This window comes from Manis pentadactyla, chromosome 1 (assembly GCF_030020395.1).
Source record: "Manis pentadactyla isolate mManPen7 chromosome 1, mManPen7.hap1, whole genome shotgun sequence".
NCBI classification, from domain to species: Eukaryota; Metazoa; Chordata; class Mammalia; order Pholidota; family Manidae; genus Manis; species Manis pentadactyla.
Genome location: NC_080019.1, coordinates 5,487,192 through 5,610,930, shown reverse-complemented (window position 1 = coordinate 5,610,930; position 123,739 = coordinate 5,487,192). Strand labels below are relative to the sequence as shown.

General features: G+C 51.0%; 1 protein-coding gene across 4 annotated transcripts; it reads left to right on the top strand.

The window, feature by feature from the left end:
* The first annotated feature begins 11,027 nt into the window (after positions 1–11,027).
* On the top strand, positions 11,028–72,782 carry BLK (BLK proto-oncogene, Src family tyrosine kinase). 4 transcript variants are annotated; one of them, XM_036889106.2, is made up of 13 exons: positions 11,028–11,372; positions 54,088–54,196; positions 56,376–56,427; positions 57,623–57,716; positions 59,840–59,938; positions 61,049–61,152; positions 63,858–64,004; positions 64,477–64,629; positions 65,860–65,934; positions 67,181–67,257; positions 69,926–70,076; positions 71,230–71,361; positions 72,039–72,782. In XM_036889106.2, exons 2-13 carry the CDS (start codon positions 54,089–54,091, stop codon positions 72,242–72,244), a joined length of 1,398 nt encoding a protein of 465 aa, XP_036745001.2. In that variant the 5' UTR covers positions 11,028–11,372; position 54,088; the 3' UTR covers positions 72,245–72,782. The 4 variants fall into 4 exon arrangements, with proteins under 4 accessions (XP_036745001.2, XP_036744999.2, XP_057360424.1 ...); XM_036889104.2 differs by having other exon boundaries at positions 65,860–66,039; XM_057504441.1 differs by lacking the exon at positions 11,028–11,372 and adding an exon at positions 33,670–33,787 and having other exon boundaries at positions 65,860–66,039.
* The last annotated feature ends 50,957 nt before the right edge of the window (positions 72,783–123,739 follow it).

The window sequence follows — 123,739 nt, the reverse complement described above, 5'->3', positions numbered from 1 at the left end:
TTCTATGTTTCCTACAATGAACAGTTTTTGTAACTGGCAACATCAAGAAACACTACTACAAAGAAAAGATGGCTCTGTGTTTGGGTACCTGATGTTCCCTGTTTTGTATAGAGCTGCCTTTTATGTGCAGTGCTGTGAGGCCAGGCTGGAGCCCGGTGCCAGGTGGGGGGGTCCCACCTAAGGGCTCTTCCCCTCCAGCTGGCCTTTTGGACCAGGGAATGTTGGGCTGAGCCTGGTGACAGTGCACTGATTCTAGAGTCACCTTTCGGACCAGTCCTCTCGATTCAGTGTGACTTTCAAGAGGCAAGCGAAATGATGTGTGAGCTGGCTGGCCCGGGTATCCGGACCGCCTCAGTGACCTTACATGTCACACAGTTGTGTCCTTTCCAGCGGTCCCAAGATGAGTGAGACGTCATCTCTTCCGATCCTACAGAGATGCTGTGCAATGAGAAATTCAGGGAATAGTCTCCCTATCTTTCCTACGAGGACACCAACTTGGAGAGCTTAGGGGACTCACCAAAGTCACACAGTGGCTAGTGGTGGGTCCCGGGCCTGACTCTAAGTCCAGGGCACTTCCCCCGCTACCACTGACCCTGCAGTTCCTCCAGGCGGTGGGCAAAGCCGTGACCACGGGTGCCTGATGCATGCACGGTGGGCCACGATGACCTTATCAATAAGGTGACTTTCAAGAGAAGATTTGAAGGAGATGAAGGAGTTGGTCTTGAGCTCTCAGAGGGCAGGGAATTTCCAGGTGGAGGGAACAGCTAGTGCAAAGGCGCCTTGTGAGCAAACGTGCCGGCACAGTCGAGGAAGAGGAGGAGCCCTCACACTGGAGTGCTTGGGAAGGGATCTGGGGGAAGCCAGCCTGGGAATCTTCCTACTCAGCCCCTTGCCAGGGATTCTAGCCCAGGATGGAACTCCCTAATGGGATGGAATCTCCCTCATACTTAGCTGTTCTGCCAGAGTCAACTCAAACAGACGGCTGCTGTATGTGTTACAGCAGATGGGACACACGCTCTCTCTCCCACCCCATCCTGACCAGCGAGGTGGAGAGGAAGTCGATTGTCATGCACACATGGGGCTTCAGGGACCTTGGGTCTAGGCCTGGCTCTATCACTTACTATTGGGCTGCTTCGGTCAAATATCTAATTCTTTTGTGCCTCAGTTTCCTTATCTACATATTGCGGGTACTAATATCTACCACCATGCGTTGTCGTGAGGATTAGAATTAATGCCTATAAATGTCTGACATGAAGTTTGGTGCAGAGGAGGCACCCAGTAAGTGATGTCTCTTACCATGCCTGTGCCCGGGGAGCTTACTTTTCACCTGCATTGCCTGAAAAAGGTCTGCCTGTCACTCACTGCAGTCCAGCACCCAGCACGAGCAGATGCTGAACAATGGAGCCAGCAGGACTCTGGAATATCCCAGCTGCCTGGTTTGTCTTCTTTGAACACAAGGTAGCTCGGACTGGAATCTGACACCCAGAAAACAGGATGGCACATGGAGCAGACAGACATGCCCATGGTCGGGCACAGGCTCAGAGCACTTTCCGGCAGGCAAAGCAGCAAGCCACCTCGGCAAGGTTCTCTGCCATCTACTGAATGACATCTTGGGATCAGGACTCTTTCTGGTTCCTGGAGAGCTGGTGTGGACAGGGAGAGGGCACACAGAGATGGGCTTCCTTACTGCACTCCAGGATGAGAGAACTGAGCTACAGATGACAGACTGATGAACAGCCAGGGCCATCACGTCTGCACAATCCCCAGACGAATCAGGTTCATGTTATGTTTCACGATCTAATCAAAATGTTTAGCAAACAGAACCAAACCTCCTTGAATCATGGTTGTTTGTGATGATGCCATAGGCTTATGAAGAGGAAAGAGAGAGACAGAGAGAGGGGAGGAGGAGCAGGAAGGGACGAGGGGAAGTGGGAAAGGCAGCAGAGCGAGCGAAGGGAAATGCTCAGAATGGCGCTGTGGTCTAGATGTGTCTTGCCTCCCAATTTCACATGGTGAAGTCCTAACCCCCAGTGTGCTGAGATTTGGAGGTGGAGCCACTGGGAGGTGATTAGGTGAAGAGGGTGGAGTCCTCATGAACAGGATTAGTGCCCTTAACAAGGCCCCAGAGAGCTCCCTTGCCCCTCCTGCCACGTGAGGGCACAGCAAGAAGGTGCCCGCTGTGCCCCAGGAGGCAGGGCCTCGCCACATACTGAGCCTGTACCTGGATCTTGGACTTTGAGCCTCCAGAACGGTGAGAAGCACATTTCTATTGTTTATAAGTGTCCCAGTCTGTGTTATTTGTCAGAGCAGCCTGGTTGGACCGAAAGGGACATGTTCTTCCTCGGCGACCTTCCAGGAGTCAGAGCCCATGTAGGTGACCAAGACCGCCACCGTGAACTAACAGCCTAACTGTCCCCCTGCCCCCACACCCCCTGATGAAGGCCCTGGACCCCCAAGAGGGCCAGGCGGCGGGGGCGCTAAGAGCTCTGCGGCGAGGCCTACCCCTGCACACCCCTCTCAGGACAGCTGCTGAGGCCTTCTCTTCACAGGACCCGCTCTGTTCTCCCAGGACATGACCTCACTTTCTGAGCCAGTTTCCCCTGTGGGCATTTCTTCATCCTTGCAAGACAGAGCCCATGGCACTGACGGGTTTGGATTCTTTTTGAAGTTTCCCAAGGGGATGATCATGTATTGGCAGCTGGGAGAGAGCAGCCCCTTAGAGTGACTGTAAAACCCTGTCAGACCCCAGCCCATCCAAGGGGCTCTTTGTACTCTGAGGTCCCATCATGCCAACGACTCAGGCCTATGGGATTGCAGGGTCTAAAAGAAATCAGCTAGAGCCGAAAAGAAATCAGGCAGAAGTCAAGTTTAAGATCCAAACCTTTAAATACCATAATTCTTCTAACTATGCCTTTACAAGACTTCCTGCCATCAGAAGAACCATTAGATTTTTAAGAGAAACTCACAAACATGCTCACACAAATATATCCAACCACTCAAAAATACCAGGTTCTGGGCTGATAATCATGCTTGTGAGACCTGACTTAAGGGTTACAAGTGAGTAATGTTTATAAATCTGGTCAGATGTACCTATTTAGGTCCTAGAATAAGTAGATTCTCTTGTCTTTCCTTCAAGAATGAGTTCTGTTTCCCTCCTCCCCACAGTACGCACACCTCTAACTCAAATTGATACCCCTCATCTGAATGAGCCGGGGCAAACCAGACCACCCAGGGCAAAATGCTGTTCTGATGCTCCACCCTGAGGTCACCAGCCTCTTGTCTGTCTCTCTTAATAGATTCCAAGCCCCAAGAGGTGAAGGACGGTGTCTTCCTTGGAAAGATTCCGAGGGCCCAGCACAGGGCTGGAACCTGGTGGTACCTGATCGGGGATGCTTGTCTAAATGAACAGACGAACAAATGCTCACACATTCTTATAAACCCTTGTGCTAGTTTCTTCTGCTTGAGAAGGAATGGGAAGGATTCAGGCTAAGCCAGGCAGGCCAGGAATGTTCTGGATGGGCAGCTGGTGATGGGGTGGGCAAGTTGAGAGCTGGGCCTCTGTCCTCTCCCATCCCAGGAAAGAGCTTGATGGAGCTCCCTCCATTCATCTTACCTGTTGTCTGCCCACCGCTGGCCTCCTGCACAGACCACATGGACGGCAAGGGGTCTCTGCCTGCCATCGGGGGGCCTGGGTGACCAGGCTCACTTCTAAGGAGCTGAAAGGGACCTACTGCATCTCCGTTTTCAGGAAATCACAAGGGCAAACTTTCCTGTGTCCTGTCTACAGATGGGGAGGCTGACACCAGAGAGGCCACTTCCCAAAGGGCCCCCGCATCTCTCACGGGAAGCTGGCCACTAGCCTGGGGCTTGTCATTCCTCCAGCCCTGAGCTCAGGAACAGAGCGCACGGCGTTTTCCACTCGGTAGTCACCACTTGGGAAAATTCCATGACTCGGCCCACCTTCTCCCAAGGCTTCAGCAAGGGTGTGGGAATTCAGCCCCCCTGGCTCTGGGCTCCTGTAGGCTGGAAACCCTCCGAGGGTCCTGCCTGGGAGGCTGTTTGGGGTTGGTGCGTGGGGCCCAGGGCTGAGGCAAGACCTAAGGAGAAGGGAGCTGTGCGGGCGAAGCGGCGGTGACCCGTCTCCTGGGAGGCCCCGGGGACTGAGGCGCAGAAGGCCGGGGCGACCTGGGTCTTGTCTTGGCTGCCTCGGTGCCTGAGCCTGCTGGACCCCGGGCTGTCTGCCACAGAGCCCCACTCCAGGGTGGTCCAGGGGCAAAGGTTTGGGGGCCTTTGGCTTTAGTTTTGGCTCCATTTCTTTGCAGATGCGAGGAATTTGAAAAATAAGAAAGAAACAAAAAGTTTATAAACAGAAGAGAAAATAACGATCATTCATATTCCCATCACCCCAAATGAACTCTAATTTGCTTGTATATTTTTCCATCCTATATATTGTCTTAAAAAGGATACTGGTTGCAAGTAAATTAATTCTTCTCCTTCAAAAATTAGAACACTATGGATAAGGCTGAGTCCCTCCTGACCAGCCAGCTCCTGTCATGTGCCCCTCAAACACCACCTCCATCCAGCCCCTCGCCCCCGGAGATAATCTCTGCTCTGTGTCTGGGGTGCATTTCCCTTATTCATGGTCTACTTTTACACACTTGAGTGCACAAAGCACACACAGGTCATTTTGTTGGTTTGTATTTTCTCATAATGGTGCAATCCTGTATGGCTTGCTCTGCGCTCTGTGGTTTTTCCCCTTGATAGGTGTTTGATGTTGGTACACGGGGATCCGACCCACTTCAGGGACCCCTCCTCCCTGATGGGCAGGTCCGTTGTTTCTGGTCACAGATCACCAGGGTCATCCTCAGCAACCTGTGCTTCTCTAGGTCCCTGGAGGCGACACTGTGGGCGATGGCCCTTTCCTTAGCTGGATACTGAGCGATTCCCTTCCACATAGCAAGGTAGCCATTTACATCCCAACCAGTAGGACCCGTTTCCCCATTAACCAGGCCAGTGCCTGACACTGTCTGACCTTTTCTGTATGTGATGGGGAGAATGGTATCTCACCACCACTGCATTTCTCTGGTGACCACTGAGGTTGAGCATATCATTTACTTATTTTTTCTATATGGATGTCTGAATACACAGCATCATTTATGTAATCATTTCTCCTTTCTCCACTGGTTTAAAATGCCAACATTTCATGCCCTTCACATCCATATAGGCACAGATCGTTCTATTCAATTCTATTGATCTAGTTGTCTACTCCCAAATCAATCAATAACACACTGTTTTGATTATCATAACTTTGTAATAAATATGCTGGTACCTGTCTTAGACATTTCTGGCTACTATAACAGAGTACTATAGACTGGGTGGTTTGAATAACACATACTTATTTCCCACAGGTCTAGAGGTTGGGAAGTTCAGGATCAAAGTGCTGTACGTCTAATGTTTGGTGAGGGTGCGCTTCCTGACCTGCAAACCTATTGTGTCCTCACATGGCAGAGAGGGAAATAATCTGTCTTGTGTTTCTTGTTGTGAGGGCACTTTCAGATTCATGAGGCCCCGCCCTCAAGGCGCATCTCCTCCCCAAGACCGCATTCCCTTACACCATCCCCTGGGGGTTAGGGTTTCAACATATGGACTTGGGGGGAATGCAAATATTTAGTCCCTGGCAGTGCCGGAATAAGTCTGCTAATCCCTAGGGCAATTCTATGAGAGTATTGTTTTCTTTATAGAGATGAGGAAATTGGAGCCCAGAGAGTTAAAATGATTTGTGCTTGGCCTGTCTCACCTGGTGCCCAAGACCAAAAGGGGCTCCGACAGGGCTCTGCTGATGCTGACATTTCCCCAGGCTTGAATTTCCCCAGGCCTCGCCACCCTTGGGAATGGCCACGACTGTGGTTCGTGATGGCAATAGCCGGGGAGCCCCGTCCCTGAGCTCCTGGGGTGCACCAAGGAGGCTGCGTCCTACAGCACACAGCACCCCCCCTAACAGGACTAACTGAACAACCCCGGAGCATTGGAGGGACAGTTTTGTGACCTCGGGGAACTGGGCTTCTTTGAGCAGCGGGTCTGTTTCTCTCTTTCCGGGCACTGTGACCCTTGGACTGTGACTCTCTGCTCTTCACTCTGCTTCTGGGACACTGAGCCAAGCATGTGGCCCTCCTCTGCAAGCGGAGGGGACATCAAGGCAGGCCTTTGCTTTTGGCCCACCGTCCTGTCTCCTGGCTTCACCTCACTGCTCTACTCTTATTCTCCCCTTTGACTCACTTTCCCCCATCTGCTTCACAACTGTTTTACTTTGGTGCATGGTAGATGCGTGTCTTTCCAGACGGCAGTCCTTTTTGGAACACGGCAGGAAGCGTTTTATAAATGAAAAGCCCAAGTGCAGCCTTTCAGGGTTGGTGGGAGCTATCTGGGGCCTGCGCCCCTGGACTAGGAGGTCCCAGGCCTTCCAAAGGCTTCCTCCGCTCTCGGGGGAGAATTCTCCAGAACCCAGTCCTGGACGCTGCTGTGCCTGTGCAGCCCCAGCATGCTTCTCCGTCCCGGTGGGGTTTGGTCTGCATTCGCTGAGTGACCGGCTTGGTCTCAGCTTTTACTGCCTCCCTGTGCAAGTCTGGGACCCCGCCGGCCACCCAGCCCTGAAGGAGCATCGCCCGACTCAGCCATGACACACAGGTGGGCCCCCGCAGGCCCTGGCGGCCCTCGGCATCCAGGAGGGCCAGGGTTGCCAAGCTGCAGACACTGCTGATCTTGCTTCAAACTACTGAGAAAGTCTGATTTGTGGCAGCTCGTGCTCAGAGTTTCAGGCCCCCGGAACATCTGCTCTCAACTCCCACCCGTGATTAGTGGGCCTGTGGAATGCGAGTCTGAGAAGAGCTTGAAGAGTGGAGAGAAAAAAGGACAGTGCCTGGTCCCGGGGGGCAGCAGTGGGGTGGGGCCCAGGGGCAGGTTCTACACCAGGCTCGAGTGGGCAGTCGTAGAGCCTGTAGGACCTGCTGATCCGGGGAGAGGGACGGAGAGGGGGATGACTAGGTGCTTTGAGTGGAGCACCGTTGTCGGTGACAGCTTCGGGCACTTGAGAACCCTCTGAGGCTTTAGGTCTGTGTGAGGAGTTTTCTGGGGTGGAGGACGCCCCTTGTCCTGAAGGAGCTTTGATGAATGATAGGGGTCCCTAAGGGGCACCTGCTCCTCGCCCCGTATGAGATCCTTTCCCTTTCCAGCTCACCGGTAAGGCCCACAGCCCCTCTGTCCAGCAGATAACGTGTCTCCACCTGCAGCGGGGGGCAGGATGGCCGATCTGGGCGGGGCCTGGTTGGGCTCCTTCCCTCAGCGCCAGGCCTTGGCCTGGGATCCTGGCCGTGGGGCAGTGAGCCCTGGCCTGCCCAAGGGTCCAGCAGGAAGCAGCCATGCTCAAGGACCCAGAGTCCAGTGCTGTCTCAGTGCCACCAAACCAAGGAGGCCAGTGGCCAGTAAAGGACGCCAGTGTCATCCCACGGAGGGCAGTGTTCCAGTGTGGTGCGTCTGCTGCCTCATGCTTGGGGCACCATCACCCTGAACGACTCAGCCTCTGCTTCCGGCGACAGGCAGACATCCTCCGCGTGCTGGGAAGACATCCGCCAGCGGCTCCAACTTAGTGGGCTCAGTTGGGAGCGCGGGTGCTGGAGCCGGACTGTCCGGCTACCTGTCCCTGCTCAGCCTCCCACTGACCTTGTGACACCAGGCATCGTCATACCTCCTAGGGAATAGTAAAAGGAACCATCTCATGGTGTTTGAGACCGAAGGGAGATAATACCCAAAAGGACTTAAAACAGGAAGTGGCCATAGTACGTCACATTCTGGGGTGCTGGACATTAGGGCTTCAGCATATCAATTCTGGGGGAGTAGCAATCCAGCTGAAAACTAACCTATCCACAGAATTCTGAGATGCAGAATGCACAGGCTTTAGGAGGGTTTTGGAAATCACCGAGTCCGTTCCCTGCATTTCGTGGAGCCCTGGAGCCACGCGTCTGGGGTCACAGAGTAAGCTGGTGCAGAGCAGGTCCCGGAGTGCTAGGGCTGCCCTGCTCGGCTGTGCGGCCAGAGGGGGCGGGGGGCACTTGGCTTTCCCTGTTTGCTGCATCTCGCTCGGGTCTCCCCAACACATGCATATCTTAGTGGTCAGTTGGTAATGTATGGACGCTTATTACCTCAGCCCTCTCATAACTGACTCTCTTACTGCCAGGAATTCTCCATTACATTTCCGGGTGATCTTCTGCCCACTCTGAACAGAGGTTGTAACTCCAAGTCAGTAAAGCTGTAGTTTTTCACTTCTTGTCTAGAACCGATTCCATGATGTTTAACCCATAAAACTGCAGGTTTTCATCACCCCATCCCAGACCAAATCTGCCACCGCTATCTAACAGCCATCAAACCATTTGTTCCCACTAGAAAAGCTGTGGTTCTCATCATCCAAGCTAAGGGATACGGGTGGGGGCAGGATTCCCAAGCAAGGAGCCCACAGACTCATGGTCATTCTTACACAGCAGCGGTTTTTCAAGATTAAACATTTTCAACTTGTTGTTTGCCTTTTATCACTTTTCAGTGCCCTAAAATGGTTGTTTTTGACAACTGAGTCTACTTTTATATTTGTTTTGTCCAGACTGAGATGGTCCATCTTCTTATACCACCATCCTGAAGTGCGTCTTGGACTGGATTACTTTAATCTTTCTTCTGCTCAAATACTCAGTTGCCCACAGCTTTTGATTTTGATCAGAAGTGAACTGATGTCAGGAGGATAGTGTAGACACACAGAGGGAGAGCTCCAAATTTTGCATAAGTCACCTCAAATGTGCAAAAGTAAGTGGGGGAGCCAGTGAGGCTGAACACTGAACTGGGGGTTTCAGAATCCAGTCTCAGTGCAGCCCTGAAAGCTATCTCTGAGGTTCTTTAACACAAGTGTCTAAAAAGAACATCCCTAGCCTCCCCTCACACATCTCACTGCTTCTCACCTGCTCCCCTGGGTCCTTCTCCCACCTCCCCTCTGCCTTTCTCATGGATTCTATGACTCTGTGAGGGTGAAAATGGCTGAAATTAACTTTCACTTCTGCTCAGACATCTGAAACCTAACAGCAAGGTCATTTCCTTGTTCTTTTCTGAGTGGCTGCTGGAATACTTGTTGTTTTTGTCTCCTGACCCCTGTTTGTTGGAGGTGGACAGAAATGTAAAGGTTTTTTTTCCAGACACACAAAGGCCGGCTTATCCGGCATCTCCACTCCCTGTAAACTCACAGTCCCTCTCACTCCAACCTTGAAAAGATGAATCAGAGTCAGAGGAAAATGGATTTTCTCCTTAGGAAGGCAGATTTCCTGCTTCCCATTGTATTCTGTATATCCTCAGGTCCAAGCATACAGACACTGTCCAGAGGTCACTTATTTAGTCCCCACTGATAAAGACGTAAGATGTATTTCAGGCAGTCTCACTAGATCCTTGCCCAGTAAATGGCTTGACCGAGGTATCTGCTTCTGAGGGTTTGCAGGCTGCTTAGTTGCAAATCATGTTCAAAGCCATCTCCTTGGTAGCTTCCACCAATAATCCCTGATGGAGTTATTTCTCCTGCCTCTGTTCTAATACTGTGCCTTGTTGAGGCTTCTATGTTGCACATACCACACCCCATTATAGTCACCTGCTTACCAGACCCTCTTCCCAGACTCCTTAGGCTGAATCCCTCAGAGGAGAGTTATACCTGTTTATACCTTTACCCGCAGCCTCTAGCATGTGCTTACCACACAGCAGACATCCACAGAGGGTTTTTGTGTTAACTGAATTAATAAAACAAGACTGAAAAATCTCATCGCAAATCAGTAACTTTTTAAATCATAAGTTTAAAGAGTTTGGGATGCTTTCAATTTGTGTTTAATGTGCACGTCCAACTCTTAGGTGTCAGGAAGTGAATATAATAATAAATTAATAATAGCTATTATTCACTGAGCATGGCCGGTTCTGGAACTTTGGCTTTGACAAAGCAGTTTTAAAAATCAGATTTGGGACTTAGATTAGGCACACTCAAGTCAGCTACCAGTTAGATGGAGATAGCTTTTAGACATCAATCCATTTTTTTCTCCCAAACACCCTCTGGAGAAATGAAACAGTTGTTTTCAAGGAGACTACGAACCAAAACCTCTGTGGCGGCTGCTGTCGCTGGGAACTTCTGCCGGACAGCTCTCCCCTACCAGAACCTCACAGAAAATCATTGTCTTAGTCCCAAAATTTGAGGAAAGAAACTTGATGTGGAAACTGAGATGCTGAAACTGTGGTCCCAGGCCAGAAGCAGGAGCAGGCCTGCCTGAAATGCACAGGTTCCCAGACTAAAGGCAGGAGAGGAGCCTGGGATCTGTCCGTTGGATCCCTTTGGTCCCTGGATCAGGAAGCAGTTGGCAGCGGCTCACGGAGTCTGGCTGGACCAGCAAGCCTCCTGAGGCTACCTCAGCAACCGTCTGGGTCCCGTTTGTCCTTGGGCTGGTGGGACAGGAAAGCACCTCGCCACTCTAGATGTTAGGGTCCTTTCCCCAATGCCTCCATCACTGTCTGCTCCCCTGAGATTTCATAGCCAAGCAAAATAGCACAATTGATGAGGCTCTGAGCTCAGGATCAATGGCTGGCTAGAGGGTTACAAAAACAAGTCCGTCAGGAATTATCATTTATTGAGAGCCAATTCTGTGCCTGTCACTCACATCCAATCATCTGAGCTCAAAGTGTCTATGGGCTAGATATTATTAGCGCTATTTGGGAGCTAAAACAAAAGCCACAAGGCTGAGAGAATGGCCGGCCTGGCCACACAGGTAGCACCAGGCTGCAGAGCCCAGCCCTTTCTTGTCCTGCAGATGAACGCTGCATGGCTGAGAAAAATACCTTACAGAGTTAGCTTGGAGGGTGACTAACTGACAGGCTCCCTGCAAGAAAAACACCACCTGTGTTGTTAAACCAAAACCCCATGAGAAAACTTTCTGGTGGCAGAGGGTCATTGTGAACTTGGCCAGAGAAAAAGCAGCTGCCGCGGTCCTTCTTCACAGGCTGTCCTGGGGCCACGCGGCCCTGCAGAGCCGGGGAGCCCAGGCCAGCCTTCGCGGCGCTCGGTGGGAGGGGCGGCCTCCTTGGGGGCGGCTGGCGAAGCTCTGACCACAGACCGTGGAGCCTGCCACCTCCGCCTCGTGCTAGCCGCCACCGGCAGGAAGCCACGAGCTGCATGAGCTGACGGGGCCGACCGGGATGGGCTTTTTCTGTAGGACCGTGTCAGGCGTTGCTGGTTCTATCTAGAAGGCCGCTGCCTCACGAGGGCCCTGGGATTCGAAGAGCGATGATGAAAAGCCGCTGAGCACTGTGCCAAGGTAAGGCCGAGTCTTCCGCCCTCTTCACCGTCTCATTTCCTTAAACTGTGCAAACAGTGCTTGGAGGCCTGTAGTTGGAAAGTGGGCAGGAACATCACTATGCACAGCATAGACATAATGGGACGTGAACCACAGCTGTGAATAGATTGCCGTTATCATTTGTTCATTTCTGTTGTTGAGAGTTTTTTTTGTACAGGAAAGTTTTGATTTATGTATCCACCAGGGTAGGTCAGCTTCTGCTTCTTGGGCTTCCTAAGGCTGTGAACGTGCCAGAGAGGAAAGAAGAGAGGAGGCTGTGGGGTGGGGATGCGGTGGGCACACATATGCCAGGGGCCCTGGACGGGTTCCTCAGCCTCTGTAAACGAGGGTGTGGCATCCTCGGGGCATGGGGGACGGAGGCCAGCAGCGGCGCCTGGGAGAGTGCACCTCAAGGTAAACGACTGGTCGGCACTTTTGTTTTATTTTGATTTTGAATAAGGTTTTCCATTTTTCAGACATTTAGTGGGGGGTTGGGGGGCAGGTGATGGATTAGGCTTAATGATGACCTTTTTGGCTAAGAGATCTGTCTGGCCAACTGTGAAAAGGAAAGAACTGTTGATAACATGTTTTCAGTGGATTTTTAAAATGCTAGGGTGACAACTTTTCCAGTCATGTGCTAATTGGCCCCTGCCTTTAGCCTCAACCATCCACATTACCAAGGACTTAAAGAACTGTTGGTGTGGTGCGTCTGTGGCCATAGAGAGGAATTCCTCCTGGCTAGGCAGGTACTCCTCCCTCCTGCAGGGAAGCTTGGTTCCCCTCACCCCGAGCAGGGCCTGGACTTGGAACAGAGCATGGAAAGGGACAAAGAGTAACTCTATGGTGGGGACCCCCAGCACACACCACCCTGAGCAGGGGAGCAGGGTTAACACGCCAGGGGAATAAGTCATGTCGTATTTTGTACGTTCTGCTCAGGTGCAAGGAGAAAGGAATTTTACCTCTCTGCTATTCTCCCGAAACCCAAATCCCAGTCTAGTCATGAAAAATCACCATGGGACAGGCCATACCATATTTGACCTTCAAATTTGTCAAGGTCATGACAATAAAGAGGAAAGATGGGGAAACTGTCACACATGGGAGGAGAGCAAGCAGACGTGACAGACAACTGTATCCACAGCCACACCCTGGGTTGGACTGGATCCTGGAACCAAAGCATAAAAGTCACTAGTGAAAAATAGCTGAACTGTAAATGAAGTCTGGAGTTTAATTGAAGTCAGTGTGCCGCCGTGAAATTCTCACTTCTGTCAAGGGCTTGCTGGGGAGGTGCGACGTGAACACCCGGGGTAGCCGAGGGAAAGGTGTACGGAAAGTCTCAATACTGTCTTTGTGGTTTTTCTGTAAACCTAAATTTATTCCAAAATAAAAAGCTGAAACAATTTATACTCATCCTGCCTTGGAGCAAAAGTGGTCAAAATCTGAGCAAGCTTGGGAAAACTGGTATACATGCTGTGTGGTCCCCACCCCCTTTTCGAACATTCTGGACACAGCAGGTCTTCGCACTTTTTACCCTTCTCGCTCCCAGCCCCACCTTATTCCTGGAAAGCTCCATCTTTCTCTCTTCTTGTTGTATTTCTCAACCCTGTGTCAGGGGTTTAGAGCCAAGGAGCCCACCCGTGTCCACCCAGCAGAACTAACTGAGCTGGTTCGGGCTCTCGGGCCTCCACCCAGCACCCAACCTGACCACCCGGCAGTAAGGAAGCAGAAGGCCGAGGATGGAGGCGAGGGAGGGCGCGGAGCCCGCACGGAGTATCTGAGCTGAATCCGCAGTCCTCTGCGCGCAGCCATCCCCACAGAGCCTGTGGCCAGCCGAGCAGCTCCGAGCCATGCTGGGCGACACCGCCCTGCCGGCAAAGCTGTGGCCTCAGGGATGTCAGGTGGGACTAGGGAAGCCAGCTCCCGCTTGAGGGACAACCTGGCCTCGGGAGCCCACCGGGCTGCCCTAGCACAGGCAGAGCAGCCAGACGAGGCCACCGGGGGCCAGCACCCTGCTCAGAAGGGCCAGGTGTATGGAGGGTAACATGAGAGGCAGAGAAGCTTGACAGCCCCCCCAACCCCACACTCCCTGCAGGCCAGCAGAGCAGGTGTGCCCCGGGTTGAAGTGATGTCTCTGCCAGATTAGAGAAACGCTTCGGAAGCAGGTGAGAAAGAAGGAAGAATTATAAAGCTGTAGGAAGACAGCGCTTAGATGAAAATCACAACAGGGGAGATCAAAACTACAGAGCTGTGATAACCCCGGGCCTGGAGCCCCTTTCCTGCCACGTCTCCTGCTCCCCCACTGCCAGCCCCCCTGCTTTGACCACACCGGCCACGCACTGCTTCCAGAACGCACGGTGCTCTGGCTAGCCCCTCTGCCGGGATCCTCTCCCACTTTCTCTTCTAGGCACATCCCATGGGTTCTAGTCCTTAGGACCAGTGCCAATATCTTCTCTTTGTCACCAGCATCCCCCTGAACCTCCAACACATGCCTAGAGCCATTTGTTTGCAGGCCTCCAGGCCCTTGGACCTCCTCCAGGACAGGGGCCAGGCCCTCCCTCCACACCCCTCTGTATCCAGCATTCAGAGCACTGCCTGACATAGGGTAGGTGTCCTGTGAAATGCTCTTGTGTTAGAGAAACAAAGACAGATTCCGGAGGGCAAGTGAAGCTTAAGACATGAAGAAGAAAGCTTGGAGGAGGGAAAGCACGGAACATTTAATCATCGCCTTCGGCCACAACGAGCTCCAGTGCCGTTGCCATGCAGGGGTCTTAATGCAGACCCTTGCAGAAGCAGATGGGGTGTCACTAGGCTTCTGCTCCCTGCAAGGTGGTGTGGGCCACAGGCAGGTGCCTGGCCCTGGGGCCACCAGTTCTTCAGTGGGACCCGGCTCTGCCTCTTGACCCTTGGGTGGGTGTGAGCAAACGGTCTAGCCCTCTGTAAAGTGAGAACAGTTGACCAGCTCCAAGCACGTATGTGAGAACTCAGTTGAACAAGATGATCAGAGCGTGGCGGCGGAGGCACAGGGGAGGCCCTGCCATGGTTCCAGCTGTTGTTGCCTGAGCTCCCACCCCATGGGCCTCTGTGTGGCTCACGAGGGCTCCTGCACCAAGGGGCCGATGCTTCCAAAGCCGCGTAAGAGAAGGAGGTTCTCCTGGGGGCCTTGTCGCTGCCACTCTCGGCTGGCCTCCTTCACACCTTGATACCTGGGCCTCCACCAGGGTGAGGCAATTGAGGCAACTGGTGTGCAAAATTTAAAGAGGCCTTCAGGGTCACTCAAAGCAGAGAATGCTCGTGTACATTCATGCAGTGTCTATAAGGGATGAGATGATCTGTGTTTGTAAGGGAATGAGATGATCTGCACTTGATGGATTAAGTCAGGAGCTCTGATCTCCAAGACCCCTGGTGAGTTTCACAGGCCCAGGAGCTGCTTGAACTTGTATGCCAGCGTTTGTGGGCACACGCTTCTTTTGCAAAGAGTGTGTATGGCTTTCATCAGATTCCTACAAGGGTCTGCCACCCAAAATATGTGGACTTGCCAGGTGCAATATTTAGTAAGGATAATTTAATTTTATTTCTGTGTGTTACGGGTACGAGGAAGTGGAAAGAACTTGTGTGTAGGAGGAAGACAAAGCAGCTATGGCTGAGAGGGCCCATAGCAGAGAGGTTGGGGGCTGGCTTTGGGGCCAGAGGGCCTGAGTTCAAGGACTAGCCCTGGCTGTGTGACCTTGGACAAGTCTCCAGATGTCTTTGTGTGACATAATAGTTTGACCTCACTCTGTACTGGCTGCCCTTACCTAACTTACTTTGCCCTGGAGTGTTACTTCTTTATTTGTTGATAATAGCATGTCCCAGGGTTATAAGAATTAAACTCCAAAGCCTTATTTCGTAGATGAGTTGAAACTGAGTACTACACAACAGTTCCCTCTAGATTCTGTTCCATTCTCCAGGTCAGAGTGAGGAAAGGCACACTTCACATTGTAACTTCTTTGATTTATTTTTATGCACAGTGTTTGTTTTGAAATCCGAGAAGGGAGAGCATGGTTTTGTGATGTTTCTCAGAGGAGGAAATGAGCTTAATAGGATTAAGGAACAGGAATGGATATTTCGGGTGTTCTTCCTGTTTGGCACCATTCCGTCTTAGAGCCGCATGTGTCACGGTCGCAGCTGGGGTGCCCACGGACTTGCCCGCCTGAACCAGGCTTGGGCATCCTTTCTTGGTGAGGCTGCCTTCCTAGGCTTGTGCTAAAGGTGCTGTTAGGCACAAGATAGGAACTCAGGGTGGCATGATTGCTGCCATGTGGCTCAGACCACCCTGAGAGGAGCCGAGGGTGAGTTACCTGGGAAACCCGCACTTCCTGGGAGCAATGACCCGCTTACGGACCCTTGCTCTTCTATCCCCTAGCTTCCCACTGTCTGCTTTGGGCTCCGGGACATGTAGAGCCCAATTTGCATCTAACCATTAGCGTTTGGGTAGCCCCATCTCACAGTGTGCATTCTTATGTACCCGCTTTACCCGCAAATTTGCTTTTCTGCCCTAACTTGCCCTTTGATCTAATTTCTTCATCTATCTTTCTCTCCTATCATTTCATATTTATTTCTATAAGTCACCTCAAATTTTTTTGGAAACATATGGAAGTGAATAAATAAATAAACCAAACAAGAAGCCACTTTTGAAAAGGCACTTGATGCATGCATGGTATGGGTGCTTGGTAAGAATTAGTCCCCATTCCATGTACAGAACATAGAACAATTCCATATTCTTTTTTACCAAGGGGGCCAGACTATGGTGACATATTCAGCTGTGAGTCCATTGTAGTTACACAGACAGCCTGTTTGAACTGCTTAGTCTTACAGACATTCCACCTTATATTGTTACAAGGATTATCTATGATAATATCATGTTAAGATTCCTTTTTATTCCCTGACATTTCTATAATCAAATTTTTAAATAAAATAAATTTTTTAAGCACTGCATTTGAAGATAGAATCAAAAGTAATAATCCATTTCATGATTTTATTTTCACAGTTTTATGGGAAAGGGGGAAGGCTCTTCCTCTCCTGTACCTTCATGTGGAAAAGAAATCATTCCCATTCTGTGGTGTCTGTCTCTGTGTCTGATGGATACCTGGGCACCTGTTGCTGCAACGGGGGATGTGCTCAGTTAAGGCGCATGCCTTCTGGATTGAAAGCAATAAAATGCCAATAAACATTTAACAAATGTCCAGGAAACAAATGTCCACATATGTTTATTATATATGTTTATTATAAATGCCACTGGCACGAAGGATGTGTAATAATTTACAAATAGTAATACAATATACAATATCCTTTATTATAAATACCATTTAGCTAGTTGATTCTCCAAAGAAAGCTTTTGTTGACTTTCGCCAGACTTCCCTACCTACAGTCTGACTGTGGTTGTAACTGATGCACACGAGTCACTAGGGCATGAACGCTCGTTGATGTTTTCATTTTCTTAAGACGTGAGACCAAAGTGAAACAATATAGGCCTGTCGGAACTCCCTCATTTCTCAGTGATGTGGCCAACTTCTTTGCTAAATTGGATAATAGTTTTTAATTACTCTAAAATATTTCCTCAGTTTTGGGGGTTGCTATTCACAGCTACAAGCAGGACACATTTTTAAGTTACACTTACATTATTAACATTTTTTGCATCACTGTATTAAGTCTGAAGAATCAACACCCGATTTGTAGCACTTGCCTATTTCTACTATGTGCACACTTGCCCCATAGCCAGCTTCAAGCAGCCCACAGGACCTGGCTGAACATGAACTTGGGAAGAGACACACAGTAGGACTCTTTATATGGTATTTCTACCCTACAGAGATGAATGGCTGATAACCTCAAGAGCAGGGATGATAGTAAAATGTAGTCAAATAACTAAGAAATGATGAAGTTTGAGTATTTCTTACCTTTGTTTTGAATATAATTCTGTTGATTATATTGTATAGAATTTAATCTTATAGCTTTATTTCTGAATAACGATGTGCTTGACAAATGGCTCACAGAATTCCCCCACATTTAACAACTGGCTCTCACAAACCATCACAAGCTGGCCGCAGCTCACAGTTGACTAAGAGGCAGAACATCTCAGTCCCGACCTGCAGGTCAGCATCTGTCTGCATCGGGTTTTGCTCAGCAGGGACAAGCGGGGAGTAACCTGAGAACAGCCTGTCTCCTGGGCTTCCTGAGTCCAGATACTGGCAGAGAAGCCCAGGGACCCAAGCGGCCCTGCTGCGTGCCTGGGGAGAGAGGGGTGCACGTCCCTGGACGGAGACCCCCGCCCTGCAGCTGCCGCGTCCCTGTGCCATTGCCGTAGTTGGCCACCTGTCTCTTGGCGAACCTGGGCCCCGCTGAGTCTCAGGAGGCCTATGAACTCCCTGAACCTGTACGCTAGCCTTTGTGGGCGGTACAAACCTTCTGCAAAGGTTTATAGTTTCATCAGGTTTTATCAAGTCAGGAAGGCTTGGGGCTGCTGGCACCGGGAAGGCTGGCTCCTGCCTGACCCCCGCGGGAGAGGGTAGCCCCTCTGTGAGCTCCCGAGTCCATGCGGGACCCTCCTCCTGCTCCAAGAACCACTGCAGGGAGGCCTTTGCCGCATGTCAGCCGAGGTACCGGGCAGAGGTCCTGCCTGGAGTGGACCCGGGCTCGGGGAAGTGCGGGGCGAGTGTTAGGGAGAGGCTGAGGCTGGCGGGGAGATGCCCAGCAGCGATGGGGGGTGTCTCTGCGCCCCTAGTCCTGCCAGGGCCCGCCCTAGACTGAAGCTGCTGGTCCCCAGGGCTGTTGGCGGAAGGGGCTGGCTGCCAGCCTCCCCTCCTGCGCAGGTGACCCTTCCCAGCTCGTCCTCTCCGCCTTGTCACCAGGACAAGTGCCCTCTGCCGACGAGCAGAGGGGAAGCGGAGCCAGCAGCCGCAGAGAGGCTGGTGCTCAGAGACGTGAGGCAGGCCTGAGGCTGGCACCCCCTCGGAAGGGCCCTGGCCTCCGCAAGCCCTCGTTTGCTGGCATGGCAGGTCCCTCACAGAAAGCGCACACTCCTTTGTGGCCTAAGAAACAGGGTTTCAAGCCCTTCTCCATGAGGCCCCTGAGGAGGGTGGGCGTGCCCTGCAGTGGGCGCCACCAGCACTCACCGCCTCCTTGCAAGGGCTCTGCACTGGCTCTCGGCGGCGGCACCCTGCTTCCTGCTTCGCAGTCAGGTTCCCCTAATAGCTGCTGCTGGGAAAACCCCTCTTCTGTGGTGCTGTACCCCTCCCGTCCCCACTCCCTCCTCCCTCCCCACCTCCCACTCGCCCTCCCTCTCCCCCTTCCCTACCCAACTCCCCAGCCCCCTCCTCTGCTGTCCCCCCTTTACTCCTCTGTCCCCCCCACGCCCCACTCCCACCTTCCCTCCCCACCCCACTGCTGCTCCTCCCCCTCAGTTCCTATTTATTGGTGAGCCAGCCCAGCTGCCGTGGAGAGGCTGCTCCTCTGTGGGAAAACTCACACTTCCCTGTCTGGTCTCTCTTTTCCTGTTGATTGAAAGACTTGTTGACATTTGAGCGAAGAAAAAGGCATAAAACAGAACGGAGGAGAAACAGAGGCCCTGAGGACCTGGGTTTGTCCGCATGCAAAGGCTGTCATCCATCTGATATTTAAGGTCTTTAATGAACCTTCATGGCTAAATACTCGTAGTTCATTGCATGTAGGAGTGCCTGCCAGCCAGTCTCCACCAGCTTGGGCTCAAAACATGCTTCCAATGTGGGGCTTTGCTGTGGAGGTCAGCCTGGGTGGCTGGGAAGGGCGCCCCGTCTCCGGACTCCTGAGGTTCAGCCTGAGAAGGAGCCCTTGCAGGTTTAACCTGGGCTGTCCTGGAGCTCTCTGGTGTAGGGTGTTTGAGGGAAGGTCCATTTGGGGCCCTGCTTTAAGGATTTTATAACTTGAAAGACAAAATAGAGAAAATCTTTGCAGGTAAGTGGGCACTGATGTAGGACATGTTCATACACACGGACAGACACAAACACACAAGCGCACACACACACACTCATCTGTGAAAAACAAAACCAAACCACCTACCACAGCAAATGCTATTGCAACATAACAGAAGGAATAAATTCCTCCATAGACAGATTCCCAGCCTCATCCACGTTGTGGAGACCTAGTCGCCGGAGCACCATCCTTCCTAAAGTTCTCATTTTTCATTCTGTTCCATACAAAGCTTTCTGTCCTCAAATGGCAGGAAAGCTCTGTCTTCTGAGCCTGAGCAGGACCCAGAAGGCAGCCAGCAGCCCCTGCTGCTCCCCTCAGGGCCGGCTGGCTGATGATCTGGGCCTCAGCTCCACGGGTGGGGCGGGGGGTGCGGAGGGAGAGCGCCCAGAGCAGGGGGCAGGGGAGTGGGGGAGGGTATTGCCCAGGGTTGGGGAGGTGGAGGCTGAGGAGGGGGGGCCCTAACGGGAGGTGAAGCAACAGGCACCAGGCCTGCCTCTCCCAGGGTGGACGTTCCTTTGCCTGCCTCCCCAGGGAAGAGACCGGGTCTGAAGTCCTCAGGACCCCTGCCCGACTTCCCCAGGGCACCTCCGGGAGGAGGCTCGGCTCCCTGCCGAAGAAACCTGCAGCATGGGGTGGCGGGAATCCTGGCAGAGGCCGGGGCCGACTGGAGCACCCCCTGGTCTCCCTGCACGTAGGCCCGTCCCTTCTTGGCTCCTTCTGGCCCCAGGCCCCCAGCGCTTCAGCTCAGGTGCCCCTATCTCCACACTAGACTGTCACACCCTCCACTCTCATCTCCCTGCCATCCTGCACACCTATCTGTCCTCCAAGTGGCTGGCAAGGTCTTTGCAAAGTTCAAGTGCGGCCCCATCACCCTCAGGGTACAGGCTCTGCTGAGCCCGCTGTCTGGTCTCCTTCCCAGCCTGTATCCGTATCCCTCTCCAGCCCACGGGGTGGCGGCCCTGCTTCGAAGAGCTCCTGCTGCCCCTCACATAACAGGCTTTTGCCCAACCTTCCTCTCTGCCCGAGACGCCCATCTCCCAGAGGAGAGCTCCTGTCCCTCCCGCCCTATAGTTCCCACCTCCGTAGCCTTCTTCAGGCCATTGGTCCCCGCCTGGGCGAGGCACCAGCATGCATGGCTCATGGCTTCTTCCACTGGGGTCAGCAGGGAGCTGGAGGAGCAGGGGCTTTGGGCTCCCCACCGGCGGACACAGCTCTCCATCCTGGTTCCCATTTCCACAGTCCTCTTACATCCCGGTTCCCGGTCCCATACCCTGTGAGCCCAGTGCCCTCCCTGAGGTTACACAGATTATCTGAGACCAGCCTGACCCCTGGGCTGGACCACCTCACCCCTAACTTCTGGCTGTCTGGCCACACCCTGGGGCATCTCCTCAGCCAACTGGAAACTCCCTTGAAACTCTGCCAGTCCGCTTTGCAAACCTAAGCAGAGGACAGCACAGTGCTGAATTGTCTCCTGGCTTTCTTTTCTTTCACCTTCCCAAGGCCACACAGCCTGAGGACACCAGGAATATGTACTTGGTTCATTTATTATCCCTCCACGCCCCCCCCGCCCCAAAAAACGTGCTATTTGCAAAAACAATGATGCAGTGACACTAAGGGGAATCTTTGAAATAGTTGAGATACCAGCTTCAGCAAAGGTCGAAGAGGGAGTGGAGCAAGTCTATTAGGAAGGGTCTAGCCTCTGAGAGAACAGGTGGTGGGCTCCGGGAAGTCATGGCAGAGCAGAGCCGTGTGGGGCGAGTGTGAATCTCAGCCACACCCAGTGTGCAAAAGCAGAACACCTTGTCTGAACACCTGCATTTCTGCTGCATGGTGGAAAATAACCGCAGTGATCTCAGAGCTTTCTCTAAGGCTGGGCCCAAGCTCTGGGGAGTCAAGGGACCCAGGACTTCGGGAGTGGCCCAGCTGACCACCTCTGGGATGTCTGGGAACAGCCTGTGACCCAGGGCAGGCCTCCTCTCAGGACCCTGCCACATCATGGCGTGCAGAAATCATCACGCCTCCCCCAGGCCCCCTGGACCAAGGGACCCTCGGTGAGACCGCCTGGGCTCTGTCTGCACAGACAGACTCACAGCATTTCTCTCAGATGGTCCATGTCGTCTGGTCTAAGCCAAGAAAGCTCTTGTTCCTGCTTTCTGCTTCCCTGTGGCAATGGCTTGAATGTGGATGAGGATCAACAAAATGAATGGATGGGAGAAAGCACGTCAGTTAGTATCTGAAATTGCCCAAAGAAGTGGATAAGCCGCTGGGTGTGCTGCTTTGAGAACCAATGTGAACTTTCTTTACAAACTGTGCCTGCGAAGTCGGGGAGCTGTGTGAGCCCCTGGGGAACAAGGAGGGTGTGGAGGCCGAACTAGGGGGAGGACAGCTTGCCAGTTAGTTCCACGGGAAGGACAGACAAGGGGATTTTGAAAAAAGAAAGCCAAATGCCCTGCTTCCCAGCCGCGGCAGGCTCCCACCCCAGCGAGTGATCGCAGACCTGGCGGGCTTGGCCGGGACCACCAGCAGGATGACAAGATGTGGGTGGGCACTGATGGAGCCTGCCTAGGCTGAGCACCCGTCGCTGCGTCGGAGGAGGGCAGGTATCCTGAGTAGAGGTAAAGACCCAGCCAGTATCCTGGCTGCGGGAGCTGCTCGGGGGAAGGGAAGTCAGCCCTCTCAAGGGGCTGTGAAAGGACAGGAGCTTAGTGACCTCAGAGAAGATAAAAGGTCCGGCTCAGGAGACCAGCGTGCTTGGGACCTGGGAATGGCTGATCAGACAAGTGCAGTTGGCAGACTTGAGAGTCTAGGGGATGCAAGGGTCCACGTGGAGATACAGCTGACAGGTGCCAAAGCTCAGCCAGGCACAGGGGTGCAGCTGTCTTTAACAAGATGGGACAGTGACTTCACACCAGGCCTGGAGGGGAGCCTGAAGCCTGAAGTCAGGGAGAAACCAGGATTGCTGGGGAGAGAGCCCCCCAGAGGACCAGCCATGCCAGGGTGTCCACGGGATGGGCCTCGCCGTCTTGGCTGTGTGACTTCCTCCCTCTGGGCTTCCGGATCCAGCTCTGTGGGAGACCCAGAGACTAAGCGGCCTCTGACGTCCCTCCCCGTCAGCCCTCCTGTGGACCCGTGCGGCTCACGATGCATGCCCATCCATGTGGAAGCTGCCAGGACTCGAGTGCCAAGAAATGTGCCTGGTGCTTTGGCATCGGAGCTCCTGCGTGTCGGGAACAGCCCCATGATGTCATCAGGAACCCCCAGGGCCCAGGGCTGGCAGGCCTGTGTGACCCCAAAGCCAGGGCTCGTAGCGGTCCACTTGTTAGTCAGTGTACCAACCGCACGCCGTGTGCAGAGCCCTAACCCGACGCTACGGGAGAGAAGCTCCCTGTCCATGGAGGTGAGGGTGGAAGCTTGCGCAGCAACTGGGTGGAGTGGAAAGCCAGGGATGGGGCAGGGAGCACAGGGCGATCACTCAGCGCCAGGAGCCGCGGCCTCAGGACGGTTCTGCTCTGCAAGGAGAGTCTGGCACAAGCTCCCACCAAGGACCGGCCTTCCAGACAGCGCCTCCCCGTCCTGGGGGCTGGGCCAAGACACGCCGTCTCCCCTTCTCCCTTTCCTGGTGAGCATCAGCCCATCCGCCACCAGCGCTGCCTCCTCACTGCCGCCTTCCATTGCGCCGCTGCTCCCCTCCTGTGCACCCTGGGGGACCGACCCTCCCTGGGATTCCCCCACCTCCTTGTCCCCTGGACGCGGGATTGCCAGGCATCAGTCATCACTTCTGTGCCCTGTAGTAGGCAGATGTGGGGGCAGATGCGAGAGTGACTGGCAGACGCGTACACCCATCCTTCCCAGCTCAACCCATCTGCGAAGGGGCTGTCGCCGAGGTCCTGCCATGTGCTTTGGGGCCACCAGATGAGGGGCCCACTCACTTTTCCAGGGGCCAGAAGAGCCTTGGTGGAGGGGCTCCAGGAGGAGGTGTCACGGGGCCAGGGGACCCCGCCCTCCTCTGCTGAGCAGTTTGAGAAATGCAAGCGCAGTGCGACTGCTTATCCCCAGGGGCAGGCGCGGGGATGAGAGGGAGCAGGTTTGGAGTGGGGCCTAGGGCAGGTGAGCCAGGCGCTGAGGTCAGAGCTGGGCAGCAGCCAGCGAGCGGCTCCATCCTGGGGGCTGGCAGGCTGACAATGACCCGTAAGAAGGTCAAGTGGCCTGCTGCACCGCAGGAAGCCTTCACGTAATTTTCTTTTGGTGGCTGTTGTGAGAGTAGCCAACCTCCCTACACCCATGGGGACCCCATGTCTGTTTCCAGCATCAGCAAACGGGAGCAGGAAGCCCAGCCAGGCCCCATGCATCCCACCGGCAGGGGTCTATGACCCTTGCCAAGGCACTTACCTCCGACTCGTGTGTCAGCCTGCGTGTGGATGGTGTGAACCTAAAACGCATCGGCTCACAGAGATGCATGGAGTTCCTCCTGCCTGAATCAGCACAGGCCCAGAGGCCAGGGACCCACCCGGAGCCGTCTGCCGGGAGCTGGGGCAGAGGCTGCGGGCCGGGCATGCGTGCCCACTGCTCTCTCAGTCCCTGGGCCGGGCATCTTGCCTGTCTGGTTCTGGGGGTGCTCTGCCCGTCTGCCGGGCCAGCGTGCTTTCTCAGCCTGCTCCCGAGGGAAGCCACAGAAAGCTGGGCTGCTCAGAGGCTGGACAGGGCCCCTGCCGTGGGGAGGAACAGGCTGATTTACCGTGTATCTCCTTCCTTGACAGTTGCCAAAATTATATAATACCCCCCAAACTGGAAATGGAGACAAGCTATCAATAATTCCACTAACCCCCATTTTTACCCAAGAGCCACTTGTCTTACTTTATATGATACAGTTTTTGATCACTGGAATCATAAGGGTCATAGAACTTTGGACTCTGCTTTTTTCTATTTTTCATCATAACATTTGAGGCATAATATTTTATCGTGTTAACTCTGATTCACTATTTTGACTGGACGTTTAAGTTCAGTCCCTTTTTTTTAACATTATAGAGGGCTATGATTAAAGAAAAGTAACATGTAGCTTACAAAGGCTTCTGAACTACATCTTGCCGCTGAAGAATATTTTTTTCCTAATCCCTCCAAGAATCGCCAATTATATAGGGAAAGCAAATGCTCGTTTTTGGGGTGGAGTGAGGTGGACTTGGAATTGCATTTTAGGTTGTGGTGATTGCGGTCTGAGTTTTCACCCTCTCTCATCTAGTGCCCTTGCCGTCAGTGACTCTACTTGCTGGTTACTGATGTGGTCTTTGGCGAGGGAACAGATTTTCCTCTCTGTAAAATGAAATGACTCATAAGGAAACCAAGCCCAGGGCTTCGGCCCTGTTTGCCCCATAGCCTCAACCACGGTTCTGAATCAGAGGTCTATGAATTGCTGTGAGGGTTTGGGGGAAGAAGGAAGTGCTGAAACTGGACACAAAAATCGACATGTATGTGTGTAAGTGTATTTTCTGGGGACAGTGTCCATTGTTTAACTAGATTCTCAAAGGAGGCTGTGACCCCAAAAATGTTTTTCAAAACAACTGACCTCTCTCTCCTCACTCACTCCCCCCACCAACCTGCTCCTTTTGAAATGAAATAATTCTAGAGTTCTATGTTTATATAGAGGTCAAGTCATGGGATGGGGATCATATTATCCCTCTTTAAAGGATGAGGAAACTGAGGCTCAGAAATACCTCTAAGGAAACACAGCTAGCGTGTGGGGAGCCTTGGATATGAACCCCAGTCTGTTTCACTGTCAAGTCTGTGCGTGCACCCACTAGGCTAAAGTGCCTTGTGGTTAAGATGGTTGCTTCTATTTTTACTTCTTTAACCAAAGCTAATTGCTAATGTGTTAGGAAATTCCGCCATGATTATGGCCATCCATGGTTCTTGACTAAAGAAAATGTTTTGGCATTTTTCGAAGTCTTGCCTTTCTCTCTAGGGAGTCAGGCTGATACAGAAATATTTGTGGTTCGTTAATTGTTCATTCCTGCTACAAGCACTAACCATAGGAGGTGAGCTCTGTTTATCAAACTGAAATGTTGTCACTCAAGGTTTAAGGAGCCAAGGAAACTTTGAAATTCAAGAGATAGAATCCAACAGCTCAACCCAGCGGGTGGGCAACTTTAGCTCGTCCTCCTGAATACCGCCAAGCCCTTCCAAGTGGATGTTTTTATTAACAACAGACTATTCGGCACCAGTGACTTTGGTTTCCTCCATGTGTTTGATTTCTTTTCTTTCTTAGTAAACTTATTCTGAATCTCCTTAAACTCAAGTGCATACTTGGAGGTAAAGTAGAAGGGGCCTGATTCTTTTTCACATCTTGCTTCCTCTGGAAATCTCTTCTCTACTATGACTGAAAATTGGCATCCCTTAAAGTGGGAAGACTTCCTGAAATATTTATGCAATTAAAAAGAATAGATTATGATTTTATTTTAGGCATCTTAGATGTGATATACAACATTAAACATTAGCTCAATTTTCCTTGTGGGCCCTAAAGTATTAGCTAAAGATCAATAACCAATATATAGAATAATATCGGCCATGGCGTAAATAATATTTTCTACCCTTGACCTGCTAAACTAAACTATTGATTCTTCATGACAGTGAGGTACTGGGGAAGGTGGATAGGTAGGCATGTTCTTGTGTTTGGGTTTTCCCTGATTCATTAATTAATTCATTCAAAGAAGAGAAAGATACACTGTGTATCTAATATATTCCAATGATGAGATGGGTCCTGAAGATTCAAAGATGAAAAGAAAAAAAAGCCCTTCCCTGGAGGGAATGACCCGGAGTCTAATTTAGAACGCAGACATTGAACAATAGGCCCATGTCTCCAGGGCTGGTGCTGTAAGAAGTCCTGTGGGTACCGAGACCGGGTTGGCTTAACGGGCCAGGGGCCAGGAAAGGTTCCCCAGAGCCTCTGATGTCTACATCTTCAACAAAGATTCAGTCTCCATCAGACGCACAGAGTGACACCCTAGAAAATCATCTCGGGTGTTTCTTTTGCTCTTTTCCAGAGCTTCTTACCATTTCTTAACATGGTCTAATCGATATCATCATTTGCATGTAAAATCCTCATCCCAAATGCTGCACTGAAATCACCCTGACGACATGTCAGTCATCCAAGGGAACTGTGCATGGCGGGGAAGACTGGTGGCCCTAAAATTTAAGCTTTTATAATCTTGGTCTCAACAGAGATTTTTATATGGCACTTTATGGTTTACAAATTACTTAATGATTTCATTTGATCCTTTAAGGCAAGCAGGACACATACTCTAGCCCCATTCCGTAGATAAGGCAACTGACACTCAGATTTTAAAATCTTGCCCCAAATCACACGGGCCCTAAATAAACAAACATAATTAGGATCACTACTACAATATATTATTGTGCCATGCCATAATTATAATAACAACTGACTTTTATGGAGTGCTTACGATGTGCTAAGACACTATCCTAGGCACTTTATGTATTTCACCTTATTTAATATAAAATCATTCAGGAACTTCCTTTCACAAAAGCATTTTTTACTTTTTTTGCCTTTGCCTTGTCTTAGAGATGAGTCCAAATGAATTGCTTTAAGGGTTTTCTGGGCAATGTAACATGATTGCCTTTCTAAAAAATTATTTATTCAAGAAAGGCTGATATGAGGTTCTCTTAGTTGCTTTTGGACTTTGATAGAATGTTTATTTTCATGTTTTATCTCAACATCCCTGATCCCTCACCAGTATGCCCACTGCCTGCATCAGCCTCTGGTGGCGAACCTCAGCAGATCTGTGTGGGTCCCAGGGGATGTCCACACCCTGGGCCTGGCTAAGGATCCTCGAGATACCACGTGGCTGACTCAGGAGCCAGGATCCCTGAATCTTAAAGCGGGTGTCAGTCAGGTGGGAGGTGGAGAAGGCAACGTCGGGGGAAAGAGCCTGAGGGTGGCCGAGATGAAGATGGGCAACTCACGGGCTCTGATGGAGGCAGAGAGGGAGGTGAGAGGGGCCGAGAAACCAGAGGATCACTCCCGATGGGATCTCCACGTCGCCACCCCGGGCTCCTTTGGGCAAGCTGTCTCCATGTTCCATTCTCATCCCCAGTGCTCTGAGCAGAGCCCAGGTTACCCTCTGGCCACTGCTGTTCCTCTGGGCCCCCGTAAACCACCACTGTGAGGGCTGGAGGCCACCCGGAGACCATCCACCCAAAGCCTTTGTCCTCACACAGGCAAAGAGATGGAGCAGTAAGGTGGATAGGCTTGCCCGAGATTGCCCCATGGGCTTCTAAATTGGTACCGCAAGATCTAGAGATACCCTTAAGGCATTACAAGGTGCCAAAGTGCCTTCTGAACAATCAGAAAGAGGTGAGCTGTGCTGAGAACAGGTTGGGAGCATTTATTGAATTCCACATTGTCTAAATGTGGTCAGTTGGCAGGCCACGTAACCTGTTCTGTATATGATAGCTCTGTAGGAACAGGACTTGAGGGGGCCAGAGCAGCCACCAGCCAGCCCAGGTGGGTGTCTGAGTTTACCAGGACTTGGAGAAGTCTATGCCTTGGTGGGTATGTACCGCATTGGCCTGTCTTTTGTGAGCGAACTATCTGGGATTTTTGTACAGGTCAGAGTGGCTATGGTATTTTATTATACTGACCCCAATTAGACCCGTAATCACACCAGATCTGCTGAGACATCTGGACTTCTCCCACTGGTACAAGGGACCTTTTTGTTTCAGCAGCTCAAGAATTTTAAGGAAAATGCTGAGTTTTTCCATAAACAGGGACTGGATGAGTTCTCTGCTTCCTGGTCACCTAGACTACATGCTGCCAACTGCTGAACCAAATGGTCATTCCCTCTCAGCTGAAAAACGCAGCGAAAACAGTAGGGCTGCTGCTTGTCCGCCACGACGGGCTGCTCTCATCACTGCTCTGAACTTTGAGAAGACCCAGCTGTCCCTTGATGCATTCACAACTCTGTTCCACTCTGAAGCCAGAGTCATAAGCAGAGCGTGGGAACAAGGGTGCCTGGGTGCTGTAGGCAGGAGCCTGCAAGGGCCTCCCTCGGGGTGTTTGAGTCCCAGAAGCCCTCCAGTCCCCGAAGCCTGTAAAGCAGGGTGCAGGTCCTTTCTGAGCGCAGAGCTCTGGGGAAGGGGTGGAGAGGGGCGGCTGGGAGTGCACATGTGAGTGTGAGCAGAGGATCTCCAGCCGTGCTGCCTCAGGGGACCTTCTCTGCCCTCCCAAGCCCCACAACCTGCCTCTCTCCCTACCTCTGGGCTAGCGCTGCCCCCAGGCTAGGCACTGTCTTCTGGCAGGTTAGCTGGTGAATGTGCCTGTCTGGCTGGCCACCCCCAGGGTTGGGGGATACTAGCTCCAGTCCTGGCTGCCATCAGAATCACCCAGCGGGGAGGGAAACAGATTCTTGACCCCACTTCAGACTTTCTGCACCATGTGGGGAGCCCAGGGGGCAATTACTGTCCCTGAGCTCTGTGGCTCCACCAGCCACCACACCACACCTGTGGTGAATTGGGGCCCATCTGACCTCACCTCTGCTCCACCTGTTCCTGACCACCTCCCGTCCCCAGGTCAGTGCACATGTGGCCTCAGCCTTCTCTGGAATCCTCCCACCCACTCCTTGATCAAGTGTCCCCTCTGTTCCTGCCATGGGCTCAGCAAACACCCATGTTCTTATGCACGTGTCTTCAGGGGTTTGCCCTGTTTTGTCAGTAGGTGCCATGAGGGGTCTGTCTGCCCTGGGGATGGCAGGCGTGGCCTCAGCAGAGGCATGAAGATGGACGGGCCGTGGTTTTGCAGACCCGCCTGACAACACACCTGGCTGCGGGACAGACTGCCTCTGTTGTCTCCATTTTCCTAGTTATAAAGTGAGGCCATCAATGCCTGCTGCCTCCTGGGAGCTGTGACGATTAAACGAGGGTTGGAGCCTAGTGCCAAAGGCTGGGCGGCCTGGCGGCTGCTTGACCCCACATCCCCAGGGCTGGCGGGCAAGGTGCTGTTGGCTGTCCCCTTTGGGCCCTGGAACTCTTCATATTTCTCACCATGTTCCATTCTTTTCTTTTGCTTCTTTGTTTTCTGTTACCCTAACCTGTGCACTCAATTCATTTTCCCCTCCCTTCTATTTTCTGTGACTTTATATTTTTTCTAACTTCTTAAACAGGTCACCTACCTGATTAATTTTAAGGTCCTTGTCTTTTCTAACATCAGTATAGGCACTTAAAATGTAATTTTTTCTTAGAACTACCATTTTAGCCACTGACACATCTTTTTCTACCTTGAATCCTCCACATGCAGCTGTGTTGTAAGAGGTGTGTAGCTGGCGAGACATAAGCTCCTTGAGCAACTTTATTCTCCTGTTTTCTTCAGGGTTGTGGTTTCAAATGGGGAATCATGGCCCTTTAGTTGCTCATAAATTCAACTTAGTGGGTTGTCACAAGTCTTTTAAAAATGAAATAAAACAGAGTGAAAAAACAGTCTGTGGAATGGGAGAAAATATTTTCAAATTACACAGTTGAGAAGTAACTAATGTCCAGAATACGTAAAGAGCTCCTACAATTCAACAACTAAAAAATAGCCCAATTAAAAAGTGAGAAAAGGGCTTGAATAGACATTTCTCCAAACAATATATGCAAATGTACAATAAGCACATGAAAAGATGCTCAGCATCACATTGTGGAAAGCAAATCAGAATCACAATGAGATGGCATCTTACACCCACTAGCTGGCTACTATCCAAAAAAAATGGAAAATAACCATTATTGGTGAGGATGTGGAGAAATCAGAACCCTTGCACACTGCTGATGGGAATGTAACATGGTGCAACTGCCATGGAAAACAGTGTAGCATTTTCTCAGAAACTTAAAAAAACAGAATTACCATAAGATGCAGTAATTCCACTTCTAGGGAGATGCCCAAAAGAATTGAGAGCAGGTTCTCAAAGAGGTATCTGCATACTGTTTTTATACTGGCATTATTCAGGATAGCCATGCTTGAGTGGGTAAATAATGGTTAAATAAATTGCTGCATATACATACAATGGAATATCACTCAGCCTTCAAAAGGAGAAATTCAAACACATGCCACAACATGGAAAGACCCTGAGGACATTATGCTAAATTAAATAAGCCAGTCACAGAAGGAGAAATTGTGAATGATTCCACTTACATGAAGTACCTATAGCAGTCAAACTCTCCAAGACAGAAAGAATGATCATTGCCAGGGGCTGGTGGACGGGCAGATGAGGAGTTGTTCTTTAATGAGAATAGTTTCGATTTTGCAAGAGTCGTTTCATGGTGTGGGGGATGTGGGTGCATCTGTGCACCTGGGTGTGTTCTGTCTTGCTGATGTACAGGGTATTTCTTTTCTTACTGATGGTCAGAGTGAAAAGGAAAAAGGATGTTGGAAACCCTGCAGCGGATGACCTCAGACCACACAGCGCAGCGAGGGTGGTCCTGACTGTGCGGGTCGCCTCCCCTCCCAGGTGGTGCAGCACAGAGCTGCTCAGGGAGCACTGCGGGCACTCTTCTGTTACTTCTTAAGGGACGGTCCCCATACACTCAACAAACACTTAGTAATGTCCACTTTTAGATACTCTGGGAGGTCTTGTACATTCTCCATCTTCTCCCATTTTTCCCAAGAACTAACATCAGGAAACTTCATGGGTATGGGAATGGAAGAAAATAACAAGTATTTAGCTTACTCTGTAATTGTGGGAGGAAGGAAGGGAGGAGGGAGGGAGGGGGTGCAAGGGAAAGAGAGAGACAGAGAATGAGGGAGGGGGTGAGAAGGACGGAGAGGGGGAGAGAGTAAGGAAGGAAGCGGCAGTACAGAGGGATGTGGTCTAGATTTCTCAGACTTGCAAATTTTACAAACACTCTGTGATCTCAGGAAGCTCTTGAACGCCTTCCCAGGGCTTGAACAGGGGTCTCTGGAAGCCACAGGGAAAGCACTCATCCTGCAGGACCTTCCCGAGCCCCCTGCAGGGGGAGGAGGGGCTCTGAGCTGCCCTAGGGGTGGGTCCCAGGCAAGCGTTCTTGCTCTCTGACACTTCTGAGGGAAACCTACTAAAAGTGGAGCATGGAACATGTTTATAAAGCAGGAACCATCACCTGGTTTATGGCTTTTGCAAAGCGCTACGCATGTAAGAGGCCTGGGCTCCTCCCAGCATCTCCCGGGTGAGGAGAGCAGAGTTCAGCTAAGAGGTGGAGCTGTCTCAGTGCGTTCCTTGTGATTTAGAATCCCTACTAGTCCTGCAACCCAGGAAAAAGTGACATTGTTCTGGGCCAGAAGGGGAAGTGAAAGGGCAGTGGGCCAAAGTGAGGGGCACGACTTTCGTCCTGACATCATTTAAGAAGCCTGAAGCTCCGTACCTGCCCCTCCAAACCTCACGGATCTCCCTCCGCAAGGACCAAATCTGATGACACATGCATCTGCCACAGTAGATATTGGGATGGATGCCGCATTAGAAGAGGAGCCATCCATTTATTCATTCAAAAATATTTGTGTGCTTTCACTACATGCAGACACTAACAGAGGCACTGGAGTTACATCCATGGACAAGACAAAGGCCTATTGCAGCAGGTGGCATAATTTCCTTCCTTTCTAAAGCTGATCATATCCCATTGTGTGGATATGCCACAGTTAGTTTATCCATTCATCCATCCATGGATCTGCGGATGTTTCCGCCTTTTAGGTATTGTGAATAATGCTGCTGTGAACATGAGAACACATGTTCTGTTAAGTCTCTGCCTCTAATTCTTTTGGATATAGACCCAGAAGTGGAATTGCTGGATCATATGGCAACTGTATGTTTAATTTTTTAAGGAAGCGCCATCCAGGACTTTGGATCATACACCGAGCGAGATGGGAGCCCTGGTGGACTCTGGGTGGAGAAACGATGCGGTCTGACCTACATGCAGGGTCGCAACAGGCCGCCTTGCTGGAAATAGGCTGGTGGGAGGCCAGGGAAGGAGACCAGTTAGGAGGCTACAGCCAGTGTCCCAGCCTCACCTGGGCTAGAAGAGGAGACGGGGAGAAATGACCCAACTCTGGACATTAAAGGTAGAGCCAATAGAATTTAGTGATGGTCTGTGGGATGCAGGAAAAAAGAGTGTGCCCTAGAGAGGAGTTTCCTTTACGGAGGCAAGGGAAGCCTTGAGGTGGTGGGTTTGGGGGAAGGCTAGGGGCTTTCCTGGCCATTTGAAGTCTTGAGCTCTTTACTAGAAATCCCAGCGGCGGTATTACTGGGGATGTCATCAGCTGCTTCTCTGAGCTCCGCCAAGCCCCCAGCTCTGGCTCCTTTCCCGTGTATCACGGACCTCCAGCTCCAGGCATACCTGGCCCCCAGGACACCCCTGGGGTTCTGGGAGCCTCCCGAGGCTTATGTCTTGCTCCTCCAGGCCTCTCCTGCTTTCTGCATCATATGTGAGAGCTTGTCTTGGGCCTGTGGGCTGAGCAGCAACTTGTAGGGGGAGAGAACCACCCAGCTGTCCAGACCGTGCTCCTCCCCAGCCGAGCCAGCACGCTGCGAGGCTCTGCCTGCCACTGGCCCAGCCCCTGGTCTGCAGCCCAAGCTCTACACCTTGTGACACCGTGGGGTCCTGTGACCCAAGGCTCCAACAGCTGGGCCCTGAGTCAAGGACTCCAGAAAGTCAGGGAAATACCTTTTACCCCCATTTCTCCACATCAGTCCTGTGCCCACAGGGGCGGGTGTCCCAGGAGGGGTCATCAGAAAGGTGTGGGGGCCAGCATCCTCAGATGTCTGTCACATTGCCTGTGAGTTCCTTGGGTGCCAGCCCCTCAGAGCTCACTTTACGGAAGGGTAAACTGAGGCTGGGAGAGGCACAGGCATGCACAGGGTCCCCAGTCAGCTGACAGTATGGAATCCAGTGCCCCTGGTTGCCAGGGAGCTGGCAGGTCCCCACCGAGCAGCCCCCGGCTTCACAGCGCCACTGGGCGCCTTCATCCACAAGGTGCAGCCCGCTGACCCGTTCCAGCTCCGGCTGAGGCTGTGGGTGGTGGGCACTCCTGGCAGAGTTCGGCCTCCCAGAGCAAATACCCACTCCAGGTGTGTTTACTCAGTGTGTTCAGTGTTTAAAAGCTGCCCTGTCACATCCCTGCAGCACCCGGGCTCTCTGTCCAAATGCAGACACCCCACTGAGGGGCAGGGCTACGGAGAAGGTTCCAGTTCCTCGGGTTCTTTCCCCCCCAGACAGTCCCTCCCAAATCTGAAGGCCGCTGTCGCCTAGCCAGCATCTCACCATCTCCACCCACCTGCCCCACTTCCGCGGACAACCCCATTTCCCCCCCTCCCCAGGTCTCCTGGGTGGTCTCCTACCTGGTGACCCAGCCTCTGGGCTCACACCCCACAGTCACCTCCACACAGCAGCCACAGTGATCTTTCTGAAAGGTAAGTCTGCCCTGCTTAAAACCATCCAGGGGTTTAACACAGCGTCTGAAGGAAAGAGGGGCCCCTGTGCCTGCTCCTTCTTCGCCTTGGCCTCCTTGGGCCCCCCTGCCCACGGAGCCTCTGCTCTGAGGCACCCCCGTGCTCGCCCCCTGCCACCCCTGCCCTTCCCGACCTCGGCACACAGCTCCTTGCCCTTCAGACCCCAGCAAGATCTCAGCCCCGGGAGAGAGCGCCCCCGGCCATCTGCATCACCCAGGGCCTCCACTAATTCCATCTCAGGAAGGGCCGCTGCCTTCGCCGCGCTTGCTTCTGGGGAAGCGCTGGCCGTTTGCTGCGTGTTTGCTCTCCAGCTTCTCCAGGTGGGGCTCCCGGGCAGGAGCCTGGCCTGGCTTGCTGCCCCGCAGGCCGGCGCTCACCGCAGCCTGCCTGGAGTCCATGCTCCAGGGCCGGGGGACAAGGAGGCTGCGTTGCCGGCTGGTGGCAGGCCCTGCTGACCAGGAGGCGCCGGCTGCCCACGGCTGCGGGGGGCCCCTCACTGTCGCGGCCTCTCTGGAGGGCGCTGTGGTCGGTGTGGACCAGCAGTCCTGGGTCAGCTCCACAGGATTTCTCCAAAGCAAGTTCCCCCTGATCAAAGGGAGGAAAAATCTGAAATGGAGGCAGCAATTTATATACACATTATCAGATAAAGCTGTGTGTGCGCACCCACATGCAGACATGAGAGGGGGAAATTTCGAAACTTTCTTATAAGTTTGGCTGATATGAAAAAAGCCTATGATAGAGCGTGAGTGGAGAAAAGTGTGAAGGGAAAAGAGAAATACAGAAGTGTTCATACGGGGTAATAGTGGCTGATACGTGTTTAGAGGCCATTTGTGCGGGGCGTCACGCCGAGGACTGAGCGTGTACTTCCTAATTCTCGCAAAAACCCTGGGAGCCAGCTATTATCATTTTACTGACTGGGAAAATGAGACTTCAAGAGATCAAAGAACTTGACAAATGTAGTGTAGTTTATAAATCGTAAAGTCGAGGTTTAAATCCATTCCAAAGACTCCATTTGAAATCATGCTCCACACTGATTCCAGCTTTGTAAACATTTTTTAAATGTTTATATGTCCCCACTCAGAAAAAGACTAAGAAGGAACACATCAAAATATGAACAGAGGTTGCCTCTGGGTGTTGGGATTATGGGAAATTTTCTTCTTTATAACTTTCTATATTTATTTAATTTTTCTATAATGGGCACATGTTGTTTTCATACAAAGTTTTGAGTTTTATTTTAAAAACATGTTTCACACATATACCTACAGATAAGTTTGACTTACTGATATAGAAGCAAAAATATAATTTTTTAAAAAAGCAATTTGAGTCAAACGTGATATTTAATAGATCATGACTAAGGTTTGTTCCATCATGGAAGAGGAATTCAACATTAAAAAAAATATTACTGCAATTTGTCACATCAGTAAGTCACAGGAGAAATGTACTTGCTCACTGTCCTGATAATTATTTTAAAGACATTCAACAGAATTCAACAATATTCCTGTAAAAGTTTCTTGTAACCTAAGGAAAAGGGAAACTTTCCAAATATCTATCAAAAGCCAGCGGCCAAATTCAATATAAGTCAGACATGCCTGCTAACACTGATGTTATTTGACTTTGTTTTAGAAATTTTATCCAGTGTATTTAACAAGAAAAGTAGTATAAGGAAAAGGCAGAACAAGTGATATATTTGTCTTCCTGGGAAATCTAAGAGAAGTAACTAAAAAGAAACTTAAATATACAAAACCAATAGCTTTCTTTCTCCAATAATAACATCAGCAAACCAATTTTCCAAAAATAACATATGAATTTGCATTCATTGCCAATAAAAAGTTATTTTTAACCTGTCAAAATTATTTTTAAATTATATTAGAAAAGTGAGTAGGGAAGATAATGAAGGAAGTCTTGAAAAGAACAAATTAAACTGTATTATTAAACTAGAGTCATTAATATGCATGGTTCTCCACAGAACACAGAAATTGTCCAGAAATTATATGTGGGAATTAATATGTGATAAGGTAGCCATTTCAAATGAATGAGAAAGATGGTTTTTTTAAAAAGACTTTTATTATATAATATTTGATTTGTCAATTCAATAAACATTTTCCTTTATTCTTGAGATAGTCTACACTTTTTCTCCAGAAAGTTTAAGTTTTTGCCTTTGATGTGTAAGTCTTCAATCAGTTTGGACTGGATAGTTGAAAGTGATGTGAAGGTCAGGATATAGTTTCGTGTTTTTTCATGTGGAAAGCCGTTGTCTCAGCGTGCTATGCTGAATGGCTCAGCGTTCCCCTGAGGATCTCTGTGTCTCTTCTGGAATGTTCCATTTTCCATGTGTGTGCGGGTCTCTCTGGGTCCCTCTATTCCATTTCCCTGGTCTATCTGTATATTCCTTTGCTAACTCCACCTTTAATTACAATATTCTTCATGAGCGTTGGTATCTCAGGGGGTCTCCTCGCAATCATACTCTTTTTGTTCAGGATGTCTTCTCTGTTCTTGGGCCTTGGCTCGTTCATGAAATTCTACAAACAGCTGGTACCGTTTCTCAAAAGCATCCGTGGGAAGAGTGATTGAAAGTGTATCCAATTTTTGAATGATTTGGGAAGAACGTACATCTTTAAAATGAGTCTTCCTTATCATGATCAATGTGTATTTCTCCTTTGCTTTAGGTATTTCTTTAATATCTTTTCATAAAGTTGATATCTTCTTGCAAGCTGGGACAATTTTGTTAGCTGTATCTCTAGACTATTGTATTTTGAGTTGATGCTGGAAATGAGTTATTTTTTTTACAAATGGCATCTTTCCAAATGGCCAAAGGATATGAATAGACCACACACAGAAGGAAAAACCCATTTAACCAGTAAACACCCCAAAAGTAATCATGGAAAAACAAATTGAAACAACAAGATTACATTTACCACCCATTCAGTTAGTAAAACTGATTCTGATTAATGCCAGGTTTGGTGAGAAAATGTGGCAAATGGGAACTCCCAGGTATTGCTGGTGGGCGTATGAATTGGGGCTTTGGGGACCATTTGGGGAATCCATATTAGAACTGAAGGAGCTCAGCCACTCCCCAGTAGGTCCACAAAGCAAATTCAAGCTACGGTGTTCAGAGACATTCTTATGTGTGCTTGTCACGGTGCAGTCTGTCATTATGAAAAAATGGAGACGACAGCTTCTTAGTAAAAATTTAGTAAGTGGGTAAATGAAGTTTATTCAGTTAATGGAATACAATCAAACAAAAAATAGAAGGATGAGGGATCTCAGCAGGAAAATAAACTCTCAGAAACACAATTTCAAGTAGGAAAAACGTTGCAAAAAGGTTACATGCATTATGAAGCCATTTTTGAAAACATACAAAGCAAGATAATATATTGCTTTTGACTGCCTATACTTATGCCATAAATGTACAAAATCATACCTGGTAATAACACTCACTAACATCAATGGTTACTTTTGAAGGCAAAGAAAGGAGAAAATAATCCTCAAGCTTTGGTTATGTCTATGTGACGTTAAAAGAGAGAGAGGAGGAAGAAAAGAGATCTGGGGTAAATATGACAAAATACTAGTATCTGTTTGCTGTCAATGTTATTATACCAGTTTCTGTGCTTTTCATACATATAAAATATTCATAATTAATAGTGAAAAATTTTAAACTCATTGTATATTTCTATAACCTTACAGTGGGGAAGTTGTTTCTACGTGTGAACATGAAAGGCAAAGATTGGTAAGAAAGATTAGTAAATTGACTAGGTAAAGAAGTTTTTGTGCATAATGAATACAATAACCAAAATTAAAAGGCAAAAGATAAATCGAGAAAAAAACATTTACAGTATTTATGACAAATCCATGTATACATTAAGTATATTTATCATATAAAGAGGTCCTAGATACTAATAAGATAATAATAAACACCTCAGTGTAAAAACAAGCAGAGGACGTGCACAACCAGATCATTCCAGTGGAAACACAAGTTGTTGATAAATACATGAGAAATATTAATAGAAAATAAAATTAAAACCATGTTGTTTATCACTTTTAATTTAGCAGATTGACCAAGATTTCTTTAAAACTTGACAAAAGCCATTGACAAAGGACCAGGGAAATGGGCTTTCCTTACCACTGTGAGAACGCAAATCAGTGTTCCCTTTAGAGAAATCAAGTTGGCATCAGAAAACAAGATCCTTAAAAATGTGCATCTTCTTCAACTTAGTAATTCCACTTCTGAAAATACAGCTTTAAAAATATTGGACCAAGCCAGAGACGGGTAAGATTCCTCAAGGGAGGAACAACCTAAGACAGGCACAGTCGCAGGGGGGCCATCAGGTGAGAAATTGGGGATCAACAGAGGTGAGGCTTAGAACCTCACCCCCCCTGTTCTGAGAGAAATCTTCTGCATCCGTGGATGTTTTGTTGCCCTTGTCTAGCTTGGATTAATACTTAGTCTATAGGCACAGACCTACAGCACTAAATTATGTTTTCTACCTTTATCTTGCATCTACCTACCACTTCACCATTTTCTTTAAAAAAATTAAAAAATTTAAAAAATAAATTAAAAAAATAAGGGAGAAATGTGGGATTCACATATAAATCAAGTATAAAAATCAAATGAATAATCAAAAAAAATATTGGACTAACAACTAATTATATATTTTAAAGTATATTTATTCAAGATTGTTTATAATAGCCCAAATGCTGAAAATAACTTGTTTGACCAATAGTGGTTGAAAAATTTAATATTAAGTCTTTACAATGGCATGCAGTTAACATTTGTCCCCAAATTATGTTTATTTATTTATATAGTCTGCACTGTACTTTAACTGAAATAACCACATATAATACTGTGTAAAGAGTTTGGCCCCCATTTTTTAAAAAGTTTATGTGCATATTTTAAGTTTATGAAAACTCTAAATAGTTATTATCAAAGTGTTCACAATGGTTCTCATATGTAGTAGGATTGTGAGTATTTTTTCTTTTTTCTTTGTGTAGATCTGAATCTTTGGATTTTCAATGCATGTGTATTACTTGCTTAACAAAAAATTAGGTTAAAAAGTAAAAAAATACTTAAAAAAATAAATTAGCTTAGTTCGTATAAAAAGATTCACAACCTTTATTAGAGAAAATGCAGGGAAAGACATACTCATACACAACTGTGCAAAATGTCCGAAGGACAGTTTGGCAAGATATATCAGAAGACTTAAACTTATTAGACTCTTGGGTCTAACAGTTACACTTTTAGGATTTTTACACTCAACAAAGATTACATAAAGTACATGAGCAAAGGACATCTTTGCAGCTTTATTTCTGATACTAAAACAATGGGAAGAGTTTGGGTGCTTAGTAAAGGCATGGGTGGAGCGAGTGCAATACAGCCTCCCAGTACGACGCTCTGCAGCCGTGCCGGCGATGTTACGGGCAGAGCGGGTAATGGCAGGAACAGATGGCCGTGATACACTCTTTTAAAAGCAGGTCACAAAACAGGATGTAGATAATGATCCCAGCTTTGCTTTTTAAAAAAAATGGCAATGGAAAATTACATACCAGAATGTTAACACTGGTTATCTCTGGATGATGGTGTTGTAGGTAATTTTTTATCTTCCTTTCTACCTTCTGAATTTCCTGTAACAAAAGCAAGTTGCTTGTGTAAAGAGGAAAGTATATTTAATGTGATTCATAAGAGCCTGAGTCCTCCAAGCATGGCCTGAACATACAAGGACGGAATTCTGTCACCCCGTTCATCATTTATAATGGTGCTCAGGGGTACCCGTCCCCATATTTCTCTAGGTAATTGCCTATTTTCTTTTCTTTAACTTTATATTTTTAAATGGTGTTTAAGGGTCTCAACATATTTAAGCATGTTGCTCTGTGTTTAATCCAAAATGCACAGAGGGTGTAATGCTCAAATACAAAGTCCTCCAATCCCTTCACCTGTGAATTTTATTCCCCAAAAGCAGCCCTGCTGCCAGGTTCATTATACCAACAGCTTCCAGGCATTTTCTTTTTATTTGCAAATATATTTACACACTTCCTTTTTTTTCTTTGACAAACTAATTTATTATCTACACATTCATTTACTGAGTTAGATTTTATTATGTAAGTCACCTATGAACATTGTTTTCTGAAATGCAACAGACCCAGAAGGTCTAAACAAAAAATAAATGTTTCCCTCCTGTGCCACCACCTTAGAAATAAGCAATGATAATAGTTTTTGTTTTTAAATCTCTTTTTTATTACCTTTACAACTTTAAAGAATACTAACACTTTTATTTTAAATTTATCTCTGGGATAATTATATTGATTTCCACCATGACAGATGCACAATACACTTCTTTACCTTTCTTGCATCTGTACCCTCCCCTCTCAATCTAAGTTTTTGTCAGTTTCTTTTCTCTTCTAGTGATTGGCTTTATTATTTAAGGTCAGCTTTAGACAGTGTCTTTTGACCCCCCTACACACACACACACACTCTCTCTCTCTCTCTCTCTCTCTCTCTCTCTCTCTCTCTCTCTCTCCCTTCAACTTTACATCATACTTTTTATTTTATTTTATTTTTTTACACATTAAGGCTTCTAACATTTATATCATGTTCTGTACCTATGTTATCTTTACTGGGCTTTATCAATAGACGAATACTCAAAATTTTTAAAACTGAAAAGCAGGCATTACAATAATTTGATTATGTATTTTTTCTGTATAATCAAGCAGTATAATTGGATGCACAGAGAAGGACATGTTAATAACATGTTATTAAAATCTGTCTTCATAGCTCCCTTTTTCAGTGCTGAGTAATATTCCACTGTCTGGATGTACCACCATGTTTATCCATTCACTGACTGCAGGACATCTTGTCTGCTTTCCAGTTTGGGCAATTATGAATAAAGCTGCTATAAACATGCATGTGCAGGTTTTTGTGTAGATATAAATTTTCAACTCAAAGAGTGTGATGGCTGGGTCATATGGTGAGAGTATGTTTACCTTTATAAGAAGCTACCAAACTGTCTCCCAAAGTGGTTGTACCATTCTCATTCCCACTAGCAACAAATGAGCATTCCTGTGACTCCACATCCTCACTGGCATTTGATGCTGTCAGTGTTATGGATTTCAGCCATTCTGATAGGTGCACAGTGGTCCTTCACTGTTGTTTTAATTTGCATTTTCCTAACAACATATGATACTGAGAATCTTTTCATATGCTTTTTGCCATCTTTTATGGTTAAGGTGTCTATTTAGATATTTTGCCCATTTTTAAATTGAATTGTTTTCTTACTTACTTACATTTTTAAAGTTCTTTGCATACTATGAGTATCAGTTCTTTATCAAATATGTTTTGCAAGAATTTTCTCCCAGAATGTGTCTTGTCATTTCATTTTCTGAAGAGCCTCATTCACAGAGCAGAAACAGTTCAGTTTAATGAAGTCCACCTTATCATTTTTTTCTTTCATGAATTGTGCAATTGGCATTGTCTCTGAAAATTCAGAACCCCCAAGAACTTTTTTACGTGAATCATCTTCAGGGTGGGAAAGGGGGTCACCTCTGGCTTTGCTAGCAATAACTGACTTTTAGTTTACTCTTCTGAAGGAGCAGCAACTCAGCACAGAATTCACTTTAAATGGGGCTGAAAGAGTGTTCCTCTTCTATGTAAAAAAATAATTGTGTTCTCTTTTTGACTTTTTAACTGTTTGGCTCACTTCCTGTTAGTTCAGATAAAAGTGATAATTTCCTACTTGCTGTCAAGGAGAACAGAGTCTCCTTTGTTCTTATCACTGTGGCGTGTCCAGTGTCCACCCCACAACTGGACATTGTTAAGTTCCTTCTGAGTTTAATGGAAAGACTTTTTGTTACTCAGACTTCAGAAGCCAAGGAAACGATTCACCTGGTTGACTAAAAAAATATGGTGACTCCCATTTCCAAGTCTCAGATTTTGTGCTTAAAGAAAACTTCCGTGGTTGATCCAAAAAATTGTATTTCATCCCAAATTAAATTGGGGAAAATGTACGTCAGTTTCTACTTATTCAGAAAATACAAAATAGGAAGAAGGTTGATCTGAAAGGACCCCTTTCCCTTCTTTGTGAAGATGGGAATAAAACCATTAATTTGAACCAAAAAAAAAAGAAAGTCATCACCAAACCCAAGGTCAATTAGATCTTCTCTTATATTATCTTCTAGAAGTTTTCTAGTTTCAAGTTTTACATTTAGGTCTATGCTCCATTTTTAGTTAATTTTTGTGAAAGGTGTAAGGTCTGTGTATAGATTTATTATTATTTTTTGGCATGTGGATGTCCAGTTACTCAGGCCCTGTTTGTTGAAGAAACTGTCCTTTCTCCACTGAATGCTCCCTTGTCAAAGATCAGTTAACTATATTTGTGAGGGTCTATTTCTGGGCTTTCTGTTGTGTTGTATTGATCTATTTGTCTATTTTTTCACCAATACCACAGTGTCTTGATTAGCTAGCTTTATATTTATATAGTCTCAAATATATATTATATTTATATAGTCTCAAAGTCGAGTAGTGTCAGTCCTCTGACTGACTTTGTTCTTCTCCTTCAATTGTGTATAGACTATTCTGGGTTTTTGGCCTCTCTAAATAAACTTCAGAATTAGTTTCTCAGTGTCCACAAAATACCTTGTGGGGAGTTTGACTGGGATTGCATGGAATCTGTAGATCAAGTTGGAAAGAATTGGCATCTTCATTATATTGAGTCTTCTTATCAGTGGACATGCAACATTTCTCCATTTATTTCAGACTTCTTTGATTTCTTTCATCAGACTTTTGTAGTTTTCCTTATATAAATCTTGCACATTTTACGTTCAATTTATACCTGATTATTTCATTTGTTTGGTGCTAAGGTAAATGACATTGTGTTTTAAATTTCAAATTTCAACTACTTGGTAAATAAGAAAGCAGCTAACTTTGGTATATTAACCTTTATGCTTCAAACGTGCTAAAATCACTTATTTGTTACAGGAGGGATTTTTTGGTGGATTCTCTGAGATTTTCTACATAAATAGTCATGTCATCTGTGAACAAAGTCCTATTTCTCCTCCCCAATGTGAATATATTTTATTTCCTTTTCTATTTTATTGCATTAGCTAAGACTTCCAGCATGAAATTGAATAGGAGTGGTGAGAGTGGACATTCGTACTTGTCCCTGATGCTGTTATATATTAGTCTTTTTATGCTACTTTCTAGGATGTTTCTTGATTATGTTCCAGATCACTAACTTGAATGTCAGCCATATCCATCCTTTTATTTTTCAATCACGTTTTTAATTACAACTCCTTTTTTTCTGATTATCTCTTTTTCTTATCAACCTATTCCTTTTAAATTTATATAACATCCTGTAGAATCTCTCTGAGGATACTAATTAGAGGTTTTCCTGGGAGTTATTTTCTGTACTCTATCTCTGCTTCCTCTTGAATTATTCTATTTGTTCATTTACAATCCTCTCTTTAATATTGTTCATTTTCATTGGATTCTTCTGACACTTGGTCGACTGTATTTATGGATAAAGGACTACATTGTTCTGTACTGATAATTGATATATTTCCCCTGAAGTTATGCAAGACTATTTCCCAACAGGCCCCTTCCCTGAATAGGGCAGACCTTGCAATTTGGTAAGGTATGTGGGCTCTTAGGTAAGAAGGTAAGGTAAGAAATAGGTAAGGAGGTAACATGATTGGCTTTTTTAAGAAGTGAGACAAGGTATGTGATGCTAATTGTAGACTTTTCCAGACAAAAATTGCTACTTTTATGAAGCACAAACTGAATGCCAGCCACTTACATATACCATCTTTATTCCTTATAATAATTATGCAAGGGAAACATACTATTTTCATTATGCAGATGAGGTAACAGAGACTTGGAGTAAATAAACCACATCATCCTTATCGGACATCTCTGAAGCAGCACCACCAGGATTCAGCACATTTCTGTGAGCTCCCAAAGTCAGGAGGTGATCCTCCAGCACACCTCATGGACGCTGGTCCTGGGTCCAGTCTCTGCTATGGTGCCTTGCTCTTCGATTTTTTGAGCCTAAATTGCAAGCTTTTAAACTCTTATTTTAATCCAACTTGTTAGTTTCAGGCAATCATTCCTGAGGGTTTTAAAAAAATTCTGGCTCTATTTTTCCCACTCATTTTATATCTTCTGAAATTCCAATGAGCAAGATTTTTATGGCTGCCTGCAAATTGCTGCTGACATATTATCTAGGAAAAGCTGAAGCTAGAACCCTAAAGCATGCCACTGTAGCTCTTCCTCTGTGTGAGATTAATTTATTATTTAGCTAAATAATAAGGTGGCTCACTCAAACAAGTTTGTCTCCCCCTGGGCTAACAACATCGGTCCAGAATGAGAATAACAACAGTAATTATAAATCAGTAAATAACTTGAAAATCTCCAAGACCCTCATTCTGTTCTAAAATCCTTCCATAATCCACTTTTACTTAATTATCACTTATTCATAATTTTCTAATCAGTTTCAAGTTCTTCACAGATGTCATCACGAGGGTTGTATTTTCATTATCTCACATACTTTGAAACAGTAGGATTAGCCGGACTTCAGAGCCAGAGAGAATTGGCTTTTAAATATCAGCCTGTGATACGCTGTAAGGTCTTCAGCAAGATGTTAAACCTCACTGCGCCTCAGTCTCTCCCTCTGTGAAGTGGGAAGGAATATGTATACTGTCAGCCTAGATGTGCTGTATGTAAAGTGCCTAGCGCGGCGCCTCTCCTTGAGTAGGAAACAGTAAGTACTAAGCACCCCACTAGGAATTGTTGGTATTCATGTTTTCATGTGATAGACAAATCCTACACAAAGAGATTTGTAGGTTAACTTTAAATCTGTGTGTCTCTAGCTGGACATCCACGTCTCTAAATCCACTCAATAATTACAATTAACCTAAACTTGTCAGGGACCTAAGTCCTGTTTTTCTTTTTGTTTTCTCTCTTTACCCTTTTCTGACTTGATGTTTGACAGCATCCAGTAGAGACCAGCTTTTTCAGTCCGAACGTTCCCCACCCCTCAGACCTGGCAGAGGTGCTTCTCTGCACAAACCTCCCTTCTGGTCAAAAATTCCAGCCCTGGGTTGTGCTTAATAAACACGGGAGAGGTGACTGCAAAGGCCTGAGCAATGGCTGGTGCTTTGTTAAAGAAATTCAAGTCGTGAACAGTGTGCCTGGGAAGATACCTGGGGGCCTCAGCGGAAGGGAGTAAGGCTTTGCAGGCAGAGGCTTGCTAAGCCCTGTGCCCTGGCTCAGGGGCTTCCCGCTGCCCCAGTCTCTAGCCTGTGGGATGGGGATGTGGGTTCTGTCTAGGTCCCCAGGGCCTTCTGAGGCTCCTGAGATGGAGTGGGTGAGAGCGTTTTGTGAACTGGCACGTGCCATGTTGTTAGAGAAAGGGAAGGTATTTCCCCCACATCAAAAAACTGTGCAGAGATACATTCATATCTAAGAACTGTGTGTATCTAGGACAGGAAAAATTCATCTCATGTAAAGACAAGAGGAGTGATGAGAATTATTTAGGAAAGACTCATATGAAGAAATACCCAGGGTCTGAAGGTCTGCAAGTCTGTGTTCTCATCCTTTTCACAATACTCGAGAAGTGCACCAAATGACAGAAAGGGTCTTTGTGAAGTGGGCTGGGTGGGCCTGTCTGGTTCAGCATCATCAGGGCACTTGTTAGAGACGCAGATCCCGGCACCAACCCCCGCACTCCCTGCCCCACACTCCCTCCCCCATCAGGGCTCCTGGGGCCCCTGCTGCAGGCACCTGCAGACTCCCAGCTGCTTATAATGCAAACCGAGGGAGGGTCGAAAGCCACTGTCCCAAAGAAGCACAAACAGACTCCGTTTGGAAGTAGTGAATTCATGATTTAATTTTTTGTTTAATTTTTTAAAATGAAAACAAAGCAAAACAAATTTAGAAATGAAAAAAAATACATTGCTGTCAACAGTCCTAGCATTACAAACTACAACAGCAGTTGTATTTAAGCTTTGGCTTATCAGTGGCAGGTTTGAAATGATCAGTATTGTGGGATTTTTGGGATTATCACAACATTTAAATATCAGCATGGTACTATTTCTCCACGTAATTGCCTAACAAATTTCAAGCCTCTCTGTGTCTGCAGAATCAAATGCAGGTGACTCATAAGCAAGTGTCTGCCTTTTGGTTACAACTACACCAGAAGGCCGTCTTGCTCAGCACCTTCAAACTTTTCACCACCTGAAGTTCTTTTGTATCAACTTGACCATCCTGGGGAGTGAATTTCCACTGTGGAAGTATTTCCACTTTACAGAATTGACATAGCCACATGTGTGTCCTCCTCACTGTGCCCAACCCGGCAGTGCCCACTTTGACCAAAGGCACATGCAAATCACAAGCCCCCACTGCTGGCCCGCCCCACGGCAGGGACATGCCCAGCGGCCCTTGTGCGCTCAGCCAGGAGTTACAGCTCCCCGACAGGTCCTCTGCTGGTACTAGGCAAATATTCTGCTAGTATTTAAAAGTATCGCACAAGGCATTAGCTGTAGTTTCTTGAATAATTCTGCAACGCAGCTAATGGAAAAACTTTTCTGAACAAGTTTCCTGTCTCCCTGCATTTGGCAAAAAGCACAATTTCTCTGTATCCTATAGTAACCAACTCTAGTGCACAGCATTTTCTCTGGTGTGTTCTCTTTTTCATCCTTTACTCTCTCAAATCCAATGAATAAATGTGGGAGGAATGATGGAATTAGAGCCTCAGTATTTAGTAACCCCTAGTGGAACCCTCAGTTGAAAAGTTGATGAGGAGCTTCCTGATGTAGGTATCAGGCCAGCGTCACTGGAACATGGATCTATCTTAGCATCACTAAAGTGGTACAGCCGGACAGGGTGAGCCTCTTCATAGCAGGTGACATGGAGCACACGTCACCCGTGTAGGAGTATCTACCAGAAAGGCACGAGTCCCAATCCAGCAGAACCTGGAGAGTTAACTCTATGTGCAAAAACAGGGAGATGGAGGAGTAGGTCATGAGCCATCACATGGAAGCAAAGTCCAGATCGCAGACATCCTAGAGGACCACCACCCTGGTTTTTACAGAACGATGGCACCAAACAGAGCGAATGGGGGTAGGGCAACTCCAGCCAACGAGATCTAAGAGACACGACAGTCATAGGTGACGAAGGAAGCTTGTTTAGGTCCTGAATTGGACGAACCAACAAGTAGAAGCATTTAGAGACAACTGTGGACATTTGACTATGGTTTGGATGTAGGATGATATTGCGGACTTATTGCTAGTTTTGTTAGGTGTGATGATGACATTGTGATTGTGTCAGAAAATGTGTCCATGTTTTAGATATTCCTGCAAAGTATGCAGAGGTGACAGGACAATGTTTCAAGCCATTTGCTTCATTTCATTCCCAAGTTTCAATCCTCTGGGTATGAACTGATTAGTCTTAAAACACTTAGAATGCTTCAGTCAGGAAAATAATTTTTGAAGATAACTCTTGAGTCTGGGTGATGAGTATGTAGGTGCTCATTATACTCTCCGTTTCTTATATTTTGAAAATTTTCATTGAAAATTGTTTCAACCTGAGAAATTACACCTGACCTACCCTTGAAGATATAGCTAGTGTCTTCTCCCAGGTGGAAGTGGTTTCTTCTTGCTGGATGTAGTTCTGCCTGTCTTGAATTGCTGTCTCGCGTGTATCTCACCCCGAGGGCGACTCCTTCCTTGTCTCATCTCTGCGTCTGCTATTCCTGGCACAATGCATGGCTGCCAATGACTGAAATGAACCTAATAATGTAGGGTTCTAATAGCCAACAGTGCGACTCTAGCATGTTCCCACGTGGAGGGAACGATATGGGTGCAAGGGGAGGTCACCTCATTCAAGATGAGTTATGCTGAAGTTGAGATTCAGAAAATGAGTCTCAAATTCTTCGGCCTCTTCTTTAATTCAGTGTCATGGCCCTTCCGCACCTAGGAAATACTGGAGCACTAGCGGGTTCCTGGGGGGCAGGCCTTGGGTGCCTGGATGCTGGCAAACACACCACGAGGGAAGAGGGGCTTCCCAGTGGAAAGCAGGCAACACCTCGCGGCGGCCAACACTCAGGAGGAGCCCTGGCTGTGCAGGTCAGCCTGCCTGTCCCCCCGCGATGGTGCCCACCCACGCCTGGCAGGTCAAGTCAGAGAGGTACTAACATGGCGAGGTTTCTGGACCACAGACACAGGAGCCAGTCAGGACTGGATGCAAGGCCGGCCCCATAGCTTACTTGCTACTCAACTTGGAGAGTCACTCCGTGTCTAGGGCCGCCTTTAGGCAACAGCTCTGAAGAGGGAACGTGTCGCCCAAGTCCCACTGGCCACCCTGACCCCACACTGACCTGGCGCTCCTTACCCTCTTCCTTTCTCCCCTTCATGCTTGGACCATACATACAGACTGTTGGGCCTCGGCCTCTATAAATCCTACATATTTGCTCACTGTGTGTCAATGTCACAAAGCATTTTCCATAGTTGGATTTGAACATGAGCACGTCGGTGGGGGAGTGAGTCTTCCCAGCTATTGTGGGGCGTCTGCCACCCACCCGCCAGCAGCTCAGTCTTGGCAAGACAACTCTTGTCGTGTGGGTGGTAGAGTTTGCACAATTGTTTTAATATTTTGGTGCATTCGTCCCTAATTTTATACAAATAGTCAGACAGTCATTGGAATTGCACCCATAATCATGAGTAGCTGCATAAATGACAGACATCTGTGAAAGGCTGAAAATAGATGGGTGAAGATTTGCCAAATGAGCAAGATACGATTGAGAATTCATCACACGGTTTAATGCTGCAGAAACAGAACTGCCCCTGCTCCCCACAGCAAGGAAACCAATTGTTTGACTTGTTCAGCATTCACCTTTGAGGGCCCCTTTTCAGGAAGGCTTTGTATTGCCGGGAGGAACAATCTCATGCCTCTGCATTTTGCAGGTAGGGAGACTGACGCTCAGAGGGGTGAACGATGTGCTCGGGTTCACACGTCAACAAGGAGCTTGCTTTCCAGCGCAGCTCCTGAGCCACTCACTCACCCCGCTGGCCCAGGGAGGAAGGAGAAGGCTGCCCATGTCTGCGCCCGAAATTCCAGGGGCTTCGCACAGCCCCCACCCCTCTGGCTCCAGCAGCTCCCCGGGGGGCTAGTCCTCCGGATGGAGGGACTTTGGAGGCAGGTGGCAGCCTCCACAGAAGAGAGGGCAGGGTGTTTGAACCTGAACTGTGGGCCAAGGTGGCCGGAGCCCCAGGCAGGGCCACCCGGGCACCTCTTTGGGCAGCAAAGTCTGGGCAGTACTGGGGTGGAGGACACCCTCAGACCCTGGCTCTGCAGCCTGCAGTGTGACCTTAGCAAGCCACCTCACCACTCGCTCTATCCGGCGGTAAAATGAGGGTAATCGTAACCAACCTATCGATGCTATCGTGAGTATCAAATAAATCACATATGTCAAGTGCTTTCCAACCTATAAGTGCTAGGCGACTGTAAATAAAGGGTTTCTAACTCCTCTATTTTTAGCTGCCGCCTCCACCACATCCCGTCAGACTGGGGTGTTTCAGGCTCTGAGCACCTCCCCTGGGGCACACTGTGACCTCCTGCTCTGGACAAGTTGGTGCAGGGAGGCTGATGGGCTCCGAAAGAGCATTCGGAGGCCCTGCCCTGTCCTTCCCGCGCGCGCGCACACACACACACACACACACACACGGTCACATGTGCTTGCTCTCTCACACACACGCACGCATATCCCTGCTCTGTCATGCACACCTACGGGACACACGTGTGCACTCACACATACACACAAACTCACACAACCTCGCACCCTTCTCCCATCCATCCTTCGCTGCTGGGAAGGAGACCAGAGTTTAATCCGTGTGGCAGAGCCACCAGGGACCTCACGTGTTGCACTTCGCATTTGCATGGACTTCCGTGTTTCCTGCCCCACCCAGCCTGAAACTGTTAAAACACAGCAGCAGGGTGGCGGCCTGAGCACCAGACACAGCTCCAGTTGTCACATGGCCTCCTGGGTGACTCTAGTCTCCAGTCAGCACCTCTGGGGTGGAGAGACCTGTAGAGAATCTATGTGTTTATAAAAACCATGGAAAATCATCTGTACACACACTGCTAAGGAGTCGAAGGACCAAGAAGTGTAAGTAGTGGGTGATTTAATGTCAGGAATTTTACTCTGTCAGGTTATTTAAATGTTCATTTATGTTGTTGAAGTGGACATAAACGTTTGCCTAGGAAGTTTAAGATTGGTGGCAATATGGCTGACAGGATAGGTCAGTCATACAGGAGAGACACAGCTGTCCAAGTCAGGAAAGTTCTCAAAACTGACCCTTCACCGAGCCGGAGCTGGAAGAGGTCAGGGGAGGCCTGAGGCTCAGGCAGCCTGGGCCGACTGCTCAGCAGCCATTCAAGATTTGGGCCTGGCCCCCGCCCCAGGCCTTACACCCCGTCTGCTTTTGGGCAAGTCATTCACATTCTCACTTTATCTTTCTGCTTATACCAATAACATAGGCTTCCTATTAGAGAATTCAAGGAATACATAGACTTATAAGAAAGAGGAAGTCACATGAAATCCTATCACCTGAGATAAACAATATTGACATTTTAGGAAATATCTTTTTGGGGCACAGCTTTGCATTCACACCCACACACGTATTTTTTCAACTTCTTTCCTTTTTCCGCTGTCCACCTCCCTTTCTGTCTCTACATCTCCTCCACTAAAAACCAGAGTAAACAATCTGGTGTTCATACTCCAAACCTCTCTCTATGTAATATAAAAATAGATGCCCATACTTTTGGGGGTTTCTTTTCTCATTCTTTGCTATTTCCAAATATAAGATAACCTCATGGCTGTCTTTGCTTCTTGCTTCTCTCCCGTAATGGCATGTTGTAGAAATTCCTCTCAGCCTCATTGGTAAAGAGCTAGCACATTCTTAACAGTTGCATTATATTTTAGAGACTTTTAGAGTGCAGATTTTCGACAATTCCCCAATTAGTGAGCAGTAACGAAGTTTTGTTTTGTTCCATTTTTTTTGCTGCTCTGACTATTTCAGCAATAAACATTTTTATAGCTCATAGGCTCCTACTTAATGATCCCCAGAATTGGGACTGTGAATCAAAAGGCATGTTAAATCTTAAAACAGAACTTGAAGACTGCTCTCTGAAACATCAGTAATAGTTCTTATTTTATTTACTTAGTAAACATTTATCAAGCACTTACTCCATGCCAGGCACTGTTTCAGCAATGTGGATTCAACATAAATAAAATAAAAACCCCAGCCCTCACAGAGCCTTCCTCCAGGGAAGGGAGGGAGGAGGGACGGACAAGAGCACCTGTAATAAATACTTTTGCACCAGAAATGTACATAAACGCAATTTTCCCTTGCTTTCCCATCAATTGAAATCATCATTCCTTTTATTTTTTCCCAATCTTATTGATGTAATGTGATATCTAATTGTTATCTTAATTTGCATTTTCCAATGGATAAGTAATTTTAACATTGTTTCACATGCTCATTTAGCTATTTGGATTTGTGTTGGATGAACTGCCTATTTGTAATTTTTACTCATTTTTCTATTGCTTTGATTATATGCTAGACCCATTTGTCTTGTCAATTTTCATGAGCTCTGTATATATAGTAAATAAATTTCTCTACCATATGCTTCCCAAACTTTTCCCCAAACTATTGCTTATCTACTGACTTTATGATGGTTTCTTGACCATGTAGCACCTTGAACATTTATGAATTTGTGTTTTTGTTATAAATATATATGTGTCTTTTTGTGCTCTCTTAGCTTCTGCTATTCTATCTCCTTTGTTATCTCCAAACTCTGTATACTACATATAGTCTCCTAAATTTTCTTTCAATTTAATTTAAAAAAATATTTTGTATTTTTCTTCAGTATGCTTGGAATTTATTTTTTAATACAGTGTGAAGTAGGGGTCCGATCGTAATATCCTCTAGGTAGATAGCCATTCTCCCAAAAGCAGTTATTAAAATAAGCCATCATTAAAATGTTCTGCTGAATTAAAATGTCACCTTTTTTGTACATTCAGCCCTTATAGGTACTGGAATCTGTTTGCATGCTTATTATTCTGGGCCAGTGGTCCTATGTCTATTCATATTCCAACTTCATGCTGTTTTGATTAGTCTTTTTTTCCATAATTTTAAAGCTAAGTTAAAACTTCATTCAGTCATAGAAATCTTTAGATGATTTTACCCAATTAAAATTATAATTATTATTGAAAGTACATCTAATTTATATTAAAAACAAGAAATATCTCATAATCAAGAAAGAGAAGAGATTTAAAAATTGCAAGGTAATACTTCATAGAACTTCATGGCGACAAATTGGGAAATACTAAAGAAATCAAAGATCGCCTATAAGTCATAGAAAGTCATCAAAATGGCACAAAAAGGAGGAAAAATGGAACAGATCCTGTAGAAAAAACTGGAAATTTAAAGATCTATTTAAAAGGGACTTTGCGGCTGAGTTCTATCAAGCCTTTAAAGAACAGTAGTTCCCAATGTTATTAAGCGACTCAAGCCCGCAGGCAAACAGGCAGAACTGTCGCAGCATCTCGTGCATCCAGCATCTTCTTAATGTCAACTCTTCGCAGACAAACCCCACCTGGGAATATCAATTCCCATTTGAAATACAATACTAACAAATAAATAGGTTCCATCCACGTATCAAGAAGACTAATGGACTAATGGAATAGCTTTTATTCCAGAATACAAGATTTTTCGATAGCAGAAAATTTTCCAACCTAATTCACTATATCAACAAATTAAAGAAGAAAAATTAGATACTAAATAGGCACCTGGTAATATTCAGCAGCCATTCCTACTAAAAACTCATAAACCTGTATCCAAAATTCTGCTACCCAAAAATTTCTGAAAACTGAAATGTCGGCCTGTAGCTTGGGACTCGGGCACCATAGTTCATATGGTGTTAAGGCTGGTTTGAACTGACGTAAAGAAACTGCTTACATACAGAATCTATTGTTCCTTACAAATGTAAAATACTGCATGTTCTGTATGCCAGGTGTCCTCAAAAAAAACCTGTGGATTATTTGTTACTGTGTCTCTCTGTCCTATATTCAAAATTATTATAGTCTTTTCTTTTTTCAGGGTGAGGTTGAGGAGAAATAATACGAGGCATAGCTTCCAACTCTCTGGAAGCAAAGCATTACTGTGTTTCGCTGAATGTATGTTGCTTGGAAGTCTAGCATTTATTGTGTGTATCACTAAGAGAGAAAAAAAGATGCAGCTAATTATGGTAGGAATCAGCATCAATTTTAAAACACATCCCCGTTTCAGAGACATTGAGATGTGAAAAAAGGTGCACCTTAGAATGGATGAACACAGTGTGGACACCCGAGGAAAGCCCTCCCCAACCACTGAGTCCGTCAGACAGGAGTGGGGCTCTCGGCTCTTTCCCTCTGCAGGGCAGGGACGGGCCCAGGCAGCCAGGGCTCCAGAGCTGCTCTGCGCTGGCTGACTGTGAACCAGCTATTCAACGCCTCACACCTCTGTCCTGGGACAGTAAAAATACCCACTTACACTTATTTAAGTGAGTTGAAAGGATGACATGAAAAGGGGGTTGTGGGATTGCTGGTCAAGAGCAGCTCTCAGAATGAGGGTGGCCGTGGTGTGGTGGTGATGTTGGCTGGGGTCCCGCATCTCATCTGTCTGCTGTGATTCTTTACCCAAGACAAAACTTGACCGTATTTCTCGCACTTCTGAAGATGATTCCCCCATATTACTGAGAAGCTGCAGTCAACCTGAGGTGCCTGAGCTGTCAGTGTGCCCCAGATCTGTAGCCTCTCACCTCAAAACGAGCTGGAAAGAATCTCAGACGTGTTCTAACACGGGGCAAGAGAGGAAGCACGATTTTCCCAAGTGATGTGGCCTGTGGCAACGTGCAGCTAGAAACCTGGACCACCAGGCACGTTGGTCAGGCTCTAGGTGCCAAGGCCCCTGTCCCCAGAGAACTGGGGTCCACCCCAGCAGTTTCTGGCAGTTTCCTCAGGCCAGATGATCGCTGTGGCCTAAATCCTGTCATGTCTCCTCTCTGGGAGAGAAGATGGGTGCAGGCTCCCCCTCGACTCCATGTTCTGACTTTGGCCTTCACTGTACCCCTACTTCCACCCCACCTAATTGGCCACCAGAAGGGGTTTGGGGGAGCTCTTTGTACAGAGGTGCTGAAGCCTCCTCACGTCGGCCATCTGCTCTGTGCTCTCTGACAGGATGGGAGTGGTGGGCAGCAAAAAGCAGGTGAAGGAGAAAGGTACCAGCTCCTGGAGCCCGGCGCAGGGTGGCTCCCGGGGCAAAGACCCCCCACCGCTGCCGCCCCTGGTGAGTGCTTGCTGTTCCCAGACGTGAGGGAGGGCAGGAGGGGAGCCCAGAGCCCCTGCAGGTCCCCAAGACTGCTGCTCATCTCCAGCCAGCACCAGCGCCAGCTCATAAATTCAGGGCCCCCAAAATACTCACATTGGGGTGGCAGAAGAGTACAGTGTTTAGCAGCCAGAATGCCAGAGTTTAAATCTATTACCTGTGTGCTTTGAAGCAGGTACTTGTCTCTCCATGCCTCTATCTCTGCACCTGTAAAATGGGTACAGGAAAAGTGCCTTTCTGATGGGGATGTAACAGCACATGATGCATATACAAGTATGACATGCAAAAACATACTGCCTTTAGCATGACTAAGTGTGGTCAACCCCAGTAATTCTTAGCTAGTTTTCATTTCACAAGGGCACCATTGAAGAGAAAAATAAATTAAAAAGGTCAGCTTGAAGACAGGGTTTCAGGGGAAGGGTCTGGGGCATTTGGCAACATCCGCTGCCCCCACCCCTACCCAGAAGCTTCTGAAGATCATTGCCACCTTCATGGCATTGCTGCCAAATTTCCAAAGAGCCTCTGCCCTGGGATGAGGACTCCTAAGCATGGAGGGTGCCCACTCTCACCTCCCCGCAGACCCTCACACCCTCAGGGAGGCTGTCATGCAGTTCTCAGTTGTTTACAAAGCAGGTAGCACACTTTGAGGGCTAGGCTGCTATTCCCAAAGATGCATTTTTCGATGACATTTCATGTCCCATGCTGACCGGCCACCTACCGGCTTTTGATTCGAGGCAGGAGGAGCCATGCCTGGGCCGCCCTCTCCTGCTCACTTGACCTACCCAGGTACATCCGAATGGGTATTTTATTCCAACAGTGACCTGATGCGGGTGGAACTGCTAATCCATTTCTTAGATACACCAGGCATCTTATTTATCTGAATCCCCATGTAATGGAGTGCCTGGCACCTAACAGTGAAATGTTTGTTGAATGAATGAATGATCAAACAAGTGAACTCAGACCTAGACTGAGGGCTGAGTAATTTCTCCTAAGTTACATGCTTATCAGTAGTAGAGCCTGGGGTGTTTTAAACTTTTACAAATGTCACATAATATAAAATAATTATGGAAGAGAACTATAAGAAAAAAATATAAATCATGGGGGAAATTACATATAAAAATTATAATTTAATTATGGGAAAAATAATTATGGAAAAAATTACACCTTATATAGACAAGCTATATATTATATAAATTACATGAAAACAACTATCCCACTACCCAAGGACACTCAGAGTCAGCACTTCAGAGCTTTTACCTCAAAGCCTCTTTCTGTGTGTTATTTATATTATTCATTTATATTTTCAATGGAACCATACTACACAGAGCATTTTGCAAAACACTACTTCAAAATGGTGTTCGGTGAACATGGAATACAAAAAAGGAATATTTATTACACATCTGTCAAGTTGAAAAGATAATAAAATGAATGCTTAGCAAAGCCCCTCACTCCCACCCCGTCTTCAGAATCAGAAAGGGGCCAGTGTCTTTGAAGCTCTCTGTTGTCCCCCAGCCGCCCCTTCCCCCGGCCCCTCTAGGCTGAATATGTTTATCATTCTTCATCTTTGATTTCCGAGACCTGAGTTTCAGATCTCCTGGCTGTGAGCTTCAACCACGCGGCTGCCTGTGGCCACAGCTCGTTGACCCTCGCACCAGCGCAGGATTTCATTGCAAAGCTGTGCCCCCGTCTGTCTTATTCTTCTGTCTTTGGCATAAGGGTGAGGTCCGTGCTTTCCTATTGCTATGCATTATTTTTTTTGCCAGGAATATTCTTATCCGAGTTTCCTGGTACACATATGCAAACGTTTCTGCACAGGGTATATATTTAAGAACATATTTGTTGACTTTTAGGAAATACACGTTTTAAATGCTTTTCCTTTGAAAAGCAAACACCCTTCTGCAACTTCAGCATTTAATGGCAGAGCCGGGATTTCAGCCCAGGTGATGGGCGCTCCCCCTACCCCGCAGCTCCCTCTCACAAAGCCGCCCCCCCACACCACCACATCCCCTCCTCTAACCGTGCGCGGTCAGGGCGAGGACGGCGGGTGCTCCGGGGCCTCGGGGATAGCCCTGGGGCCCGGGAGCTGACAGCCCCCCGCGGCCGCTGCGCTGACCCTCCGTGCCTGTGCTCCCCTCTCCAGGTCCTGTTTAACCACTTGGCCCCGGCGCCTCCCGACACGCGCCCGGAACACGGTAAGAACCGCTGCTGGGGCGGCTGAGGCCGCGCAGGCCGCCGCTCCAGGCCCCGCTCTGCAGTCCGGGCCGCCTCCCTGGACGGCGCGGCGCGGTCCCGGGGCGGGGGGAGAGCGCCCGCCGTGCTCTGTTCGGGCTCCTCCCGCGCCCGGGGCCTCTCCAGGAACCCAACACCAGGTCCTTTAGGGTACCTGAGCCTGGGTGGGATTCTTTAAAGGACTTTACAAACTATAAATGCGCACAAAAAGGAAAGAGTCAGAGTAAATAGGCGTCATCACGTCCATCATCACGTCCAGGCTCCAAATCACAGCCTCCCTGGCGCCACAGGCGGGAGCACCGTCTGGTGTCCTGCCTTCCCAGCCTCCGGTCGCAAGCCCCGCCGACCTTGGCCCACCCAGGCCACCCTCGCGAGCCCCTGTCTCCACTTCCACTCCGATGGGCAGGGCTGCCAAGGTCGTAACAAACGCCCTCAGCCTTCCTGGGCCAGGGGCTTGGACCCCCAGGGGCTCGCAGGGTGGTGGCTGCTTCAGAACTGAGCCCTCTGCTGAAGAAGCCCCGTGATCTCTAGGTGACCTTTTCCAGGTGGGTCTGGGTCCCCAGAGCTGTGCAGAAAAGCCTGCATCCCTAGCAGTGGTCATTTGAAAGACGACACACGGAGCTGGGAAGCCTTCTCCCCACCCCCGCTGCAGGGACCACGAGCAGGTCAGGGGCGTGCTGCCAGCCGGAAGCACCAAGATAGGGCCATTGACATGGTGGCAGGTCGCGTTGCCACCGTATTCCAAGACCAGGGGGAAGGGGAAGACAGGGGACACTCATATGCTCCAAGGGGATAAGGGATCGACCGACACTGGCCCCGAACTTGGGTCTGCAGCCATGAGACCCACGCAGCTGATCTCCCTAGATCCACAGGCTGTGAGCTCCTCTACGCCAGAGCCCCGGGGCCTCTGTGTGGCGTCCAGAATGGCTCTGAGGGGCGACCCGCCCTTGCTCCCCGCAGCAGGGTCAGGGGGTCACTCTGCCCGGCGGGACTTTCCTGTCTGCGTCAGGGAGCAGAAAGGCTCACCGCACTTCCTCTCTGCCCCTGCCTTTTCCTGACCCTCTTAGGAGCCAGGAGATGGCTCCTAGCACAGACTCATACCGGCCTCTGCCACCACTGTGGTGATCCAGGCGTGGCCATGTCCCTTGTTCACTCTAGGGGAGCACTTCGTGGTGGCCCTGTACGACTACAACGCGGTGAACGACCGGGACCTGCAGCTGCTGAAGGGGGAGAAGCTGCAGATCCTGAAGGGGTAAGTCTCCGGAATTCCTCCAGGCCCTGTGCTCCCGTCCCGGCAGGACCGCCCCCCAACCCCGCCCTGCCTCACCTGCCTCCAGAACCCATCTCCATGGCCCTGCCCCCCAGCCCAGTCACCCCACAGCTGCTTATACCCCACGCACTGCCTTCCTTCCACCTGGTGATGAGGTTCCTTCTCAGTTTCCAAGGTCAAAATCCTACTCTGCCTTCAAAACCCTTCTAACGCTGACTCCTCCATGCAGCCCTCCTGATGCCCAGAGCACTTGCCTGGCTACTCATCACAGCTGGTCCCCTTGCCAGACAAGATCCCACCGGGAGTTCAGCTTGTGAAGGCAGCTTTATTTGCTTGCCATGTTCCTTCTTAGAATCTCCTGCAACCTGCTCTCTCTCAAACATCTGGCTTGGCCTGTGGAGCCCTGAGGACCTTCTTCTTCTTCTTTTTTAATATTTTTTTAAATGCAAGTATAGTTGATATACAATATTACACTGGTTTCAAGTCAACAACATAGTGATTCCACAGTTACATACTTTAGTAAATCCTCACCCCCACTAGTGTAGTTACTATCTGTCAGCGTAGGAAGATGTTACAGAACCACTGACTATCTTCTCTATGCTGTACTTTCATCCCCAAGACTAATTTATATTATGATTGAGATTTTGTGCCTCTTTCTCCCCTTCACCTATTTCACTCACTCACCCCAACCCCTCCCCCATGGTAACCACCAGTCACTTCTCAGCATCTATGAGTCCACTGCTATTTTGTTCATTTTGCTTTGTTTTGTTTTTAGATTTCACATATAAGTAAAATCATACGGTACTTGTCTTTCTCCACCTGGATTGTTTCAGTTACCATAATACCTTCTAGATCCATCCATGTTGTTGGATAATAATAATATGGCTGAATAATATTATTCCATTGTGTATCTGTACCACCTCTTCTCTATCCATTCATCTATTGGTGGGCACTTGGTTGCTTCCATATCTTGGCTATTGTAAATAATGTGGCAATAAAAATAAGGAGGTATATATTTTTCAAATCAGAGATTTTGTTTTCTTTGGGTAAATTTCTGGAAGTAGAATAACTGGGTTGTATGGTGTTTATTTTTAGTTTTTTGAGGAACCTCCATCCTGCTTTCCATAGTGGCTGCACCATTTCCACCAGCAGGGTGGAAGGGCTCCCTTTTCTCCAATGCTTGTTGTTTCTTATCTTTTGGGTAGTGGCCGTTCTGACTGGTGTGAGGTGATAGCTCACTGTGGTTTTGATTTGCATGTCCCTGATGATGAGCGATGTGGAGCATCTTTCCACATGCCTGTTGGCCATCTGTATGTCTTTGGAAAAATGTTCAAACCCTCTGCCTATTTCTTAATTGGGTTATTTATATATTTATTTATTTGGTGTTGAGGTGTATGAGTTCTTTATATATTTTGGATGTTAACCCCTTATCAGATGAATCGTTTAGGGCTATATTCTCCCACACTGTAGGATGCCTTTTTGTTTTGTGGATGGTGTCCTTTTCTGTGCAGAAGGCTTCTAGTTTGCTGTCGTCCCACTTGTCATTTTGCTTTTATTTCCCTTGCTAAGGCTGCTTCTGTTCTTGAGGTTCTTCAATGTTTTCTTTATTTTCAGTTTTTTGAGGAATCTCATCATGGACTTGAGCCCAGAGCATGGAAGCCCTGACCTTCCTCCCCTACTTGGGGCACCTGGTCCCCTAGAAGCCCTCCTCCTGCTTTTGTCTTCCCCGATCAGTCCCAACTCACTCACTAAATTCTAACATGTCCTGTTAATCAGGAGGAAAGCTACTTGCCAGAGCACAGTAGCCCCACTGGGATGGTCAAGCTGTGAGGAGAAACGCTTCTCCTGGAGGCTGGGCAGCCCCCTTCCTTCCCTGGCCCTGACCCAGGAGCGCCGCGGGCCCGTCAGGTGACCAGCAGTTCGAAATGACCCAGAGAGCCCCTGCCTCACTGAGCAACCTGAGCGCTTCTCTGTCATCTGCCAGACCGTCTCCGCCCATGACTCCTCGGCCTCCCAGGAACGGGACCCCACCGCCGAGGGCTGTGCGCTGCCGCGGACAGAGGCCTCCGTGAGCCGCCCGCACTTCTGTTTCTCTTCTCCCTTAGAGCTGGCGACTGGTGGCTGGCCAAGTCTCTCATCACGGGAAGGGAAGGCTACGTGCCCAGCAACTTTGTGGCCCGAGTAGAGACCTTGGAAGTGCAAAAGTAGGTGGGCACACAGAAGGCCTCTCAGAACGTGGGCTGCTGTGCAGGGTGGAGCCGGAAAGCGGCTGAATGAGCTTGTGTGAGCTTGGAGGGGGCAGGAGAGGGCAGGAGATCGAGACTGCTGGGCAGGTTTAGCCGCCGTCCCAGACGAGGCTTACATCACCCTGGGTGCCGAGGGCTCAGTGCTCTGTGCCCACCTCACTCTTCCCGTCCGTAAAGTGAGACCCACCCCCTCCCTGGCTTATCTGCCTAGAAGCATCCCCACCGTGCCCTGGCCTTACCAGCTAGTAGCGAGGTGCTGTGATCAGCCACCACTCCTCAGTGCCCCCTGCGGGCAGGACTCAGGCGCTCAGACCTGGGGTCGGGGAGCTGGTGGCCCGTGGCTCTGATCGGAACTGGCTTACGGGAGGGCAGCGGCCTAGCGTCCTCAGAGCCCACTGGCACGCAGTACCGGAAAGGCCTGCCTGCGCCAGCCGGGGCCGCTGTCATTCACTCACACAGGATGACTGAGCAGACAGTCCTGCCCTCCTGCTTGGCCTGCTGGGCTCCAACTATGTCCAGGGACTGCTGGAGCCGGGTGGCGGGCTCAGCGGGCGTCCCCCATCCGAGGCCCATCGCCCTTGGAGGGATTGTTGTCCAACAACCTGCCCACCGCCCACCCCACCCCAGCCCTGTGGCCGCCCTGTGCCTGGAGCAGCATGTGGGACCTGGGGCACCTCCCACGGACCAGACATGCTCTAGGGGACACGGTGGAATCTGTGCGCCCGAAGTCATGGCAGTTTGACCCAGAGGCGCAGACCCGAGGATGGTGTATTTTGAGGGAAGGTGGTTGGGTGCAAAATTTCCTAGAGTGAAATTAACAAAGGGCACCTAAATTACGTTGTTTCATTTCAAGACAGCACTTTGTCTGTCTGCTGTTGGGAAGTAGAAGAAAACGGGCCACAGGGCCCAAGGGGCAATTCATGTATCAAGACGTGTGGGCATGAGCGCAGGGTTGACTTGGGAACGGGACCACGTGTTTTGTTTCTTGGGGGGAAGGGAGGTCTGGATAAGGACATTCTGAGGAGCATGGCCACGCTCCGAAGTTTGCCTGCTTTTGCCCTTTTCTAGGTGGTTCTTTAGATCGATTAACCGGAAAGACGCCGAGAGGCAGCTGCTGGCCCCGGTCAACAACGTGGGCTCCTTCCTCATCAGAGAGAGCGAAACCACCAAAGGTGCGCGTGGGCCGCCCTGCGCCAGCAGCCCGGGAGCGCCGTCCAGGCCCCGCTTCCGCTCCCCGAGTGGGTGGGGGGCATGCCAGCCAGCAGACGCCGCCGCTTGCAGCCACCTGGCCCCCAGCCCCTGCTGGTTAGCTGGGTGTGTGAGCAGGTCTGCCACTGCCAGGCAGGAAACACTGGCAGGCTAGGAGAGGCAGTTGCACCCCAGACTGGCCTTATATCCGCACACTGCATATTCGTGGCCATTTTTTAACTGGAGAGAAGGTGGTGACAGCGACATCAGGAGGAAGGTGCAAGAGGGCACCTGGACTATAAGTTTGGTTCCCTGGGGTTGGGGCCGAGGGACTGGACACCCAGCCTGGCTGGTCCCTAAGCCCCATGCTTGACTTGAGAGCTACAGAGAGTAGAAGCACCAGAGCAGCAAAATCAGACAAAGGGAGCTGCTTGTAACACACTGTGAGGCTCAAGGGAGATCCCGCGGCCTCACCGCCCTTCAAAGGGTCAGCGCCAGGTCAGGGAGGGGGAAGCGTGCCTTGGTAAGTCGGGGGTACACCTGCAGAATTTCCCGAGATGCACCAATGGATGCCTTACATTGTATGTACATGCGTGTTAGGATATTGCCACTATTCCCTTTTAATGGCAGAGCGCCTACATCCAAGAGACAGTATGGGACTCACTGGCGTGTTTTGTGGTGGTGGTTGTAGAGTATCTCAAACACACAGAGAAGTAGAAAGAATGGTATAACAGAATGCTGTGTACCCAACACCCAGCTCCAGCAGGGATCGACTCACCCAATCTCATTTCATGGGTATCCCCACCCACCCGTTATTTTGAAGCGAATCCCAGACATCGTGTCACTTCACCTTGGAAATGGTGTTTTAACTGCTGCCTGTTGATAAGCTGCCTCTGGAGGGAAGGAGCCCCCAGCGCTCAGTGTGGAGGAGGGAAGGTGCTCTTAGGTGGGGTTATCTCCCCCGTCCTTGCCCCCACCCCGCAAGCTAGTCCAAGCCAGGAACTGGCCAGACGGAGCCGGGGCTGTGGGCTGTCCAAGCATCATGAGCCCTCGCACGAGTATACACACATATACACGTGTGCACACACGCTCCTCAGAATGCCAAGGTCAGTCCCCACCATCTACATCGGGGAGCCACAGACAGCAGACGGAAGACAGGAAAGGATCGGTGTTCTCAGAAGCTGGGGAGATGAGCTCTAGCCCCCTGGGCCTCCAGGCCATCCCTTAGCCTCTTAAGCCTCAGTTTATTGGTGTCTATGTGAAGATTGACTAGTTTCCGAGTCCAAAGGCAGGTGGTCCTTCCCGTGCTAAGAAATCTCAATCCCTGGGAGCCCTCACCCCGAAGCTGATAGGATTTGGAGTTCCCCCTTTAAGAAGAATGCCAAATTGTAAAAGCGTATCAGGGACAGGCCCTGGACAAACGCGGATAAGGGAGTGACCCTAAATCCTGAGCTTCTGCAGCGGTGCTGTGTGCAGGGGCGCAGGGTCTCCTGGCTCAGCTTGAAGCACCAGACACAGGGAGCCACTGAGGAAACGGGGAGAATAGCCCCTTCCTCATTACGGGGGTATGCCGATGGACGAGCCAGTCCCCGGTTCCTTAGATACGGGGGCACAGGTGCACCTCCCAGGAGGCAGTTTGCAGCACGTGGCTGGGGCTGGGGTCGTCGCAGGCATGGTTTGGGCTGGGGCTGCTGCCAAGCATGCAAGCCAGGCACAGAGAGGGACACAGTGGCTCAGGGCGATGGGTCGGGGAGAAAAGGCTTGAGCTGAGGTGACAGTCTGACAGGAAAGGTGCCTGAAGACAAACAGCACAGTGCAAAACCCAAGTCCGCACCCAGAAGAGGAGGTGTCGGAGCCTGACACCTGGTGGGGGAGGGTGGTACTGCTCGCGGTGGGCGCTCCCTCGGGAGCCGCCGGGCCGTGCCGCTGACTAGCCCAGTGGCCTGCCACAAGCGATGTCCCCTCTGGGCCTCAACTTCCTCATCTTCGAAATATGAGTGGGGGGCATGGTACCCAAAGAGCTAGGCAGAAGCGTTTTAGTAAAACACCACCTTTATGGAAAGGATTTTCTCAACTAGAAACTCTTGCCTCCCAAATTGCTGTTAACCCTTGGCATCTGCTACCCCTTGTCTGCAGGCAATCATCAACACAGATGACAAAATGCATAGATGTGTGTCTGCCTTTGAACAGTACCGCTGGGAAACAGCTAATTTGTTCTCCTCCACAGACAAGAGTGTTTGAGGCTGTGATTTGCTATTGCATGTGGGCATAGAGCCAGCCTTTTCAGCCAGAATGAATCAATGAATCAATGAATCAATCAACCAGTTCATCTCCTAGTCCCTCCAACAGCTCTGTATTTCTCAGTATTCCATGACAATGGGTCTCTGAGTGACCAGGTGCCCAAGTGGGAAAAACAGGATGATTGCTAAGAGAACATCCTGCCTGCTCCAGAGTTCTGTGATTCCCTGGCAGAATTTTGGGAGATTTAGGTGGAACATCAAGGAGGGGGTCAGATGGAGCTGATAGGGGAGGCTTCCAGGAGGGATGAGGTTGAGATAAAGTAGCCAAGATGGAGAGCAGAATTTGGGGAACTTTTTTTCCAAGGCAATGAAATGAAAGCCAAACCCCAATTCTGATTTTCCTTCCAAATGCCTGCCTTCTCATGCATGTGTCTTCATTAACCTTCTAGGTGCCTTTTCCCTGTCTGTGAAGGATGTGACCACCCAGGGAGAGGTGGTCAAACACTATAAGATCCGCTCCCTGGATGAAGGAGGCTATTACATCTCCCCCCGCACCACCTTCCCCACTCTCCAGGCTTTGGTGCAGCACTATTCTAGTAAGAGGGGGCATCTGCTGGGGGGTGGGACCGGGAGGGGAGGTATGTACCAGAGGAGCCCTCATATCTGTCACTAAGAGATCTCAAGATTGAGTGAATCATTGGCACCTCTTGGGGTGGTGGGGGATTATTCTAAGACTGGACCTGAAGAGTTGACAGCTGTCAGTGCAAGGATTCCGTGTCCCTAATCCCCTCTTCTGGCTCAGCATGCAACGAGTTGGAAAGTAACAGGTATTTTCAATCTTAGAGTAGGTTGATGACAGCATGCCTTGCTTTATGCAAAACACATGCAAAGAGTTGTGTATTTGTAGCATGTGTGTACATGTGCACACATGCACACATGCACTTGGCGGGAGGGGAGCTGGCAAGAATGAGTTGGGGGTACAGCTGGGAATGATATGACTTCCAAGGGGCAAAGGCAAGTATGGCTGTTAGTATAACCTCCATCTCCATGTCTTCTTCCCTAATGCAGAAAAAGGGGATGGTTTATGCCAGAGGCTGACCCAGCCTTGTGTGTGCCTGGCTCCCCAGAACCCCTGGGCCCAGGACGAATGGGAAATCCCCCGGCAGTCTCTCAAGCTGGTCAGGAAACTCGGGTCTGGGCAGTTTGGTGAGGTCTGGATGGGTGAGTATGTGGCACACCAGGAACCCCCCTCCCTGCCCCACGTCCTGGAGCACAGCAGCCTCAGGATCTGCGCCGTGCACCATGTTTCCCTGTAAAGGCACGGGAGGGCAGAGGGACAGAGGCCATGATATCCGCTCACAGACGAGCTAGTGGAGGCATCAGACCCCGAAGGGACTTGCCCTCGGTTGCCGTGACGTCACGGCGGCAGGTCCCCCGACCCCTCAGCTGGTCCCTCCTCCACGCCGTGCGGCCCTGAGCTGGTGGAGCCATTCACTGTGAGTCACCAGGAAGGCCTGCTGACTCAGCTTAGCTTTGGCCCGCAGACAGTAAACAGTGTGGGGGAAACGGGGCGAGTGGTGAACCAGGGGCTTCAACCGTCTGAGGAGAGACCAAGGACCCCACTTGCAGCTGTGTGACGCTAGCCAAGTCACTCAGCTTCCAGGTCGCTCTGTCCTCCCCTTTCGGTTGCAGTTGGTGACCTGTCCCCCGCTTACCATGGGCACATTCAGGGTATATAAAAGATGGTGTTTTGTTTTATCCCTGGAGTGGTCCATGTCTCCGGGGCATGATTCCAAGGTAGGTTCCTCCTGCCTCCCCGCATCCCCCGGCTCCCAAGGCTTATGCCTGAGGTGCCTTGGGCAGGAGCTCCACCCGGGTCCCTGCTAGGCTCCCCCGAGAAGGGCAAGTCCAGGTTATCATTCACCTTTTACCGTATGCGTGGGTGGGGGGCCTGATGGGGGGAGCAGAGCGTGCGCAGCGACAGGTGGAAAGGGCCACCCCAGGGCCTAGAAAGGAGGGAAGGGGGCTCCCAAGCCACCTCTGCCTCCTCAACAATGCTCCCAGGGGCTGGGACGCTTACTTCCATCAGCTTCTACCGGATGGTAGAAGACTCCCTGTGAGGGACGGGAGGCAGGCTGTGTGAAGGACAAAGGATGCAACGCAGACCCTGGGCAGGGGGCAGGAGGCGAAAGGGCCCCCCTCCCAGGCAGAGGCTCCCGCGCAGCTGGGGAGGCGGAGGCAGGCTGGCATCCTGCATGACAAGCTGTCCGTCACGGGTGGGCACCGCGCATTCCAGCCCAGGCCACCTCCTGCGGGGCGGCCCCTCTGCCTATGGAAGGAGGACAGCCCCCTGAAGCTTACGTAGGTTTGGATTAGGGATAATCCCCTGCCACCTCTGTGTCTTCTGAACGGTGTCTTCACTCTCCCTCCCACCCCCGCTCCTGGGCTCAGGTTATTACAAAAACAGCGTGAAGGTGGCCATCAAGACCTTGAAGGAGGGAACCATGTCCCCAGAGGACTTCCTGGGTGAGGCCAACCTCATGAAAACTCTCCAGCATGAGAAGCTGGTCCGTCTCTACGCCGTGGTCACCAAGGAGCCCATCTACATCGTGACCGAGTACATGGCCAGAGGTGGTGTCCTGCGCGGGGCTGCATCCCTCAGACAGAGGCGGGGAGCGGCGGGGGCAGGCGTCCAGGCTGGGGAACCACGGAGGCTGAGGCTGATGCTGTAGTGTGACTGCCTGGCCAGGGACCTCCGCAGGGGATCGTCCAGCCGTGGGCTGGAGCAGCCAGCCGCCGTCCCTGGGATCCAGGGTGGTCCACGTGCACGGGGAACGGGAGGGAAAGACAGTGAGAAACAAGATGGGTAAATGGTTCTTACAGAGCTGCGGCCTCAGTGCAGGAGCGCTTCAGCCAGCATTTCTGGAGTGCATGTTCTGTGCCCAGCACTGACTGAAGTCCACCGGGGAAGACAGGGCTGCAAAGTGGGAAGAGCAGCAGACTGGGCCTCCAGAGATGGCTCCTCTTCCCAGTTCTACCACTTGGTAGCCAGGGGGCCGTTTACAACTATGTGAGAATTTTACAACATGGTTGAAAAGACAGGTTCATAGTCTGACTAAACTCTCTTGGGTCAGTGGGCCTGGGACCGGGCCTCAGCTTCGACCTGCCCCCCACTCCTCCTGGGACGCTGACCACACACTGCTTCCTGGAGGCTCCTGAAGGGCCCTGCTAGTATGGCTCCTTAAAAATCCCCGTGAAGGGAGCCCCCCACTCAGCGGAGGCACGGTCTCCCCTGCTCCTAGCCACGCCTCCCAGAAGCATCCCTCCCAGCTCTTTGATGCCAGGAGTGGCATTTGTCCCCTGCAAGGGACGGGGTCTCTCCATTCTCGTGCTTTCTTATACCCCTGGTCTCAGAGGCAGAATCTCCGCCCACACGTGCAGGGGGCAAGGAGGCACTTTGGACTGTCACACCAGAAGGAGCAGCTTCTGCTCCCAGCTCCCCGGCTCTGAGCCTGAACCTGCCCGAACTTCCTCTGAGCAGCTGGGAGCATAGTGGCCGCCTCCTCCAAGGCGCTGTGTGGACTCGGATTGGCATTTCTGGGAAGCGAAGGTTCCCTGCAGCCGGGCCAGGTTTCCTCTCTGTGTACAGAGATCTGACCGAGTGTCACCTACTGCCTGCCCCCAGGTGGGGAACGGCCACACTTGGGAGATGCTGGCACCTCCCAGGCTGGGTCATTTTGAAGAAGTGCAGGTGCAACTTCTCTTTCCTTAGGATGCTTACTGGATTTCTTGAAGACGGATGAAGGTACCAGGCTGTCCTTCCCGAGACTGATCGACATGGCGGCTCAGGTTTGTGAGCGACCTACTAAGTGCAGTGGGCCTGAGAGTAACAACACTCTCCTTCGGGCCAGGCCCCCAGACTCCCTCCTCCATGTCCTGTGGCTTAACAAAACCAGTTTGGAGGCTGAATCCATTAGATTTAGGCTGGGCTGTGATAGACAGAAAACCCCAAGTAAAAATGGTTTAAATGTGTAGATATCCAGAGGTGGGCAGTCTGGGGTGCCCAGTGGGGCTGCCGCTCAAAGTCACAGGGACTCAGGCTCCTTCCGCCTGATGGGGTATCTTAGCATGTCATCTATTGCCCAGGATGGCTGCTCATGCTTTACCATCTTGTCCTCTTCTTAGCCAGCAGCAAGAAGTGAGGGGGGAGGGGGCAGTGAAAGCCCATCTTCCTCCCTTTAGAGGCACTTCCTCTTACACCCCCCTGGACACCATGGCCCCTGGCCACACCCAGCTGCAAGGGCGCTTGGGAAATGCAGTCTTTATTCTGGGCAGCCACGATGGAAAAAGTTGGGCTCTATTATGGAGGAAGAGGGAGAAGATGGATGGTGTGAGAAACCCAGAGAGTTTGCACACATTCCATTCAACATGGGAGGCAAGTGTTTTGGCCTCATTTCTTCCTCAGATTGTGCCCATTTGTGTAGCAGGTGGCTCACAGCTCAGTCTTCATGAGGCGAAGAATGGAATGGAGAGTGGGCATCTTGCCCCCCTGGGGACTTTAGCTGAGTGCTCCGACTGGCAGGGAAGCACATCTGGTGGCCCTGAGTGTGTCTGTTAACACTGGAATGCGCCGCAGAAAAACTCTGGTCTGCGGTCAGCCTGTGAGACACATACATGCACACACACACATCCGGGTGCAGAGAGGAAACCTCAGCCCCCACCCCAGTTTGTCTGGCTTTATCTGCTATTAGTATCTGCAGGAACTGAGGTCACGCCTTTTTTCCACTGAGGTAAGCCGTGGTTTGGGCAGCCTGGTGAGGATCTCTGAAAACTGATGCTGGTAACCCGTTTCAAACCACATACCAGCGAGAGGCCTTTTTTTCTTTCTATTTTTGTTCTCTCACTCTCCTCTCTCTTTGATTCAATCCCCTGGAAAATCTTGGGTCACCTAGTGCCAAGGAATGTGAAAAAGCCACCTGAGTTTATATCTAGGTATGATTAAGAGTTAGGAAACCAGAAATTCAGAACCTCCCTAGTGAACAGCTTCTAAACCACATTCTGATCATGTTAATGCCTCAACCACACGCACACGCGCGTGCACACACACACACACTCAACGCCTTTCCACACACTTCTTTTCCTGCTCTGCACGATGAGGTGCAATGCTCCCTGTAAACCACGACCCCACAAGCCCTACTTTGCAGCCACACAGCAGCTCCCGGGAGACCCATCACCCCTGTGAGCATTTGCCTGGCTGTTCCCTGTGACCAACATGCCTTTAACTCCTCCCACTGGGCAGAACCCCAATCGGTGGTCATGATGCCAGTCAAGTGTCATTTCTACTAAGTTTTCCCTGGACAAGAATCACTAGACAGTACTTAGCACATGTGTTCGCCTTCTTACTGTGCGTGGTAGAGTCTTCTGGAAAGCAGATAATTTCTTAATCAACTTTTTGAGGGGGTGGGTATTTCTTAATACTTATTTGTTAATGGAATGAGTATTGCTAAATGCGGTCCAGATATAAGATACTTGGTATTCAGCTTTATAGCTCCCATAGTACCATACCAATAAATGTCTATTGATGGAATGATTGAGTGAAGGCAAGAATGAATGAATGAATAGGAATCACGGGCAAACCAATGGCAGTGGAAACATAAGGAGGGGTGGGATCAGTCCTAGGGGTGGCCTCTTGCCCTAGCGGGTCTCAGGAGGTGAACCCGCCTTCTATTCTCTGCCTCCGTTTCTTCATCCACCTCTTGGGGATGCAGGGCATTAAGTCTGAGTTAGCTTTCTCTGCTGAAAGCACACGAGCTATTAGCCCAGTGCTAATGATCAGGGACAGAAACGGAGTCTCCTTTCTTTTCACTGCCTCTGTGCCAGTGGGATCCCGGGAACACTCCCCGAGTCACTCGCCTCACCTAATGCTCACCTCAGCTCTGTGCCCTGGAGACGCGCTCCTTCTGTTCCAGCTCAGGACAGTGACCCCCAGGCAGCTCAAGCCATGTGCAGGGGCCAACGATTCCACTCCAAGGCTCCCTGCTCCGGGGTCAGGGCTCCCAACTTGCCAAGGACATGAGACCCTTTCCTCCCCTCCTGCCTCCCCGTCTCGTCCCTGCCCCATCCTGCTCTCTGCCTCCCCTGCACACACCTGGAAGGGGAGAGAGGCGGGCGAGCGGTGCAGGTGGCCCCCAGCTCTGATGACACTGTTTCTGCCCTTTGGGCAGAGCACTGGGGTTCCTGGCCTGGCCAGCTAAGGAACAGGGGGAGTCATCTTTCTACTCCACCTGAGGATCAGCACCACCACCCACTACACACCCATCAACGAAAACACAAACACCCCCGGCGTCCTGTCCCCTTTCTGGCTGTGCCAGGCGGCAGGCTGGCTCTCAGGCCCGGCTGGCAGTGAGCATGGGCGTGGTCCTCCTTCCCTGCACAGGCTGTGCAGGGGACGCGGGCTGGGCGCAGTCCTTGCATGGAGGCCCTCACGCTGCCCTTCACGGGGTGGCCTTCCCCTCAGATTGCAGAAGGGATGGCATACATTGAGCGAATGAATTCAATCCACCGCGACCTGAGAGCGGCCAACATCCTGGTGTCTGAGACCTTGTGCTGCAAAATCGCTGACTTCGGCTTGGCCCGGATCATTGACAGTGAATATACTGCCCAGGAAGGTGAGCAGAGCCCCCAAACGCAAGGGAAGCCTCGGGCCTTCCCTTCCCCAAGGCCCCCAAACCCCCTGGACTTCTCTTTGTCACTACATAGCAAAAGTCCAGTGTGCAGACTGGGGAGCTATGTGGTGTCTGCAGTTCTGGCCTCACCCCAGCCAGAGCTTCCCTAAATGAGCTCTGCAGTCCACTAGTGCTTCCTGGGCAATGGCTTTGTGGTGAAGTAGGTCTGGAGATACTGCATGGTCATCTAGCCCCACCTTGGAGATTCCTGGGGCACACTGGCATATTAAAGGCACTGAGAAGTCCTGCAGCAAAGAAACAGTGTACATTTGCTTCCACCTGCTATCTCCTAAATTAAGTTGAACCCAAAATAGCTTCTCTACTTAGAACTAGGGCTTCACAGAACATACTTCGGAAAGCGTATTTCTAAAGTGTGAGCAGCCAAACCTTACACTTGAATTAGAATTTCCTTCCACAGAGCACTTTGCTTTACTTTGTTAGCAAAACCAAGGAAACCCTCTTCCCAGGAAGATCTGTAATGGTCAAATACATATATCAAGCCAGCCAGCAAGCAGTATCAGCTGGGATGTCAATCAGTTTGTATGGGACAAAGACTGATAGTGAGCGAAGTTCGGGCCGGAGGGGAGACAGAAAGACAAGGCAAGGTGGGAGGCGAGCCGGTGATGGGCTCCCTCCATCCGCTCTGGGTGCCCCCCCAGCTGCAGCCGTCTGCCGGGCGTCGTGGGGCAGCAGGATCTGAAACCCTTCCACGCTGTGACCCTAGGAGGTATACAAGTCCTGTGTCATTTCCAGTGTGTGAAAAGACTGCCTGAAAGGGACAGGTTACAGTGGCTGCCCAAGCCATGGGCTCCTGTTACCACACCGGCCCCTGTGAGGGGGAAGAGGACCCTCCCGTCCTGGGTGGAAATACATGCTGGCTGTGCAGTGGAAGCTCACTGGGCAGAGATGCCCCCAGGAGGGTGACGGGGGTGGCCTTGTGTCTGTACTGCCCTTGGGTGCTGTGCCCGCCCAGTGTCAGCACACGTGTGTTAGTAGGGCTCAGTGCCTCCCAGGCCAAGCCCTGCTAGGGGGAGGCAGGGGGAGGGGACGGGCCTGGCAGTCATGGCTCACAAGGCTGCTCTGGCTTGCCTCCCAGGGGCCAAGTTCCCCATCAAGTGGACCGCCCCAGAGGCCATCCACTTCGGGGTGTTCACCATCAAAGCAGACGTGTGGTCGTTTGGAATCCTCCTGATGGAAATCATCACGTATGGGCGTGTCCCCTACCCAGGTAGGCAGCTTCCCCCTGCAGTGAGTCCCTGCTGTCCCCAGGTGGCTGCGATGGCGGGCACCCCATCCGTGGGGCCTGGGGCTGCCCGCTTACTGTCAGAATGGGGCCCCCATCCAGGCGGGCCTGTAGGGGTGGGGGTTCTGCCCCCTTCCTCAACATTGCTTTTGGCAGCAGGGCTGTGCCCCCTTCACCCAGGAGGGGTCAGTGAGCCCCCAGACGTGGAACTGGGTAGAGGCCAGGCTCTGAGCTCAGCGCTCCTGATTGCTTTGCTCTCAGCTGAGGACAGGCTGGGCCTTGCCTGGCTTCACACCCTGTTGGTATGTCCAGGGTGGGCAAGCCCCATCCTGATCGCAAACCCCCAGGCCCAGCCGCCTGTCGGGAGGGGCGGCAGCCCGCGTTAAGCAGCCCTGTTCCCCCCTGGTGCCTTCATGGAGCACCTGCACCCAGGCGAGGGCTTGCTGTGTGCCTGGTAATCACAGACGAGCGAGTTAGGGTCTCGGCCCTGGAGGAACCGCCCTGCCCTGTGGAGGAGACCCCCAGCCTCCTTGCCAGCTGTTCTCCAAGCAGGGATTTAAAGGTGGCACCGGCCGGGCAGCCAGGCGACCTGTGAGGCAGGCGACCTGTGCCTCCCGGGCCCCGCCGCCGCTCAGCGGCGCTCTGCGTCCCCTCCGCCCCAGGGATGAGCAACCCCGAGGTCATCCGCAGCCTGGAGCGCGGCTACCGCATGCCACGCCCGGACGCGTGCCCGCCGGAGCTGTACCGCGACGTCATCGCCGAGTGCTGGCGGGGCCGCCCCGAGGAGCGGCCCACCTTCGAGTTCCTGCAGTCGGTGCTCGAGGACTTCCACACGGCCACCGAGCGGCAGTACGAGCTGCAGCCCTAGGCGCGGGGGTGGCTCACGCAGGTGGCTGACCCTTGGCGCTTCGAGACGTGGTCACCTCGAGGCTCGTCCGGCCGGGTAGCGCGGGGAAGGCGCCGAGGGACTGGCAGGCTCATTGCTCGGATGAAGACAATAGAGGCGCGGCCGCTTGGCCGCCAGATCCCAGCTGGGCCCCACCCTCCTCCGGCTGTGTGCCCTTGGGCAAGTCTCTTAGCCTCTCTGTGCCTCCACTTCCTCATTGGGACCACGGGAAAGAGCATAACAGTACCTACCTCGAACGACCCTCCTGAGGAACGGCTTACCCGGGCGAGATGTCGAGAACAGCGCTGGCGCAGGCGCCCCGAGTGTTCGTCATCTTACGAGGCTCCCCTGTGCTGGCGCCCCAAGGAGCCGGCGGCGGCAGGTGCCAGGGAGGCCTGCTCTGCTGCCGCCGGGATGCGCGCCCGTCCTCCGGAGGACGCCTGGGGGAGCCTCGGGGAGCCCTGACCCGACTGCGCTCCGGCACTTGGGGGCTTTTCCATAATAAAGTCACGAGATCAGACCTTTTTCCGTATCGTTACTGGTGACAAGCCTGGACACCGCGTGAGTGGCGCGGCTAGGGACTCGCGGACTACCCCGAGTTTCTGATGGACACCAAGCCCCCAGCCCAGGACCCCAGCGCACCCCCAACTTCCCAGCCTTCAGGGGAGGCTTGCGAGGGGACCAGCAGGGGGCGGCCTCACCTCAGAAATCCGTGGCCTCCGGGGCCCGGGCTTGGAGCCTCCGCTCAGCAGAGCGCCGGATGGCGTGGGAACTGCGCTGGTCGGGCGCCGGCACAGGGCGCCGGGAATGGCGTCCTGGGCCCCGAGTCCCAGGGACCAGGCGCGCTGACTGAGCGGATGGCAGCGATGCGTGACACCGAGGACCGACTGAAGCTCCGCACTGTCACACAGGCTCCCCATTTGTCGTGCTTTGTTTATAATCCTTTTTATTTTTTTGAGAGGTTAGGTTTACAAAAAATAAGCGGGAAGTAGAGAGAATCCCATTTACTCTCATGCCCACCATCTCCAATTTCCCCTATTAACATCTTGTTGGGCGTTTGTTAAAATTGATGAGCCGATATTGACACATTATTATTAGGCACAGCCCATAACTTACATTAGGATTAAGTCTGTGTTGTCCATTCTGTGGGTTTGGACAGATGTACAGTGACACACGTCACCATGTGAACAGCTTCGTACCCTTATACAGGACAGTTTCACTGCCCTAAAATTCCCCAGTGCTGCACCTATTCACCCTTCCCTCCTTCTAAACCACTGGCCACCACCCCACCATGTTTTGACTCCTCTGGTCCTGTGACACCCAGAGGAGGCAGGGATATTTCCACCACATGTACAGAAGGAACCAAGGCCCGAAAGCTTACATGGTGCTGCCACGTTCACGCTGCTCGCTGGTAGCTGGACAGGGATGGGAACCCTAGTCAGAGCTGCAGGGCTGACGGCGGGGGTGGGCAGAGACAGATCTGAGCCAGTGGGGCTCGTGGATGAGAAGGGCCCCAGAAGACCTAAGGGTGCCTTTGGAGGGAGGGCTGGCCTGCGAGCTAATAGCAGGAGGAGGAGAGGGAGACCTCAAGGCACAGGGGTCTGGGCTCTGGTCCCGGGCGCCACGTCCCCACCTTGCACAGCAAACCTTGCACAGCAAGCCTCGCACAGAAACCCTCTGAAGGGCTTCGCAGGCGTGGGCCCCAGCTGCCCCCAAGTTGCAGCACCTGGGCCTGGCTCCTCACCCCCCTGGACACCACTGCCTCCCCTCAGAGATGAAGAGGGTCACCCATTTCTTCACCAACCTCACTGTTCATGAAGATCACCTCTGCAACTGTCTTAAAACACAGGATTGGTGATCTCTCAGAGATTCTGATCCAGTAGATCTAAGGTAGGATCTAAAACTTTGTCTTTCCTATGCAGCCTCAGTGATCCCTGGCTCAGACCCACGGTTCTCAGCCCTGGCTGCACGCTGGAACCACGGTGGGGTGGCAGTGGGGCAATGAGGTGGGGGAGGTCTGGAAGTGCCCTTCCCTGGAGAACTGGCTGCAGCCCCCCGGGGGCCAGTCTGCTGCTCAGGTCCTGTGATTGCAGCACCGGCTCGTGCCTGTGGCGTTTTCCAGCTCTGGATGCGAGTGGCAATCTGTAGAAACTGGAAAATAGCCCCGCACATTCTCAGAGGCACCGGGTCAGGCCAGACAGGCTCATTCCCCCTCCCACCTCCCACTGCCCAGGAAGGTTTCCGGGGAAGATGAGGCTGGGGCCACACCTTGAAGGACCCGTGAGGCTTCTCCCACTAGAGGGCGCACTTGCATTAGCGGTGCCTGAACGGAGGGTGGTGGGTTTCTGTTAGGGAGATGAATTTACAAAAAAGACAAGAAGTCTTTCCATTGCCAGCCGGAAGGTAAAGTATGAGAGGATGTGGAGAGAGATATACATACAGCAGGACAGAGACAGGTAAAGATACAGAGAGATACAGAGACAAGGCAGAGAGAGAGGCAGAGGGATAAAGACAGAGACAGAGACGAGACAGAGACAGAGAGTACGAACAGGGAAAAACAGCATTTCCTGCTCTGGGCATTTGTCTTCCAAGCGGGAGGAGAGGTGGGTCACGTCTGCGGAGGCAGTGCCCTCCCAAACACAGCCCATACATGTGAGGATGTGGCCTGAGCCGTCTGGGGCGTATGGCTGCTGCCCCCTCACCCAGAGCTGTGGGGAGGTGCACCCGCAGCCTCGGGCCCCGATGCCTCCTGTTGTGTGATGGACATTGTACCTTCCCCACTCCCTTCCTCGCAGAGACAGGACATGCGTGCAGTATGACTGTAAAATGAACAACAGCAAGATCTTGGGGGTCAGTTAGACCTGGGTTCAAATGCAAGCACTTCTTCTCCCAGGATGTGTGTCCTTGGACCCTCTGCTTGACTTCTCTGAGCCTCAGCTGCTTCATCTGTGAAGTGGGCACACAAGTAACACTGATACTGTAAGGCTTCTTCTGAGGCTTAGATGAAATAGTGCATGTGAAATAGACACCGTGCCTGTCTTACAGTAAATGCTCGGAAACAGCAGCTCTTGTTATTGTTAGTATAGCCCCCAGTGAAAGACCTTCACAGGCCCTGATCCACAACCTCCAACACAGTTAACTGGGCTTCCGGGGCTCGGGGATCTGCCTCTGGGCTGGGGCTCCTCATCATGGCCTCGGCGTTTTGTTCTCACTTACTGCTATGATTTTCTGTGTCTGGTTTCATACTCCTTCCACCTCAGGGCAAAGAGCACTTGGGTTTGAAGTCAAACATCTAGTTTATCCAGCACTTTCCAGCTGTGTGGCCCTGGGTGAGTGACTGAGTCTCCAAGCCTCAGCCTGGGCTCCTCATCTGTAACCCAGAGAGCAATGACTCCGTGCTGGGCTGTTATAAAGGTTTAAGGAGTGCTTTGCAAATGGAATAGTATATTGAGCTGCCATAACAGACTGAGGGCTTCAGCAGCAGAGGTGCACTTCCTCAGGGTCTGGAGGCTGCAGGTCCAAGGTCAAGGGGTCGGCAGGGCTGGTTTCTCCCAAGGCCTTTGTCCTTGGTGTGCAGACGGCCGCCATCTCCCCGGGGGCTCATGTGGCCTCCGCCCTGTGTGTGTGTGTCCTGATCTCTTCTCATAAGGACACGGTCATATTAGGCTAGGGCCACCCCAATGACCTCGCTTTAATCACCTCTTTAAGAGCCCTGTTCCACATGTCGCTGCGTCCTGAGGTCCCAGAGGACAGTTTCAGTATAGTAATGGGGAAGGGGAGCACAATCAAGCTGTAACAAACAGCAAGTTCTTCCTTCGTCTCTCCCACTGTACCCGCGCGGTGTTGGCGCGGGGTAGGTGTCAGTGCACTCCTCTGACTAGCTGACTGCATACATCAGTAAATGGAATACGCTCCTGAAGAACTTCTGAGTAAACTAACTGAATACACTTCCCGTATGTAAATAAGGGAGCGTCAAAGCTAAGCTGGACCAGCTTTAAGCAAACTCACATTTGAAAGTCCAGATTTACACAGAGGCTAAAACTTTTCTTTAATAATTTATTTTATAAGACATCCTGCCACGTATTCTTTTAGGTTTTTAAAAACAGGACTCAAGTTTCCCCAGGCTCCAGGTTGTGGCTTTTTTTCAATTGTGCTAAAATACACACAGCATAAAATCATCCATCTCAGGCACTTGTAAGTGCACAGTTCAGAGTGTCAAGTGCACTCATTGTACGATTAGCACCACCCTCCATCTCCAGAACTTTCTTTATTTGGGCATATAGTTGATATACAACGTTATATTGGTTCCAAGCATACAGCATAGCGACTCCACAGTTACCTACATTATTGAATGCTCACCCCAGTAAGTGCAGTTACCACCTGTCACCACACAAAGATACTACAGTATTATGTACTATGCTCCCTCTGCCTTACTGTCCTCCCCATGACTCCTCATGTCACTTAGCGTAGTGTCCCCAAGGTTCGCCCACGCTGTGGCCTGTGCCGTGTTCCTTCCTTTGTAAGGCTGAGGAGTACCCCACTGCGTGGTGTGTATGTCAGGTTTTGTTTGTCCATTCATCTGCGATGCACACAGCCGTCCCCACCTTTTGGCTATTGTGAATAATGCTGCTATGGACATGGGTGCACAAATACCTCTTTGAGATCGTTGCCGGGTCATATAGTAGTTCTACTTTAAATATTTTAAGGAACTGCCAAACTGTGCTCCACAGCATCTGCGCCCATGTACACCCCACCAGCAGTTGGCATCTTATAATGGGTGTGAGGTGGGGAGTGTCGTTTTAATATTAGTAACCCAAATTTTTTTGAATTTGGGCCCCACAGGACCTCAGCCCTGTCTGACATAGCCTCAGGTGATTCCAAGTTTCCTGGGATTTTCTTCCCCACATGTGCTCATGACAAGCCTCTCTAGGCCATGCCTCTGAGGTTCTGCCGTTTCCTGCACTGTGGGTAGAGAGGGGGCTTTATGGCCCAGCTGGGCGGAGGGCCCTGCGGTCAGGGTGGGGCTGTTCTGAGGGAAGAGCCTGTCAGTCTCCCCCTGGGTGACCTGCTGGAGGGTCTCCTGGGACGCCCCCAAGGCTCTCCCCAGACATCCCCAGGTGGGTCTGCATCCTGGTGGGCACATGCTCTGACCTCCATCTCAAAATGTTTACAAAAGTTGATTGACATTTGCTTGACACGCCCCATCTCAGTCGTGCCAGGGAGAACCATGTCCACGTCGGGGCACCCAGCTGCAGAGGTAAGGACACAGAAGGCCGTGGCAACTGCGACCCGCAGGCATGACAAGCAGCAGCCCCTGGGCCTCTGACAGCTCATCAGCACACCCCACAGCCAAGAGGAGCTCGTAAACTCTTTGGTTTAAAGAAAGAGCCAACCTTGATATCACATTTAGAGTCTTGGAGAGCTGAATGGGACCCTCAAGATCAGTCAACATTTACTGAGCATAAAATGCCATAGAAAACCCAGAGAGAGAGGTCCTATGATCCTCTTTTCACAGATAAGGAGACTGAGGCACAGAGAGGGTAGGTATCTGGCCCAAGGCCACACAGCTGGTAAGTGGGAGAGTGAGGACTCATCACTCTTACCCATTCTTCCAGAAGGAATTGGGTTCAGACATTTCAAACTGTGCTTGTCCAAGCCTTGGGGATCTCTGTGGGGTCTCAGGAGTAGGAAGTTCACGGTGGAGGGGTGGGAGGGCAGAAGGCCCCACCCACCCACTTCGAACCCAGAAGCCCCTCTTGCATCTATCTCTCATGTTCAGCTGCCTTACAAGTGTCATTTGAATGGCGTGTAGCTTTAAAATTGTTCTGCAAATCAATTATTTAGTCCGAACTCTCTCCACCCTCTCCATCTCACAGATGGGAAACCGAGGCCTGGATCAGGACCCATAGCTGCACAGGGTCCTCGCACCAGGGCCCAGCCCTCCAGGAACTGGGCTAGGCTCTTTCTCTGTCCATCCGAACCCACCTCAGTTTTTGGGGGGCTGATGTTAGTTTTCTCCAGGGTTTTCTGAGAAGAGAAATCCTTCTATTTGAGAATTCTCCATGTCAGATGAGCTGATTTCCTGGGAAACCCCTTAACCATGCCAGAATAGCGACTTGTTTGATGGAACAGAGGACAGAGCCTTTAAAGCAGTTCCCCACAAGCATGGGGTGCACCAGGATACATCGCCTGCCAGTTTACAAAGGGTTCCCCTCGCTTTGTGGTGCCCCCAGTGCTTCCTCACAGATGGGCAGCCACCCTCACTGCTCTGCATCGTGGACAGGAGGCCAGTGGCCACACGAGTGCGTCACCGCCATCCTGTCACCAGAGTCTGGAGGGCCAGCGGAACGCGGACCCCGGGCTCCTGGCTTTGCACCCAGGGCTTGAGGGACCCACGAATGGAGCTGAGATTTAAAGTGCCCTTGGGAAATGGGAACAGGACAGCCATGAGCTGAAACCAGCCTGCCAAGTGGCCCTCATGGGTCCCCCTTTCAGTAAGGTTAAGTGAACCATTTGGAGGGGACGGCAGGAAGGTTTGGGAACGCCTGGTGGGAAAGAAGCAAGGACGAGAAACATCTGGTGCCAATGGAGGCCACCAGGCCTAACGGGTTCTCCTGCTTGGGACAGGGACTACAGTCCCTGGAGAGCGGGGGTGCCGAGTCCCCGCGTGTGAGGCCAGGAACTCTGCTGATGATACGTAGAGAAACAACTCTGGCTGACATCAGCTGAAGACCTAAAAATAGGTATGAGGGAATGTCCAGGAGATAATGGGGTGCACTAAAGTCTGTGGGCAGGATGGTGGGTGCACACGGAAAATGTCCACCTGGCACCTGTCGGGACTCCGTGACTGCTAGGTCCTCGCTCGACCCTGAAAGGACGCAGTGACAGGAAGACAAGAGCCTGCTCCCAAAGCATGCCCTCATTCACGGCATCTCCTGTCCCCTGTGCTCCCCACTGAGGGCGCCAGCAGCAGCCTCCCACCTTCCGGCCGGCGCCGTGCTTATGCTTCCGGTACACAAGCCATTTCACCTGCAGGACAACCCTCAGGACTTGGTTCCGTTTCTGGCCCCCTTTTGTAGATGAGAAAACCAGGGCTCCGAGAGGTGAGGTCATCTGCCAAGTTCACGTGGCTGGGCGGCGAGCCCCGGCCGGCCTCCATGCAGAGAGCCCTCCAGCGAGTGTGCCCAGGGATGGCAGGGAGCCAAGGCCCACAGGCTGCCGGCCACACAGCCTGCTAGAGGCAGAGCTGGAGCTGGCCTGTGCCTACCGGCAGGGCTGCCTATGGCTTCTCCCCCTCGCCAGTTGGAGCTTGTGTTGCGGAAGAACAGGGTTTGGAGGGCTCAGGCAGTGTGCACGTCACCTCTTGCCTCTGCCTCATACTGGCTGTGGAACCCCTGGCACGTCACTTAACCTCTCTGAGCCTCAGTTCCGTCATCTCTAAAATGGACACAAGCATACCCATCTCGAAGGGAAGCCAGGGATGAACTGAGATGATGCACAGAAAGCCTCGGGTACAGGGCTGTACGTGCAGTAGGGTGTCAGTACGTGCTCCTTCCCGGCTCTCGGGGCCCAGGCCTGACAGCATCATCCCTGGGGTCACCTAGGAGTCAGTGTGGGAACCGGGCCTGCCCACCCCCGTCCCATTGCCTCCATTTCCAATCAGCAGCTTGGCCCCTGGGCCAGCAGGTCCCTGTGGGCAGTAAGAAGCTGACAGGGGCTGATGGGAGCCAGTCCCGAGGGGTCTGAAGGCAGATTACTGAGGACTGATGAGGTGAAGAGGGACAGCTGCCCGCGAGCTGACATCATCGCCTGGGAGGAAGGGAGGGCAGCAAGGCAGGGGGTCCCTGATCTCAGCCTGACATTTCTGGAAGGGCCAGGGCACCATCAGGGGGCGGCTCTGCTAGAGACTTTCCTTCTGTGCCAAGGTCACTGTGTCTCCTGATTAAAATTAGCCTCCTGCTCATTGCTCTGGACCGAGTGGCCTTGTCCCGTGGACCTGGCCTTGCGCAGATGGGGACTCAGATACATTTCTTCAGTTCTGGAGGCTGGACAAGAGGAATGGGGCGTGTGCATATTGAGTGTGTACGTGTGTGTGCATGGCCTGGCCTGCCGATGAGGGCACCCGGAGCGGGCAGTTAATCACAGAACTGTGCAAGTTTTCCATCATTGGCATTATCCCTTGATGGTGTGGTTTCTTTTTTACCTGCGAGGCTCCTGTGTGATATCATCTTATTTATTTCCAGCCCCAGCATTGAACAACAGGCCCACCCCACCCCCACCCACCACACCTGAGGTTAGGAGCATGTGCAGGGCCTCCTGAATCCCAGATGACCCACAGATATTTATTAAGTGAGTGAGCAAATGATAAAGCAAAACAAGGCATGGTTTGGCCAGAATGTCCCTTCTGTTGAGCTAGACTGTCTTTTTCCCACCCAGCCCCTGGTACAGGGTCTGGAACATAGCAAGTGCTCAGTGGATAGTCGTCAAATCCATGAATGAGCGGGGGCACGTCAGTATTTTGCTCTTTGCCTGTGTCCTATAGATAGTAACATCTTAAGCCAAAACAACAAGCTCAAGCAGGGTGAAGCAAGGATGGTTTGAGCTGCATCTGAAAAGAGGGCTGAGCCTGGGAAGAAAAGGGCATGGGGTCAAGCTCAAGTCCCGCTCAGCTGAGTGGCCTTCCACAAGTCAGCCAACTCCCGGGGCATAAAAACTCCCCATACAAGGGTCACTGTTAATGGCTTTGCTGGATTTCTGCAGGAGAAATGTGGGTTAAACGTCCAGATCACAGGATGGGGGAGCTAATCCTGCAGGGGGAAACCTCAAGGACATATGAACAAGTTAAAAGTAAGTGTCCGATGGGGAGAAAATACTTGCAGTAGCCGTGTAACAAGATCACTGCAAAGAAAACTGAAGGAATCCTTCCCATTCCTAAACAACCCAGAGATGAATGGACAAATGATAAGACGTGGTGTTGCACTGAAAGAGGACACACAGCAAATAAGCAGAGGAAAAGGTCCCCACCCACAGCAGCCAATGGAAAAATGCACATTAAATAGCCATGTAATAAATACATTTTGCTACCAGAATGACCAAGTGGCAATGCCGCTACTATCTGATAATATTAGCGACAGTGTGGGGAAATGGTTCCCCTTATCGAGTGTTGGTAGGAGCGTGACTTGGTAGAACGTCTTGGAGGAGCGTCTTTGGCAGTACCACCCCAAAATTTAAGATGCATGTACCCCGCGATGGAGTGATTGCCTTTCTGGAAAGTGCGCGGCGCCCAGCCTGCCCTGTTCTCCGTGGTACGTGCACAGAAGCCCTCGCTGCAGTGTGTTGGTCACAGCAAACACTGACAACAAAGGGACCACGATGGGCAGACGTGAGTTAGATCTGGCACAGTCCGTGTCTGGACTACTTTTCTGTCATTGAAATGCCTGGGGCACTTCCATTGGCAGCGAGCAGATACAAGCCGAGACGTGTCAAAGGGGGGAAAGGGGCAGAAAAACGCAAATGGCGGGATCAGGCACGCACACACCCACAGTTTTAGGTTTACCACACATTTCTCCGTGTGTAAGTGAGCAGCAAAACCCGGAGCGCCCCAGAGGCCCTGGGCCCTCAGCGGCCTCCTGAAGCTGGGCCTAGTTTACTGACCCCCAATCCCGGCCCACTTCCTCTCTGATAGCGTGCCCCACCCCAGGTTATCGGCCCCCTGCGCCACGCCTTTCATGTGCCATCACCGCTTATCTCCGAGGGAGGCCGGTGGGAGGTCCGCACCCGCGCATCGCAGGCCTGGGGTTGGGAGCTGGGGGCGGCGCCTGGGACCCTCCGCTCAGCGGCTAATGGGGCGGGGGCGGGGGCCTCGCTTCCGACCACCGGCCTCGCTCCCCGCTCCACGGTGACAGCCCTGGACATTCCTCAGACAGCCCCCTCTTCCCGCAGTCCCCGAAGTGGCACCTGGCTCTGACCACCTGCTCAGGTCCAGCCGCTGTGGGAGGACTGGGTGGGCGTGATTTCTCCTTCCCCTGCAGGCCGTGGTAACCGGTGTGCCCGCTCACAGATGAGGACACACTCAGAGGCACCGTGACTGAGGCCCAGGGACTGGCCCCAGCGATGTGGTGACCGCTCAGTTTCCCCGAGTACCCGGCAGAACCAGGGTTTAGGCCCCAGCCGCTGCACGGACTTCCGCCCACAGAGGGCCTCCCCAGCGGCAGCCCTGGGTCTCCCCCAGGAGCCCCCCACCCCAGCGGTGACGTTCTGCCCCCTTATCCATGGCAATGGGGAATGGGCCCTCTCCAGTGGGGGGGGGTGGCTCACACGAATGTCATGAAGCTTGAGCCCCATTAGTTGAGAATCTGTGTCTCCTGGCTTTTTGAGGGAGTAGGTGGGGTAGAAAGACCACGTCACAGGATCAGAGACCTGGTGGTCCTCTGAACTCGGCCATGCCACTTGCAAGTCTCACTTTTCTCATCTGCAAAGTAGGTACAGTGAAAGTACCTGAGGGAGTGAAGGCGATGGCGGTGTGTACATCGTGCTCATGGGTGTCGGGTAAATGGATGTCGGGAACTGTGTTATCATCATCGTCCTTTGCGCCAGTCTCTGAGCCTCAGTTTCCTCATTTACAAAATTAAAAGGGAAGGTTAGATGATCCTTTGGGTATCTTCCAACCCTGTCTGTAATCCTGACCAGCCGAGGTGAAGATTCCCTGGAGCCCTGCTCAAGGAACCAGGACTTCCCAGACCTCTTCTAAACGGGGCTGCAGGGGCAGAGCTCGCCTGGGTGGGGGAAACAACTTGCAAAGTCTGGCCAGGAACTCCAGAAGCCTGCGGAACGTGCTCACCGTGACTCTCCCGCTCTGAGAAAGCGATTCACTGGCAATACCCCAAGTGACTCTGCATCCCCGAAAGGTCAGGGCCTTCTTCCTTTTAAGTCTCCCGCTTTCCAGTGTCGGGCTTCCGTGCGTCAGGCTCACCTTTACCCAGCTCGAAAAGGATCCTGCCGTTTGCCATCCCAGGAAAGTGTGAGGGAGCCTGGGATTTGGGGAGCTTTGGGAAATTCAGAACAAACGCCCTTCGTGGGTTTAGGGACTGGGGCCTCTGGTCCTTGGAGAAGCCACCTGGATTTCAGAGACCTGGGTCTGTTCCCGACTCCGTCCCTCTTTGGTCCTGAAGCCACTGCTCCCTCCCAGTCCCGGTATGGTTTGCGGGAGGAGGAAGCTACCCAGGCCTCCGCACAGGCAGGACCCTAGGCCGTCAGAGCTGGGGACTCAGAGCTCTGGGTGGTCTCTGCACCTCGGTTTTCTCCCGAGGAAACTGCCGTGGTTCTGCCTGCCGGGTTAAGGAGTGCTGAGAGCAGCCCGGCACTTAGAAGGCTCCCGTCCAATGTCCCTGCTCTCGGGGATGATGGTCAGGACCTAGGGCTGATCTGGGGACACATCATGGACTCCTAGTTCTCCCTGAGGCTGGTGGTGACTCTGCTCCGCCCTGCTGGGATCATTTCCCAGGGGGATGAAAGCGCTGGGAGCCCCTCCCAGGGGGCCAGGAAAATGTCAAAGAGTGGGGGCATGTCACGGGATTGGGTGGGCTGTGGGGGAACGGGTGCAACAGAGGGATGGGGGTGCTGGGTGTCATAGTGTGGGGATGCCATAGGCGTGGGCCCTAGGAATGGGTGGTGGGTTGTGGGGGGTGTCTTAGAGGGCCACCATGAGAGCAGAGGGCAGCAGTGCCCTCCACCCAGAGCCCCCACCAACGGGCTTGAATGTGTTGTGAGGCCTCAGGCTGGGAGAGGAGATGGATCGGGCGAAGGAGACGGATGGAAAGAGGCCTGTGTGGACGCAAGTGGTGGCCTCCAGCGTGGAGTTGGGGTAGGGGTGGTCGATGCTGAAGGGTTCATTCCGGGGCACGCACCTCTGGGGGACACTCTGAGCTGAACCTTGTTGTTGGTGACCCTGTTTTCTCCAACACACACCTCGTGGGCAGTGAGCGGGGGCCTGGCGTGGTGCTGGACACTCCACAGGCGTCACTGTGTTTAATGGCATAAAAGCCCCGTGAGAAGGCCCAGATGAAGGAAGTGAGGCTAAGGGAAGGCCCACAGCTTTCGACATCCAGACCAGCGCCCCTTTCCCCCCCCACTCTTCCAGTTGGTGAGGTTTGGGGGCCTGGACCCAGCTACTCACAACATGCCTGGCCCCGGAGAACAGTCAACTGGGTGAGAAAGGACTTGGAGAGAAGTAGGATTGCAGAGTGCCAATCAAGGGCTTTCCAGAAAATTCTATCATGTCAGTGTGACTCTCAGTATTAGGTTGGACCATATGAAACGGCCATTTTTCTTGGTCAAAAATAATAGAATATTAGCAATTTTGAATGGTTCAAACTAATAGTATTTGGAAAAACCTTAAAAAAAAAAATGGGTAGAGACAGGGCCTGGAGGAAATGACCTGGGTCCGGCCGAAGGATTCTATGATTTGTCCCATAATTTTAACTGCAACTGTGACCAGCCTTGCCGATCAATGGCTGAGACGCAGGAGATACTACACCCAGCCCCCGACCGCGGGCAGGTGGCGTGGAGTGTGGACAGCCTGCCCCCCACCCTGGTGGCTGACAGGCCCTGATGCTAACGCTGTGGGGCAATGACAGCGTTCCTTCGGGAGGGGCTGGGTGGCACCAGCGATGGGCCATCTGCCCATCGACACTGAAAACCGCAGCCACCTCCTGCGTGTCCCTCCGAGTTCCCCGTGCCCCACAGGGACTCCTGCCCCAGACGCTGATGTGAAGGCTTGCCGGGAGGTGGAGTGGGCTCCGTCCAGGGCAGGGAGGGATGAAGGGCACTGGAGGCCCACTCGCTGGATCACAGTCCCGGGCTGCCACCTGCCGGGTAAGGCGCGTCCCCAGGTGAGGCGTTCGCCCTCTTTGCCGTGTGCCTCAATTTCCTCAGCTACAGAATCTGGATAATAACAGTCCTTAGCACAAGGGCCACTGAAGGGCACGTGGGGTAACGTAGTGCCCAGCAGATGTGATCCAGCTTGGATCGCTGCCCATTCAAGCGGTGGGCATTTATTAAGCACCTGTGAGAAGCCAGGATGGGTCCAGGGGCCTGAGAGACAAGCCCCTAGTCCTCTGCCTTTCTCCATCCCCGCCCTCGTCTTGGCCGCATCCCTGGTGGTCCTGAGCCCACCCAGGACTGTCTCCCTGTGATAGCCCTGGGGTCACGGCGGTCAGCCTGGGGCCGGCAGCTGGTCAGGCATCCGCCATCTCCTTGCCCCTTGCTGCTGGGGGGCAGGGCTGGGGGCTCGAAGCACTCATCTCAGGGACGGCGGTGTAAACACCAAGGTGGACTTGGCAGCGTCCACAGCCGATCTGGGTCAGCCCGGAAGGACCTCTCCCTCTGCTGGGAGCCCCAGGCCTGGGGGAGGAGGTCCTGGCCAAGAAGGGCAGGATCCCAGCATAGGAGGGCCCGGCCCCCGGACCCAGCACCCCACGAGCGTGCCCAAGCCAGCTGTGCATACGGCGGGCTAGGGGATGTTCTCTGGAGCCTCCTTTCCCAGAATACTGTCCCTCTGTTTCACTTACTCCTGGCATTGCCTCACTCCTCCCTTGGATTCTATGGGACCACTGTGAACTTTGGTCTCCTCTTCTGCATACAGAAGGTAGTCCTTCCTCTCTGACGGCCTGGAATGGCTGTGAGCCCTGCATTGCGCTATATGGGCTGGTGTTCACTGGCCCAGGTCAGATCACTCACCACCTGTGAGGATGTCAAGCAGGCCCTCAGCCCCCCTGAGCCTCAGCCTCCAGGCCCCAACGTGGGGATAAGAACCATCTGCCCTGTCAATCTCACCAACGTGAGATGTAGTACGAGAAAATGCTTTCTCACTTCAAAGTTCATACTTGTTATTTGCACTGTTTTCAGAGGTTCAAGTAGCCAAGTGTTTTCCCAGCTAAGCTGGGGGTCAGACTCACCCTGGCCTGACCCCTCACCTCCGTCCTTCCTCCGTCCACAGAAGGGATGAGGTGGCCAGTCCAGGTCCCCAGGGCTGAAACCAGGCCCCGCCATGTGAGTTGTAATCCGGGACTAACAGACAATATGTCCCCACTGACTGAGTGCCAGGTCCTCTGCATGCTGGTCTCGTTAGCCCCCCGGCCATCTCCATGGGACAGACGCCCTGGCTTCCCCTGTCCTCCTGCGTGCAGTGCATGCCAAGTGGGACACACTCGCAGGCAGGTGTGGACCCTGCCCATGAGGGGAATCTGACTCAGTATAGACACAATCACAGACAGAAGGTAGCTACCACTTAGTGTTTATTATGTCCGACACACTTGTAGGCTGATCCTATTGCTCAATTCTGCCCTTACAAGGTGGGTTCCTTTCTTATCTCTGTTTTATAGACTAGAAAACGGAGAACTCATTAGACAACAATTGGCCGAGACTGGACCACAGCTCGGATCTTCTGGCAACAAAGTTCTTGCCTGTCCTTTCGCTGTTCTTTCCAAATGCTCCCCCATCTCCTTAGCCCTGCGGCCAAGGCCCTGCTCCAGGCACGTCTGCCAGCTTCTTGTAATTTAACAGTCTGAGCCCTTCCTTTGGGCCCCTGTAAAATATTGCCCGGTTTTCTTTTAAGGCTATTCTGGGTAAGTTTCACCACCACCACCAAGCAGGCTTTCAGAGTAGGACGTTTAGGTTTCCTTCTAAATAACCCTGCCAGCTTGTGAGCACTGGGGTCAGTCAGACCCCAAGAGTCCCAGATCAGGGCCATGGTGGCGACAAGGAGCCTCAACCTGCAGCTCCAGGGACAACACTCCCCCACTCCTTCCAGTTCCCCCGCAAAACACCCATATCGAGGGAAATCAGCGTCTCCCACATTCCCCTGCTCCCCCTACTTGACGATCCCATAACTAGTTAGTTGATCAGTTAGTTAATACATGAGAGGGAGGAAGGAAGGGGAAGAGCCTGACCCAGTAGGTCTGAGGGAACCCGTACTGACCCCGAAAAGTCGCTGCACATTCCCCGAATGCCCACAAACCACCCTCAGGCGAGCCCCGTGAGAACAGTGGGTTCTGCTGGCGGCTGTGACCCGGCCCAGAGCAGGGCTTGGCGTGTAGTAAATGCTCAGTTTGCAGCTCTTTATGTCTGTCATCCTCTGGCCATGTTTGGTCTGGGTTCCTCCGGCCCAAGGACCTTCTCCAGGCTTCTTCCTGCCCTCTCTGGCCATCGGCCATCTGGTCTCCCAGTGCACACATGGCCTCGGCCCTGCCCGCTGCCTGGACCCTTCCCCTGTCCCAGCCCCAGGGTTCTGGGCCTGTCGCCCCAGTAACCCCTGTTTGAGAGGGTCGGGGAGTCAGGAAACAATTACCCAGTGGTTGATTGATAAACCGAAATCTTCAGAGACTTAAAAACTTTGGTTTTGATCTCCTTTCCTTGGTTGGGATGGTTCATAAGAACCTCTGTTAAAAGGTTCACATTTCCTCTCATTTCCTTTCCTCTGCACATGTCTGAGAATAAGCAGCAAAGAAGAGGGGCAGAGATTCTAGGATGGGGGAAACAAGAAGTCTGGAGAATCCCCAGCTAGCGACCGGGACTGAGCTTCCAGGACCCACAGGAGCTTGTCTGTTGCTGGCTACACTGCATCAGAATTCTGGAGCCAGGTGAGACCTGCACGTCCTCTTTATCAGCCCGTCTGTCCACTTACAGAGTGTCACAGGGGGCGCCTCACACCTGCCCTGCAGCTCGCCCAGCCTCGCCCACCACGAGGGGAGGCCGGAGCCCCGGGGTCACTCCATGCTCTGTTCCACATTTCCTTGCTTATGTCGCCTCTTCCTCCGAACTTGCAAGACCCACCTGAGGTGAGCTCAGGACCTGCCTGGGAGTCTCGGACTTCCTATTCCCTGCGTCTAGGATCTCCTGGAATAAGGCTGCAGCCGCAAAACCCCACGTAGTGGGGCCCCTTTGATGCATTACATCAAACTTGCCTGATGCACTTTGGTCGCTGCCTCTCCCCTTCCCTGGGAATGGTGCATGCCTGGCTGTCAGAGCAAGAGCTGGCTGTGCACCGTGCTCACGGCAGCATTCCTCCCAACACCTGAAAGGGGGCGGCAGCCCCAACGCCCATCCCCAGAGGAGGTGGCACATCTGTTCCGTGTATATCATTCAGCCTTGAGAGGAGGGGAACTCTGCTACCTGCCGCAGCACAGATGGACCTTGGGGACATTATGCTGAGTGGAGTCGGCCCGTCACAGATGGACAAATGCTGTACGATTCTGCTTAGAGGAGGCAAACTCGTTGTGACAGAATGTAGAGGGGTGGTTTTCAGGTGGGATGGGGCGTTAGTGTTTAACAGGGACAGAGCTTCAGTTTGGAAAGATGCAGAGTTCTGGACATGGAGGTGCTGGGGGCTCAACAGTGTGAATGTGCTCACTGCCACCGACCTGCACACTTAACAATGGTTAACTGGCAACTTTTATGTTAGGAATAAACTTGCCACAATTAAAAAAAAAAAAGAAAATCAAAGTTGGCACTTAACTTGGTAAATACTAGCCCTAAAAACGGTTGAGCAAGTTATCTTTGTTTCAGAATGGGATGTCCCTAGAGACGTGTGGAGAGAGCAGCCACATTGCTCCCCGCTGTACCCCTCGGCCTTAAGCAGCACCTGGCATCTGGCAGGCGCTCAGCGGATACTTGACGAAGGCATGAACCGAGGCCGCAGGGGAAACCCTGCTGCCCTTCTCCTGCCCCTACTCCACCCGACCTCGCCCCTTCCCCATCCTTATCAGAGAGTGGTGAGTGACCAGCTTGGTTCTGATGCCCCCCTGGAGGGCATCTTTGGAAGCCACTTTGTTCATGCTTTGTCCCCTAGGAATAAATGTTCCAGGCGACCAATGTCTATGTTCTTAAAGGCCACCAGAGAAAAAGGTCTCTCTAATCCTCCTGGGTCATATAGTTAATGCTCTGGGGTGGATGGAACATTCTTCCAAGTCATTTCTGCTCCAATGTAAACCTCCCACACCTACCCACCCCATTATTTTTCCCTGAGAAAGGGGATCGGGAGCTCTGGGAGGCAGGTGGGTGATGCCAGGCAGGGCTGAGAGAGGGAGGTGGGCAAGAATAGAGTTCAGCCTCGCTTTAAATGCTATCTGCCCAGGTAAAATGTTAGAGGATTAATGGGGCCCTTCCTGGGGCTAAAGGTGGATCACATGCCTTTAAGAAGTCCTTTTACCAAATCCTGGAATTCTCGTAGTCTGTGAGGCCAAATGAGAGTGGCTCTGAGTATCCCAAGCTGTGTGAGCCACCGTTTTGAAGGCTCTCCAACCAGTGGGTTTCTAAGACACCAACACGGCCAAGCAGTGATGGCTGAGTCTCAGCAAAAACCCAGAGAAATAATTGTGCGGCAAAAGGGGACTGTGGGGAAATATGAATCAGTAATATCAAGATTTACAAAGTAGGCAAAGATTGCTATCCGTTAACAAGAAGGAAGGGGACCCCTGCCTGAGGGAATGGCTTGGTTGGAAATACAGAGAAAGGATGAGGCGGCCTTTTCTCCCAGCATTCTGTTGCTTCATTTGAAGTTCAGTTTTCCACAGAACTTAGAGATTATGAATAACTAATATCATCAGTATCAGAAGACAGTAAGTGTAGTGGCTGCATAGTTAATAAACATATAAGCAGAATATATGTCACATGGCCATGGTGCTTATGCTCACAGGAGGGATCACACCGCTGTCTTCCAGTCGGTGCACGTCACGTGAGTACTGATGAGGGAGTAGATCCGAATTCCCCAAAGGATGCACCCTAGATCCCTGTGTGATCACAGGCTCGTTAGACAGTAATACATATTAGTCCATTTTAAAATGTGAAAAACACTTCAATAAAGATGGGGTTTACTCGACTTAACTAGCATTTCTCCAGATTAATTTTCTACAGAAACCTTTGTCTACCCATATATATCATTCTGTGGGAATAGAATTTCTTGGAACATAGTTAGGTAAACAGCTTCAGGATATCTTTCAAATACCCTTAACTCACCCCAGGATTCATTAAACAGTCAGTGTTCATTCATAAAGGCTGCCTGCATTGCCCAGGCACTAGGAGCCCAGAGACACACGAGAAACTCTCACTGTGTGAGGGACACTGTGGGCGACTGGCTTCAGAGGGGCTGGGTGACTCCACAAAACAATCGAGTAGAAGTTGAACTAGAAGACAGAGTAAAGAGCTAGTGTCAGGCAGGAGAGGGCACCTCCCCCAGGCTGGGCATGGGGAGGGCTTCCCATCAGACATGTTGCCTGAGCTGAGCTGAGAAACCAAGTGGAGGAACTAGCCAGGCTCACACTGGGAGAAGGATGTTCTAGAAAGACGGAAAAGCTTATGAGGGACTCACAAACACAAGCCAAAAGAGCCCACGCAGGGGAGGGAAAGGAGTGTCCCTGGGGCTAGAGAAAAGGGCATGTGTAAAGGAATGGCGAGAGAGGAGGCCAGAGACACAGATGGAGAAAGACCTGGAATTTTCCACCTTAGGGAGTGTGGACTTCCTTCTCAAGGCAATGCTGCGGCACCACTGCAGGTTCTAAGCTTGTGACTGTCACACCTCATGATACTGCCAGCACAACAGGTTTCCCTGTTGGCGGTGGGTGGTGCAGATGGAAGAGCAGGCACTGAAGAGATAGCCCAGCACAGGGGACGATCTCCCATCTCAGGCAACAGCAGACCCAGGCATCCAGGCAAGCATCCTTCATCAGAGGCATCAGCAGTGGACCACAGTGGGCGTCGTTCTCTACATCATCAGGCAGTGATGATCGGGGACTGTCAGCGGGGCGTCAGGCCTCTGGTGTGAGACTGGGGACATGACTCTGGTCCTGAGCCTGGGGAGGGGAGAGGAGATAGACAGACAAGCTTAACTGGGGGAAACACACTCCTTGAAAGAGAAGTAGTGGTCAAGAGATCAAAGAGAATGGTGGGAATTGGGTACAGGTAAGAACCTGGAGTCAAGGATGAAAACCAAAAGCTTTGGTGGTACAGTAATACGATCAGAGGCTAAGCACGGGGACTTGAGCTCCTTCCAACTCCTGACAAAGATCGTGATTGGTTTCAAAGCTTGGACTGAGGGTGGTGATGAGGTGGCCTTAGCTGTGAGGCAGATGAGCTTCATGAAACCTGGAAACCAGGCCGGTCCTGACAAGAGCTGCCCCTGCCCCGCGGGTCTCACCCGCCCAGAGACCCTCTTGGCAGACAGCAACCAAACTGCTCTGGGCTGGTGCTGCCCCCTGGTGGCTGGCGTTAAACACGGGAGACTCAGATGTCCCATTTCTCTTCTGAAGGAATTACGTGCCCTCCGTGCCGCCTGTTTACAACAGTCCGGGGTTCTCAGTCCGAAACCTAGTCCCCCACTCCAGGTCAGACACTTGCTCACATATACACACGTCCTCTTACCTCCTGCACATCCTCCTCAGCTCCCACTCAGTTATCTCAAGGGAAAGCTCTCCCCCTTCCTATCCTGTCTTTATTTTATTCTGCATTTTGTTTTGGGTTGAGATGTGGGAGATTTTCTTAAATGACCTTAATCATAAGTGATAAAAGATAGGAAAGAATCTGTATTAATGGACGGAAAATGTATTAGGTTTGAAGCTAAGCACCATTTAAAAAATCAGGACAGTGACCTCATCCCCCAGTATAGGACTCACATGAATGCAAAAGTCTCCATCTGTCTCCCCATCTTCCAGTGGAATCTCTCTCTCCTCAAGAACTAGTATCCGGAGAAGGAAAATGGCTGCTTTACCAAATTCATTATTTTATTCAATTAAATTATGGGTTTGCAACAGCATTTCCTCTTCATTGCAAATATATATGGCATTTTAGGCAATGGGTTTACATAGACTTGGGGGTTATGGGGGATTCGGAGCATTAACATTGCTTCCACAGGGAAGTGTGTTTTTATTTCCAAATGGACCCATCTAAGGAGGGGTTGCCTGGGCCATTGCTTCCTCAGCTTTAAGACAAGGTCTGGGGGAAAGATGGACATATAATCCAACCCCTTCCCACGAAGGAGAACAAGGACTCTTTCTAGCAGGACCACCATGAGCCCACTGGACAACGGGACCCAGGGGCAGAGCAGCAAAGCCAACGCGATCGTGAGAAGCAGTTGCTGTCTCGGCAGCTGTCCTGTCTGCCACCCCGAGCAGAGCACCTTTCAGAGCTGAAGGTAAGGCCTCCCTGACGCTTCCCGGGCGGGACTCCCACGAGCCACCTCCTAGGGAGACCTCCAGCTTGAGGCCAGGTCCCATCAGCCAGCAGAGACCACACAGCTGCCACGAGGCTCCCGGGGATGCACACGGGTGATGAAGCCTGAATAATATTTGCTGGCACCGGTACAGCTCAGCAGCTGGAACGGAGGCGCCTTAACCTGCAAAGGATGACTTAGGAGCAACTGGTTCTGGGCAAGCAGAGGCAGGCCGGGCCCTGGGGGCCACCTCGCCCCTCCGTCCTGTCTGTCTGTCTGTCTTTCTCTCTCTCTCACACACACACACACACACACACACACACGCACAGTCTCTCACCTGTGACTTCTCCTTATTTAGGCATGAACAGCGGCCTGTGTTCTCTCACAGGCCAGGAGAGCTTCAGTCCCCACAGGGCCACTTTGCTCCTTCATTTGCACAACAACCCCCCAGAAAGCCGAGCGAAGCTGATGGGTTTCCTGGGGCAGAAGCTTCCGGAAGGCTCTTCTCAGCGGGCCCCGCAGCACACCGTCGCCCTGCAGTCGGTGACCGCAGTCGGTGATGGCCGATCATGGAGGAACGCCACAGCCCTGTGATTTTAAAAAGAGCGCATCAATGACCCTGAGTTTCTTTCCTTGCCTTTTTCTTTCTTGTCTCTTTTCCCCACGCTCCCTCCCGCCAGGATTTCCCATTCCCATCCCAGGCCTCCCAGCTCCGGATTGTCCTGGGGAAGGGCCGGGCTTCTCCGAAGGCCATGTTGAGCCTGCTTTTCTGCGCGGCACTTTGAGATGGAGTAGCATTGAGCGTCCGCATGGGAGGCTGGGGTGCCAATGGAAGCTGGGGTCCTGGGCCCACGCCCGCCCCACGGAGCCCGACCTTGGCCCTCCCTTCAGCCCCTGACTGTCCTTCCCCGCACCCAGGCCGCCTGCCGCCCCACTCCTCGGGGCTCCCCTGTCCCGCGTGGTGGCTATCTGGCTGCCCATCAGCTGGCCAGAGCATTTGTCAGCTTTAATGGACGCGCAGCTCCCAGCCCTGACATGTGTTACGCATCCCCGGGGCTTTGATCTCCTTGTCTGCATACATAAATGAGAGGATTACCGAGCCATCCAGAACAGGGCACCAAAAACGGCTTCGCTGGGGTGCTTTGCCTCCCGCAGATAAGAGTGATAGGCTGCAACCCTGGGAGCCATGAGGGCCCTAAGCTTGAGGGTAGCTGAGCCCAGCGAGAAATGGGTTGGGAGCCTGGCCGAGAAGGATCGCCCTGTCATGATTCCGGGATGTTGTTTATGTCTGAGTAACGTGGATAAGGAACCCGGTCACTTCTGGCACAGTCTCACCTCCCTGCAGATTACAGGCAACCGTGGCTGACATTTGCCAAGCTGCTTTGACTGGCTTGGTGGTGCATATGCTCCCTGTCAGGGATTTCTGGGCACGGGGCTGGGACAGGACGCCGGTGGGGACTGGTATTTATAGGATGCTGGGAGTCCTCGGCTGGATTTAGGCCAGCTCTCCAGACTGTCACTAAGCCGCAGTGCCACCCCTGCCTCGCTCCACCTCCGGAGAGAGAAAGAAAAAGAGTTTGGCAACTACTGCCCTGACCATCTTATGCCCGGTGGGTGCTGAGGGCCAGTGTGTAGAGGCGGGGGCTCCCTGAGTGCATGCCAGGAGTTTCCAGAGGACAGTGTAGATGGGGCAATGGGCAGAGAGAGGGAGGGGAGAAGTGGGCTCACTAACCACCAGCCAGGAGAGAGGCAGCCTCCTAAGTTGCTGGCTGAGCAAACAGCAGCTGTGATCCCAGTTCTCTGACATCAGTTTGCTGTGCACGGCTGCTCTGTCTTCTGACGTATGCTGCATGTGCCTGTCGGTTCCAGGGGCGGGTGGCCCAGTGACAGGTGGGTGTATTCCTTCCTTCAGCGGTCTCAGAATCTGCTCATCATTTTCCTCTTAGCAAAATAGCTGCGTAGGCACCCTGGGCTGGAAGAGACCTTGAAAGGCTGTCTCACACAACCTCCTGTAAGGTTAGAAGACCTTCTACAGTATCACCAAGAAAGCATTACCTGCCGACTCTGGAATAGTTCTGGTGATGGGGACCTCACTTCAAGAAATCTTTGACACCTCTGGTTTTTGTAAAGCTCTTCCTGGGTCAGACCAAAATTGGCCTTCTTACTGCTCCTACCCCTGGTCTTCCCCTTTGTCTCTGAGGCCGAGTGCAACCTACCCCCCAGGTCTTGTGTGGAAGAGGCTCCAACTCGTTGGAGGGTCAATTAGGTAATGTTTAAGCCATGCGCCTCAACCAACCCCAGGCACCCACTATCCCATACAGGGCCTCTGTGTGATAGAAGGAGGGGCTTTTCCCCAAGACTCCTTCCACCACCTGTTGGAAAACTGCCAGGATGCTATTTAGTTTGTTTAGTTGAAGTATAGTTGACATACAATCTTGTATTGGTTTCAAGTTTACAACACAGTTATTCAACAATTACCCGTATTGTTAAATCCTCACCCCCACTAGCGCCATCACAGGAAGATGTTACAGAACCATAGGCTCTATTCTCCATGCTCTACTACCATCCCTGTGACCAACTTACACTATGGTTGAGAGGTTTTGTGCCCCTGTATCCCCCTCACCCTTCCCAACCACCCACTCCAGCCCCTTCCCCATGGTAACCACCAGTCACTTCTCAGTGTCTATGAGTCCACTGCTGTTTTGTTCATTTTGTGTTGTTTTGTTTTTAGATTCCACAAATAAGAGAAATCATATGGTATTTGTCTTTCTCCACCTGGATTATTTCACTGAGCATAATACCCTCTAGGTCCATCCATGCTGTTGCAAATGCAGGGTTTCTTTTATGGCTGAATAATATTCCATTGTGTATATGCACCACATCTTTATCCATTGACAGATGCTTTGGTTGCTTCCAGATCTTGGTTATTCTAAATAATGAGGCAATAAGCATAAGGGTGGATATATCTTTTGAAACTGGGATTTTGTTTCCTTTGGGTAAATTCCTGTAAGTGGAATTACTGGGTTATATGGTATTTCTATTTTTAGATTTTTGAGTAATCTACATACTGTTTTTCATAGTGGATGCACCAATTTACATTCCTACCGACAGTGTAGGAGGATTCCCCTTTTCTCCACATCTTCCCCAACACTTGTTATTTCTTGTCTTTTGAGTGGTGGCCATTCTGCCTGGTGTGAGGTGATATCTCATTATGGTTTTAATTTGCATTTCCCTGATGATTAGCAATATAGGGCATCTTTTCATGTTCCTGCTGGCCGTCTGGATTACTGCTTATTTGGAAAACTATCTTTTCAGGTCCTCAGCCCATTTTTTAATTAGGTTATTTTTTTCTTGGTGTTGAAGTATGAGAGTTCTTTGTATATTTTGGATATTAACCCCTTATTGAATAAATCGTTTATGAATATATTCTCCCATACTGTAGAATGCTTTTTTGTTCTGCTGATGGTGTCCTTTGCTCTACAGAAGCTTTTTAGTTTGATTTAGTCTCACTTGTTCATTTTTTATTTTGTATCCATTGCCCGAGGAGAAGTGTCCAGGAAAAAGTTTCTCATGCTTATGGTCAAGAGACCTTTGCCTGTTTTCTTCTAAGGGTTTTATGGTTTCATGTCTTACATTCAGGTCTTCAATTTCTTTCAAGTTTACTTTTCTGTATGGAGTTAGGCAGTAATCTAGTTTCTCTTGCATGTGGCTGTCCAGTTTTCCCAACACCAGTTATTGAAGAGGCTGTCTTTTCCCCACTGAATATTCATGGCTCCCTTATTGTATATTAATTGACCCATACATGTGTGGGTTTATATCTGGGCTCTCTATTCTGTTCCATGGATCTATGGGTCTGTTGGTGTGCCAGTACCACACTGTTTTAATCACTGTAGCTCTGTAGTAGAGCTTAAAGTCAGGGAGTGTAATCCCCCAGCTTGGTTCTTCTTTCTCTGGATGGCTCTGGCTCTTTGGGGTCCAGGGACTCTTGTGCTGTGCATCCCTGGAATGCTGGTCCTGCCAGTCCCTAGCACCCTGGTTCTCCATTCCCTTTGACTCACTGCAGGATACGAGAAGCAAAACTCAGGAATCGCAACATGGGAAGGAGGGTGGTGGTGTGCAACCTACAGCCAGAGTGATTTTGTAAATCTATAGCTTAAAGAACAAAGGAAAAAATCCTGAAGCGTCTAGAGCACTCTTTCTCCAAAGTTCAGAAAGGTCTCCACTGCCAGGGCCTTCTAGCCTCCGTCTCTGTCTCTCTTCCTTTCCTTGCCACCTGCTTTCATCTCCTTGTGCTGGGGCCTCATATCCAGGACCCCAAGCCTGGCTGCCTCATTCAACAGTGGGTGCAGTAGGTCTGAGGCAATAAATTATGGGTGCCCGTGAAAGAATAGGACTCCCCAGTCCTCCTGCCCTGAGCCACTGGGAGCTCTCGGGAGGGCCACACTCAGTCCTTCTCACTCACTCAGGGCCTGGGGTTGAGCTGCAGCCCCATCTCTGGGGGAGAGGCCCAGCCCCAGCCCCCAGAGGCTTCAACCCAGTAGAGTATCTGACTTGGACTTGATACAGACATTTACTTCCTGGGAGAAAGGGCCACTTTGTGAGTCTGACTTGTTCAGTTGTTTCCAACAAGTAACTTTCAGTGCCAGGAACACAGTACCAAGCCCTGATTTGGTACATGCATCTGGCAGCAGGCAGACCTTTGTTCTCTGTCCGGTCCCACCGCCTGGAATGCCATGTGGGACAGTGGCTGCCTCCCCAACTCAGGTTCCCAAACAACTCTCACCTCCACCTGGATGTGGTCAGCAACTGCGTGCAGCGCAGGTGTGCAGAGGAGGGGACATTTGTGCTGGCCTTAGAAGGCTGATAGATTTGGAAAAGTGGGGACAGCCCAAGTCACCATGGATGGATGGATAAGCAAAATGTGTCATATACACTAGACAGTGGACTATTCCTCAGCTTTCTAAGGAAGAGAATGCTGACACTGGCTACAGCATGGACGAACCTTGAGGACATTATGCTAAATGAAAGAAGCTAGTCACAGAGGATAAATACTGCTTGTTTCCATTTACATGAGGTCCAAATTCCTAGACAGAAAGCAAAATGGTGGGGGCTGGGGGCTGAGATCAGGGGAGTCTGGTCCAGCTCCTGGGCTGACCTGGGGCAGATGAGCTTGCTGTGAGTCCCTGGGCTTGGCCAGGGCCCGATGTGGCCCCACATGAGGACATTCCCTGTGGGTCACTTCATCCCTGGCCACAGCCTGGCCACCTCCCTGGCAGACTCACCCACCAGGACCCAGTTGCCTCACCTCTGGGTCCTTTGCACACCACACAGAACCCACCCAGGGCCTCTCTGCAGCTGCCCAGCCCCACGGCCAGCCCTGCTCTGGTATGGCTTCCCTACACCAGCTCCGGGTCACCCTGAGAAGTGGCACCCCACACAGGGGGCAGAGCAGAGGCCCTAGTGATGCTCCACCCCCTTGCCAGCGCCTCAGGAGCCACCTGGGAGAGAAGAGGCTGAGACACCACCTTCCCCAGGCCAATGCCCTGGAGGGTGAAGGGCAGGAGAGGGCAGCCACCTGACCAGAAAGGGAACAGAAGTCAGCAGGAGTTCCAAAAGCTTAACCCAGGATCCAGGTGGTGGATGTGAGCTGAGCTGTAGGAAGAACTCCGGGGGAGCCCAGGGACAGGGAGCAGCTCAGGCCAGCCGAGCGCGGCCAGAGGCCGGGGCACGCTCCCCAGGCGGAGGGTTCCGGAGCTCAGCCTTCCGCTCCCAAGGGCCCGGGAGCGCCAAGGAACCACAGGAGGTGTCATCTTTGCTTTGAGTTCAGAGAGCTGGACTGGGCACTTGGGGCCTGACGCACTGAGGCAACGCGTCTGTATTTGGGTCAGAGGTGAGGCAGAGCCTCCTTGGCTGAACGGCTCAGAGGACTGGGTATTCCAGGCAACTTCAGCTTCCCGAGGACCCATATCCAGAGCACCCGCTCAGGCCCGGCCACATCTGCTTTCTTGGCTGCAGGAGGACCCCGACGCTAACTGAGACCACCCTGCCTTCCTGTCCCTGCCCTCGTCATTCCCGCTCTGGACCAGTCCTGCTCTGAGAACCCCTTCCCTGCCCCCTGGTGCCCATCTGGCTGAGATGTGCCCAGCGTGGGAGCTGTGCCTGAGTGCAGTCTGTGCTTGCAGCCCTCCCCGGGGCCCACACCATGCCAGGCACCCACCCGAGGAGCTCCTCTGTGGATGGACAGCTTTGGGGGCCAGCTCACAGGGGCAGGTTAGAAGACCTGGATCTGCACCCCAGCTGCACTGCTGGCTGTCCTTGTGGTGTCACCCATTCTCGCGGAGCTGCAGTGCCCTCTGTGCACGGGAAGGTGAACCTGCCTTTTTTCACCAGACAGTGCCAGAGACCCAAATGGAATAATGAAGGTGACGGGGCATTGCTGGCTATAAATCAGCTGGCAGATATGAGGGAACGCTGCTATGCTCCCGGGGACTTCAACCGTGCCTATATTCCTATGAAAGGAAAAGTTCTGAGTTCCAGACAAATAACTCCAAGACTCTCTCTCCCTGTAGACACCTTTAGGCCTAACTGGCTGGCGGACTCCGCCCACAGGCAGAGGGATGAATTAAGAGGGGCCTTCAGATGCTATGGATTCTTTAAAATATTTCTATTTCAGTCACTGGATTATTGTTTTAAATTTCGGAAATGCTGGTGAAGCAAAAGCAACCTCTGACCACGTGTTGCTGCCTGCTCCCCAGTCTCCCTAACTGTCCCCCTGAGGGGCCCCTCCTGGGTGAAGGGCAGCCCAGGACCCCCCTGCAGCCCTGCACTGAGCCAGCTCAGAGCCTGGCGCTTGGACCCTGTCCAGCCCCAGAGCCAGGATAACAACGCAGTTCTCCTCCGAGCATGTGAGCCAATTAAAAAGACAAATGACCACTGCCTTATCTTCCCTCTTTCTCTGACCACCCCCCCCCCCCACCCCTGCTTTGAGCCCGCCTCCAGGGAAATGGGCCTCTGGGCTGTGATTCTCTTATAGTACAACTAGGCTCCCCAGACCCCCTCTCCCGACCCCCAAACCTGCCCTGGGGCCTTTCAGGATCCTGATGGATGGAGCTTCTCGGGCCTCTTCTTGGAGCTTCTGAGCCTCCTGGCAACCTCGGGCTGCAGGGATGACAGCGAGGGCAGAGGAGTGGACTGGGGGAAAGTGAAACAGAAAGGCCACAGGCTCACAAGTTTTTTAATCAAAAAGACTTCGAGATTATTCTTAAGCTCTGGCCTTGGGCTGGAGCTTTAACAGAGGCTCAGAGGCTCTGTTTCTAGAGGGGATTTAACTCACTTACTCCTTGGTTAAGATGACCTCTTGCCTTGAAGGAGGGCCAGGCCATCCAGGAAAGAGCAAGAGCTTTGGAGGTAGAGAGCCCCGGGTCCAATCCAGCCTCTAGCCCCAAAGAACTCCAAGGCCCAGAGCAAGTGACTGAAGCCCTCTGAGCCTGTGCCCACATTTAGCAAACACCTATCTCCCTGGGAGGTAAGAAGGTATCTTACCTCCTTACAGCCCTGGGCAATACGAGGCATGCTGTCAATAACCATTCATTCTCTTCCTGGTGGCGGCAGCCTCAAGACATTTATTCTACATCTCTCTATGGCTCACACCTTCACCTTCTATCATGACTTATTTAACAGTCTCATGAGTTTTACCAATAGAAACTTTTCCTAACATCTAACTGAAGTGCAAAAAAAAATCCCTTGGTAACCTTTACTCCCTGATGAACTCTTACTCATCCTTCAAAACCTAGTTCAGTTGTTACTTCTCTGGCTGTTACCTTCTCCGCCATTCTCCCAGCACCTTGATCACACTTTCACTCTTGCTCTGTAGTATAATTGTTGCATTGAGTTAATGAATATTTATTGAGTATCCGCTGTCTGCCGAGCACACTCCAGTTGCAGGGAATGACTTGGTGAACAGGATAAAGGAAATCCCCATTCGCCTGCAGTTTATATTCAAGTTGGAGGAAACAGACAAAAAAAAAAATTCTAAAAACTACACTACTCATCTGTCTCCCGGACAGTAGACTCCTTGTCTTCTTCCTCTTTATATTCTGAGAAACTGCATAGTGCCGACAGAATGGAAGCTCAGCAGATGTTAATTCTCCTCTCCAGAATACACTTCATTTTTGATATTTCTCTCCTCTGGGAAGATGACTAAGGACTGTTCACAGGCCTCTTGGCAGCCGAGGTCCCCTGCTCCTTAGGTCTGAACAGCTCTAACTGCCCTGTTTCATGGACACGCCAGCAGGCTCAGCAACCCATCCCCAGCCGTACAAAGTCCCACAGGCTCCCACCACCTCTGAGGCAGAAAAGCAATGGTGAAGCTGGATCCACTCCTCACCACTAAGCCGGGGCCCTGGGCACACAGCAGGGCACCCCCGAGGGTTGTGTGTGCGGGCTGGAAGGGGGTCCAGCTGAGGTGTGGAGCCACTTCTCAGGAGACCCCAGAGGCAGGGGCCAGGAAGGAGCTGATTTCCTTCCTGTTTCCGGCTGCAGTCAACTTTCTGGACAGGGACGTGTTGGGTGATGTGCAGCTCAGCCAAGGCGTGGAGTAGATGGGGTCCTAGAATGATGGAGCTGGAAAGGAATTCAGAGATCAGCCAGCTGAGCTCCTTCATGGGTAGAGAAGACAACTGAGACCCTCAGTGGGGAAGCGTCACTGCAGACCACCAGGGTCCTGGGGCCGTCCGCTTCAGGGAGGGAAGGCTCACGGCTTCGCTGCTCCTGACCCACTTTTAGCCTGTGTCACTGATCAACATGGCACCGCCTGCCGAGCTGGCACATGACACAATTCTGAAGATGACGACCGCTCACATATACATAGGGAACTTGCTGTGTGTCGAGTCTCTGTGAGGAAGGCGCTTTTATTATTCCCATCTTGCAAGTGCGGATAAGGAGACCTCAGGGGTGAATAACTTGTCCAAATCCCACAGCCAGCAACCCTAGAGCTTGCTCAGCCTGCGCCCTATGTCATGAGTAGGAAGGATAGGGGTGCCGAGAGGCACACATATCAACCAAGAGCTCCTTCTGGACCACAGGCACCAACACATTTTCTCAGCCCTGCACACCCGGCACTCAGCCGCACGCGCTGACCATCCTCATATCAGCTGCCATCCACTGAGCATCTCCTTCACTGCGGGTGCAATGCCAGGTAACGGGTAAACTTGTCTCATTTGCATCCCCAAAGTAGTCCCACAAAGTAGGCATTACCAACTTCACTAGGCAGTGGAGAAACGGAGTCTCAGAGAAATTAACTAACACACACTGGCTGTGCAGCTTGTCTGCTGCAGTACCAGCACCTGAACTCAGATCTGTCTGACTCCTGAGCCCACGTTCCCTTTTTCCATGGCATTGTGCCCTCTCCCAGACTGGTCACCACCAGCGCAAGGTGCTCAGGAAAGGCAAGATGCTGGCCTGAAAGCTGCTGCCAGGACAGTCCCCAGTTCACGGAGGAGATGTGGCACCCAGGGCAGGGGATGTACACCCCCACCTGCACTTCCCAGCCTTCCAGCCACCATCACCCCAGCAGCCACACTGTGAGCACGCTGAGGGCAGGGCTTGAGGGCAAACTCCGGGTCCCACCTGTGCCAGGTATTGTGCTGTGGTGGAGGAGAAAGTGCCCAAACTCTGAAGTCTACTCTGCCACCAACCATGTGCATGATTTGGGGGCAGTCACGTAAGCCCAGCATCAGCTTCACCTGAGATGTGAGCAGTGCCAGACCCTCCTGTCAGGGGTATTGAGGGGGTCAAATAAGCCCCTGCAGGCACAGGGCACAAGCTCAGGAGCTGGAGGGCTGGTTCCCAGATGCAAACGCCACCACGTAGCCGCTGAGCAGCCTGCCCAGGTCATTCTTCACCTGCAGGATGTGGGCATGGACAGTCAAATCTGTCTCGCCCTTGACTTTGCAGATCAAGTGGACAGATGCCCAGAAAGCAACGCTAGACTATTATGCACCATGCAGATGGCATTTGCCACGTGCTCGATAAACAGCCACCGCCTGACAAACAAACCCTTATTCCCAAAGTAGCAATGTTGACAGCACAAAACCAGCAGTTACAAAATGTTACCAGATGCCCCTCGTCCTGCAAATGTCCCTAGTTGTTCCCAGGGTCCTAGACAATAAGGCTTTTGGGGACAGGGACCTCTAGCAGACTGCGCCGTTTGGAAGGACCATCGCTTCAATGTGCAACAAGCAAATAGAACTTTCTGGCTCTCCCTGGGCAGCCACAGCTGCAGCCTGAGACATCTTGCCCTTGAGAAGGTAGCTTGCTAGTGCAAGTTTAGTCTGGAATTCCATTCTGGGGCCTCCCCCTGTCCTGGAGCACAAGGCCTTGAAGATGTTGCGTGCTGTGTGGGCTGGACCGGTCGAAAGCAACAGTCGGAGAGAAAGAGGAGCAAGAGGGAGACAGTGAGCACAGCGATAGCGTGGGGTCAAGGCCAGAACGTGCAGCATGGACCAGAGGCTTCCAGGACCCGTCTTCTGGTTGAAGCAATTGTTAGTGGTGATAACTAAAAACAAGCCTCTTCTGCGGTTCCTTCTTCTTACAACTGAAGATTGTTTTCTAATTACAAGTCTCTCTTGCATCCTTTGTCCTAGAATAGCAGCACATCCTCATGACTCCAGCCCAGAAATGTTCAGGTCATTGCCCACATTTCACCTGCATCCTTTAACAGGTGGACCTTTGGGGTCATTCCCCTCCACCCTCTAACCCCACAGGCTGCCCTGGTTCTCTTATGGATGGAATTGTCTCCCCTCCAAAATCCTACACTGAATCCTAACACCCAGGACCCCAGAAAGTGACTGTATTTAAAGACAGGGTCTTTACAGAGGTGATCAAAGTTAAATGAGGTGATGTGGCCCTGACCCAGTGACCATGTCCTTATAAGAAGAAGAGATTGGGACCCAGAGACCCAGAGCAAAGGCCCTGGGAGTCCCCGGGGAGAAGGCGGCCGTCTGCACACCAAACAGAGAGGCCTCGGGGGCCAGTCCTGCCGCTCCCTTCATCTTGGTCTTCCAGCCTCCAGAACTGTGAGAAATAAATTTCTGTTGTTTAAACCAGTCTGTGGGATTTTGCTATGGAAGCCTGAGCCAACTAATAACAATTTCATATAGATTTCAATTCAATTCAGGAGACACAAATGGCCCAAACACTGCCTGGTACCTGGCCAGACAGCGCAGGTTTAAAGATGGAAAGGCGCTCAATTCCAGCTCAAGCTGCTCACGGTCCAGTGTGGGGTTAGATAAGCTCAAGGACAGAAGGAGCACAGAATATGGAGTGATTAATTATGGGGGAATGTCAAGGAAGACCTCTCAGAGGAGGTGAAATCTGAGGAATTTTAGAAGGATGGAAAAGGAGGTACAATATGCCAGACAGAGAAGAAGGGATGAGTGCCCAGCAGGGCCACTGATGCATGAAGGGACGTGGCAAGTCTGGGGAATCACCCAGATGACAGCAGCGAAAGGAGCCCAGACTGGGGTGGACGGCAGGGAGCCAGGCACCCACTCTGAGCACGGTTACTTCATCTGTGTAATGGGAATAACACTCCCGCTGTTGCTGGGAGGGTCAACGTTTATGGCAAAACATGCAGTTGACTTCAGCTAAGCTCATCATGAAGCCCTGAGAGTTTGAATTCCTGTCTCCCCTTATTATTACACACTTTAGCCTTACTGGGCCTGCACATCAATTAACCCAGGCCAGGCCTGATTTTCAGTTTTTTTAATAAAACAATTAATTAGAAATTGTGAATAGATTCATTTTGATTTGCAGAAAAATTGCAAGGACAGTACAGAGCGTTCCCATATACCCCAGCCAGCGTCCCCTGTTCACGTGTGCCGTTCATAGGGCACACTTGGTGTAACCAAAGAACCAGTGCTGACGCGTTATTACTGAGGCCCATAGTCTACGCAGAGGTCCTTCCTTTGTCCCTGGCGTTCCTTTCTGTCTCAGGCTGACACCACGTTACAGGTAGTCATCACGTCTCCTTAGCTCCTCTCGGCTCTGGCAGTAACTCTGGCCTCGTTCTTTTTATTCTGAAGGTACCGCCCTTGCTGAGAAAGTACTAACACAGTGGTAAAGAGCAGAGGGAGAGCTGGAGGACTTCCTGAGAAAAATGAGGTGTTTTCAGCATTGTGTCATGATCAGCAACATACACTGGTTACACGCGAGGTTTATTTGTTCACTGAAGGAGCTCTGCTTGTTATATTCCCAGCTCATTTTATCCTTTGCAGTGAAAAATAACTCATTTTTATTAGTAAACACATAATTTTAGACTGACCCCTTTTCCCTTCCCAGCAGCCCTTCCCTGGTCCCGAGGTCCAGTGCTCTTCAGACCGCCTGAGCCCTGGGGCCCCTGCCTCCCTGTCCCAGGCCCTGCAGATGCTCAGGGTGGGGGATGCCAGGGCAGTGCACACCCAGGGGCACCCACTGACTCCGAGGACCTCTGCTGTGGCCCCCGCGGCCACAACCACCACGCCAGGGTCCATGCGATGCTTTCACACCGAACCAGCTGGGTGGCCTCAGTATCGGGGTGAGCTGGGGTGGGCTGTTCCCGGCTGTTCTTCAGAAACAGGGAGGAGGATGTCCCTGCAGGGCCTGCCTCGGGGCTGCTGCCCAGAGCAGCTCCCCAGGGTGCCTGCAAGAGGGGCCGTAACAGGAAGGCTCCCCGCTGGTGTGCCAGGAGAGCTCTCCTCGGGAACACTAGGCTCCAGGGCCCCGTCTGCTCCCAGGTTTCCCATCGAGGCCCTTTCGGAGGGAGGGGGAACCAGAGAGCAGAGTGTGCAGTATGAGCACCGTTTCCGAGCCTGGCGCATCAGAAAGCAGGGAACCCCGCCTCCCACCCCCTCCCACCCGGGGGCCGCAGGGCCAGGGTAAACACGTCATACTCTCCGCATCCTGTTTTTATTTAAATAAAAACTTTTAAATGGCTCAAGTCATTTTAAGAGGATTCAGACCAGCAGAGGAACTGAAAAACCCCCTCGAATGCTGCTCAATGTGCATCGCCCCCCCTGAGGGTGACCCGTGCCATCAATTGAGGATGTGTCCTAAGAGGCCTTTTTCAATGGATTTCCACGCATTACGGTACATTTAGAAATAGAGTATACGTCTAATATGCTCACATACTAGGTATGCTAACTATTCTAATATACTATTCTCATATGCTAGAAATATAGACTTTTATATAGGGTTTTTTAAGAAAGGATATAATGTGGCTTACATAACTATTTGTTTACAGAAATTTGAGTCCTTTCTCTCTTTTTTTCCTATTATAAACCATGTTGTAATGAACACACGTCCTTTTTTTATTTTGTCAACAACATAAAACAGCCCTGGGTGTCTTGTTTCCACACTGGGGACAGGTGGCCATGTGTCTTCCTCCACCCTGGGAACAGTGAGAGGCCACCCCTTGCTAGGCACATGTGCCAGTGCGGCTTGTGGGGGGTGACCAGCAGCACCTAATGTCCTTCCCAAGTTGTGTCTACATCCATGAGCACAGCTGATGAATCTCTGAAAAGGTCGCCTTGCTGACTGACATTCCCAGCCCTAGATGTTCATTTAGGCTTCAGACCATTTGGCCTGAACATGACCGTAGAGATAACACAGAGGGTCGCATTCATGTGCTGTGGCTGTCACAACAAATGATCATAAATCTGGGGGCTTAAAACAACAGCAACTTACTCTCTTATGGTTACGGAGGCCAGGAGTCCGAGCTCAGGTGACAGCGGGGCATGTCCACCCCTACAGGTCTAGGAGAGAATCTTTCCTGCTCCTCCAGCTTCCGGGGGCCCCAGGTGTCCCTCGGCTTGTGGCCTTTCCACTCCAGCCTCTGCCTCTGTGTTGTGGCTTTGTCCTCTGCATGTCTGCCTTCTCCTCTTCTAGCTCTTATAAGGACACTTGTCATTAGATTTCGGGTCCATGCAGATAATCCAGAATGACCTCACCTCTCAAGGTCCTTAAGTATATATGCAAACACTCTTTTTCCAAAAAAGGTCATATTCATCGGTTCCAGTGGCTAAGACAGAGACATATATTTTGGGGCCACCATTCAACCCACTACAGGGGTCATTAGCTCAGTCCTCCACTTCACAGATGGTAGTACCCTCCCTTGCCAGAGAATGACAAGTGCTGTGGAGAAAAATTAAGTAGAGGAGAAACACAAAGAGGTGCAAGGCTGGGGTGGAGGTCCTATTTCAAATAGGGTGGTCAGGGAAGGTCCCACAGACAGCGACACACTGATCAGAGAATCGCAGAAGTGAGGACAGGAGTCACACCAGCGTCTGGGGGGAGAGCCTTCCAGGCAGAGGGAGCAGCGACACACATCTGGCCTCTGTGCGGCCTTGGCACTCTGTTTCTTTTGTTTAAACAGTTTAACACATTGCTTTTGTTTTAACCATATACTTATTGGTCTTCTGGATTTAGACTGGGAGTTCCTTGCAGAACAAAAATTATCTTTCCCTCTGTCGCACCCCCTACACCTATCCTAGAGCAAGATGCCTGATACCTGGTCAATAAATAGCTAATGAGAAAGCAGATGAATGACGGAGGTTATGAGGGGATTTTTCCAAATTCACACAGCTGGTCACAGGCAATGCCAGGCCTCGGACACCAGAGAAAGCAACGTGGTGCATTTCAGTGGAACCTCATTTTCTAGTTGGTTCTCTTTAAAGAATCGATTTGCTGTGTTGAGACACATACAGATGTGACCACATGATGGGACAGAGTCATAGGCCTCCTCAAGTCAGGGGCGTTGCTTATTTATGGTTAGAGGAATGGACAAAACCTATAATTGGGGTGTCTCTTGGAAGTTGACCAGATTCCAAGGAATAGCAAGCCAAGCAACCAGGTGGCTATGGGAGGAGGTGGGGGACAGACTGACATGCAGTGCCGGACAGGTGGGTCAGCTGATTATCAGCAGGGAGAAGGGTAACTAGGAGTAGTGAGCCCTGGACTGGCTAGGAGGGTGGGATCAAGGCCATCCAGGACAGGGTGTCAAGTGAGCCCTGGTCAGCACGACCCAGGAGGTAAATGACAGGGGTCAGTACTGTAAGTCAGACAGGAAGGTTTGGTGGGTCCAAAGTCGGGAGAGGTGGGCAGGCCAAGGATATGGATGGAAAGACGCAGGGCCTGCTGATGACACAGCACAGGTCCAAGCACTTGCAGGACCTTGGATAGCTCCACAGAAGGCTCCCCTCAGGAGCCCTGGGGGTCAGGGCTTCTGGCCTCCAGTCTCTGGGTGAACAAGTGGGTCTGCCTCTCAGAGGGACCTTCAGATTTAAAGGACCTTGTACAAGCGTCAGTGGCTCTAACCCTTCGGTTGTGAGGAACAGAAGGGCTGCTACTCTCTGAACACATCTCGCAAAAGTAGTGGCCTTTTCAGCATGTTTAAGGTGTGCGTTAAAGCCATGACTGATGAAGCACGAGAGAAAAGTGGTCAAAGGAGGGGCCTTAGCTGTGTTCCAGATCCACCCCTGGCCTGGTTTGCCTGCTCCAGACGTCAGATCCTGGTTATGCCTTGGGCAAGGGAAGCTGTTCACCTGTGCAGGAGTCCCCAGGCATCTCCAGGCCATGCCAGTGCCCCGGTGGTGTGTTAGAATGAGCACGGACTTTGGAACCATTCAGAAGCACAGCAAATTATTTCACTTCTTTAAGCCTCTGTTTTGACACCTGTAAAGCAGGGGCAATAACATCGTGCAGAGCGATTGTAAGGATCAGTCAAGCTGCACGCGATGCCTGTGCGCAGCAGGGACTCCATGAGTGATCACTATTGATAGGATTAAGACCACTGCCCGAACTTGGGGTCTAGTGCACACCTCTCAGACATTATTTTGTCCTTCACAGAACTTTCATCCGCTGTCACATCCCACCCAAGTCTGAAGCTCATGTCCAGGCAGGATCTTAAGAGATGATGGAAACATTAAGCCAGGAGATTGTGAAGCAGAATTTTCAAAAGCCAATGGGAAGAAGACTTCGGTTGCACAAGAATTGCTTCAGACACTGACACAGCAGCATTTACCGATAGCAACAGCTGCACAGCCTTGGAGAAAGGCTGCAGAGGAGCTCGGACAGCCGGCCTGGCCAGGCTGCCTGCCCCCAGAACCAGGCCAGCGCCTCTTACCACCGTGACATTTCTGGTGGGATTATTTGCGACAAAAAACCTTGTCTCCTGTGAGAAAGAGAAGCCAGGGTGCTAGACTCAGACAGATCTGGACTCACGCCCTCTCTCTGGCCACCATGAACTCTGGGGTCTCGGGCAGGTTACACTGCTGTGAACCTGGGTTTCCTCCTCTGTGAGCTGGGGCCTTGGCACCCACCGCATGGAGCTACGGCAACTGGGAAGGCACGCCCACAGCTCCTGGCAGACAGCGCGCTCAGCAACTGATAACTCCAGATCCTTCCCCGGTATGTGACGATCAAGATTTTAAGGGGGGAAAAACGTGTGGCTTTGAGGTTTTGAGGAATGAAAAAGCCTTCATTCCTTTAAAATTTTTTAAATCATTTCTTTTTGATTTTTTAATTTTTTGTGTTTTTCGTATCAGTAAGCTTTCTGATATCATTTCTCACAGGCAACAGTAGAATCACAGAGCTGCAGGGCGGTGTTGGCAATCGCCTATTTCACCTTTTTCAACATCAATGAATTTTAATGAGTCAGTGAGGCCCTAGACATGAAGAAGCCTCTGTATTGCAAGGGATGAAACTCCAAACCCAACCAGGTTAAGTACAAATGAAATGTTTGGGGCCTCAGACACTGCGGGGCCTCATGGGGGAGGGAGGCTGGGCCGAGAAGCACACCCCGTCTGCCCACTCTGCCAAGTCACCCGGCTAGGCGGCACTGCTGCGTGAGCGCTCAAGTGTTCTGGTCCTTCACCCAGTACTGTTTGCTCCAGTACATCAGCTCACATTGGTAGACACACTGGGGGACCTTGTTTACCCAGTGGTGGGAATGGATTTGTGCTAGCTCAGTCCTTTAGGAAATGTGGGGCACGCAGCTGCCATTGTGGGAACAGTCAACAAGAATTGGTGGTGAGGTCAGCCTGCTGCCATGGTAAAGACTATAATCTGGGGCTCCCGAACCACCTAGCTAACCTGGCCCACACATCTATGAGGTGTGCTGGGGAGGAGTACCATTTTCAAAATCCTCGGTAGCAATGGTGTCAACATTAAGTTACCTCTCCTGCCCGGAATTCCAGAGCCTCTTCATAGGCACAAGGAGTGGGCACAACACAAGCTCGCACTGTCAGAAGAAGTTATTATGTCTGTGAATCCAGCTGTGCCTCTCCAAGAACACTTGGCAGGTTGATTCTTTAAAGCAACTGCTCACACGCCTGGCACTCCCTTCACAGCTCATGGGCATTCTGGGCTGACCAAGTCCAGTCCGCTGCTCCTGATGAGATGGCCTAACAAGCCTCCGCACCAGCCGATGGCGACCTGGGGCTGATCCCTGTAGAGCTCTTGGACTGGGAGGGTCATGGAACTGTTGGAGCCGGGAGGAGCTATAGGGATTGTCCAGCTCTCTTCCACCTTCCAGGTGAGGCAGTTGAGGAACAGACGGAACCAAGTGACTTCAGGGCAGAGTTTTACAACAACATTTGTATAACAAATATTGAGCCTGGCCATGGCCCAGTGCTGCCTAAGGGTGGGGTGGTCACCACCGAGCACGATGGCCACACGCACACCTGTACCTCCTCCCCAGGGCCACGCACGTCGAGGGTGCACCAGCCCTGAAGTCCTCCAATCTCAGCAGCGACAGAGCTGGCTGGCCTCAAGGGAGGTCTGGGCAGAGTCCTGGTCTCTGGGGTCCCCCGGTCCTCTGGGACATCCCCCTTAGCCCCAGAGCAAAGTGCTGGAGCCCTCAGGAGACCTGGCTTGGCCAGCTGTTCCATGTCATTCTGAAGAGCTGAAATTCTAATAGTGGTGATTTATGACTTTCTGAGCGAGGGGAACGGGAACCGCACTTTCCCCTGACATAGAGCCTGGTCCCGGGGGTGCCGGGATGAGTAATGCTCTCCCGTGGGGCAAAGGGCTCTTGTCTGTGTCAAGGGATGATTTAACTCCTCAGGGAGCCAGCGTTGCCTCCAATAACTCACCCTCTGTGAGAAGGGGAGTGGCGTCCCCCTGTCCCGCCGGCGTCTGTGCCCACTCCGGGGGCAGGAGGGGCTGCACAGCAGTCAGCGAGGACACCCTGCCGTTCTTAGTGGCAGCTCCAGGCCTCTGTAGGGACACCCCAGGGAGGAGCAGACTCAGACGGCTGACTCCCTGGGCCAGGCCAGCCAGTTGTAAAGGATAAAGAAGTTAAGAACTCTGGATAAAAAGAACTTTCCAACACTCAGGTTTGCACACACACACACACACACACACACACACACACACACACACACACACACACACCACTAAAGAATATTCTTTAGTGGTTGGTGAGGATGCACACCCGTGTGCATGGCCAGTGGGATATAAAATGCTGCTGCCTCTGTGGAAAATAACATGAAAGCTCCTTAAAAAATTAAACATGAAATGACCATTTGATCCCCAAAGTTCACTTTTAGGTATATGTAGACAAGTATCAAAAGCAGAGATTCAAACAGGTATTTATTTATACACCCATGTTCAGAGCATTATTCATAATAGCCAACAGGTGAAAACAGCCCAAGGGGTTATCAACAGATGAATGGAGACGCAAAATGGAGTCTATACGTACAGTGCGACGGTCCTCAGCCTTAGAAAGGAAAGAAATGTTGCCACTTGCTATCGCATAGATGAACCCCTAGAGCAGTCACACTCAGAGAGATGGGAAGCAGAATGGGGGTGCCAGGGGCTGTGGGGAGGAGGAATGGGGAGTGAGCATTTAATTTATGCAACAGTGTAAATGTTCTTAATGCCACTGAACTGTGCACTTAAAAATTATTAAAATAGTAAATTTTATGTTATGTGTACTATACTGCAATTTAAAAAAAAGGAAAAAATGATGCTCCACAAGAGAAGAGACCCAGACTTCCCTAGGATCCAGATGACTTTGCAATGAACAAATTAACTGAGCATCAGGGAAACTTAGGGTGAACATGAGAGAAAAATGGGACACAACTCTGGGGCTGTGCCCCATCTGGATCTTCTGGGCCTGGAGCGCCGATGCCCAGGGCAAGAGTTGCAGGGTCCCTGGAAAACAGATGCAGAATTTATATCAACCCTGACGGTCTGCTTTCGAAATCACTCTCCTCCTACAAAGCCCCTCCCTGTAATGACTTCTCTGTAGTAATAACAACAAGCCATCCTGGCTGGTATCTATTGAGTATATACTCGCCAGTCACCAGCTAAGCACATTGTAAGTGCTGTTCCTTTAAAAACTACAAGAAACCTAGGCGATAGGCTCTGCTATCCCCCTTTGCAGAGAAGGAACACTGAGACTCAATGCAATGAGTATCTTGAACCAGAGATTCTCCCACCCAGTACGCCCTGCAGACCTAAGGGCATGAGAGGAGGAGATGAAGATGGTGGGAAGGTGGCATCTGAACTGGGACTTCAAGGAAAATGAAGCTGTAGCTACGCAGGCAGGTGTTGGACTCACTAACTCTTCCTTAACGTCCCTAAGCCTCTGTCTCTCGGTCTGCAAATCGGTATGACAACCACACCTGCGCTTGGGTCCCAGGAGAACGCAACGAGGCAACCCCGGCAAGCGCTTAGCACTGCGCCCGGAACATGCCAGCACCCATCTCCCCCTCCTCTGACCTCTCAGAGCCTTGAGCTCTACGCCTCGCACTGCACCGAGCAATTTGCACCCTGCATTACCCGGAGCACACTGACTCAGTTCAGTGACCTCCCACACCCCACAAATTGCTCGTTATTTGAGGACAGAGGTTGTAGTTCGCCCATCCCTGGGTCTGCAGCAGCCTGGTAAGTGGACAGTGACATAATAAACGGATGCATGATGCTCTTTGACAAAAGAAAAACAAAAAACCAAAACCCCTCCCTTGGCTGCAATCAGGGCCGCAGCCACCGCGGGTGAGGAAGGCCAGAGCCCTGCCCGCACCCGAGGCGCAGCCAGCCGGCCGGCCCTTCGGGCTGGGCTGATCTCCAAGAGGATAAGAGGGCCGGCGGCCGGGAAGGGCACAGCCCGGGCCCCCAGGCCTGGGATGCAGGGTCCCCAGGACAGCCTGAGGGGGAAGCGGAGCCTGGGAAAAATGGGAAACAGGAGTCAACGAGTCAAGGGAAACGCAAATCTGTTAACGGGCTGTTCTGCCTTTGTCTCTGCAGAAGGAAGAGGATGGAGAGGAGAGAGGAGCGTCCCGGGCAGCTTCCTGCCCTGCTGGCCGGCGCAGACTGCCCGAGATAATGGCCGATAGCAGGGGACGCGAGACAAGATAAAGGGGAGGCGGGTGGCAGGCCGCAGACCCGCGGAGCCGGGGAGGAGCACCGAGCCGGGCGGCGAGGAGGCGGCGCGGAGAAGAAAGGCCTGGCGGCCCCCGGGCAGCAGAGACCAGAGTCCCGCGGCCGGGCCTGTCCGGAGGGGCCGCTGAGCTGGCCCAGGCCTGGGGCTTCAAGGCAAGTGGGCGCTCAAGTAAAGGGCCTTTGCAGCTCCTTCCCCGGAGGGGGCCCCAAGGATGGCCTGGTCGCCCCTGTGACCCCCAGCCTCCCAGGGGACGTGGGGGCATCCCCTGGACCAAGCAGCAGAGGGCCTGGCAGTAGCCCCTAGGCACCAGGCCGTCCTCGGCTCTGGGTGTCTGGGGTGAACAGCACCACCCCCACTCCCCTGTCCACTTCCCTGCTGAGCACTGCCTGGTGCTGCCAGCCGCCGCAGCGCCCAGGCATTGTGTGCACAGCTGGGCTCTCTGACTGGTCACCTGGGAGTGTGACACTGTCCCCCTGGCTTCCTCACAGCGCCAGGCAAGGCGTGGAGTGAGGCCTTGGCTACGCCCCCAGACAGCGTGGAGCCAGATCCGGGAAGGGCCAGGGTGGGGGTGTCAGCCGCTCCCCTGTGTGACGCTGGACAGTTCAGCTTCCTGCTCTGTTCTTCGTGGCCTCCAGCACCTCTTCTGGCTTCTGATCGAGGCGGCTGAGATGTGGGAAACAAACCCTGCAGTCACCTTGCCGTCCCAGCGCCTCCTCCTGGAATTCAAAGCCTACCGCCTCTCCTCTAGGAAGGCTGCCTTGGAAACTCAGCACAGGGCACACGGCATTCCCCCCAGAACCACTGGTCCTTGCATGGCACCCCAGTCTTTGTCAGCCCATTCATCCATTCAGAGCACCCTCTGTGCCAGCCCCCTGCTGACATGTGGGCACACAGTGGGAACTAGAGCAACCTGCTCCATTCCCTGTTGGGGCTTTTGATCTAGAGGTAGAGACAAATGAATTATCATTAGAAAGTACAGTATGTACAATTAAAGGTTCTGTGAAAGACAAAAATTGCAGAGGCTGTGGGTGATCAAGGAAAACTGTCACTTGGTCATCTAGGCCACAGACTTCTTGACTGAGTCATTTCATGTGCAGACTTGCAGAGCACAGGGAGGGAAGGTGAAAGGTCAAGGACAGAGGCAGAAGGAGAAAGGAGAAAGGGGACCACGTGCAGAGATGAACGGGGCATTGTATGCTAACGCAGTATTTGTAAAGCTCTGATAACTCTCTCCACTCAACTGTTTATCTGGGAAGGGAGGAGGTTCTTCAATGTACGTAAGAATTTTCCAAGAAACCCAGCTAAACCCTCTAACTTCCTGAAAATTGTGCACTAGGATCAACGAAGCTTGAAGAGCATAAGGGTATGGCTGAGAGAATGGGCACCCAGGAAAGGCTGCCTTCAACGAATAAACCAAAGAAACACATGTTCCAAGCATGAAACTTGAAAGGAAAGGATATTCCACCCCATGTTAAAAAGAAAAATCTATACATCTGGAAAAATTGTCACATAAATGGCTTGCTTCTGCTCCTATATCCTTTTCTTCTGGTCCCTGGCCCTTTCTCTCCTCCGTATTTTTAGTGGGCGCCTAGCACTCTCAGAGGAGAACTTGTGAGTTACTCATTCGCACTAAGGTATGCATGACTTTGTGTTCGCCCACCCAGAATTATTTGCACCTTAACATGGGACAGATGAGAGTTCACTGGTGGAATTGTACCTAATCCATCGGGGAGAGATTTGAGACCTATAGGAGCCCTTCAAATCCCTCAAGTTAAGAAAATCTATTTTGCTTAAAGCTACCCTTAAAAACGCCATCTCCTGTCCACACAGCCCCTTATTTCCACCTTCCTCTCATTCTCAGCCTTCAATCTTTGGAACCTCCAAAAGAGTGTCCTATCAGGCAGGGGAAGATGGAAACCACATGGGCTGGAACTGGGGCAAGGAAGTGCACCCCCACCCCGGACTTCTGGTCCCTTTAGTACTGGCCTGTGGCCCAAGATCCCTGAAGTTGGCAGGGTGCATGAGAACCTGGCAGGCCCCTGATGAACGGCAGTCACACAGTAACCAGTAACAAAGCAGACGGACCCTGCCCCTACTTCCTCAGCCTTTTTTCATCCCAGGAATGTGGATTTAAGAGACAAAGTCACATGATTTATTTGCTGTCACTTGGTGTCATGGAAGAAGGCTTGGTGTGGACTCAGAAGACCCAAGTGTGATTTTAGCTCTCCGGGAGCCCAGCATCCTTAGTTTACTAACACAGGTGCAGATTGCTCCCTAGCGTGCCCCTCAGGGTTGCTGAGAACAAGATGGGATGGCATTCTCTCATGGAGACTTTCAGGGACTGTGCTTGTTATGAGCCTTAGGGGGTCTGGAGCACTGGGGTGAGAGGTGGGTGGATGGGAAGGGTGTCAACAGTTGTCTTAAGCATCTCTTCCGTGAGCCCTGGTGAGGGGACTGGACTCCCAAGGGCCCAATAGCTCTGCTCCGTTCTGCGTGTCATCAGGCAGGCCTCAAGCGGCTCACACTCTTGCAGAGAGCAGTACCTGCTTGCAGGTTTTGGGTGCGTGTTACATTAGCTTAATGGGTTGAGGCCACTTTGCCCAGGTAAAAACTACCTTCAAATAGAGCTTGCCAGCGGCGTTCCAAATTAAATTTCCTCAGGAACACTTCAAAACAGACCCTTATATGTAAATTTTGACTTCATAGAGAACAGAAGTCTCCAAACGTTTACAGTGTGCATTTATCTTCTTTTTAAAGTTGATGCAAACCTTGAAACGGAATGGGCTCATTTTCCCTCTGGCAGCTCAGTGCAGGCTGGTGTACCCCACAGGAGCCCCCCTCCTGTGCCCCAGCTCTTCAAGAAGAGGGCCAGGAGAGGGCCCCTAACTCCCACAGCATCTCGCCTCTGCCCTGCTCTCCATTCCCCAAAGTCCGCAAACAGATATGCCACTAACCCCCACCGTTTACCCAGTGCAAACCTCGTGCCAGGCACCCAGCTCAGCACCGTAATTTCAATCCCAGCCTCAGGACAATCCGTTGCGAAGCTACCTTACTGTACCTGTGATGGATAAGGAAGCTGAGTCTGGGAAAGGCTAAGTAATTCGCCCAAGCAAACTGCAGCAAGGCCTACCCCACGCCAGAGCTCCCCACCTTCTCTCTTAACAGAGTCTCTGAGGGGCTTTTCAACAACCATGCCCCCAAAACACACATGCGCGCGCACCCACAGACACACTCTCTCCTGTGCTCCGCCCTCCACGCTGAACAGACAGAACCAGACAACTGGGCCGGGAGAGAACAGACCATTTTTCAAGACTTTCCTTAGGAGATGGCCCGCTGAGAGGGTGGGCGTGGCTGCCTTTGGAGGACGGGAGAGATGGAGTAGGGATCCAGGCAGGCCTCGGGTTTCCTGCCTGCTCTCAGACAGGACCGTCCCACGTGGCTGCCCCCTTGCCTAATTAATCCCTCCTGTTTTTACGGAGCTCCTACTGAGAACAGACTCTGGTCGGGCCTGTTGGGGCTGCAGGACGTTCAGAGAAGGAAGAGCCGCGGCTCCTCCCCAGCCAGAGCCCACCAGAGGGCACGGCGGGTCTCCAGAAGCCCAGAGCCCAAGGCGGAGGGACAGAAGCGCCCAAGGCAGCCCCCCCGCCCTCCTCGGCACTTCAGCTCGAGGGGGGCCGGCGGGTGGAGCCCAGGGGCGGAGGGAAGCCGGGATGGCGGCTGGGAACCCACCCGCGGTGGCGCCCGCGGCGGCCGGGCTGGACGGAGGACAGGGGGCAGTTCTCGTGAGAATTCTGATAAACGGGCTCCTCCGCCCTGCCCCCTCCCCCAATTAAAGCGAAGCTGTCGGAGCGCCGAGATGCAGAAACCACTTCCAAGCCAGGCATGACATCAACATTTCAGCGATAAGGGGCGGACAATGGGGTGTTAGACTAATAGAAAAACACCGCTGGATAAGGCCGGCTCCTGATACCCAGGCTGATGGGAAATACCATTGTCTGTCCGCTGTCAGCTGAGACCCGCGGCGACAGGGATTCCAGCAGCCGCAGGCTGCGGCGGGGAGGGGCGGGCGCCGGCGCACGGGGGCCGGGCTGGGGCAGGGGCGGGGCCCGGCGAGGGCGGCGGGGGCGGGGCCATGGGTGGGCGGGACTGCGGGGCGTGCGGGGCGTGCACGGGACGGGTGGTCGGAGCGAGGGCGCTGGCTCCAGCGCGCGGGGGTGCTCTGAGATGCAGCAGCAGGGCCTAGCAAAGAGAGGGAGACCCCCCTCTGCCCCCCACCCTGGTCTGCTGCTTGAAGCGGGCCCCTCCCCTAACTCAGGCTCCAGGCTGCCCGCCACACCCAAGCGGAACCTGCTTCCGGAGCCTCGGCCTGTTGGGGCGAGAACCCCGACGGTCCAGGGTCGGCAGAAATGGAAGGCGGCGCACACCTGTCCCCACGCCCTTGGGACTGTGTTGCTTGACTTTGCTCACATGTGTATAGTATCAGAATTTTTTAAAAATCGTATTAAAGATGTGTACAGGGTTTTTAGGTTAAGTAGTAATGAGAATGTTTAACAGTAACAAAGCTGGTTTCCTATAATCCCCTCCCCATCCTCCTTCCCATTCTCGACCCCTGCCCGGTGCTGCTGCCCAGAGGCAACCAAACTGTCAACTCCTGAACTGCCTCCGGCTCTGTCTGTTACTGAGTAATGTCCTGTACTGCTGTGCCTTATCAATTCCAGACATCATCTGATGTCTTCTTTGTATGGCAAATGAGAGCTTACAACTTCACATTGCTTCCCTTTTTACTTTCTCTCATCCTTCCAGTATAATCATAATATTTGAGTAAAATAATAATCAGTGATTATGCTGACAATAAAAATATTGCTATGACCGTTTCCTACATCTCCTGTCCTCTACTTGCTTGATTTGCACCTTTATATTGCTAGATCACTTCCCTCAGTACCTTCCTGAGAAAGAGTACATTTATTGTTTGGTAAAGTATTGAATTCTAGGTTGGAAATCACTTTTTCAAAGAATTGATATTTTAAAAGAATTGCTCCCTGGTCTTCTAGTTTATAGAAGCTGTCAGACTTCCCAAGACGCCATTCCTATTCCTGAGAGTTTGTATGGGACTTTGTCTTGCTTTTTCACTGGGAGCTCTAAGAAACTTCCCTCTATACCTGTTGCTGGAACATTTCATAGTGATATTTCTTAATGTGTCTTTTCATTCATTTTCTTGGACAATCAACAGGCTTCCATCTGGAAACTCACCTCCTTCAATTCTGGGGAAAATTCATATATTATTTTTTGACTAATTTCTATCCGTCCCCATCTTATCTGTCCCCTCTTTCTAGAATTCCTATCAATTGGATATTAGAGACCCTAAATTGATAGTCTAAATGCCTCACCTTATATCTCCTACTTTCTATTTCTTTGTCTTTTCTTCTGCTTTAGGAGAAATTTCTTCAACTTTATCTTCACACCCTCCTATAAAATCCTTTATTTTTCCTGCTATATTTTAACTTCCAAGAAATCTTTCTTGTTTTCGGATTGTTGCGTTTCCATAGCTTCTAGTCTTATTTCATTAAGGCAAGACCTTAGCATCTAAAATATATCAATCATAATTTTTTTAAGCTTTAAGTTTACAATACAATATTTTTAAGGCACATTGTTACCTTCAGGTTCTTTTTATCTTATTTTTTGTCTCTGTCTTTGATGTTGGAGAATTTTCTTAAACATGTGGTGACCCTTTGGCAGTGTCACTAAAGGGCAGCTGGACATTCTCTGCTTGTGCCCCATAGGGCGTCCCTGCGGGGACTGGGGGAGTCAGTGGACTAGTCAAGCGAGTGAATGACCAACATGGCCGTTTACTGGACCGATTTCCCCGGCTCCTGTCTGGGGGACCTGCGTTCTGGGATGGAGGCAGGGGAAGGCACTCGTGTGGGTCTGATGGTCCAGTTTGCCAACTTATCCTCATGGTCAGCCCCGGCCTCTGCTCTGCCAGATGCCCTGGAGTCAGGGCCCTTCCCCGTTCACGTTCCAATGAGAAACACTTTACTTAGCGCCTACCACATGCCAAGCCCTAGGATTGTGCCAGAGATCTCACACAACCCCTTTCTTTGGCAGAAACGGAAGATGAACTGAGAGAGAAATGACTTGCCCTAGGCCTGATGGGGGGCAGGAGCCGCTCTGGGTCGTGGTGAGCCCAGCCCGTGACCTCAGCCTGCACACAGCGGCCCTCTCCCGTCTCTCTGAGACTGGCTTTCTTTCCCTTCACCGGTTTCTTTTTCCCCTCCACTGACGGCGAATAACAGGGTAAAGATGTTTAGTGTGAATTACACAGATTGCACAAAAAAGAGCCTTGAATATTCTGCTCATATCGTTTAAAGTGAAGAAGCAGAAGATTTCTACACAAATCTATTGAATAAAACTAAGTGGTCCTCAATTTTATAGGTTTGACTCTTCTATAGCCCACACTTTCACACATAGGCAGTTAGGAACTCATTTTTATATCCCTGTCTCAGACCTTCCTCTGGCATTTCCTTTTTTTTACATTGTAGTTGATATACAATATTATATTGGTTGTAGGTGTACAGCATAGTGATTCAACACTTAAATACATCACTAAATACTCATCACAGTAAGTGTAGTGGCCGTGGATCACCGTACAAAGTTATTACAATGTTGTTGACGATATTCCCCGTGGTGTACTTTCATCCTTGTGACTAATTCCCTCACATGTGGAATCTAAAAAAAACAAAACAAATGATCAAAATAGAAATAGACTCACGGAAAACAAAGAGACCGGTGGTTGCCATGGGGGAGGCGGAGAGGGTGGGTGGGATAGGTGAAAGGGATGAAGAGGCACTGCATTCCCCTTGTGTGGCCTTCTTGAAAGAACTTTTTGAACTTTGGTGAGGTGGTGCTGCCTGGCTACAGAGAGATCACTTTTGGCCATGTCGCCCTCTTTGCTTAGCAGTGCCTATTCACACAATTATTTGTATTGTATTAGCATAGTTCCCTTCATTATGTTATCTAGCTAAATGGAAAACAAAAATGAAAGTGCTGATACGAGAGATAAGAACGGTCAGTTCTAGGGAACTTTATTCAGTTGAGACAAGAGGCTGCCAGATAGACCAGTCTTCAGCTTTGAGCTGAAACATGTTGAACTAGCCTGGCTGGTGGTGTTCAGTTTTGAAGGGAAACAGCACAATTAGAGAACAAAGGATAATTGGAGGGGCTTCCAACTGTTTTTTTTAGATCTCAGGGAATAAAATCCCTTGACAATATAGCTACTGCTTTGTTTTGCACTTGTGAAACTGTAGTTTGTTTGTTTGGAGGTTGCTTTTGTTTTTGTTTTGTTTTCTTATTTGAAGAGAGGAACTGGGTAAGACAGTGGGACTGTCACAGTCTCTTAGTCCCTGAAAGTGCACCCAGGCTCAGCGCGCCCGCCTGCATCAGAGCTGGGCCCTTACGAACCCACAGAGAAAGGACTTGCCCGTTTGGGAAGCTCATGTGCTTCCCCAGCCATTGAGCAAGGGTCTGGCCCCTCCTCCAGTCCTGCTCGTCTGCCTCCCCCACGTAGGACTGTTTCAGAGAAAGGGCTTCCCAGCCGAGACTGCTGCCTTCAGGGCCACCCACCCTCCTGTGACCAGCCAGTTAGCCCCCTGTTCTCTGTGTCAGCACCCAGGGAATTGGGGTACAGTGGGGCCTGACCAGGAAAGGCAGCCTGACTTCTTCAGGCCTCTGCCCCATTCCTGCACCCTCCACAGGATCCCCGATCACGTTCTCTGAGTCACTAAGCCCAGAGGCATGAGCCACCCTCACCTGCTTCCAGCCTCATGCCCAAACTTTTGCCAATCTTGCGAATTTTACTTCCAAAGCCCCGTCGAAAGCCCCACAGCTACTGCCCTGGTGCAGGCCCCCCACTGCATCTCATCTGGGCAATTCTGTGCTTGCAGCTAGTCTCTGCCCCAGCGTGCCCCTTCTCCCTCCACCTTCATGCTGTTGCCGTGGTGACCCTTCCAGATGTTTCACTCTGATCACCTCAGATCCAAATTAAAACCCTTCAGGGCTTCTTTAGTGTCAGAGTCCAGACTCCGTACAAAGCACTTGTCCCCTCCCTCACCTGCCTCTCCAACTTCTCTTCCCCTCCCTCCCCAAGCCCAGGGATGGCCACAGGACACCACTTAAGGCTCCAGACTCCTGCTGAAGTTGCTCCTCAGCTCGGAATGCCCTCACCCCCTTGGTGATGGTCACATTCTTTGATGTCACATCCCTCCTGGTTGCTATTCCTGATCCTCCCAGAAAGAATCAATTGCTCCTTCCTCTGTATCTACAACTCTTTAAACCTGTCTACTCTCCCTTTAAACCACCCCTATTGTAATGATCACTTTGTCTTCCTTCATAATCTTTTCAAGGCAGCACTGTGTCTTCCTCCCTCTCTCTTTAGTGCCTAGCCCAGCCTTGGCACATAGTTGGCACCCAATAAATGTCTATTAAATCAGTTAAATTAGACTGAAAGTATGTAGTCCCTGACCATGTGTGGTTTATTATCCAAAAAGTGGTTAGAGAACTGTTTATGTAGAACCGAACATATGTTTTCAAATACCTAAACAAAGATTTTGCTCTTAAAATAATCTATCAGCAGTAAGGGTGGGTGACGGCCCTGTCAGTGCCTGTTCACTGAACAACTGCAGAACCGAAGAGACGCCCTCGGCCAAACGGAGGACTCCCTCTTTTTCACCATCTGCTTAATCCATATCCCCCACACTTCAATCCATTTCAAGCAGAAGAGGAGGCAAAACTATTGAAATAGAAGTGATGGTAATTGGCATCCTTTCTTTGATTAATCCAGAAATTATAGGTAGCAACATTAACTAAAACTTACTCAGTGTCTTCTGTATGCCTGGCACAATAACTAATCATGGCCCTACACTGTGATTATAGCCACCCCTGATTTTTTTTTAACAAGAAGCAGGTAAAAGTATGGTTCTCATACCCAAGCATTTCAGAACTCCATGAGCTTGAATAGGCTGATGGTAGATCTCTTCGGGAAGGCCTTCCCCCTACCCTCTCCCTGTTCCAAACCAATATGCATGCCTCTGTAATTACTTCTTTATCTTTTCCACTAGAAATGAGCTCTGTGAGGGACGGGGCAATGTTTCTATATTCATTATTATAACTTGGTAGGTGACATAGTGCCTGGTGTATAGAATAGGTGGGGGGAGGGTGGAAAGACAGTCACAGTCCTGACGTCTGGCCTGGGCTCTACGCGTGGACAACCTCTGCTCATTCTGGCCATGTCCGTTTGGTTCTGCTCCCACACTGGCCTGACTGCCCGTGTGGACTGAGACATCATCTTCCAGCCCCCTTCAGTCTTCTCATCCCCCCATCTCTGTCCCAGCTCCCCTGCAGGTGGCTGGGGCTAATTTTCATCACTATCCTCTGGGCATTTTGCTTCTCAATGACCCCAAGGTCCCAAGCATTTTTTGGCTTCTTCCAAGTGCCCAAAATTTGAATTAACCCCTGAGAGTGTGGCAGACCACAGGACTCCATCACCCCAAATTTCTACTGCTCTCCCTGAAACCTGTCTGAGATGCCTTCTACTGCCAAGTGAGGTTCAGAAGAAAGAGCTCCCACCAGCGATCCTGCCATGTCATCAGTCAGGACTCTTGGGTATGAGGAGCACAAATGTCACGCAAGCCAACCTAAGTGGGGAAAGAGGAAAACTCCCAGCCCTGTCACGGGGAAGTCTGAGCTACCATGACTCCAGCAAGGCTGAGATATCAAATATCATCAAGTTCTGTTTGTCTCTTTCCCCGTATCCAGACTTTGCTTGCCTCGTACAGTTTTGATTCTCACAAATGAGTCTCAACATGATAAATATTCTACGGGAACCTCTGGGGCCGTGTCCCCACAGCTCATGATCCAAAAGGAAGGAAGATTCTTCCTGAGTCCATGTGTCAAATCCCATGGATGGATTCTGATTGGTTCTGCTCAGGTTACATGCCCACAGCTGGACCGATCACTACTGGAAGGGGGGTAAACAATTTGAATGGGACCCGCCTAGGTCCTGGGCCATCCCTGCAGCCTCTGTGCTCCGTCCGTACCCCATCAGAACCATATAAGGTTCAGGTCGTGTTTCCACAGTGAAAGCCTGCTGGCAGACAAAATTTATCCACCCAATAGACATCTCATGAGCACCCTCAGAATAAAGTACCAGAACAAAAAGCCTTTGTGGGGGGAAAGCCAAGCTCAGTCAGATCCATCCTTGCCCAAAGGCCCTTGGAGTCGGTAAGAGATTCAGTTCTGCACCTAACTAAGGAGAACGCAGCAGAACCCTAAAGGCACAGACAGGGTGCTCCTAGAGGCCCCAGGAGGCAGACATCCGAGGGGCCACACTCGGGGGCCAGTGCAGAAGGACCTATAAATGTGGTGAGTCAGGTGGTGGTTAAGGGTGAGGAGCCATCCAGCCTGTTGACCCAGAGCTGGCTGGATGCTGGGCATGCCTGTCTGGTCCTTGCAGGCATCCATGATGCTGTTTTCTTCCAGGTCCAACCTCCCATCTTTCTTCCATCCACCGTCCTGTCCTGAGCCACTCAGCCGGCATTGGGCCCTGATTCTAACCTTTATTATCCACCAGGCAGGTCCATCTGGTGGACACCTACTTCCTGCCACCATCACAGAAATTTCTTCTGCTGATTCCTGTGCTCCAAAGCACCTGGGTGGCCATGGTCTCTGGGTCAGATCTGGCCCTGGGCTTTGTTCTAAGGGCCTCGTCTATCAAATGCTCCAGCCTCTCATCTCTGGAATTCTAGGTGGTCCTTGTAGGCTGACAAGAACTCTCCAGTCAGCCCAACTGCTGCCTGTGAAT

Excerpts from the sequence above, each read along its gene's own strand:
- BLK (XM_036889104.2), top strand. The coding sequence starts at position 54,089 with ATGGGAGTGGTGGGCAGCAAAAAGCAGGTGAAGGAGAAAGGTACCAGC. Across the intron at positions 59,939-61,048 it reads GAGACCTTGGAAGTGCAAAA|GTGGTTCTTTAGATCGATTA; the intron begins GTAGGTGGGCAC and ends GCCCTTTTCTAG. Across the intron at positions 70,077-71,229 it reads TGAATATACTGCCCAGGAAG|GGGCCAAGTTCCCCATCAAG; the intron begins GTGAGCAGAGCC and ends CTTGCCTCCCAG.